The sequence below is a fragment of the Prionailurus viverrinus genome, chromosome B3 (assembly GCF_022837055.1).
Source record: "Prionailurus viverrinus isolate Anna chromosome B3, UM_Priviv_1.0, whole genome shotgun sequence".
Classification (NCBI taxonomy): Eukaryota; Metazoa; Chordata; class Mammalia; order Carnivora; family Felidae; genus Prionailurus; species Prionailurus viverrinus.
The window spans coordinates 137,244,956-137,386,080 of record NC_062566.1 but is presented as its reverse complement, the minus strand read 5'-3'; the positions used below and the strand labels follow the sequence as shown (position 1 = coordinate 137,386,080).

The 141,125-nt window shown below is 51.9% G+C and overlaps 1 protein-coding gene across 4 annotated transcripts; it reads left to right on the top strand.

Moving 5' to 3' along the window:
* The first annotated feature begins 43,587 nt into the window (after positions 1-43,587).
* Positions 43,588-140,566, top strand: BCL11B (BCL11 transcription factor B). 4 transcript variants are annotated; one of them, XM_047863982.1, is made up of 4 exons: positions 43,588-43,755; positions 57,313-57,678; positions 84,305-84,517; positions 133,409-140,566. In XM_047863982.1, exons 1-4 carry the CDS (start codon positions 43,698-43,700, stop codon positions 135,457-135,459), a joined length of 2,688 nt encoding a protein of 895 aa, XP_047719938.1. In that variant the 5' UTR covers positions 43,588-43,697; the 3' UTR covers positions 135,460-140,566. The 4 variants fall into 4 exon arrangements, with proteins under 4 accessions (XP_047719938.1, XP_047719937.1, XP_047719941.1 ...); XM_047863981.1 differs by having other exon boundaries at positions 57,310-57,678; XM_047863985.1 differs by lacking the exon at positions 84,305-84,517.
* The last annotated feature ends 559 nt before the right edge of the window (positions 140,567-141,125 follow it).

Below are 141,125 nucleotides of genomic sequence, written 5' to 3'. Positions count from 1 at the left end.
CCAGCCTCCCAGGGCAAGACTGGCTGGGGGCTCTTGGCTCAGGCCAGCTGGCTGCTTCCCAGACCTTGTTTCCAATACCCTGGAGAGTAGGAGGCAGGAAACGGGGGTGCCTGGGAGGGAAAACCACCTTGGGAAAGGGGAGCCCCCTTCACAGAGTCCCCACGATCCAAACTTTGTTGGGCAGGAAGATGCTTCCTGGAGCCTTGGAAGGAACTGAGAAACACGGAGTCCTGGGGTCGCTGCCAAACCCAAAGTTCGCTCCTCAGGCAAATGCTGCGGGGAGTGGGGGCCGAGGGGAGGGGAGGAAGGAGGAGGGGAGAGAAACATATGGAAAAAGCCGTGTCTTCCACATTGCCGGGAGAGGCAGGCACCCCTCCACAGCCTGCTGTCCCGTTTCCTTTCTGTTCCCTCCAGTGCCTTCCAGGGACAATAGGGTCTCTAGGGCCTGGCTTTGAGTGGCTTCTAACAGTGGGTGCCAGGGTCATACGAGCCCCTGCCTTCGGGGAGTCACAGTGCCTAAGGAGAGACAGACATAGGAACAGGAGGGGACAGGGGCAATGTGGCCGGAAGGCAAAGTCACTGGCTGACCGGGGAGATCAAGGAGGGCTTCCCGGAGGAAGCAGCAGTTGAAGTCAGCTGGAATTAGGCTGGAGCGGAAGACGTGCTGCAGGCATGTTTCCACCTATGCAGGTACTTGAGATACAAAACAAACACAAAGAAGTGGGGGCTCAGAAGTGGGGGGTGAGTTGTGTTCACACAGGAAGCAAAGGGTAGGTGAGGTCAGGATTTGAACCCACGTGCCAGCCTGAAGCCAGGGTCTGTGTCTGGGTGCATGGAGCCCCTTCGATTCCTGAAGAGACTTCCCAGGAACCAGGTCAGGGCCCCAGGGAGGTGCTGGGGAAGAAGAGGGGCTTGCTCATACCGGGACCTGAATGGAGGGGTAGGTCTTGGGACAGAGAAGAGACGTCCTGTGTCTCGGGGGCTGGGCCAGCGAGGCGGGAGGTGGGGGTGGGAGAAGGAGAGAGCTGGGGTTCCAGACACGTCGTACAACGTGGAAACCTGCAGCCTGTTTCTTCCTGAGGCTGTCGGTGCTCTGGGGTGTGTGTGTGTGTGTGTGTGTGTGTGTGTGTGTGTGCATTCCTGAGTGTAAGTGTGTGTGTGCAGGCCTGAGCGTGTGTGCATGCATGTGTGAGCCTGAGTGTGTGTGTGCATGCATGTGTGAGCGTGCGTGCGTGTCTGAGCGTGCACACGCATATCTGACTAGGTGAGTGCGTGCATGTGCACAGGAGTGCCCTCAATAAGCAGTGGTCAGTGCATGATGCACAAAAGGAAGGGTTTGGGTGGACCAGTCTCAGTGGCACACTCAGCGTGTCTGGGCACAGACCCCGAGTGCGTAGAGGCCCCCCAGGCACTTGGCCGTGCCTGGGTCTTGGTGGTGGGCTTGTGCCCTGGAATCTGCTGATCGCCCGTGAGTGGGTGAGGACACCATGAGGGCAGCCGGTCACCTGGGATTTGGTGGCAGTGCCCTGTGACTGTAGCATCCACCAGGGCTGAGGAGAGCCAGGTGCCCTCAGCCGGCTGACCCTCGGGTACTCTGGCCCGTCTCCCGAGAAGAGAGGCCTGCAGCCTCTACTCTCCGGCCACCTGAGGAGGTGGCCAGGGTCCCAGCATCACCCTGGCAGAGGGCCCGGGGCAGCAGAGAAGCCTCCTCGCTCTGGGCTGGCAGGGGGCCGCGTCCTGTCCTCGCAACGTGACCTCACGGTGAGCCCCGACGGACGGAACGGGGACAGTGTGCCTGGTCAGGGCCAGCATGTTCTTCCTCCTGGATGTCCTCCCGGGGCCTCCAGCAGAATGACCTGCCAGGGCCTCGCCGCCTGAGGACAGTCCAGGGAGGAAGTAGAAGCAGAGGCCACACGGGTGGGCGGAGGTGAGAACCCAGCTCAGCTCGGGGGTGTTTTCTCACCCCTCCACAAAGGCCCGGCCTGGCCGCCCATCTGTGTGGTCAGCCAGCCGGCCCAGGCTCTCACTCCGGAAGGTCACCCTCCTGTGGCCGCCCCCCACAATCCCCCAGCACTGGGGGAGGGGGTGCTCCTTTGCTGGGGCTCGTGTGACAGTTGTGCAGACCACACCTTGCAGCTGCCCTGGGCCTCTGCCCTGGGCCTCCCTTAGGGCCCCTGAGAAACCTCCTGACCTCAGCGGGCCTGACCATTTTCTGCTTGTCTGCCTCCCCACTCGGTCCAAACCAGCCCATGGAGGGGGTCCTCCGAGAGGAGGGCCTTCCACCCGCCTCAGTCCCCTTGCACCCCCACCTGCTCTCTGTCTGGGTCGCCAGTCCTTGGACCTCCCACCAGCAAGGGCAGCTGGGACCTGGTGCCGGGTCAAGGGTTTGCCAGCTAGAGGGGTGCCCCCTTGTGGCAAGAGCAGGAACACATCTACGGCGACCTCTGCTGCCTCCGCCCTGAAATTCCCTGATTCCTTGAGCTTTTAAATGGGTGATGGCGGGAGGGGAAGGCTACCTCAATTCCAGTCTTGTTCCTTCGCCCAGACTTCATTCACGCTGCCATGGGGTGCGGCCGCAGATCCTCGTATTTGGGTTTCCATAGCATGCAAATCACCTGTACGCTGTGTTAGCCTCTTATTTGAAAAGCATAAGCCCCCCAAATGATCGATCAAAAAAGTAAAAGAAGCATGTTCATGATCCCGGCAAATATTTCCCATGCTCCCCCCTCCCCCCCGCCCCACGTCGGGCTTTCTCCTCGGAGCTGGGGCACCAAAATAAAGAGGCCAGTTCTGTGCCACAGCCTGCGCACAGCCCATCAAGGGAGATGGCCATTCACTGACGCTCCATTTCCAAAGTGTTCTGGACACGGATCCCCCGAATGCTCCGTCTGAGACGAGGACACCTCAGTGCGGGGAGGCACCAGGTCACTTTGAGAGCTGAATGCGGTCGCGTGTGTGGAAGGGCTTGGAGGTGTCCGACATACGGTGGGTGTGCATTAGATGTGTCAGAATTGGAGACAGTGGCTCAGTCAGTTAAGCCTCTGACTTTGGATTTTGGCTCACGGTGCATGAATTTGAGCCCCGCATGGAGCTCTGTGCCAACGTAGGGGCGCTTGCTTGGGATCCTCCCTCTCCTTTCTCTGCCTCTCTCTCTCTCTCTCTCCCTCTCTCGCTCTCTCTTCCTCTCAAAATAAATTAATTAAAAAAAAAAAAGAATCGGAGACAGGTACACAGCTACGTCATACCCCAAGTCTTCCGACATTCAGGTTCGAACCTTTCTCGTTCCTGCGTGGCTCCCTCCTTACCACGGGCTATGTCGCAGCGACAAGACCGCGTGAATCTGTGCGGTCACGCACTGGCAGCACTGATAAGAAAGCTTGTGGCTCTAATGTCGCTGCTTGGGCACAGGATGGTGATGCAACACTGTGTCCACAGGAGGGGACAGAACACAGAGGGGAAAGAGGCGCGGGGAGGCAGGTGGAGGCACCCCGGTCACTGTTCTATTCCCGCTTCGCCGGCCGGGATAATTTTGGCTTTGGGTTTTCAAACCTGAGGGACGTGGGCCTTACGTGGATGTCCCAGATTTACCGACCAGTCCCAACTGGGCGGGGCCCAAACGCAACATGGCTTGCCTTTTCCCCGCTCTCTGGCCCCATCTGGACCATGTCACCTCTCCCCTGCCCTCTTTTAACCCCTGACCCCTTGGTCCCCTGGGCGGCCGGCCCTGTCCAGACGCTGGCTCTCATGGGGGGGGGCATGTGTGAGTGTGGGCGCTGCCCCACCGCAGGGTGGCTGGCAAGGCAGGGCCGGCTCTATTCAACCTTGTCCAGCCCACGGCCAGACTCCTATGGCCTCTGGCTGCCTGCAGGCACCCCCTCTCCTCCAAGGTGGCTGTCTCGGGTGAGTTCAGACCTCATCACCTTGCTCTGGGTCCTCTTGGTCTTAGGGAGACACGTGTGTGCCTTGTCACAGCAAACCGTACCCCTTCTGCTTCCCCCGCCCCAGAAACTGGCTGCCTCTTGTTCTCTCTTCCCTCCCCAGACAGGCTGGCTAGGGTGAAGCAGCAGCCAACATACAGCCTAAAAAGACGACTGACAAGGTCACCACCTGTTGCTGCCTGGGGTGATGGCCAAGGACAGCTGGGCGGCCACCAGCCTGTCAGCCTTCCTGAGGTTGGGCTTTGGTCCTCAGGCGGCTCAGGTCCTGCAGTAAAGCAGAATTGCACTCAGGAAGGGATAGTGGCACCGAGAGGGTCTGCGGAGGTGTGAGCCAGGTTAAAGGAACCAACGGGAACGTCACGGCACCAGGCGCCAGCAGCAGCAGCGGGAGGCTGGGAGCCCCGGCTCAGGGGTGGGGGTGGGGTGGATGTCACCTGATAGAGCTGCAGTCGTGCGAAGACAAAGCTAAGAAAGCCAAGAATACGCCGGCCTCAACCACTACCCATCTCATCCCCAGCTGGGGCTTCCTACGAGCTGCACCCAACAGGAAGTCAGGCGGGCAGAGCCACCCAGGAAGTGCGGGCTGCCGGCCACCGGGCCTCAGAGCAGGACAGAGGAGGGCGGAGACTGACTTGTGGGGTGGGCAAGTGGTGGCACGTGGAGAACGGTCAGCAGGGTCGGTCACCTGATCTCCGGTGGCCAGGGCGTCACGAAAAGGCTCAGTCCACATCCATGACCTTCCACATATTTTAGAGAGATCAGAGAGAGAGAGAAAGCCTCTGAGGTGGGTATGAGGACCCTGCATGCGCAGCCCTCAGCTGGGAGCCGTCTGTGGGAAGCCAGGCCTTGGCCTTGGTGCAAATGCTTGAGGATGCTTTCCAGAGCACCGCAGTGGGCAGAGGTGGGGTGGGGTGAGTAGGTCAAGGGAGCCCCCTGAGATTGGAGGCCTGCTCAGTGCATTTTCATGGGCTCCAGATAGTAAGGCACATCTCACAGGCCCGGAGCAAGGATTGGAATGAGTAAAAACAGTATTCCCATTTAGCGTGTGCCTGTGGTATGCTACAGGCTGTTTGGGATGCTGCTAAGTTATTTGCAAAAATGCCCAAAGCGCTGGCCACATAGCAGGCATTAGTTTCCCTTTCCACCCCTTGCAGTCCAGCCCCATTTTATGCTACAAAGGGTGACCCCTGACAATCTGCACCATCCAAAGGGAGTGAGTTCAGGGAGTCTGGATGGCTCAGCGGGTTAAGCATCCGACTTCGGCTCAGGTCATGATCTCCCGGTTCGTGAGTTCCAGCCCCACGTCGGGCTCTGTGCTGACAGCTCAGAGCCTGGAGCCTGATTTGGATTCTGTGTCTCCCTCTCTCTCTGCCCTCCCCCTGATTGTGCTCTCTCTCTCTCAAAAACAAAATCAACATAAAAAAAAAAACAGTATTCACCCCACTGTGACCACCCCGCACACAGGGGTGTCCCTGGCCTATGAGATACTACATTCCACTGGGAACATCCAGGTCCCCTTGCTGACCAGCCACAGGCTCTGAGGCCCCAGGAGGGAAGTGGAGTGGCCCAGGGCCTCCCAGACTGTCAACAGAGCCTAGGAGAGCCCTTCCATCCTGGGCTTTCCTGTGTCCAGGAGCCTGGCACCCACCGTGTAGCCACCACCGCTGTGTTTCTGAGGCCAGTAGTGGACCCTGGATGATCATTTACAGATCAGAGGGGGAGATACGGCTGTTGCCAATGCCTGTTTATGTGCCCTTTGAGGGTTATAAAGAGATGGCACCCCTGGGGGCCATGTTCCTGTGCCAGCGCCCCCCCCCCCCACTGTCTCTTTCTGCCTATCTTTTATTGCCCACTCCTATCTTTCTTCCTCCCCAAGCCCCACCCTGGTGCAGAGCCCAAGACCATAACCTTCCTCAAATTGCTGCTGGCTTTTCCTGACCTTCTGCCCCAGGCACAGAAGGTAACTTTATTAGCAGGGCTGGTGAGGGCTTGGCTGGGGCCCCAGCCCTGGATGGTGACAGGGGGGAGTTATGCCGGCACAGCAGAGACCTGGAGTTGCCCAGCTTTGAGAAATAAAGGGGTTAAGGAATCAAGTCCAGGCTAACGATGTCCTGTCTATCTCTAGTGTATTCGCCCCCCACTCCATCATCAGCTCCTGCCCCTTGGGGAGGGGACATGGGGTTAGATTCAGTCCAGTTCTACTTGTCTGTCCTTCTCCTGCACAGTGACAATGGCTCTGTTCAAAGAGTGAGGTGGTGGCCTGGGATAAGAACTCCATGTTACCAGGGCCCATCAGGGAGTCCTGGGTCTCCATCTTTGCACCTTAAAAAAGATTCAGACCCAGTTCTGTGTCTAAACCTTCTAATGATGGTGACAGTAGCTGCTCTTGGATGTAGGCAGCCTCAGTTTGATAGGAAGAAAGAGGACATGGAATCAAATGACCCAGGATTCAACTGGAACCCCTGTTCACTTGCACAGGAACTGGACTTCATGGTCCTCATCCTCCAAATGGACCCATGATCCCTACCTCACAGCCATCATGAGAGAGCTCAGTGCATGTTTACTGAGGGGGCTCGTCATGTGCAATGGGGTCGAAAGAAGGCAACTTTGAGTCTCGGGCTCTTGGGTTCAGCTCTCGGCATCGCCATTGGGCAAGTCCGCTCTCTACACTATGTTTTCCAATTTGCAAAATGGGGATAGTGAGGCCTACTTTTTGGGTGTTGTGAGAATTGAAGCAGTGTGTCCTTGGTGATAGTAACTGCTCAGCAATGGCAGCGGCCAGTGCCGAGGCTGAGAGGAGATGTTAATGTTCCCATTTGACAGGGAGGAAACTGAGGCTCCAGGAGGATGGTCAGATGAATGGTGGACCTGGGTCAGCTGGGCCTGTCTGATGTCCACCCTTCCCACTGCTCACCCAGCCCCTCTCCCCCCCTTGACTAACCCCAGCAGAAGTGTTGCTCCTGGAGCAGGCCCAGCCAGCCTTGCATCTCGGCCACAGGCTAGGGATGTGAGCATGGCTGGGGTGGCATCTGCCTTCTTTCCCTGAACCTGCAGTGACAAGCGAATAGCCACTACTCAGGATCCTGCATTCCACCACCAGCAAGGGACACATGGTGATGGCATCCAGGACGTGGGCCTCAGTACTTGTTCCCCAGTATTCAGACCAGCTCTGTGGTATGGGGGTGTTGGGAGGGCATGGCCGGGGGTGGGGGGGGTGCACCATCTTCCTCCAGTTCTGATTCTCTTGAGTCATTCTACTCTGGTGCCCAACCCATGTTTGTTTTGTCTTTCTGGGTTTCAGCCCTTTGGCCAGCGGGAGGTTAAAGATTATTGAGGCAACTGACAATAAAAGTGCCCGGCATGCTGGCCTTTGACCATCCATTAGAAGGCAGTGGGATCACATTCTACACAACCGCCACAACGGTGAAAGTGGCAAGGGTGTGGGCCAGGGGCACACCCTCCTTGTATTAATATTAAGAGGACAGTCGCCGCTGCCTGGGCAATCAGGCCAAGTTTCTCTTTCATCTGAAGCCAGGGCCACAATGTGGCATTGTTCTCTGTCTCAGAAGCCACTGCGCGGCCCCTGAGTGGACCCAGATGGACTCCACCTGGCAGAGTAAACACTCATCTAGAGGTGGCCGGTGGCAATGAGAGGAGCTTTCTTTTTTCTCCTGGAACAGAGATTTCCTTCCACGTGAGTCTGAAAATCAGAGGCCTCGAGGTGTTGTTAACGCCCCTGTCTGGGCCTCAGTTTCCTCATCTGGACCATGGTGGTCAGCTTACACTCCATACCCCAGGCAAGGTTCTTAAGCTTTGCTGTGCTGTGGAAGCCAAAGGATCCCTTCCTACAACCACGTTTTCTTAATGCATAAAATAAAACCGGAAGATTACAAAGGAAATTGATTAGGGGTGCCTGGTGGCTCAGGTGGTTAACTGTCCAACTATTGATTTCGGCTCAGGTCACGATCTCATGGTTCAAGCTCCACATCGGTCTCTGCACTGACAGTGCGGAAGCTGCTTGGGATTCTGTCTCTCCCTCTCTGTCTTCTCCTCCCCCACTCTTACATGCTCTCTCTCTCTCTCTCTCTCTCTCTCTCAAAATAAATAAATAAACTTTAAAAAATGAAAAGAAATGGATTATATTGAAATACAATTATCGAGATATTTAAAGTCAAGTTTGAGATTTAGAAATGCACGTGCTTTGTTCTGAATGCATTAAATAATAAGATCTAACCAACCACTACATCTATCAACCACTGTGATTTCAAAGTAGGGATGAGTGAAAATTACGCTGGATGGTATCTACAAAGGAAAGTTGCAGGCAGTTTCCGTATTTTTTTTTTTTTTTGCCTAGATTTCTTTGAAAAACAATTTTATTTTGAAATAAGTATAGACTCACAAGAAATTGCAAAAGTCATAGAGGGGTCCCACTGACCCATCACCCAGCTTGGTCCAGTGGTGAAATCTGACATAATTATGTGCATTATCAAAACCAGGAAATTGGTGGGCACGATACGATGAACTAGACTAGAGACTTTAACTCAGATTTCACCAGCGTGTGAGTGCGCTGGTCTTTGGGGCATGTTTCTGGTATAGTCCTATGGTATTTTATCACACAGGTAGATTAGTAATGCCATTATCAGAGACAGAATTCTCCCTCAGGACAAAGGAGCCTCCTCGTGATACCCTTCATAGTTCCACACACCCCTCTGTTGTCACCGCTCCCTCCATCGTACTAATCTGTTCTTCATCGTGTATAAATAATAATAGCTAAACCTGTGCCAGGCACTGACCAAGCACTCTCTCATGCCCCAAAGAGATCACAGTTGAGCCTCAGAGAGGTTGGGTAATTGCCTGAGGTCAACTCAGCAGAATGGGTGCCCCCCGCATCCAGGCCTTCTGCCCTCAGCCTCTTCTATGAATCTCATAGTCTCCAGAAAAAATATCCTGGACACACACTGGGAAACCCACGCTCGGTTTCCAGCTCCACCTCCTGCTGGTGGAAGGATTTGGAGCACCTGAGCCTCTCCGAGCCTCAGTGTTTTCAGCTGCAAGATGGCGGTCTCGGTGCCTGGGCAGTGAGAGAAGAAGGCATGATAAGTTCACCTTGATGGGAAGCATGCTAGATGCACCTGGAGAGGGCAGGCCTCTCACTATGGTGGAGCTCCAGGCAACTCCTCTGGGTGAGCTGCACCCCCTAGGTGGAGTGTGTGTGTGTGTGTGTGTGTGTGTGTGTGTGTGTATGTGCACAGTGAGGGTGGCGGTGATGGTGATGGGACTGGTGTGCATGTGTGTGTGGTGTTCAGAGCCAGAGTGGCCTTGAGAAAGTTCAGTGGCTACACACACACACACACACACACACACAGAATGCTTGGTGGTCAGAGCACCTGGCCTGAGGTCCTGGGTTACAGGCAGCTGAAAGAAAGTAGATGTGGTATCTGGAAAAATTCTGTGCTACTAGTTGCCAGAGGAAATTAATGAAAAACTGTGCATTTCGACTGCGATTGATTGAATAAATAAACAAAGAAGTCCACAGATATTGTCAAAGTAACATAGCACTCGGTTTTCTGAATTCCTCGAAATCCTTTTGATTGTAAATGACATACTTCCAACTCAAATTTTCTTAAGGGGGAAAGAGTTAATGTGATCAACTGGCCCCTCCAGGGCCCAGGGCCAGAATCCTTAGAGATGGGAGGTAGGGGGCTTGGACAGCACTGCTCCCTCCTACCCCCCCCCCCCCCATCTTTTTCTCTCCATTTTATAATCTCAATTCCACTCTGCATGCTGCCTCCATGTGTGTGCAAAACAGACCTGGGAGGAGGTTATGACCCCAGGCAGTTCCAGAATCACGCCCGTCCAGTTTAGTGACTCTAGAGGAAAGATGACCTTTCTCCATAAGCTCCATTCAGAAAACACACTGGAGAAGGACCCAACTAGCCATCTTTCATCCCACGGCCATGTTTGGACCAATTACAGAGGCCAATGGACTCAGCCTGGACTGTGAGCTCATCCCTGTGGCTAGGAGGTGAGACCTGTTTCCCAAACACCTAACTGGGGAGCTGTGCTAGGCTGAAAAGGCAGTAACAATGGGAGGAGTCAGAAAAGTGTCTGGATGTCCGGGGAATTGCCTGGGAATGTCTAGAGAAGCTCTTTGAGGACAACGAGGAATCTGGAACTGCCAGCGAGTAACCAATAACAGGATGGATCCCTCAGGGAGCCCCTGAATTCATGCTTAGAAATGTTTATTAAAATTATTATGTTATTAAATATATTATTAATATATAATTAATATATCATTAAATATATTATTAAAATAATAATTTAAATTATTTAAAATTACTTAATGTCCCATGGGGCACCTGGGTGGCTCAGGTCGTGATCTCCTGGTTTGTGAGTTCAAGCCCTGCATTGGGCTCCGTGTTGACAGTGCAGAGCCCGCTTCAGACCCTTTATCTCCCTCTCTCTCTACCCCTCCCTGCTTGCACTCTCTCTCAAAAATAAATAAACATTAAAAAAATTATTTAAACTCCCATCCAAAGCCAAACAAAACTAGCAAAGATGCATTGTATGGCCTCAGTTTAAAGAGGTCAGGCCAAAGACTTCACCCGTCCAGCCAGCCAGCCTGCCAGCCATTCATCAAATGTTTGTTGGGTACCTGCAAAGTGCTAGGTGCTGGACATAAATTGATGAATGAAGCAGACATAGCTGCTGCCTCAGTTTGCTTGATGGTGACACTCTCCTGCTCACAGACCTGCCAGGGCTCCCTGGTGTCTAAGAGTGGGGAGGAAATTACTCAGCCGGGCATTTGAGGCATCAACTATCCAGTGCCCCCCTTCCCTTCTAACCTCACCCTCACTCCCCTCATGGGATGACCCATAGTTCCCCACAATCACTCTACCTTTGCAGGCCTCTGTGCTTTGGTCTGTGCTGTTCCTTCTGCTTGACATGCTCTCTCCCAGTCTCTTCCTAACCCTGTCTGAAGCCCCTTCAAAGCCTGTCTCTTAGGCCACCTTGTCTCTGAAGCCTGTGTTCCCACATCTCTTTGCTTGTAGGGAACAGAGTGTTGTGGCATCAGATGCTGAGGTCAACCAAGCAATGCAAAGGGTCTTTGTGGCATGAAATGATGGACTTTTCTTGGGGTTGGATTCCCGTGAAGCCCTGGACACTGGGCCTTCCTGTGCATCCCCATTGCTTTCTGAGGTGTTCCATCCTGTTTTCTCACAGCAGGAACATTTGTTTACAGCTTAGTTACAAAACTGTTGGCCCATTTGGTCCTCCAACTAACCTGGAGAGCAGGGATAGTGGCCCATTTTGAAGACAGAAAAGCTGAGGCCCCAGAATTTCCATTTCCAGCAACACTGTGGGCCAAAAGGACGATTCTCTTACTGGAAGCAACTAAAAATCTTGGATTGAGAGAACCCTAAATGCATTTATGAGTTGGCAAGAAAATAAGGTATACTCAGCCAGGAAATAAGTGAAGACAAAGACTCAGGAAGGTGAGCAGAGGGTGAAGCCAGCTCGGACTTGAGGATGTTTGTTGAACCAGGTACAATTGCACATTGATTTAATATATTCTGAGATGAGGAAGTAAAAGTAAGAGTGAACTGGAAATCAATGTCCCCTCCTGAGACCACAAGGAGCACTGCCTGTCTTGGACCTGGGGCCGGGTGGAAGTGAAAAGGAAGTTTCTTCTGAGAATTTGTCACCAAGGACAGTTTGTAGCCTGAATTAACACAACCTGGGAACCCAAAGAACTTCAAGCCAAAACTTTAGCTTAAAGTGGCCCCATCCTGGTAGTGATCCCAGGCACCTGAGAGGCGAGAACACAAATTCTCTCAAAACGAAACCACGTCCATCCTAGGCTTTAAGCACTTTCTATAAAGCTCCATGAAAATGAGCAACTCTGATTTAAAAATCACTAGACAGTGGCGCCTGGGTGGCTCAGTCGGTTAAGCATCCAACTTGTGATTTCAGCTTAGGTCATGATCTCATAGTTCATGAGATAGAGCCCTGTGTTGGGCTCTGTGCTGACAGTGGGGGAGCCTGGTTGGGATTCTCTCTCTCCCTCTCTGTGCCCCTCTCCTGCTCTCTCCTTCTCTCTTAAAATAAATAAACATTAAAAAAAGATTTATAAAAAAGAATAAAAAAATAAAAATCACTAGACATACAAGGAAACAGGACACACACACACACACACACACACACACAGAACATAGAATGAGACAACCAAACTGAAAAGCTTCAGATATTAGGATTATACAATGAATGAAAAAATTACATTTAATATATTTAAGAAATAAGAGGAAGTTTACTTTTTTAAAGTTTATTTATTTATTTTGAGAAAGAGAGAAAGAGAGAGAGAGAGAAGATGAGGGGTAGAGAGAGAGGAAGAGAGAATCCCAAAGAGAGAGAATCCCAAGCAGGGTCCACACCGTGTGGAGCCTGACTTGGGACTCAAACCCACGAATCACGAGATCATGACCTGAGCCAAAACCAAGAGTTGGTGCTTAACTGATTGAGCCACCCAGGCATCCCAAGAAAATGCAGGAGGTTTAAAATGAGTAAGTAAAAAGTAGATTAGAAAATGAACTCCTAAAAATGAAACATAGATATAATCATTGGAGTTACAAACTCAATGGACAGATTTAATATGAGTTTAGACAAAGGTTAAGAGAGAAGTAGTGAATTTGAAGATGGAAAAGTAAAATTATTGATAATTAACCCAGATAAGGAGACAAAGATGAAAATACGAACATGAGGCTAAGAGACTTAAAAGATAGAGTGAGGAGTGAGAAGTAGTCTAATTACAACTCCAAAAACAAAGGAGAGGAGAGGAGAGAAGGGAGAGGAGGAGGAATACTGGAGGTGAGGGAGGGGAGGGAATGGAGCAAAGCCAATAATATGAAGAGGTAACGGCTGAGAACTTTCCAGGACTGAGGAAAGAACAATCCTCAGAAGCCCTAGAAATTCTAAGCAGGCCAAATTAAAAGAAAAACATAATGCAATGAAACTGTAGGGCACCTAAAACAAAGAAAAGATTTTGTAAGCAGGAGAGTGGAGAGATTTAACACAAAAGAGGGACAGGCTGACAGATGACTTCTCAACAGAAACAGTTGGAGTCAGGGCACAGTGGAATGACCTTGTAAATGTACTGGAAAACATCGGCCAATTCCATACCCAGTGGAAATATCTTTTAGCAATGGGAATAAATACAGTTAGTTTTAGAGAAATAGAACCCAGAAAATCTTCCACCAGTAGATCCTCACTATGGGAACTCTTAAAAATATACTTTAAGCAGATAGGAAATGATCTCAGATGAAAGGTATGAAGTGAGGGAAGGAATGAAGAACTAAGTAAGTGTAAAATGTGGGTAGAAATGGCTTTATATGGGGTATAGAAAACAAAGTCCAGGAGCACCCGCATGTACATATAGAATAGGTGTTCATCAGTGGTTGCAATGACAATGACGATGACGATGACGATGATGAAGAATACAGCTTGCAGGGTGGGTACACAGAATGGGTGCAGGACTGATATCAGAAAAACTAGGCTTGATCATGAAACTTCCATTAATGAGCTGAATAAGTTTGAGAAAAATTGAACCGTCTGTAGTTTTGTCACAAATTAGATAGGGATAAAAGTAGTGCTCATAGGGTTTTTTGTGAGAAATAAATTAGATAATGTGAGAAACAATCAGATCATTAAAACCCTAATCACAGGGCTTGGTGCATAGTTGGAACTTTGATCTCAATTTGAATCTCGACTTCTCAAAGTCTGGAAATAGAGGGGTAAGAGGTTGAGGAAGATGGACAGGGGACCAGTCAGTTGTGCATATTAACAACGAAGGTGACCATGTATTGGGTATCTACTATATACTAGGCACTGTGCCATGAACTTTGTACACATTTTTTTTTAACGTTTATTTATTTTTGAGAGAGAGACAGAGCGTGAGCAGGGGAGGGGCAGAGACAGAGGGAGACACAGAATCCAGAATCTGAAGCAGGCTCCAGGCTCTGAACTGTCAGCACAGAGTCTGACGCGGGGCTCGAACTCACGGACTGTGAGATCATGACCTGAGCCAAAGTCAGATGCTTAACCGAGTCACCCAGGCACCCCTGTATACATTTTCTTATTGAACTCCTATAGTACCCTTGTGAAGTGGTCAGTAGCAGCATACCTAGTGTGTTTAACTCCTGAAGCAGGTAATTTTTTAACACTTTACATCCTCCATATAATAAAATTATTTTCAATAACAATTGTACAATAATCAGTAATAATTACTGTTTTCTTGATTGTTTTTCCATTCTAAAACAATTAAAAAAGAAATGTCAATATTAAATACTTTTAAATTCAGTTAAATATTTTATTTGTGAACTAAAATTTTCATTTATCAAATGAAAATGCTAAACCTCTCAATTGGCAAGCCTGAACAATTCCCAACCATTATGCATTCACTTTCCAAATGAACACATGTAACTGAGTTCATGCGTATTGTGTACAAGTCTTTTAACTAGAAGTTCTTGGAATTAACTTCCTTGTAGGATGCAATATTCAATAAAGGGTAAGTAATAAAATGTGTTCATTTGAAACTTGTCTACATATTATTAAAACTCAAATGTAATAGCAGCAATTATTTAGAGTTTAGACCAACAAAAATTTTTGGGTTTTTGCCAGAAGAAGTATTTTATTATTGTCATTATTTAGAATGACAAATGCATGGTGTTAATAACAAGCAGATCAACTTTTTGTTTGTTTTATTATTGTTTTAAAATTATCTGTAGATAATTGCCTATACGCAGGGCAGACCATACTCATAAGCTTACGCTTGATATGCCATGATATGCCACTGACTTAGGTATTTTCTTTGAAAATTTTCATATTGGTTGGGACTCTTGAATTTCACATTTATTGTATGTGCTTCATTCAAAACTATTTTTCATCTATCCATCCATCTAAAATGAATGTGTGTGTACATACATACACACACTTAAATGTATAATAAATAGATCATTCTGAAATTTAATATCATACTATATGATTTTTGTTGTTGTTATTATTTTCCTTTGAGGTGTGTTAAGGACATTTTCTTTTTTCTTTTTTTTAATTTTAAAAATTTTAAAAAATTTTAAATTTAAAATTTTTATAATTTTAAAATTTAAAATTTTTATTTATTTTTGAGAGACAGAGAGAGACAGGGCATGAGCAGGGGAGGGGCAGAGAGAGAAGGAAACACAGAATCCAGAATCCAAAGCAGGCTCCAGGCTCCGAGCTGTCAGCACAGAGCCCAATGTAGGGCTCAAACCCATCAACCACAAGATCATGACCTGAGTCAGAGTCGGAGGCTTAACGGACTGAGACACCCAAGTGCCCCAAGGACATTTCAAATTAGTACATACATGGAAAGTTACACCCTTAAAAAATGGCTATGTGACATTTTATAGTGTAGAAGCACCATAATTTTTAAAAAATGTTTACTTATTTTTGAGAGTGGGGTGAGGGGCAGAGAGAGAGAGGGGAATGGAGGATCTGAAGTGGACTCCCCCCTGATAGTAGAGAGCCCGATGTGGAGTTTGAACCCACAAACCGTGAGATTATGACCTGAGCCAAAGTTGGATGCTTAACCATCTGAGCCACCAAGTTGCCTATATCACTGTCATTTTTAAAGTAATCTTTCACCATCTACTTTCAAACTATGTCTTTACATTTAATGTATATCTATGGCAGATAGCAGTTAGCAGGGTTTTGCATTTTTTTTCCAGTCTGACAGTCTTTGCCTTTTCATTTTAGTGTGTGATCCATTTTTATTTACCCTAATTACCAATTTGGTAAGGTTTAGGTCTATCATTTTGATATTTGTTTTCTATATGTGTCCTCTTTGTTCTTTTGTTTATCTTTTTCTGTCTTATGGGTTAATAAAGTTTTCTGATGTTTTATTTAAATTCATTTGATGGCTTCATGGCTATGTATTACCATTTTAATTTTTAATGTCCTAGAGATTACAATGGACATGTTTTATTTATCTACTTAGAGTTTATATTGAAAAATTTCAGATAAATGTAAAACCCTTGAAACAATGTTTTAATGTTATAATCATATATATCACCTCCGTACTGATTATAAACTCAACAATGCAGTGTTGTTACTTTTGCTTTAAACAATCATATGCCTTTTAAAGACATTAAGACAAGAAAAAATATATATCCGAAAATTTACCCACATATTTGACATTTCTGGTGCACTTTATTCTTTCCTATAGATTGAAATTACCATCTGGTGTCATTTCCCTTCAGTTTCATTTAGCATTTCTTGCAAAGTGGAACTAATTACATAATTTTTTTATCTCTATTTTGCAGTCATTTTTGAAGGACAGTTTTTTGGTTGAGAGCTTTATTTTTCTTTGAGTACTTTGAATATGTAATTTGAATAAAATTTGAATAAAATTTGAATTTTAGTCTTCACTGTTCTTTTTTTTAAAGTAGGCTCCATGCCCAGTGTGGAGCCCAACAAAGGGCTTGAACTCACAACCCTGAGATCAAAACCTAAGGTGAGATCAAGAGTCAGATGCTTAACTCACTGAACTACCCAGATGCCCCTAGTCCGCACTGTTTCTGATGAGAAGTCAGCATTTAATTTTATTCTTTTTCCTCTCTATGTAATATGCCATTTTTCTTGACTGCTTTCAAGAATCTCTGTATCTTGGCTTTTAGCCTTTTGATTATGGGATACTTAGGTGTCCTTTTCTTTGTATTCATCCTGTTTAGGGATTGTTTGGCTCCTTGCTCTGTAACTTAACACTTTTCACCAAGTATGGGAACTTTTAAACCATTGTTTCTTCAAATATTTTTCTCAGACCTCCTCTGTCATTGCTCTTTTTGAACTCCAGTTATACATATGTTGGATTTCTTGATATTGTTTCCATAGTTCTCTGATGTTCATTTTCCCTCAATTTTTTCTCTCTGCTTTGGATTGGATAGTATCTAGTCATTTGTTTTCAAGTTCACTGATATGTTTCCTTCTGCCATCCCTAATATGTTGCTAAGCACCTCTACTACATTTTTATTTTTAAGTTATGCACTTTTCCTTCATAGAATATTTGAGTTTTTAATAAAAAGTCAAATAAATAAAAAAAATCAAAAAGTCAAAAAAATCTTCTCTGTTAAAGTATTCTGTTTGGTTACTTACTAAGTTCACATTTTTGCTTAATCTTTTAAAATACCACGTTTCCCTTTGTACATGTTCAATAACTATAATAGCTGCTTTTAAGTCTTTGCTTGCTAACCTGATGGCTGTACCCATTTGGAGTTTCTATTGATTGACTATTTTTCCTGCATGTGTGTCCCGTTGTCCTGTTTATTTGCCTGTCTAGTACTTTTTTTGTTGTTGAAAACTAGACTTGATAGACAATACATTGTAGTGATTCTGGACTCTGCTACGTTTTTTAAGGATTGTTGGTTTTTTGTCCTAGAAGGCAGTTGATCTGGCAGGTACTCAATCTTCAAACACCATCCTTTCCATCCTCAGTTTTTCCAATTCTCGCTGTATTTTCAGCTTGGTTCCCTGGGCACACCGCTGCATCAGCATAGTTTGGTGGTTGGCCGAGGATCTGAACAGAGTTTATGCCCACATTTTGGCATTCAATCTGTCTCTGACTTCCTTGTTCCTTTGGTTTTTCTCTTAAAACTTTAGCTGTCTGCCATTCCTGAGCTCTGACCTCTAAAGCCAGTAAGGATTCAACTTTCTGCTGCCTGAGCACTCCGTGTGGGGGAATACCTTTAGTAAAAAATACAGCGAACTTACAAATCTTTTCCAGTGTAGTTCTATCTTTTAAAGGCAGACTCTTCTCTGATTTCTGCCTGCTTTTTTTGCTGGGCTCCTTGGTTTCTCCTCCATGCATATAAAATTAGCGATCAGCCAGGGATTTGGGCAGAGTTTAGAGTGGTATTTTTTGTTTGTTTGTTTGTGTTTGTTTGTTTTTAAAATAGGTTTCACACCCAGCATGGAGCCCAGCATTTTCAAAGTGTTATTTTCTTTTTTCTTTAAGAATTTTTGTTTATTTTTGAGGGCCAGAGAGAGCCAGAGTGTGAGTGGGGGAGGGGCAGAGGGAGAGGGAGACACAGAATCCGAAGCAGGCTCCAGGCTGTCAGCACAGAGTCTGATGTGGGGCTGGAACACTTGAACTGTGAGATCATGACCTGAGGCAAAGTCAGATGCTTAACCTATTGAGCCACCCAGGCGCCCCTAAAAATTTTTTTTCCGATGTTTATTTTTGAGACAGACAGAGACAGAGACAGATTATGGGCAGGGGAGGGGCAGAGAGAGGGGGAGACACAGAATCCGAAGCAGGCCCCAGGCTCCCAGCTGTCAGCACAGAGCCCAACGTGGGGCTTGAACTCATGAACCATGAGACCACGAACTAAGCCGAAGTCAGACACTTAATGACTGCAGCACCCAGGCGCCCCTCAAAATGTTATCTTATGGTTTGCTGCTCTTATAGAGAAATAAGAGTGATATCTTTACGTTGAGCTAGTAGTTGGCAATGTTGCTAACTTCCCTTATTAATTTTAATATTTGTGTCTGAGAAAATGACAGCTTTATCTTTTCTGATTCTTACATCCTTTATTTCTTTTTCATTCTTTATCTTACCATCTAGGATCTTCAGAACCATTCTGATATAAATAGTAGCAGTGATATCCTTGTCTTCTTTTCTATATTAATGGGAAAAGATAAGGATGATGATAATTACAGATTTTAAAATATATAATCTTCGCCAGTGTTTGGAAGTTTAGTTCTATTCTGTGTTTGGTAAGATTTTTCTTTTTTTTAACTAGGAAAGGATGTTGAATTTTATCAAATGATATTTTTTCCTGCATTTTCTGAGAATGCACTGGATCAAACGGGTTGATTTTCAAATATTAAACCATCCTTGCCTCTCTGAAGTAAATGATATAAGGTCATGATGCATTATTCTTTTTACAAATCATCTGATTTGTAAAATCAATTTGCTTACACTTTGTTTAGGATTTGGGCATCTATCTTCAAAAGAGGAACTGACCTGCAATTTTTCATTCTTTTTTTAAAATATTTTTTTTCAACGTTTATTTATTTTTGGGACAGAGAGAGACAGAGCATGAATGGGGGAGGGGCAGAGAGAGAGGGAGACACAGAATCGGAAACAGGCTCCAGGCTCTGAGCCATCAGCCCAGAGCCCGACGTGGGGCTCGAACTCATGGACCACGAGATCGTGCCTGGCTGAAGTCGGACGCTTAACCGACTGCGCCACCCAGGTGCCCCTGTAATTTTTCATTCTTGATCACATCTTTCGACAACAAGATTATGTTGGTCTTGTAAAATTAATTGGAAAGTATTTCTTCTTCTTTTTTTTTTTTATTCTCTGGAAAAATGTGTGTAATATTGACACTATTTCTCATTTGAATACCTGGAAGAATTCACCCGGGAAACTGTATGTGCCAGGACATTTCTTTTTGGGAAGATTTTAAATTACTAAATTATTTATTCATTTATTCATTTATTCATTTATTCATTTACTCGTTTATTTAAATGTATATTTATTAAAATTTTTTTTTTTTTTTACTTTTGAGAGAGAAAGACAAGAGTGTGAGCAGGAGAGGAGCAGAGAGAGTGGGGGACACAGAATCTGAAGCAGTTTCCAGGCTCTGAGCTGTCAGCCCAGAGCGAGACGAGGGGCTTGAACTCAGGCACCGTGAGATCATGACCTGAGCCGAAGTCAGATGCTCAACTGATTGAGCCACCCAGGTGCCCCAAATGTTTATTTACTTTTGAGAGAGAGAGAGAGAGAGACAGAGCACAAGTAGGGGAGGGACAGAGAGAGAGGGAGACATGGAATCCGAGGCAGGCTCCGGGCTCCGAGCTGTCAGCACAGACCCCAACGTGGGGCTCAAACTCATGAACCATGAGATTATGACCTGAGCCAAAGTTGGACATTTAACCCATTGAGCCACCCAGGCGCCCCTAAATTACTAAATAATTTAAACATATTTATATAGTAGTCACATTTAAAATTCCTTCTCATGTCAATTTTGAACACGTTCATTTTTCTACAACTTTGGACAATTTATCTAAATATTCAGATGCTTTGGACAATGTTCATATTGAGTCCATGGAATCTGTAGTGATGCCCATTTTTTTCATTTCTAAGTTGGGAATTCACTGTTTCTTGCCTGATTTTTCTGAATGTTTATCAATTTTAATCATATTTTTCAAAGGAATATTATTTACTTTGCTGATTTTTCTATTACATTTTCCCCCTCTTTCATTAATTTCTGCTCTCTTCTTAATTATTTCCTGTTTCTGTCTTTCAGTGTTTCTTCTTTTGTCATATCTGCCTGTGAGACCATATATTCCCTCGGACTTCAGTTCCATGTCATGTTTTGGTTTGTTCTATTTTTGGTATCATTTCGTTCAGAATATTTTCTCGTTTCTATTTTGATTTATTGTTAACCAAGTGGTTATCAGAAGTCTTTTACTTCACTTCTAAGCATTTGGAGGTTTTCTGGTTTTCTGGGTTTTTCCCTCTGATTTCTGCCTTATTTCCACCAGGGTCCCAGAACAACTGAATTATTTCAATCTTTTCAAATTTGTTGAGAACGGCTTTATGGCCCTCCGTCGTCCTGATGTCTTAAAAAATGTTTTTTAAACTTTATCTTGATGTTCTACTTGTTCTTCAAAGGCACATTGGTCTCCTGAAAGCAATTTCATCCTAGCTGAAAGCAAAACTCCATTACCTCATAATTTAATTAATCACACTTTTACTGGTAAACATTTAGTTAATTTCTAGTCTCCTGTAATATTAAAAACCCTGCAATGGACATCTTTGTAGTCCCTTTTTGTGTACTTCTGTGACTCTATCAGAGAATCAGAATTGCATAGCACAGTGGTTGAAGGCATGGGCTCTGAACCAGATTCCTGGGTTCAAATCCTGGCCCCTTATCTTGTCAAAAACACATTCCTCCGGTGCCTAGGTGGTTCATCTCTTGAGCATCTGACTCTTGATTTTGGCTCAGATCATGATCTCACAGTGGTGGGATCAAGCCTGGTGTCAGGCTCTGCACTGAGTGTGGAGCCTGCTTGAGATTCTCTCTCTCCCTCTGCCCCTCCCCAGCTCATGCTCTTTATCTCTCTAAAAAGACAAAACAAAACAAAAAAACATGCATTTCTGGGCTCTACCTCAGACCTATTGAATCAATAGTATCCCAGGAGATTCTCATGCTTCTGTAAGTCGGGAAACTATTGCTCTAAAATAAAGGCTTGGGATGATGAAGACACATTGACTAGAATTGCCAAAGCACAACAGCAGATCGCAGATGTTCTGGAAGGGAGGAGAGAGAAAGAATGAGGAAGAGAAAGAGAGAGAGAATGAGAGAGACGAGGGAACAGGTATACACATATGTAACTGCCTTGGATTCCTTTGCCTCTTCCCAAGTTGTTCCCAAACTTGTGTTATAAATCAGGCGTTCTGGGATCTTCCTTTGTCCTCCAGTCATGCTGATGAGGAAAAGCAGAGTATTCTCAGAGATAATATTTAGGGGGTTTTAACTCATAGTCCTGGGTCTTAGTGGGTTCTGGTGGCTGCTGGAGAGTTGATTTCCATTTCACCTTGGGGGCTAAGGAGAGCCATGTCTCAGGCATTTCTTTTGGGGCCACACCAACAGCTGCCTCACTCCCATTGGAGGTGGGGGTAGGTTCATCAAAACCAGGTTAATTCACGGCACAAGCTCCAGTGACAGCCTGTGGGGATTTTCTATCAGGATCTCCCCATTCATATTTGCTCTCTCTCTTTTTTTCTAGAGTTTATTTATTTAGCAAGTGGCGGGGGGACAGAGAGATAGGGAGAGAGAGAGAATGCCAAGCTAGCTCCATGCTGACAGCTCCCCAGTGGGGGGCTCGAACTCATGAACTGTGAGATCATGCCCTGAGCTGAAATCAAGTCAGACGCTTTACCGACGGAGCCACCCAGGTGCCCCTGTTTGCTTTTAAGTATTAATCTTGAGACCTTCACCTGACAGATGTCTTTGGTTAGAGAGGACCTCATTTCTCAGGTTCAGCTTAACATTCATTTTTCCCACTCATTCACTCAACAAATATATATGAAACACAACTGTGCAACACACAGATTTAACAAATACTTACCATTAAAATTCAGTGGCAATTACTGTTCTAATTGCTGGGCTCACAGTAGTAAACAAAAGAGATCCAACACTCTGCCCACATGGAGCTTATATTCTGGTAGGTGAAGACAGACAATAAACAAAATAAGTGAGACGTGCTCTATTGATTTGTTAAGAACTGCTACAGAAAAAAAAAAGCACAGGGAGGAGACAGGAAGTGATAGGAACATTTTACAATCTACTGCACTCACTGATTAATGAATTATCTGACATAATTTTATTTTTTATTTTATTTTTTAATATAAGAAATTTATTGTCAAATTGGTTTCCATATGACACCCAGTGCTCATCCCAAAAGATGCCCTCTTCAATACCCATCACCCACCCTCCCCTCCCTCCAACCCCCCATCAGCCCTCAGTTCATAATTTTAGACTTAACAGAAAATTTGCGAGAATAGTACCAAATACTTTTCAGACACTCTTCATCCAGGTTGCCCAAATGCTAATATTCTACCACATTTACTTCCTCTCTGTCTCTTCTCTTTCCACTTCTCTCTTTCTTTCTCTCCTCTCTCTCTCTTTTATGAACTATTTAAGAATGAAATGTAGATATGATACGACGCTGCTTTATCTCTAAATACTTCAGGGTCTTTACTTCCTAAAAACGAAGATTTCTCTTACCTGACTACAGTCCAGTCATCAAAACAGGAAACCGATATCGTTATAAAAGTATTATCTAAATTGTAGTCCTTATAATGCCCTTACAGTAGAAGAACACCCAAGGTCATCCATTGTACTCATTGTCATCTCTTCAGTCTCCTATTTCATGACTCTGACACTTAAAAAAATTTTTTTATGTTTATTTATTATTGACAGACAGAGCCTGAGTGGGAGAGGGGCAGAGAGAGAGGAAGACACAGAATCCGAAGCAGGTTCCAGGCTCTGAGCTGTCGGCACAGAGTCCCATGTGGGGCTCGAACCCACAGACTGTGAAATCATGACCTGAGCCGAAGTCGGACGCTCAACCGACTGACCCACCCAGGCACCCCAAACATTTTTTTAAATGTTTATTTATTTTTGAGAAAGACAGAGACAGAGCATGAGCAGGGGAGGGGCAGAGAGAGAGGGAGACATAGAATCCAAAGCAGGCTCCAGGCTCTGAGCTGTCAGCGCAGAGCCTGACGCAGGGCTCGAACCCATGGACCGTGAGATCATGACCTGAGCCAAAGTCAGACGCTCAACTGACTGAGCCCCCCAGGTGCCCCAATGCTGACATTTTGAAGAGCATAGGCCAGTTATTTTGTACAATGGGCTTGTTGATGTCTCCTCATATTCAGATTCAGGTTGGGCACTTTTGGTGGGAAAATCACAGAAGGGACATGTCCTCAGTGCATCATATCAAGAGGCATACACTGTCATTTAATGGTAGTGGTGGTGATGTTATCTTTGATAATTTGGTTAAGATGGTGTCTTCCAGGTGTCCCCAGTGTAGTTACGATTTCACCTTTTGTAATTAAGAAGTATCACATGGGGAGACACTTCGAGACTATGTAAATATCGTGTTATTCCCCACGCTTTTATCCATTAGTTTTGGCATCCATTGATAAATTCCTGGCTGATTTATTTATTCCTGTCGTCATTATTACCAAATTGTGACTTTCTAAATAGGTCATTCTTTCTACTTTTCTTAGTTGGCTTTCTACTGTAAGGAAGAGTTTTGGGTCTCATTTATTTTTTTTTTACTTATGAGTCACAATGGCCTCGTAGATTCTTACTTTATTCTGTAGGTTATCATCCCTTGCTGCCATTATTTATTTTGATGGTCAGGTTGTCTCAGCTTGGTCCAGTGAAAGCCCCCCCAATCTGGCTATGTGCTTTACACATGTTTCCATCACTTTGAGGTACCTCCTCACCTTTTGCCACAGGAAGATGTACCAAGCTCATCTCGTACTTTCCCTGCCATTTACTCCTTTTAGTGGAGAATGATGTTTATATGCCGAGATCTGGTCTATACATACGTGCCCTGCTATTCAGGTCTGTTAGCACAGAGAGCTGGGGAATTTCACGTGCACATACATACACACACTCATATACACAGTCATATACATTTATATTTACTTCTATGTTTAGCTCTCCATATGTATTAAAACTATTAGTTCATATTAATAACCAAATCCAAACAATGCCTCATGGTCCATTTTATATATCCCCTCTCTGCATTGGCAACTCCTTTCTTGACAGTGAAGAGTCTGGATCCCACTGTCAACAATATATTTGTATATTTGTTCCATTCTGGAACGTGCAGAGAGTAGTTTCAGAATTGCTAACCCATTTCTTTGCAAAAAGGAAGGCCACTAATTAGAATTCAGGATTTGTTTAAAGTCTTTTTCTGTTGTCTGGGGGCACATGATGCAAATACTGAGTTCGAGATTTACTTAGTTCTCCCCTTTGTTTTGTTCTCCCCTTTGTATTGTTCTGTGATGTCTGAAGCATTGCACTGTGTTGTTTATATTCTCATTTAGGTCCTCTTCCCCAACCTTGTTGATTTTTCTTTTTCTTTTCTTTTCTTTCTTTCTTTCTTTCTTTTTCTCTTTCTCTATTTTTTTTTTTTTTGAGTATGTGAAACATTAACATGGTCAGGGTTATACAAAATATTATAGTCAGAAAAGTACATTCCACCACCTCCCATCTTCCCTATTCTTCCCACTGCATTCTCACTCAAGCTCTGCATGCAGCTGTTATGGACTTATTATGTACCTCACAAGTCCATATGGTGAAGCCCTAACCCCTGGTACCTCAGAATATGGCTGTTATTTGGATTTAGGGTCTTTAAAGAGGTAATCAAGGTTACGTGAGGTCATACGGGTGTGACCTAATGCAACAGAACTCTTTGCTTTTAGAAGAGGAGGTTAGGACATAGATAAGCACAGAGGGAAGATGGTTATTTATAAACTAAGAAGAGAGGTCTCAGAAGAAATGAACTCCACCAACACCTTGATCTTGGACTTTCAACCTTCACATGTGAGGATATACATCCCTGCTGTTTCAGTGCCCCCCACCTCAAACCAATCTGTGATACTTTGTTAATGCAGCCCCAGCAAACATACAGTAACCAACCTCACTAGTCCTTCATTTCTTTCCTGCTTTTTTTTGTTATTGTTGTTCAAATGAGCAGGCATGTACATATTTTTTTTATTTCTCTTTTTCTCTTACATCAAATGTAGTATACTATAGTATGCTTGCATTTTTTCCTGTTATGTTATGTCCTAGAAATCGCTCCACATCAGTACATCAACTGCTGAATAATAAGCCAACCATACATTCCTAGAGTAAATCCCACTTGTTCATGATGTATCATTCTTTTAACACGTGTATTAAATTTTCTAATAATTTGTTTGGGATTTTCACATCTATGTTCATAAGGGATAAAGGTCTGTAATTTTCTTTTCTTGTGACAATCTTGTCAGGTTTTGGTATTAGTGTTATTTGTCCTCATCAAAGGAGTTGGGAAGTGTTCCCTCTTTCTCTAAAAAAATGCATAAAAATTGCATAAAATTGGTGTTATTTCTTCCTTTAATGCTTGGTAGAATTCACCGGTAGAGTCATTTGGGTCTTTTTTTTTTTTCTTGTTTGTTTTGTTGGGGAAAGGTGAGGAAAGAGGAAAGGAGAAAGGTTTTATTTATTTACTATTATCATTATCATTATTATTATTATTTGAGAGAGAGAGAGAGCATGTGAGCAGTGGAGAGGGAGAGACAGACAATCTCAAGCAGACTCCATACTCAACGTGGAGTCTGACATGGGATTCAATCCCATCAAGGCCTGAGATGAAATCAAGAGCCAGGTGGTCAACCAACTGAGCCACCCAGGTGCCCTGAGGAAGGTTTTAAATTACAGATTCAATGTTTAGCAGACATGACTGCTACAGCTTTCTGTTTCTTCTTATGTCAATTTTTATTAGTTGTGTTTTTCAAGGAAATTTGTCCATTTCATCTAAGTTGTCAGTGTTTTAATGTACAATAGGCTGGTTCAAGAGAGCCTCTCTGCGAAAGCAATATATGAGCAGAGACCTGAAAAGGGGGTGGGGGCAGCACATCATGAAGATACCTGGGGAAGAGTATACCAGAGAGGGAAAACAGAAGGTGCAAAGGCCTTGAGGCATGCATGTGCCTGGTGTGCTGAAGAACAACAATCAGGCCAGTGAAGAGCGAGAGTGAGAGAGAGAGAGTGATAGAGATGAGGTCAGCAAGGTAATGGAGCCCACACCACTTAAGACCATCTAAGCCATTGTCAGGGCCTTGGCTTTTGCCCTGAGTAACTGAGGGTTTTACACAGAAGTCTGTTGTGATTTGACTTATGTTCCAAAAGTCAGACTGGCTATTGAGCATAGATTCAAGGATGGAGAGAGAAAGACCACACAGGAGGCCTTTGGTCCAGGGAGGTGGCCGTGCAGGTTGTGAGAATTAGCACATCTGGAAGGTTTTTTAGTGCAGAACCAGTGGGATGCGCTGATGGCTTGGATGTTGGGTGTGGGACAAAGAAAAAGGGACAGGGAAGACTCTGAGGGTTTCAGCCTGAGCAATGACCATTTACTGGGTTAGGGAATATTGTGGGTGGGGCAGGTTTGGGGGAGAGTTCAGAACTCAGTCTTGGAAAGGTATTATTAGTTTATTATTAGACACCCAGTGAAGAGTTAAGAGCACGTGGTTGGGAATGTGCAAGCAGAGTTCGGGGCAGGGATAAAAATTAGGGAGACATTGGCATGTGGGAAGCATTTAAAGTCGTTTGACAGGTGGATGTCACCAAAGGAGTGAGTGAGAATTAGGAAGAGGCCTGAGGGATGACTCTGGGGCTGTCCTATGTCCAGAGGTCGAGAGATGAGGGGCCAGGAAAGAGATTGCTGACCAGTGAGCAAGAAGAAACAACCAGGGGCATGTGGCCTCCTTGAAGCCCACTGAAGAGGAGGGAGGTCAGCCTTGCTATAGGCTGCCAATGGGTCTGGTACAGTGAGGATTGAACGCTAGCCATTGGATTTAGCAATGGAGGTCACTGGTGACCTTGACAAGAGCAGCTGGGCACAGCTGGAGAGCCAAAGCTGACAGAGTGGTTGCAAGAGGGAATGGGAAGACAGTAATTCAACTGAGTATGTGTAGACAATTCCTTCCAAGAATCTGTTCTTCTTGGAGAATTGGGGTGGCACCTGGGGGAAATGTGGAGAAAGTACAGTATGTTTTAATTAAAGCCACAAATATAAGAGCCATGTTCTCCATGCCTAGGATTTGTCATTGCTGCAGCACTCTGGGGACTCAGAGGTGATAGAAGATGCCATCTCTGACCGCGTGGAGTTCAGCAGCAGAGATGGGTCTATAGAGATTGACAGCCCAATGCATGATGCACTGCGATGGGTGAAGCCCACGGGCTGGTGGGAGCCCCGCCGTGGGGCCTGAAACCAGCTGAGCAATCCGGGAAGTCTTCCTGGAGGAAGTGGTGCTGGGCTGAGACTTGAAAGGGAGGCGAAGGGGCCTCCACCCTGGGGAGGCTTTTCCATAATGTCTCTGGTTGGTAATCTTGCCTTTGTTTTTGCACGGCATTCCCCATCCTTGTCTCCTTAGAACTTGCTTCATTCTGCTTCTATTGGTCATTTATCTGGATTCCATTTCTGGGTATCAGACACCTTCCACACCCAGATGCTAAGCTTGGTACTTTCTCCTGCATTATCTCAGTGCGTCTTCAGAGAAGCACCGAATTGCCCCTTGCCTTCCTTGATCTTTGAAGATTCCCACCACGCCCATCATTCCCCTGTCACCTGGTGTTGTCCTAGGTGACTGGGATTCATGGGCCTGTTCCAAGCCTTTGTCAGGCCTAATGGAGACAAAGTCCTATGGTTTCTCAACATCTTGCTTCTTATTGGTTGATGGCACATTTAAGAGACAGTTGGGGAATGGCTGGGGCCGCAGCCCCAGGCCCTGGGATCAGGGGCATCAAGGCCCACCTAGAGGCCTCAGGCACCCGCTCTGGGCATGTGCCTCCTCCCCTGGCCTCAGACTCTCTCCTGAGGTAGGTGGACAGCATCATCTCTCGGTTCCTCCCAGCTGTAAAGTTCTCTGTTCTAAATCCATCCATCAAACACTATTTTGAGGGTTTCGAAGTGCAGCCTGGGTGTTTTACATTATCCCACACACCTACCTCACACCTTCCAGAGTTCAAAAGTCTCTTTTGAGTGGCACTGGCGGCAAACGGACACATTTCCGGACCAGGGGGGCTCCGTCCGCGAGCCTCTTCTGCCCAGGAGCTGACTGGTCGTCACCTCCAAATCCTGCAGGGTTGTGTGCTCCCGGCGGCAGGTTGCACAGCGAGGCGCAAATTCTCCTAAAGTTAGGCCTCTGAACCACCCGGAAGGGCCCTTATTTCTTCAGTGTGGCGCGGCCAAGCACAGGGAGAGTCGGATGAAGACACAGGGCCATCAGTAAACACCGGGGGATCGGGAGCTGGGGGGGTGGGAGACCCCGATTGGCTCAGCATGAGTAGCCTAAGTCCAATCATGTCACAAATCCTGCGTGTTATCACTGTCACGGAGCCATACTCCCGCTCCGCAAATCGGTGAATACATTTCCAGTTAATTCCCCTTCGCCCTTTCAGTCAGGACGCTCACGCGGTTCCTGGATACGGTGGCCGAGAGGCACAGGCCGCTGGGATCCCACCCACGTTCGCGCCCACATCTCCCAGCCTCCCTTGCGGTTAGGCGGGGTCACGTGAGGAGCTCTGGCCAATGGGCTTGAGTGCCAGCGGGCTGAGGCCCCAGAGAGCCGGCGCGACGCTACCGCGTCCTCCTTCCTCAGCGGTGGCCTCGGAGGCCCCGAGGTGTGGCTGGAGCGGCCGGAGGACCGCCCCGGAGCCCCGTGTGGACGCTTTACGGCCAGGGGTTGGTTTGTACCGCAGCCTGGCTCACCCTGACGGACATGGGGACGTGGAAGGGAATGACTCTGGAGCCCATGGCAAAGCAGCCTGCGGGCCCCGCCTCTGCTGCCGCGGGCAGGGCGGCGCTGGCCTGGCGCCGAAACTCGGGTGTCCCCTCCGCAAACTGGGATACGGAGTCTCACTGACAGGGCGGACGTGCCGGAAGAGAGGATTTGCACGTCCAGCTGGGGCCTGGGCCCCAGGAGGGGCACGGACCGGTGTCAGTTCTCCGCTCCCTCCGGAGCTTCGCGGCCTCGCAGGGAGACCAGCCCCTCCAAGAGCTCAGTGACATCAGCTTGCCATCCGGGCGTACGTTTGGTCAAAGGTGCAGACGCCTGTGCCTGGGCGTGAACCCAGCACTTCTCAGAAGTGTGAACTCTCCGCTCGCCTCCCCCGGGGCTGCGCACGCAGGACCCAAGGCGGCGGTGGAGCCATCCGGAGTCCGCCCTGCCCTTGGCGTCAGCTTTCTTAAGAGGGTAGGTGGACGAGGAAGGTAGAGAGGGCTGTCCCTGGTCTTCCACATGTGCAGGAGCAGGGCTGGGTCTCTTTGCCTGAATGATCCCACGGGTGTGTGTTGGGGGAGAGAGCAGTGCTTCTTCACTCGATTACATCCAGAGCGGTTTCAGCAAAAACTCAAGAGACCTGTCTTTTATCCAGTTCCATCTTCCTGAGCACTGTATGGTCAGTTACTACCACTACCACTTAGCAGTCGGTTCCTGTTGTGTGTGTGTGGGGGGGGGGGGGGGGGTAATTCTTTGCTTGTTAAACCCCAAAGTGAAAAATGAAACCCAACCACCCACCAACCTAACACCTCCAGCGGCGGAAGCGTTTCAGAGAGGTGCTGGCTTGTTTTGAGTGTGCTTCCTTGGGGGCTGTGATCGGAGGCTGCTGGACGGATGCTGGAAGCTCCCGGATATTTCCTCCACCAAGATGTGGCTTTTCCCCAGCTCCTGCCGCCACAGTCGGAGTTTGAAGGATGCACCAAGCTCCGAGCTGGGACAAGAGGTTGGCGAGGGAGGCGCGAGTGGGTTTCTGGGTGGAAGGATGAGTCTGCTTTCATCTTGGCCTCCAGATAGTCATGGTCCAGTCATTACTACCCTTTTTTGAGGCCAACAGTTCTCATTAACATTTTTGCAAATGCAACATTCATGAGTTGTAGGGAGGGCCTGTGGCCTCTGAGCCCCCTGAGGGCAGGGTCCTCATCTGTGTTGTTCAGCTCTGCTCCCCTGTGCCTCGTTCATGCAGGAGCATTATTACTTTCCTGTGGCTGCCGTGACCGAAGTATCACAAACTAGGGGGCTGAAAACAACAGACATTTACTGTATCCCGGTTCTGGAGGCCAGACGTCTGAAATCAAGGCATTGACAGTGTTGTGCTCCCTCTGAACACTCTAGCTTCCCTCTGAAACCCTGTGTCTCCTTGCCTCTTCCAGCTGCTGGTGGCTGCTGGGCTTCCTTGGCATTGGATATATGACCTTTCCCCTGTGTGTCTACTCCTTTTCTTAAAAGAACAGCAGTCATTGGATTAAGAGTTCACCCTAATCCAATATAACATCACCTTAACTAATTACAGCTGCAAAAGCTCTATTTCCAAATAAGGTCATATTCACTGGTACAGGGGTTGGGGCTCAGCGTATTTTGGGGGGACACAATTCACCCCACCACAGAGCGCAATCCGTACCCACCAAGTGAAAGATCAGATGTTTGGGAGCAGAGAGGGCATGGGAAAATGAGGCAGAACGGGTCACGGAGAGATGGGCTTTGCATGGCAAATGTGCTTACGTAGCAGTCCACACACCGTGGTACGCCGTGATGCAGGAGAGAGAAATGCTTTTCACCCAGTTCGCCACTTTGCGGAGGCCCAGGGTCTTTCTCTTCTAAGGGCCATTGTGCACTTTTGCCATTCGTTCATTCATTCATTCATTCATTCAGTGACTCTATTGAGGCCAAACCCCAAGCTGAGAAGTAAGATACACTTCACTCGCCCCAGGAGCTCCCAAGCGAGCAGGGGAGGCAGCTGTGACAAGGATAATTTGGATACCTTGGGCCGGTAGATGTAGATACAGAACTCTATAAGGAATCTAGCAAAAATGTGGCAGAGCAAGGTTTTTTTTTCTTTTTAAACATGCCCCTTTTTTGAGTTTTATTTTATCCAGATCAGGACCCCTGGCCTGAAAGCTGTTTGACCTCATGATTATTGGGGAAAATCTGGGTGCCTTGACAAGGGTGAGGATGTTCTCTGCAAATATCAGAGCAGTGGCACTGATGACAAGGGCACTTGCCCACGACTGCTCAGGGCTGGAAGCAAAACATCTCGAACACAGGTTGTGAAGGTTCCAGGGGCGAATGTCCTCTGCAGGAAGAATAAGAGCCATCCTGTAGACTTCCCTGTTCCAGAAGGCTCCGTGGTGAATACATAATTAGGCCCTCTGTAATTACCAGTTTGAATCTGCCTAGGACACTAGGGCTCCCACCCCCTAATTTACCTTATAAATTTATTCTGCTAAAAAAGTCGAAAATGTCAGTCTTCTGTGAAAGCTGCATAAATGAATTATCTCCCCGGATGACAGAAGGTGGGAAGGAGGGGGAAGCTTCAAGAGGACATTCTTCATTGTGAGTGTCTAAAAGTACCCCACACTTAGTGTGCACCCAGCACAGAGCCCAGCCGGGCTGCCTTCCGAGGCCGAGGCCCAAGCTGTGTGTGTGTGTGGGGGGGGGGGGGGCGGGAAGCCTGAGCTCCACCAGGGCCAAGAGCATGAGCTCCACATCCTTGGTGGGTGGGGGGAGGTGGCGTTTCAAACCAGCCTCTGCGGACCTTAGAAAATCTTAGCTCTGAGAGCCGTTTCACATGCTGGAGGCCCTTGAACGGAAGGGAATGAGGGAAAAAAGAGGCAGCTTCTTGGGAAGGGTCTCATCCAGTCCGACAGTCCCCCTGCACCTAGGATGGCCCCATGCCAGGATGGGGCCCTTCTGTGACCCTGCATGCATCTCAAGGCCAGATGCCCCCATGGAGCTCTTCACAGCCCAGTGCTGGCTTTTTTTAATTCTTTCACAAACCTATATAAAAAATGTATGGCGAGTCTTCAGTGACATTTAGGAGGTTTGGGAAATCAAGTTCTTCTAAAAGCCCTTCTAATGCCATAACCCTAGCACAGTATCGGCCGCCATTCCGGTATCTCTGTCCAGTCTTTTTTTTTTCCACAGGTGGCTTGTATGTTCCCACCCCCACCCTCCAAGCACTGCTGCCGCAACTTTTTTAACTTCTGGGGGCAGAAGTGCCGATCCTGGGGAATTTCGAGACTAAAAGGAGGGAATGACTGGTGGCACTCTGGTCCCCATCTCTCAAGTGACACCCACTCACATTCTGAGAGGCTTCCTCCCGGCCTTTGTTCTGCGGGCTTGGCTCTTCCAGCTGCCGTTCCAGGTTGTGGATGTATGAGTCTTGTACTGAGATCTAGCTGGCTCATTCATTGATGACCTACTATGTGCCCACCGAGGGCAGGGGAGAAGAGGCACGTCCCGGCTGTCTGCTTGGAAGAAATCAAGGCCCGGCTCTGTGTGGCAACCCACTTGCCGATAAAGACTGTGGGGTTTTCCTCTGGGTGTTTCCAGAGGCTAGTCGGATCCGTGGCACATAGTAGGGGCTTCATCAGGATTAGTTGAATATGTTCATGAACGAAACCTGGGGAGGATTCCTCTCTTCCTTCCTGAGATGAAGTGCTGAAATGCACGCAGGTTGGGTTGGATGTGGTTCTCCTCCAGAGCCCAGCACGAGGCCACCAAAATAATAATGTATATAAGTTGTTAAATGCTTACCGCGGGCCAGGCCCTGTGCCTGGGGCTTTTAGATAGGTGACCTGAGGTAATCTTCATGATCGTCTCAGATGTAACACAGGGGGACCTAGGACGCCGAGACCAAGAAAAGAGGCTGTTGACCTGAGTTCTACCAGCCACCAGTGGGCACAGTGAGGCCTGAACCTGCGCCTCTCGGAGGTGTACGTCCAAGCTGCTTGTGCCCTGCCCTGCATATCTCACAAGGTTGCTGGAAGGACAGACTCAAGTCAGGGAAGTGGAGGGACTTTGTCCCCCGTGACGCTCTGTACTACTCTGAGTGAGTTGTCTGTTCCAGAACTTCAGCAGCAGAACCCCTGTCTACACCACTCCCTCTCCCTGCAGAGGCTCATTGCCTCTGTGAGTCCTTTTTGGGATTCCAGATCTTACTTCTCTCTCCTTCTTCATCCCATTTTTCTCTGTCTCTGTTATTTTGGTTTCAGAGCCATCGGTCATGTTTTTTCCCTGGATGTTGCCATCCCAAATGAAAGGGAAAAAAAAGCTTCTTCTGCTAATCCCATCGTAGACCTGGTTTCTTTTAAAATTTTCTCCTTCTTCCTCTGTCCTCATCCTGTGCTGACTTGGCCTTTGCTATTGTGGTTCCACATCTAGTAGTGTCCCCAGCTGCTTGCTGCTGTGGCCCTGCAGGAGGGCTGGAAACCGAGTCTGGGTGAAGACTGGTGTGGTTGGACATGGAGACAGCCTGGGGTTCATTCTGGCCCTGCCTCTTAGTGGCTGGCCGGCCTTGGCTTTCCTGGGAATGAAGGTCCTTATCTTCCCAGGATTAGATCAGGCAAATGACCTAACAATGTCATTAGACCATCGCTCTTTGACCTAGTAGGCCTTGAAGGTCTTGGAGAATTCTGTCATCTGTGACCAAAGACCCCTGCCCCCCATTCCTGTGCTCCCATGGCACTTAGGACACATGGGCTGGAGTACTTTTGGGGGGCTCTATTAGATCTGGCATAGTCCTGTCACTGTGTCATTGACTTCTGCTTTACCTTGTGTATTCCTCAGAGCAGGGGCGGTATGTGAAATTCAGGCTTGTCTGAATGAGGAACCCGGGTACTGACCGTCACACGATGCTGCCATCTGGGGCCCCAGCCCTCCACATTGTGTCTAGCAAGCTGGCACCTTATCGGTGTGTGTTGTTGAAATGTTACGAAGTGACTGCCATGTGCCAGAGCCTGGGCCAGGCCCGCTCACCTCTGCTCCCACGGGTTCTGAAGCCCTGTCTGATGAGGGAGGTCACGCGGCAGAGAAATAAACGCCCTCTCCTCAGACCACCCAGCCGCTGGGTGCCTTTCACGTGGTGTGAGACGTCAGGTGTGCCCCCGGCTGCATGCAGCTCAGGATGGTGCAGGGTGGGGGCCTGTGGCGGGGGGACTTGGGGCAGCAGGCAGCCCTCTTGGCTGGTGGGGAGGGGGCTGACATTTGGCCTGGCTGTCACTCCTGGCAGGCAGGGCTCAGGGGGTGGATGCCTCATCCAGACCCAATGTCCATTTTTCAATCAGAAGGAACCCTCGATGGGCGCTGTGGCGGTGGCTGAGGCCAATCGAGTGGCGCTGGGAGCCAATGTCCTTGTCACCTTCTAACAACTCATGGGGAGCTTCCGCCGGATTACGTGGGATGTTCAAGGGCCAAGTACGTCAGTGGCGGCTGTCACCACCAGAGGCCGGGCAGGGCACCGGTGCAGCTAGGGAACCTGTGCCACTGTATGTGACCACTGCCCAGCCCGGCAGGTCCTCTCTAGTCACCGGGAACGTTGAAGTTAAAGACTTTGATGGGGAGCGGCAGCGGGGAGCAGCCCAGCGCATCGCGGAGGAGACGGTGTTTCCTAACACTTCTGGAGGAGAGAGTGCCAACTGGCGTGGCCATCTCCGCTTCGGGGGTCTCCTGCAGCCTCTGCCCAGGAGTCTGGGGGCTCACGTCCATTTGCCCCTTACTCGGGAACCGTAACCCTCAGAGATCAGAAGGAGCATGGGAGTAAGACGATTCAATAAACTCACAATAAAACATCCAAAGCCTTTCATACTTTCTCACTTTCTTTAACTCAATTTATTTTTCATTTTGTGGACAGAGATTTAGTCCGGGTATTAGTTTATGATTTTTTGCTGAAGGAATTACTCAACACACACACATATAAAAAGGAAATATTATTTTTATCATTTATTTTGTGCCATGTATACCATAGGAGAAAAAAATGGAGCGAAATCACTTCAGTACCGCTGTGTTTTTCATTACAAAGTTATTACATATAGAAATTACTCCAAATTATCTGAAATGAATGGAAATTATGAGGTTTAAATTCCCCAGGTTACTGCAGGCACAGCTCTGGAAATTTATTTTGTCATCTTGCTGAACATAATTGCTACAACAAAATTTCTTCCATTTTACAACTGCAGCATAACTTATTTATACCGGTGTAGCTGTAATTTTACATCAATAAGTTGAATGGGAAGGAATACACAGGTGGTAATTGAAAACAATAATTTGTGCTGAGGTCCAGGTGGAACGGTTGGCTGAGGAAAAGACTCCAGTTACCATCGGCAACAGCTTTGTGTCACTGCGGCCTCTTCCCGTCCCGTTTGCCAACACCCGTCGCACCATCCAAACATCCTCAACCGTGTCCCCCGGGGCTGCCACCGTCAGAGCCAGGGTTTGCCCGGCTTCGAACGGTGGCCCGTAGATCCTGGTCAGGAAACTGAGGCCTCGGGGCCCTGGGGGGGATCGAGGGGCCCGTGCTGCCTCTGCGTCTCTAGTCCTTTCCTTCTCATGCCTTCCAACCTGCCTGTGGGTTGGGTGCCTGTAGGTACCCGCAGCTAATTAAGGTGTTTGATAGATTTCAATTGGAGTATGAGTTCTTGCCAGAAACATTGACAGTTCGATTCCCCGAACGCAACGCAGAGTGTTAAATCCACTAATGCTTTCTGCATTACTGTGTTCCTTCCCAGCCGGAATGTGTGGTCTGGGTACAATCCCGAAACGGTCCCCAAGCAGGCGTCCTCACTCTTCAGTTCTCTAATTGTTCCTGTTAAGCAGATACAAATAATGAAACTGCAGATGCCAGAGCTAACTCCCAACAGCTGATGAGTCTACCCGCATGAATACAGAGGTCCAAATTCAGATAAAAAAAAAAAAATGACCGTAAATCTGTCCTGTTTAGATTGCAGCCCATTGGAGACAGGTAAGAGAGAGGTGGGTGTCTATGCTCCCGTCTCGTGTTCCACTCCAGGACACGTGTGGGAGGGGACGAGGGGCTTTGTCACAAGTTCAAATGGGAAATGTTACTGCCACAGCCATATTTTAGAAGCCATTGTTGTTTCAGTGTTCCCAAAGGCTTAAAGTCACAGTGAAATCATCTTTTTTAAAGGACCCAGATTAAACTAATGCCAGAATGCACAGCAACCCAGCATCTCGGTTTTCCCTGGGTGGCATTAATTATCTTTTGTTGTAGCAAATTGTCTGCCTTGTAAATTGAGCCGAGAGAGTGTCTTCAAGCAGATGCAATGGTTTAATATGCGCACAATGAAACAACTTTTATAACTTCCATGTACTCTACATATATTATTCCATCCCCAATTATGTGCCTGCAGTTCAAACTTTGTCACAGAGGCTTGCTTGTCGTCCTGCACCCTGACCCCTTCTCTATGGAACAGAGGGGAATCCACTTAAGTGTTTTCTAGCATACAAAGTACCTTTGTTGAATTCACTGGGAAGCATTTGTGACTGTTTCTGAAACTACAAAACAACAGACGAGACCTCCCAGATCCCTTTTTCTTTTCCAGGTCTGGAAGGCATATCTGAAACAAGGTGTTGGCTGGTTCTTATTTTTATTTTTTTGGTAAGCGCCCCCTTGCAGCATTTCATTAGCTGTGCCTTCTGAGGGATGCTAGCCTGACTCATGCCTCTCTCTCTCTCTCTCCTTCTCTGTTTTTCCCTAAGCGAGTACTTGCCTCTCACTTCCCTTTCCCCCACTTCCTTTGTAGAGCGCATCAAGGCGCAGACAGGAGTTTTCAGAGCCTGGGATTGGGGGGGGGGGCGGGTGGAGCTTGCAACTGAGTCACACTCACCTACAACTCCAGTTTAGCATTTCCTGAAACTTCCTCTTTCTCAAACTGCTTAAGGATACAAACTAATTAATCCTCACAGCCTCATAAAACCCTTGTTAGGAAGGTGATCATTATTGTCTCCAACCCCAGCTCCTCCCCATCTCCTATCACCAGACACCTCATTGTAGTGCCAGTCCTGACGACAGCGGTTGACAGCCAGACTCAGAACTGAAAATTCCCTTCTGGATCCCGGTTCTTTCTCCAAATGAACCATTTCAACTCTCTATCTCTTCCTTGTCTGTGCTCCAAATAGGGTAGATCGATGGTCACCAGACCACTAAATTCAGACTAGCGTGTGCATGTGTGTATGCACGCATGCATGTATGTTTTGCATTTTCAGTTACACAATTTGTAGGCTCGGTGACTAGAGGGAAAGCAGCATAGAGCCCCTTTCTGTGCAACACACACACACACACACACACACACACACCACCACCACCACCACTCAGCCACTCTGTCTCTGTGTAAGTAGGGGTGGGGGGTGGGATTTGGTGGAGTTTGATCATCTTTGTGAACAATATTTTTTCCCAAGTCGACCAACTGGGTGATGCCAGTCCCTACCAAATTTGAATTGATGACTCAGAATTAAAATTAGCAAGGCAAGAAAATTCCAAATGAGGTGAGAAAGCAGTAGAAATAGTTCCAGATCCCCTAGTACTGAGCCATTCAATATCATTTCTGATGACAGGGACAGAGCTAGGAACATTCCATGTGGGTGTGAGTCTTTTTCATATACGGAGAGTTGGGTAAGTATTTTTAAGGAAAATAATACATGAATCAGGAACAGTGAATTTGGTTTAACCCCCTGCAGGCTGCAGCTATAAAGACAGCAGGCAGTGATGTTTCTTAGTTTTCCTAGAGCTTACCTATGCTTCATGTCCTTAAAGCAATAGTTGGAAATTTACCAAGGTATCAAGCCCGTGTTTCTTGCAGAAACAAGTGAGGTGCAATGATAACCATGTTTTAACAAAAGCAACGTTGCTAAATTCATTACATGGAAAGAATCAAGCGAACAATTGCTGGAAGGCAAGTGTTGTGGTCCTGTCTCTGCAATAAAGTGACAATGCAAAAAACCCCTCCAAATCCAGCACAGCCTTAATTGAGTCCTTATGGCATTTAGAGGTTTGCTGTAATTTTCAGAAATGTCTTAAAATAATTCTAGAAGATATGCCAGGAAGCACAAAAGGCCTCTTTCGTCTTTTTATGCTTCTGGATTTGAGAGCTCCTAGAGATTCTAGAACTGTAAGGAAGGAGATAAGGGCCATTTTGAGAGCCTTATTAATATGTATATTAAGAGGCACCTGGGTGGCACAGTTGGTTAAGCCTCCAGCTTCCGCTCAGGTCATGATCTTGAGGTCTGTGAGTTCGAGCCCTGCATGGGGCTCTGTGGTGACAGCTCAGAGCCTGGAACCTGCTTCGGATTCTGTGTCTCCCTCTCTCTGCCCATCCTCACTCATGCTCTCTCTCTCAAAAATAAACATTACAAAAATTTAATATGTATATTAATATGATTTGCTTAGTACCACGATTACAGTTTCCTCAAAAATTAAAACAAGTTAATCAATCCACTGATCAGATTGATGTGTTTTATATGTCCTCATCTTTAGTCAATAGTGTTTATAGATCCTGAGGTAAAGAAATTAACAGGCAGTTTGCTTCTGAGTTTGCTTTACACCCGTGAATATGGAAAGATCTGCCTTTTCTTTGCAGATTTTTTTTTTTTTTCTTTTTAAGCACCAGAAATGAAGCCCAAAGTAATTTGGTAAGATGTGTTGCTCAGTTTTCGCATTGCTACAAAGTTATTTGACTACGTTTTAGAGGGTGGATCCCTGTTTAAAAAAAAACAACAACAAATGAAATGTGGATTTTCCTTCTACAGAAACATTGGGAGTTCCCATTTCTATTGACACGACTTATCTTGGTTCTTTCCAGATTTTTGTAAAGACGTAATATAAAATATAACTGCTCAGAAGGCAAAGATAACACTGTAGGATCTCAAACAGAACCCCACCTCAGCTAAGAGCTAAATATTGAGAATCATTCAAAGAATTTCAAACAAGAAGCCTTGGCTTAGGGGGTCACGTGTGTGTTTAATCTGCCCCCACTGCATGGAATGCTGCATGCGCACACACAGGGAATCTGAACCCCACACAAGGTTAATAAAAATGCACTCTGATTTGATGAAATGATTTATGATTTTTGAACTACTCCTCTATAAAGAAATTTAAAGTGACTAAGAATATGGGGGATTATCTGCTGGAATGCACTGTGAAGCTAGAAAAAGAAGAGCAGGGAAATATTTGTGAGTTCAGAAAGCTTTCTAACATCTGCTCTTTCTCTCTCTTTCTCCCCTCCCTCTCTTATTCCCTTCCCCTCCTTCCTTCCTTCTTCCTTTCCCTCCCTCCTTCCCTTCCTTCCTTCCTTCCTTCCTTCCTTCCTTCCTTCCTTCCTTCCTTCCCTTTCCCTTCCTTCCCTGCAGAAAATATGCCATTTCTTTCCATCTAATTCCAGTCTGCACGAAACCCCCAGTCTGGATCAGGCACACAGTAGGCCTACAGAACGTGCTGGAGAAATGAGTTTGAGGTATGGTAATATTACTTCAGGATCACATTTGTACCTGTACTTTTTATATGCTACTGTGTTAAGCACCTGTGCGCACAAGTGCGTGCACACACACGCACACACACACACTTTTTGGGGACAGGACTTTTATGTATAGAAATGTTTGGTAGATAAAGGGGTGGGGTGGGGTGTGTGTGCGCGCGCGCGCGTGCAGTGACCTTCTCAGAAGGGTACTGGGCACCCCGCCTGTCTAGGGTCCTGAGTAAGGAGTAGGGCCCAAGCTCCGCCACCCCCTCTGGCACCGTCTGTGGTCTGGGCATCAAGAGAGGGGACATGTTAGTGCGGGGCTAGCTGCCAAAGCCAGGCGGGGTCGAGGGAGAGGTTAAGGTCGGGGGAGAGGCGGCTATTGATCTTGCGTGGAACGAGAGACAGAGAGCGCAGCAAGACTAAAGGGGGAGCTGTGAGACCAGACATTAACAGCTTTCAGCGCTAATGATGCCCGTGCCAGACGGGCAGAGGGAAAAAAAGGAGACTGGAGCGGCAGCTGGGATTGCTCTCTGCCTGCACCCGGCCGCCTCTCGGGCGAGGAGGAGGGAGGTGGCGGAGGAGGACGACGAGGAAGGGGAGGAGGAGGGCGAGAAGGAGGAGGAGGGGGGGGAGGAGAGGGCGAGGGGGCCAGCCCAGGGCTGGGCAGGGGCAGGGCGGCCTCTCCCCGGCCGCCGCGAGGTGGAGCGCGCCGGCGGGTGGCGGCGTGTCCGGCCCTGCGCCGGCCCGCCCGCGCGTCCCTCTTCCCGCCGTCGGGGCAGCGCGGGGCCAATGAGGAAGTGCTCTCCGGGTCCGTCGCGGCCCGCGCCGCCCCCTGCCCGCTACTTCCTGCCAGGGGTGGGGCAGGGGTGCCCGGGTCCGCAGACCCCGCCGCCGGAGCTCCTGCCGGAGCTCCTGAGCGTCCTGCGCAGTACGCGGAGGGGGTCCCCTTTCTTGCAGAGGGCTGTCGCAGCCCCCTCCCCCCCACCCCCCCCCCCCCAGGCCACAGACCGCGTCCCCAGTCCTGGTAATTAACCCCAAGAGGGCCAGGGTCGCAGGTTGGAATTTTGGGCGCCGGGCCACCGGCGGTGCCGAGCAACAGGCTAGCCTCGGCGATTTGAGTCAGACCTGCCCCAGGCGCTGTGTGACCTTGGGCAAAGCGCTAACCCTTTCTGGACTTCACCGCGCCGGTTCTCAGACTGAGAGCTAACTCCCAAATTTAGGAGTGTGGGCCGGTTGGGATGACAGTTTATGCTTTTTCTTAAGTTTATTAAAGGTGCGTGTGAGCATTTTTTATTTAGGCCACTTTCCTGGAAAGATTTTCACGTTGGGGCTGGATGGGAGGAGGGAGAGGTAGGTACTTCTGGACTTTGGGCCACGTGGAGGTGGGGTGGAGGGCAGCTGTGTGTAGTCGAGGTGGGGGGAATGCCGATTCCTACCCACCCCCTCCCTGCCCGGTGCTCACCTCCTCGGACGCAGACCCTTCAGCCCAGTGCTTAAAATTGCATGCTAGGGCACATTTTATTGTTATTAAATTAGGGGTGGGGGTTTGGACTGGGAGTTCACTGCGCTCTAAGTTGTTGGTGCCTTCGCCCCACCCAAGACCTTGGGGGCGAGCTAAAACTCCATGTGTCCCCCAAGGAAAAGGCCCCGAGGGAGGCGGCGCGCCGGGAGGCGTCACCGCCCAGCCAGTCGCTGGAGTGCAGCCGCCAGAGCCCGGCCTGGGGGCGGGGTGGGGTGGGTGCAGCTGGGCTCGCCCGCGAAGCCCAGCCCTGAGCCAGGCCCCGACCCGCCCTGGCCGACTCCCGGCCCAGACCAGAGGAACCCTGAGATGGGAGAGGGGTCCAGCGCGTGGCGCTCCCAGCCATGGAGGCAGATCATCACATAAGACGAAGTTGGCCGCGGCCTGCGGAGGGATGGGGCGCGGGGTGAGGGAGCTGTCCACGCGGCCGAGGCCTGGCCTTGTCCCCAGGCCACCGACAGGCCCCCACAACTCCTCTTGTCCTCGCCGGCTGGAGATCAAACGGCTGACAAGGCAGCTGTGTCCTTCCCAGTCTGACGGGAGATTTCAAGTCCTGCCCTGGGCGGAGGCGCACTGGGGGTGGGGGTGGGGGTGGATGCTTACTTGCAGGTGTCAGTAATTGTCAGGGGGGTGAGAGGGGACTGGGGGACCGAAGGGGGTCACCCACCCGAGTATCTTCAGCGATCCGGCCACGCCCACTTCTGGGCCAACCCGTGCATGTCCCTCTCCCACGCGGAGCACCCTGTCCCCTGACCCCTACGCTTCCCACAGACCCAGGCCTCAGACCCGTGTTTGACCTCAATGAGTTTATGGGGGAAAGGCACAGATTCGGGTGAATGAATATTCCCTCCGGAATGGGACTCACACAAGGTCTCACGTTCCCTTTTCCCCCAGTTGTGCTCTTAATTCTTTCCTTCTCTTACTGTCTTTTATTTTGTCGGCGTGGCTCTCCCAGAGTGTGTAATATAAGGATTTCTATAGGAGACATTTTTTGGAAGTTTAACCCCGACCCCCCCCCCCCAATAAAACAAAAGTAAAAACAGCTAAGCTCTTCTCCAAGGGGGTTAAATAAACTGACCACGTCCCCTTGTCGATCCCAGTCCACTCAACACAGCCCTTCCTCCCTTCAGTCCAAAAGAGCTTTTGGCGGGGTAGGTGGGGACTAGCGTTGATTCAACTAACTTCCACGCACTCCTTACTCCTCCTTCCTTCTCAGGGGGTCCTGCTCCCCGGAGGGGAGGAGGGATGAACAGGATTTTCTTTTATTTAAAAATACCCTCCTACCCCTCCCCTTTTGCGCTGCGGGTGCACAGGGAGAAGAGGAGCGCCCAAAAACGCTGTTTGCACGTGTGGCCGGCCTGGACGAGTGTGCGCACGGGCGAGTGTGTGTGTGTGTGTGTGTGTGTGTGTGTGTGTGTGCGCGCGCGCGCGCGCGTGTGTCTCTGTGTGTGCTTTCTTGTTCTCTTACAGGGTACAATGTTAAAAAGCCACCGCTAGTCGCCCCCAGTGCTCCGACTCTCTGGGTCTTTTTGTCTCTAGTGCAGATTAAACGTCACGTCCGCACTTGAACTTGAATTTTATCCCATTGTACAGAGGCAGCCCCAGCCATAGAGAGACCGAGAGCTCCCAGAGAACCCGGACTCCGCCATCTTCACGTTGCAATCTATAGCTCCCAGTCCGCGCCCGCACCGACCCAGGCGCACTGGGCGAGCCGCCCCTCAGCCCCGCTCCCCCCGGGCCCGCGGCGCCAGGGGAGCGCTGGGGAGCGCTCGCGGGGACCCGGCAGCTTCTCCGGCCGGCGCCAGCCTGCCAGGTGAACTGGGAAGGAGCCGCTCCTGGAGTCCCCCCAGAGCCTCGGAAGGGTCAGTCTCCGAGAAAAAAACAGGCAGCCCGCAGAAAGCCCAGAAACAACCGAACCCGGGCAGTTTTACATTGCTTTGGGTTTTCTGAGGGGGCGGGGTGAGGGGGTACGAGACAAGTCCCCAAGTTTTCTTTGCTTTTTTTCCCTTCTTTTATTTTTTATTTGTTTGCATTTTTCTCCCCCCCCCACCCCACCCCCCCACCTCCTGGTAGCAGTGCGCTTTCCACCTACCAGACCCTGAAAGAAAGTGTCAGGAGCCGGTGCAAAATCCGGTTTAAGTTCAAGAAGACATTTGGAAGTCCAGGAGGCCAAGCAGTTTGAAGAAGTGTAAGCGATTTTTTTTTCCTTGAAAAGAATATATTTTTAAAGAAACCAGCCAGTCCGCGGCAAGCAACAGCAGATTTTTTTTTTTTTGCCTCTTTCTCCTATTTTAGATCGAGAGATTTTTCTTTTCTTTTTTTCCTTCTCTTTTTCTTTTTGCAAACAAAGCAAAAAACAGCATAGAAGAAAGAGCAAAATAAAGAAGAAGAGGAGGAGGAAGAGAGGGCAAGAGAGGAAGGGAGAAAAAAAAACACAAAACACCAACCCGGGCAGAGGAGGAGGCGCGGCGGCAGCGGCAGCGGCGGCGGCGGCGGCGGCGGCGGCGGCGGCAGCGGCAGCGGCAGCGGCGGCGGCTCGGACCCCCTCCCCCGGCTCCCCCCATCAGTGCAGCTCTCCGGGCGATGCCAGAATAGATGCCGGGGCAATGTCCCGCCGCAAACAGGGCAACCCGCAGCACTTGTCCCAGAGGGAGCTCATCACCCGTAAGTGTCCGCTGCGTGCGCGCCAGGGGCCGGAGGATGGGGCTCCGGGTGCCCGGGGCTGGGTACACCGAGCCGGGCGCTGCCAGGCCGAGCGCCGGGGCCGCCCGCGGGCTCGCAGAGGCAGCTGCGTCGGCCCAGAGCATGGTGGGGGGCGGGGGGGGGCATAGGAAAGTTTCTTTGCAGCCCCGAGAGTCGGAGCGCTGCTCAGGCAGACGCGCCTCGGGCTCGAGGGCCTGCGGAGCGGGCTCCGGGCCGGGGAGGGGGCTCGCAGGCTGGAGGAGGTGTGTGTGCACGCGGAGCCCGGCTGGACGCTCGCCCCTCCGAGCGGCGTGTGTGGCGGCGGCGGCGCTGGTGGCGGGGTTTGGAGAGGAGGGGGAGGGGGCTGGGGGAGCGGAGGGGGAGGGGGGAGCCGGGAAGTGGGGAAAAGTTGGCGAGCGCGTGGGTCCGCTCTGACGGCGCGGGCGGAGGAGAGCGGGGTGCGCTCCGGCCTAGGGGAGATGCGGGGCTACGGGCCGCCGGCGGCTCCGAGTCCCCGGTCGCTGCACTCGGCCGGGCAGGGCGCCGGCCACGCCGGTCCTAGCATTCCGCCGCCGCCTTTCTCTCCCCTCCTCTTGCTATTTGCAAAAGAATCCAGCTGCGCGGCTGTTTGCTGGGCTCTTGCCTCCCCCCCCCCCCACCCCATTTCCCCACCTCCGTCTGTCTCCTGGGATGATCTTGTCTTCTATCCCCCACTCCAAAAAAAGGTGGGGGGATTGGGGGCTGGTGAAAAAAACCCCGCCACGGGGAAAAAGGATTGCCAGCCAGGATTGGTAAGACAGGGATGTTCTTGTAAAATAGGAAAAAGAAAAAAAAAAAAAAGAAGAAAAAAGAAAAGGAGAGAGACCTATCAATCTCTTACCCATCTTTCTATCTCAGTATGTTTCATCTCGCTTCTCTAAATAAACAAGGCAGGTCGCCGTGGAAATCCGCCGGCTGAAATCGTGTGGATTTCCAGCAAGGGGCCGGACAGGCAAAGTCAGGCAGCGGGGCAGAGACGCAGCAGTTTCCAGCGCCCCAGTTGGGTTTATTTAGAAAGGGGAAAAAGCGAGCGCGAGCCGGCCAGGTACGGTGTTTGCAGGGGAGCTCGCCCCGAGTGCCCGCACAGTTGCAGGGGGAAGGACGGCTCGCAGCGATCCCTGCCCGGCGCAGCCCGCGGGGCCGCTGATCCGCGGCGCGCGAACATCTCCCTGCGGTCCTTTCTCTCGCGGTGCCTACCTAGATCGCCGTTGCTTGCTTGCTTTCTTTCTTTCTTTCTTTCTTTCTTTCTTTCTTTCTTTCTTTTTTTTTTTTTTAATTGCAATAGAAATAAAACATCCTCAGGGTGCCATCGCGACCACGGACAGGTTGTGTTCCTGGAATCGTCCGAGCACCTCGTCGGGCTGGGGCCGGGCAGCCCGCGCGGAGGTGGAGAGGGCTGCGCGCCCAGCCGCAGCCGAGGACTGGCTGCGGGGCGGCCGAGAGCCGAATATTTATGTTATATTTTAAAAAATTTAAATAAATAAATAAATATATAAAGGGGCTCTCCCCTCCCCTGAACACCCAGCATAGGAGCCATCTGCTCGGAGCATTTGCTGCTGCCGTCTCTCCTTTGTTACAGCAGATACATTAGTAAGAATTTGTGGATTTATTATTGTTTTTTTGGGGAGGGGAATAGATTTTAAAGCGGGGTTCGCCTTGGGAGAGGGATGCGTTTTTGGTGGGAGGGAACAGAACTTCCCTTTTATTTTGCACCATTGAAGACTCACTGGTTGCATTTAAAACAAAATGTTTTACAACCAGACTTGAGCATGGTTTGATTAAGGTCCCTTTTTGGCCGGTTGACATTCCGTCCTTTTACCAAGCCAGTAGCCATCAGCTTATGCCTCTGCGCCCCCCCACCCCCTTTAGATGGTGGACTGGTGGTTACAATGTCTATATTGGCAGAGGTTAATTTCTCTAGGAGGCAATTTGCCCCTCCATACCCTCTGTGTAATTGTGAGGGGTTTTGAGGAGGGGGAAGTTGAGGGGGGGTGTTCGGGCAGTGGGGAGCAGTCTTAGGGCTGCATCGCCAGGCTGGAAGCAGCGAAAGGAGTCGGGAGTGTTTGCAGTTGTGTTTAAGGGGGGGAAGAAGCAGGTAGGTTTGTTTTGCCTTTGCTCTCTCCTCCTCTGGCATTCCTGGGACAACAGGAGAAAGCCCTGGTCAGGAAGACTGGTGGCAGCTGGGTGTGGGGGACAAGGCGTGCCTGGTGCAACATCCTTCCATCCTTCATTTGTTCCCCCTCTGTCTCTCAGCCTTGCTCGGAGTGGTGCTGGGGACAGACAGCCGCTGGCTGCCACTGGAGCAGGGAGGGAGGGAGAAGAGAGAAGCAAAGGAAAAGAGGGGCGAAGGAAATCTTGCCTGCCTTTCAGGGGCACATGGAGCTCAGGGCATGTGCAGGGGGTCAAGCAGAGAGAGTGGTCCAACCAGTTTTCAGACAAGGCTATTTATGATCAAAAAGCAGCTGGCTTTTCTGTTTGTCCTGTGTCACCCCGGGAGGTGGGAGGGCAGAAAGGGGAATGGCAAGAATTAGATGCAGTTTAGGCTGCGTGGCCTGTGGAAGTGTCTCTGCACAGTGATGCAGGAGTCGTGGGTTTAGGGTGCTGGAGAGCCCTGGCCAGCAAATGAGTGCTGTCACAGCCCTGACCCGGGGTTCGCATTTTAGATTTTAAATGTGAAAGGAACTGCCCCAAATGTGGTGTGTCTTCAGTGGGGTGGCAGCCCGTGGTTCTTTAGAGACGATGCAACTTAGCATAACTGCTGGTCTGGGAAACGGGAAGAGCACAGAAATAGCAGATAATCTTGGGGGGGTGGGTAGAAGAGCTCTGTAGTGAGCTGGTTAGATATACAGACAGGGACGGAGAGAAGTATAAACCAGTGTGGGGGACAGCTGGGGATGGAAACCTGGGCTTCTGGTTTGTTTCAAAATATTTGACCCAGATGGGTATGGCTTTTAGAACCGGAGGACAGACACAGCTATTAATAAAAACAAACACAAAACAACACAGTGACAACAGTGAGGAGGGAAGAAGAAGGGGGCAGTGGCTGACCAGGCAGAGGGAAGGGTTGTGAGCCCACTGTGCCAGACAGGGAGAGTAGGGGGAATGAAATGCAGTCCAGTCCATGAAGGAGCTCCAAGGCTTTTCAGAGAAAATAAGATGTCCATGGCAAATTATACAACCCTAGCGAAGGTGATTTTTCAACAACCTACCAACAGGTTTCCTTGGAAGATCAGTGATTTTCTGTATGAATTCACGATTTTGCAAAACAACTAGAGACCCAAGGTTTGACACGGGAAGTTAGGCTAACTGTGTTAATTTCACGGTTGCCTTTTAAATTGGGTTTTGCTGTGGCTGTGTGTTTTGGAGGTGGCTGGCTTCACAATGACCTTAACTCTCTGGGGTATAGTGTATCTCCAGTTATCCACAGTCTTTCAAGATTGGGCCTCTGATAAATTTCACAAGCCATGAGCCCCTCTTTTTTTTGGGGGGGGTGGTGGGTAGGGGGAGTGAAGTTTGTCTCCCACTCTGCACAGAAGGGAACCCCATATCATTAGAAGTGTGATATAAGTCAGCTGCTCTGATTCCACGGGAGAATAAAAATGTGTTCATCAGAGGTGTTATGCCAGGCTGATTTTATTCATTTGTAATTCACACCTGAGAGAAAACAGCCGTGAGCGTATTTTAACAACCCTTAATATTTTTAAAGGGTATTCTTTCCCTCCCTGAATATTATGTACATACGCATATTTCTTCCTTTAAGGGTAGGAGCTTGCTATCTGCCCGGACTTTGGCCTTGGCGATTTTTGTCTGGCCTTCAAAATATTTCGTAACCGAAAACGAATCATTTCTCAAGTGCTGGAGCGAATGCGGTGGCTTTGGTGAAGCCTTAGGAACATGGAGGGAGGCTGGGGTCAGACAGCTGGGGTGGGACACTTTGCTGACCACAGTGCGGGACCAAAGGGGGCTTCCTGACCGAAGAGAAGGCCAGCTTTAGGTGCATCTGATGGTAATTGGCGTTAGGTCTCAGGTCAGATGGAAACACGCAGAGCGGTTCGTTTACAGATGCCAGCTGCTGACTGTGGAGCGCACCAGTTTCTAGCGCCTTACCACAAGCGAGCTCTCGACGCTTTGAGCTTAGAGCATGTCTTCGACCAGCCTTTCCTTTTCTCCTTTTTCATCTCCCTTCCTGATTGCTTTGCATTCTCTGTTGCTTGTTGTGATAAAATACTTTTCCAAAACAAACTTTCAGTTGAATTGGCTTCTGGTTGATGGCAAGCCTGAAACGCCGCGCCGTGCCTGGTGCCACTTGGCAGCTAGGGGGAGCTCGGTGCCCGTGTCATGCCTTGGCGCCTCGCTACAATGGGCCAGGAGCGAGCTTCCGTGGGTTTCCACCCGCTGCCGCAGCACTTTGCATTGCTGCTGCAAAATGTCTTAAGTGTGAAGTTGTAATATTGATTTTCCTGCAGAGATTCAAGCGGGACAAAAATGAGAATATAAGTTTGAGAAATCATTTTCAAGCTATTGGCATTGATTTACAAGCCCTCACTAGGCAGATGGGGGCCTTTTTCTTTTTTCTTTTCCCGATTTTTTTTTTTTTAAACAGTTAGTTAGAATGGTTAGTTCGAACGGGTGTGTTTCCCCCTATTAGTCTGTGGTCTTGACTTTCTGCAAATTCCATTAGGCTCTTAAGGCATCCGTGATCAGATTGAGGGCGGGACTCTGGGAAGAGTATACATCATTTTGTCCATTTCTGTGTTGTATGTCAGAGACCCGGGGAACGGTCGAGAATCACTGCTTTTGGGAGTCATGCTCCTAAAACAGCTTGATGAATGGAAATCCTTTCAGCTCAGGTTTTATAACACTTGGATTCTCAATTCCATTTATTAGGTAATGTTCCCACTGTACTAAGGGAAATAGCACCATTCCCCAAAGATATCAAATGCCAACTCAAATAATGTGTAAAACTTTGGAAGGAGTATAGGCTTGCTAGACCCAGCGTTGCTAATACCTTTCACCCCCAACAGTGCCCTTAATGGATGGCTCTTAATGAGACTCTTTCTCTCCTAAACGTGTAATTTAGTGCTGGGGCATATATGTGCTTTTGATCACGGGGTTTCTGGATCTATCATGTCTTCTCCAAGTTCAAGAAATCTGCAGACAGCACAGTTAACCCCGAGTCTTGTGCTTGAGTTCAGTATATGGGCAGAAGAGGTTGCCCTGAGACTGGAAAGAGTGCTTTATTCTAACCTGAAAGAGAAATAAATTAGGTCAGACAAAAGCCTAGTGCTGTCATCAGCTGAGAAAGAGGCTTCACTCTCCAGTGCGGAGGGCCAGCAATTTATCTGATGATTTCTCTACTTCATTCAATGTTTGAATTGAGCCAGTCGCGAGCATATCGCGGCTCATTTGACAACTCAAGATGAAGTGGCACAGTCACCTCACAGCCTTGGGCTGGGCAGTGGCCTTCGGCCTGCAGAATATCGTTAAAAAAATTCAGTTTAGAAATAGCCAATCCTTCACCTTGGAACTTGGGAGAGTTTCAGGAGCTGTAACTGAACACGGACTGCAGATATGACGGTGCTTGACAAAAACAGTGTATGTGGGGAGGGTAGAGATGGGGTTCTTGACCTTTGGGGACGGCCTCCTGCATCCCGTGTGGCTAGAGGAAGGCCCCTCTGGCTGTCCCGTTAGGGCCTACCTTTAGCGGAAGCTCTCTGAGGACTTGGGACTCCAGGTTTCATGCTGGGGTCACATCTGGGAGGACAAGGAAAAATAAACGCTCCTTGGGGACTGCACCCAGCACCACACGGTCAAGTTGCTGATGCCGGCTGAGCATCCTTCTCTGAAGGTGGTGGTAGCTGTAGGCACACTGACGTATTTTTTCACGGGGAGAGGGCACAGAGAGATACTGGGAATGAATGAATGTCACCCAGCTGCTCTGAGTATGGCTTTGTCGCTTCGCAGTGCTCTCCATTTACTCACACGATCGGGTCTGGGGTCCTGCGTGCCCTGTGGGCCCCCCCACCCCATTCCCTCTTCCCACAAATCTCTCTTCCTTTCCAGGGAGGCAGTGAGATCTGCTCGTGTTCTGGTCCCCATTTCTCTACCCCTCCCCAAGAAAAGCTGTTTGTTGATTGCCTCTTTTGAGCAGTACTTTCCCCAAGGCGTGTATAAAAAGTGCCAACAGCAGGCTATTTGGAGACCCGCGAAAGCACAGGGACACACTTCTTTCGTCTACTGCACGAGCCAGTGGGGGGGGGGGGGGCGCGGGGGTTGGGGAACAGCATCGGTTTTACTGGCAAAAGTGACACCAGATCGAGGTTTGATTAATGGTGCTGCGTTCACCGGGACTTTGCGTCCGGCATTTTGACACACGCAAGTCTTTTGTGTAGTTGCTGAAATTCAAGAATTTCATTCTTTCTTTCTTTCTTTTTTTTTTTTTTCCTCCAAGAGAGCTGATAATCTGCTTGGGTGTTGAATTAGCCAGCCCGAGTTATTTTACTAGAGTGAAATCCCAGACCACACAAAATTAAGTAACTTCAAAGTAAAAAAAAAAAAAAAAATCCTCTGTTGTATACAACTTTTTTTTATGACCTCCTTCCACTGAACTGCAGAAATACAAATACATTTGTGAATGTGCTGGTGAGTTCTCTACTAAAACAACGCGCATAAATGACTCGAGAAAGTTGAATGCCAGTGTTGCTGTGATTAGCTTGTGCTTCAGAAATGGATGTGCTGCTAAGAAAAAAAAAATTTTTTTTTTCATGGGGTCATGTTTAAATTTCTACCTTGGAAAGGAGATGTTGAAAATGGCTTCTGTCCTTCCTCTGTCGCTCTCAGCCTCAGAGAATGTCCTCCGGCTAAAGGCTTACAGGCTGGTGTCCTGTAAGGGTCCTTCTTTTCTTCTGCTTAGCACCTTTGAAAAAGCATAGCATTAAATAAAACAAATCTCTTCATTTGGCCTCAAAGCGTGCTTTTATATCCTGTCATTATGAGCCCTGTTGTGGCTCTGCAGATTTAAGGCATTTGCAGCTTTGTGGACTCTGCTGAACGTGCTTGGAAGGGTTTCTATGGTGGTAAATCTTTTTTCTTTCTTTCTTTTTTTTTTTTTTTTTTTTTTTTTTTTTTTTTACTTTTAAAGCAACTATTTTATTTATCAAAACATAGGTCACTCCATTCTCTGGTTTTGTGGAGTTGGCTTTTTATTAGTAGCCTTTTAGTCATGGACAGGATCTGTGAGCGCACCTGAACGCTGTTTTCTTTATTCGTTTCGCCCTTTTTTTTTCTTTGGCTGCCTTTGAATGTGTGAGACCAGGCCTCCTGAGCTCAGTTTTTGGAGTTCTGGAGAGGTGGATGCGGTGGGCGGGGGGAAGGGAAGGTCGGGTGATGGTCTTCAGTGCAAGTTGGGATGTTTTTCAAGGAGCTGTTGTTGAAACCAGGCTGGGTTGTGTAGGGCAGTGTGTGCATGTGGGGGGGGTCCTCCTCCCACCCTCAGACCTCCCCATCCAGCCTCTGTCACAGGGCTGGGTGACTGAGATTCTTCCTGTACCCCCAACAGGAATCCCCGCCTTCCTGGAATGCAGGCCAGACTCAGGCCTTCCCCTGCAGGCCCCGTCAGCCAGACCCCAGGTCATGTCCACGGGTTGCCCAACAAGGAGGTGTCTTCAGTCTTCTCCCTGTCTTCCTACCTGGCTGCCAGAAATCGCGACAGTTTCACTGGAGGCTCCAGCAGGGGTTGGTGTGGAGCAGAAGGGGCCTGGTGGGGTGGTGGCCCCCACGTGTGCCCGTCCTGACAGCAGATTCGAGGGCGGTAGACAGGAGGCCTTTGGAGCATCTGGGAGAGGCACAGGGTCTCGGCCAGCGGCTCTGAGACCTGGACCGGCTGCACTGCTCAGTCCTCCCGAGAGGGCAGGGGGTCAGGTGAAGGAGCTCACCTGTGCCAGGCGGCCTGCTTATACCTGCCAGGCTGTGTCCTCCCAGGGCCAGAAGCCGCCCTCGGCCTTGCTGGCTGCAGGAATTCGGTGGGCAGACGGGGCTGGGGCCCGGACGGTGGCTCCCACCCTCAGACGTGTTCTAACCCCTCCTGGCCCCGTGAGGCCATTCCTCCTAACGCATGCCTGGCCGGGCTGACGTTCTGCTCTTATCTCCGCTGCCTCTGCCGGGCACTTCATTATTCCCAATGTTCGGAGAACTTCATAAAACCTCTTGTCGTGCCTTTAAGCGCCATCTAGTCATAGATTATTTTCTCCACCAAGAATTGATTCCTTCTCTCTCCCATCCACCCGTCTCCTTCCTCCCCTCCCCACGGTTGTTATTTTCTCTTGGACCCAATAAATTAAAAATTGATGGCAGCTCAGAAAGTGTTGTGCTCCGTCGAGTGCGCGTGTTGGTGGCGGTGTCAGTGCCGCCTGGAGTCTCGGCCCCTCCCGGAACGTTCTCGGGGAGGAGAATGAAAAGATCCCTTCACAGATTATTGGTGAGCATGGCTTCCGTCTTCGTAGGAAGCAGGTGTAAAGTCTCCAGTCGGACGCAGAGCTCTGGCGGACAGATGCTGAACATTTCTCGTAAACACGCGTACACATCGTGATGGCGGCTGTGACGTTGGTGGCACACGATTTTAAGAGCCTGGCACCCCTCCCCCCACATCCTTCTCCTACCCACTCCCCCATCACCGAAACAATAATTCTTCATAGGTTTCTCTTGGACTGGGGCTTAGCGGTTAGGGATTTGGATTTGAATCGGTGCAGGGTAAGGGCGACATGGGCCTGTGTGCTGTATGTGAAGCAATGCACACACACTCTGGGGACAGCAGGCGGTCGGCCCCTTGGCTGGAATCCCCCAAAGGGCAGGTGCATGGGCAGTTGTTACAGATGGACCAGGGCGGGTGGGGCCCTGGGAACCCTGCCTGTGGGGGAAATCACTGGCCAGGTAAGGCCCTGCTAAGCCTTTGCAGCTGCTGGGGGGTCCTGTTGGCTGCTTGGCCGGGTCGGTGTTAACGATGTCTTTCCATTTCTGTCTTCTGCCCCAAATTCCTTCCCAGCGGAGCTAAGGCATGGGGGAGTTTGTCTTAGGCTCAAGCGCTTTCCCCATCTACTTGACAACAAATAACCATTATTATTTGCGAACCCTGATTTCATTGCTTCTAAATGCGTTTATCAGCTGGGAGGAGGCCTACCCTTGTAAATAAAATGTGGTTTTGTTGTAAAAGAAAATTAACTCTGTGTGTGTGTGTGTGTGTGTGTGTGTGTGTGTGTGTGTGTTTGAGAGGCAGGATATGTATTTGTCTGGGAGCTTTAGGGTTTCGTAGTTCAGAACTCACCCCAATGTGAAAGCTGACCCTGCGTCCACTGGTTTGTCCTCTTAATAAGTCAAACATTTTAGCAATCCCTGTACTTTATTCGGCTCATAATAGTGAGAGCAGCAAGCAGTATTTTCCAGAGCCGCCTGACAGTTGGGGAGCTTTTCACGAAAGCAGAAATCCTCCCAGAGGAAGGACCTCATCTCTGCCTTCTTTCTTTAAGGCCTGAGTTTGCCGGACAAGGCAGCCTGAGGGGCTGGTTTGTTGGGTGGGTCTGGGAATTCGAAAAGCTGTTTTCGTTGTGTGTCTTTTCTCTTTCCTGGTGGTTTGTTGTCTCTGGGTGACCGTTTGGGCCGCTCCGGCTCTTCCAGCAGAGGCATGGGGTCAATGAGCTGTGTGGGGCCCTGAGGCCCCAGGACCGGACCGGAAGGGCAGGACCCTGCCCGCAGGACAGGGAAAGGAGGGTTCCGGAGGGCCAGACGTGTCTCCCTTTGCCCTTCCTTGAGCGTGGCCAAGTGGCTTTTTCTCCTTTTATTTCTTCCAGCGTCGATACGGTTCTAAGAAGGGACGCACACGCGCGCGTGCACACGCACCCCACACACCCGGCTTGGTATCCGCCTGTCGGCGGAAATGAAACCACAGCCCGTCTTTGGGGGTGTCTCCGAGGGCTGTGAGCACAAGCCTCCGGGCTCAGCCAGCTGTCTCGGTCCACCCCCTGCGACCCAAAACTTGACAGTTGAGGGGTTCATGCTGACTCTGTTCCCTGAACTTTGGGGGTGATGTTGCCACCTTCCTGGGAAGTATCTCACCCGGCAGGGCCCCACACCCCAGGGCTGGAGAGAGGAAACCCCATTCTTGGAGCTGTCATCTTTGAGTTTGACTTTCAACACTGACAGTGGGAGGCAAGATTTGTTTGTTTCTTTTGCCCCTGGCCCTCTCTAGGAGGCCGCTAGCTGGGCCCTGGGCCCTGGGTCTGGGAAGTCCGGGTTCAGAGCTGTTCTGTGGGACACCCTGCAGGGCTGGCTGCCCAGGAGGCTTGGCTGCAGAGGGGGGCTGGGGGGAGGGGCGGTGCCCAGAGTCAGGACTGCAGCACAGTGAAGGGTTTTGGATACTTTCAAACTCAGTGCAGGGGATTCACAGGGCCTGCTGCATGAGGAAAGTGAAAAGGCGGAGAGAGCCAAATAAAGGAAAGAAAACCAGATGTTGCCAAAAAAAAAAAAAAAAAAAAAAAAGAGAGAGAGAGAGAGAGAGGTTGAGAGAGAGAGAGAAAGGAAAAAAGTGTTGGTACCCAGTCCTTAGCAAAGGATAGTAGGCAGTCAGGAGAGCTTGGGGACAGGCAGGCTTCCTTGACCTTTGCTAATTCTGAAAGAAGTCTGTGTTTCTTTTGAATTAAAGGGACGAATTGAAATTACGTAGCTTAAACCCTGGGAGCAGAGAGGAGGTGTTGGAGCTTTCTAGAGCTCCTCCCAGGGGAGCGGACAGACAGGGCTGAAAAAGTTAATGAAAAGCAAAACAAAACACAACAAGGAAAAGAAAGATTAAGCTATTGAGCAGCAGGAAACACCTCCCGGTCCTCAGCGAGGATAGTCACGCTGGAAGGGTGGCCGCCTCGGTGACGGTGACGCAGCAACGTGCCAGGCCTACTTGCGAGTGGCAGTTCAGACAGGACCGGGTCCGGCCACCCTTCCCACCGCGGAGCTTGGAGCTTGCCCCGTCTGTCGGAATGCTCTGTTTCATTTTGTACTTTTTTTTTTTTTTGCTTTTCATCTCATTTCCTTTGTGCTTCTCTCCTTTTTTTTTTTTTAACAAAACAATATTTTGACATCCTCCTCCCATTTATTAGAGCTCCCTCTCTAGAAATGGCGCACAATACATCCTTATATTTCTAAAGAACTGTTTTCACAGCCCTCTCCTTTGGCTCTGAAATTATGTATATGTAATTGGTAATTAAAGGTGCGAGCTTTTCAATATAAACAGTATTGCTCAATGTTAGATCATTAAAGGGAAAAGAAGCACCGAATAATTACCTTTTTTACATTCTGACAAACCGTTCGCAGGAATCTGGGTCCCCCCTACAAGCCCCCTACAAGCGTGAGGGTTGTGATTACATTTGAGCCATACCAAAGCATCTTTTCGTAAAATAAATTGGTAAATTAATTATGTATCCAACTCCTTTTTAAGTATATTCTTGATTTCTTTCTTTTTTCTTCTCTTTTTTTTTTTTTTTTTTTTTTTTAGAGTGTAATGAATGGTTCCCAGGGCTGGCTTGGTGAAAACTGTTTCTCTTACCTTTTAGGTTCTTTGTGTTAGAGGTATGCCGGCAACAGATTTAGGATTTCCTCATCTTCGTGGTATTTTTGTGCTGCCATGGGTCTCATGCATGTCTCCGTGTAATTCACGGAGGAATCTGTCTGTTTTTCTGTAAGCACGGGCAGGATCTCAAATCGTAACTTCCCTTCCCAGCAACACCTGCGTATCAGCCTGTCCACGCGGGTTCGACTATGTTCTGTGGATTACACAGCCCGTTCTAGATTCAGCATCACCCATGGACTCTCACAGGCCCTGAAGAAGCTGTGTTTAGAAAATACAGAACAGTGATTTATATGGAGGATAGAAGATGCCACAGAATTTTTTCCTTAAATTATCTGTTCTTTGGCTCTGGCCCGTCAGTAACTTCACTGCCACGGAATGTGTTTTCCTCCCTTCCATTCCTTCTCTCTGTTCCTCTGTGGTTTTCATCATCCCTCACTAAATACCATACAACTGAAAATTTACCTGCCTCCTCGGGTTGCAGACCTCTGGCTGTCCCTTGGCTTTTCTGAGGACCCCGACACTTGCTCTGTCTTTACGCCTAAGTCGTTGGCTCCTGAAAAATTACAACCCAAGTTTGCTCAGACCCCGAGGGAGTGTGCAACCTCGTTGCCCACTTGCCTTATTTATGACACTTTCGGCTGCCGAGCCCTCCAGCTTTCCCCCTGGGGGTTGCTGCTTTTTGAGGCATTTATTGGCTTCAAAATATTTGGGTCCTATGTCCCCTACCAAAAAAAAAAAAAAAAAAAAAAAAGGAAATATATCTGCTGCTAAAGAAACGTGAAAATGTACAGCCCATTGAAAGTGTGGCTTGTCATCTGCCAAGAAATGCGTTTGGAGCCTGAACAGTTTTTTTGTTTTGTTTTGTTTTTTGTTTTTTTTCCTTTTCTTTTTCTGGGAGTGAAAATAAAACCAACCAACAAAAAGGACAGTGGGGGAGTTGATGAGTGTTGGGAAATCTACAAAGTGGTGGAGGGCTGACCAGGAGCAGGGTGTTTGGCAGGAAAGCCGGCTCCCTCTTTCAGCCAGCCGACTCTCTCGGCGTCCTTTCCCCGGCATTGTGTTTTTCTTCAGCATTTCTTTTTGAACCAACACTCACTTGTTGCTTTCTGAGCATGCGGGCTTCTTTCTCTCCTAAGGACTGGCTGCCTGACGCCCGTCTGGGGTTCTGCTTTCTTGTCTGGGGTGCAGCCAGGTCTGAGGTAGAGGAATACAAGCAAGGCTCCCATGAATGGGGAGGACATGAATGAACGGTGGAAGGGAAGGGGGGAGGGGCGGCCGAGCCAGCCCAGGCAGGGGGAACCGGCTGGAAGCTCTCAGCCTCGGCTGCCCACTGGAATCACCTGAGGAGTCTTAAAAAAACAAAAAGACAATCTGACGTTTGGATGTCCCTGTAACTGGTCTGGGCTGCCGTCTGAGCACTGTGTGTATGTGTGTGTGTGTGTGTGTGGGGGGGTGTTCGGAGCTCCCCGGGTGATTCTCAAAGGATGTAAAGTGGGAGAGACTCGTCTCTAGCTTGAAGCACTGGGCTCGTGACACTGAGCCTCTTGTGAAAGCGGGATGGATGTTCTGTGCACGCGCACGTGTATGTGTTTACATGCTGTGTCGTGGGGGGGTGCAGGGAGGGGGTGAAATCGACAGCAAATAAACTACAAAGCAGTCAGTTCAGCAGTAAGTGAAGCAACCAACGGGAGCTGCGGAGTTGCTCCCGGGGCCTCAGTTTGCCCATCTGTGGCTTCCAGGGGTCATGCGCGGACTTGGTGACCTCTAGTACCCTGCAGCCGAGGGGCCCCCTCTTGTTGGGGAAGGGTTGGGATGGCCGAGGGGTGCCTGTGATTGCCTAAGCCCATCTCTGTCTTCTCTACCCCCCTCTCCTCTCTCTCTTCCAGCAGAGGCTGACCATGTGGAGGCCGCCATCCTCGAGGAAGACGAGGGTCTGGAAATAGAGGAGCCCAGCAGCCTGGGGCTGATGGTGGGTGGCCCCGACCCTGACCTGCTCACCTGTGGACAGTGTCAGATGAACTTCCCCCTGGGGGACATCCTGGTTTTTATAGAGCACAAGAAGAAACAGTGTGGCGGCAGCCTGGGTGCTTGCTATGACAAAGGCCTGGACAAGGGCAGCCCGCCGCCCTCTTCGCGCTCCGAGCTCAGGAAAGTGTCCGAGCCGGTGGAGATCGGGATCCAGGTCACCCCCGACGAAGATGACCACCTGGTCTCGCCCACGAAAGGCATCTGCCCCAAGCAGGAGAACATTGCAGGTATGGAGCGTTGCACCGGCCAGGGCACCGCTGCAGCCACCTCCCGGGTCCCACGCCTGCCTCCCCCCTCGCTGTGCCGGGGGTTGGTACTGGGAGGATCTGGGGCCTACGGGGATAGGACCACCAGCCAGGGCTGGCCCTTTCTGAGGGGCCACTGTCTGGGTGACCCTCAGGATGAGACAGGCCTGGGGCTTAGAGAGGCACAGCTGGCCGCTGGTGGCTTTGCTTTTGGCAGTGAGACTGTGTTGTGGGGCCTAGTCCATAGGTGGCCGGGAGTACGGAATGGAAATTCGGAAGGCTAACTGGCCCTCGGTTTGCTGGTGTTCTTGGCTCAGTCTCTGGCTGTGCAGCCAGATAGTCTTGGGTTGGCGTCTGTGTTCACGACTTGGACAAATCAGTTTTTCCATCTATGAAATGGAGCTAATGAGACCTATCTCCGTAGGGTTGTTGTGAGGTGGAATGAGATGTGGCCTGAGGGGAGGGCCTGGCAGGCACTTTGGAACAGGAGCCCTCATTTCTTCCTCTTCCTCTCTCTGGCCTCAGATTCCCATCTGTAAAAAGAGGTGATCTCAGAGGCCCCTTCTGATGTTGCCTGATCCTTCCAGGAGGTCTAAGGAAGGGCCTGTGGGGACTTGTTGGAGCACCGCGCCCCTCCCCTTTGGCATGCCCACTCAGCTGACCACCTGGACAGCCGACTCTTACCACCTGGACGAGCAGGTGTCAGGTTGCGTCCTCCAGCTGGGTCTGCTCGCCACAGTGAATTGGCACCCGTCGGGCCATGGCTGTGGCACACCAGAGCCTCGTCCGGGGAGCCCACGCTCCGTGCAAGCTTCTGGGTCGTACTTCTGAGCCTGGGAGGCCCAGCAGAGAAAGAGGGCCTTGGTTGCCCGTGTTCCCTAGAACCTACAGAAAGATGGCATCAGGGTGCCTGCAGATGAGGGTTCAAATCCTGCCGGTTGACATTGGACAAGCTGCTTCATGAGTCTAGGACTCAGTTTCCTCATCTGTTAACAGTGGGTGAAAATACCGGTGGGCCTGGGGTGAGGACTGAATGGGCAAGGGGCTCCATAAATGATTTGCTAGCGGAACTTTCCCATCGGGGTCCCCTCTGGTGCCTCAGTGTGCGAGTAGGTGCCGGCTGAGTTTTCGGCACGGCAGCTAGCAGAGGTGCTGGAGGGACCGAGGTTCTGGGTGTTCCTCCTCGGAGGGTGGGCCTGCTGGAACAGAGGGCCCCATCACCCAGGAGGCAGTCAGGGCGATGCAGGAAGCAAGCCACCTGGCAGCTTGGAGAGGTTGGGCCTCAATGTGCCCATCTGTAAAATGGGATGAATGAGCTCTCTCTTGGGAAGAGACTGTGGTTGTGTGCAGACTCCCACTGGCACATGCCGGGTGCTGGGGAGACCCCGTCAAATCCTACTGGCCTGTGGGCTTTGCCTTCTGGTGGGGGTCCTGGAGTGACCCCTCTCACCTTGTCAAGTTGCCAAGGGCTCTGAGGAGAATGTCCAAACACGCTCAGGGCCATGGTCACGTAAACCCCGGTTTCTCAGAATGCCCTGTGGAGCTTAGCGATGCTGCCTTCGTTAGGGTTGGAACCTCCGGTCGAGAAAGGTGCTGGGTCCCTTAGGTTGGTGTTGTTGGTGTTCCCGTGGCTTTCTTTTCTTTGACACTGGGGGCGTAGTTTTCTCCAGTAGAATAAACACCTGGTGTCAGTGTCCACAGACCTTTCTGGCACGGGGGGGGCTTCTGACCATGAGACTCTGGTCCCTACTACTGTTTCAATGGATGGAAAGGCATTTCGCTTTCACCAAAAACCATCCGAATCCTCGTTTTATGTTGAAGGTATTTCCCAGAGAGAGCCTGCCGATCACTGTGGGCAGGTTTGTTTAAGAAAGCCACTGAATGCGATTTCATAAAAGGCAAAAGTTAATCTGCAAGGCGGCTTTGTCCTCATCCCCCCACCCCTCCCCGCGCCCCTTTTCTCGGGTTCTAATACTGCAGCAGCCTACAGTATTTTTATTTTATGTGTGACGAAAGATATTCTTGGCCTTTTCTGTTCAGCAACAGGACGAATGGATTTCTTCATTCTCGAAGAAATATGTAAAATAATCCCTCAGAAGTCTAAAGAGATATGTTTGTTCAAAGCATTTAAAATGTTATTTTAATCAAAGGCACAAAACAGTCTCCATGCTGTGTCAGCTGAAGACAACCACGATGTCTAAAGACATCATGCTTTCTTTCCAGTCTCCCTTTTCCCTTTTTCCCCTCCCCACTTGGGCACCAACTTTTCTTTTTCTCCTTCCTCCTCTTCTTCTTCTTCTTCTTCTTCTTCTTCTTCTTCTTCTTCTTCATTTAATAAAAAGGAAAAGATTAAAGAATAAAACTTCAGTGGCTCCAATGTGTAAAGGAATTTAATATGGTGGGAGCATTAATTATTTTAGCTTAATTGAATTCTGAGGACTTGCATTACTTGCATTTCTGTAGACAAGCCCTGTTTATTATTTCTCTGTGTAGATTAACAGTAAAGGAAACACAGATAACTTTCAGTTATTTATTGTAAAATAAATGTGTCAATTCATGTGTAAAGCAAGCTGCTCAAAGATAATTGAGTCTTTATATTTTAAGAGGGGGACTAGGAATCACAGGCGCTTCTCCGCCCGGGCTTCCGGAAATCCGCACAGCTGCTGCCCAGGCCCGTGGCACCGCTGGCCTCGCCCGGGCCTCCCCTGTTCCTGCTTCCCGTCTGTGCTGGGGAGGGATGTGCTCGAGCAGCCCGTCTGTGCCCCGGTATGCTTCCCAAGGCCGGTTGCCGGCGAGCCGGTGGCTGTTAACCTCTTGGGTGTTGGTCTCTGGCTTGGCTGTCGCGAGTGAGGTGCTCATGGTGACCCCGAGTGCCTTTTCTTTCCTGGAACCAACAGTCTGTGTGTTGTCCAGACGGGTTCTAGCCGTCCATGCTTCCAGAGGCGGGGATCCCGAGATGGAGGGGCGGGGCTGGCCTGTAAATAAGTGGGCTCCCTTCCACCCTCACGGCCCGCCCCCCCCAGGGTGAGATGGGGGTTGAAATTCGGTCAGTCATTGCACCCCAGTAGGACTCTGGATCAGCCCTTTCCTTGGGACACTGCAGTTTGGAGATGGGCATAAAAGGAGTAGTTAATTATTTCTTTTCTTTTTTTTAATGACAGAGAAGTAGGAGAGTGGCAGTAGGAACTTTCTGGACTTTGGATCCTGGAGGGCGTTCATTCTTCGTTCATTCATTCATTCATTCATTCATTCGTTTGTTCATTTACTAAACAAGCAGCTGTTGCTCTTCCCCTGCCCGGAGCCTCCCCACCTGGCCAAGGGGTGACAGAACCCCCAGGGGGTGGGAGCATGGCCTTCTGGGCTGCTTCTCTGTCCCCCTTGGGGGACATGGCGGAGTATGAGTAGGTAGCAATCTCACTCTTGATGTGTGTAGTTACGGCCCTGGGCCCTGCACCTTGGCCGTGTGCTGCGGCCAGGGGAGGTCCATGGTGCCTGTGTCTGAGGCCCATCTGGGGACAGACGGGCGGGGGCGGGGTGGGGGGGGGCGCTTGGGCAGAGGTGGGGGCTTCGGCCTGGAGACCCGACTCAGGGCAGGCGTCTGCCTCTGTAGGAGTTCTTCACATTTCCTAAGTCCCCTTCCCACTACATTCTCCCACCTGTTCGGAGGGTTCTGATGGAGCTGGGAGGTGAGGGTAGCAGATCCTGGGGTGGGGGGAGGGGGAGAGGAGGTGGGTTCCGTGGTTTGCAAAGAGCGGGAGTCTCTGAACCGTTATCTGGGACGGGTGACTTGAGGAGGGGTGGGGAGAAGGGGGCTTGGGGTGCTTGGGGCTCTCAGCCTGCACCAGGGAGGCCACGTGCTGCCTGCCAGCCTTGGCCGGGTGACCTGACCTTCCAAGCTGCAGTTTCCTCACCCAACAGTAACTGTGGGGCACGGATGATGTGTGCCTGGCACCCGGCCCACGTGCTGCGGCCTTCCGCCCTCCTCCTCCTCCTCCCCCTCCTCCTCCTCCTCCTCCCCCTCCTCCTCCTCCTCCTCCTCCTCCCTTGCTGGTGCTGTTACCCCAGCTCCATCGTTCCGTGCTGTTAGTGGTGCTAAAGTAGGCCTTCCAGGAATTGGGGAGAAACTTCCATTGGGCTCGGAGAATTCCGCCGTGGGAAACCGAGTCCGCGCAGCTGTTGTGTGTCCCCCTCCCCCAGCCATCTTTGGTCACGTTACTGTCGCGTGGTGACCGCGCGGATAGTGGGTCACCCTGGGGAGGACCGTGGGCAGCATGGGCTTTGGTGGCGGTCAGGAGGGGTGCGATTCCAGACCCCACCCAGGCAGGCCGCCTCACTTTTCTGGGCCTCGGGTTCCTCCCGTGTACCTACTTTTCAGTCCCATGCCAGGGACGGACGGAGGCCTATAGGGCACCCACCTAATGCAGGGTTCCCCTGCCACCAGATGCCTGACAGGCGGAAGCTTCTAAAAAGCTTTCTGAAAGAGCGTGGACCCTGCTTGAAAGCATGAGGTGTTTGCTCTCCAGTGAGAATCTTGAAAACTCACCTGGGGTATCTCTCTCAGCCATTTACACCGATTCCTCCTTAGAAATCCCCATTTTATAGCCACTGGAGGGAAGGCTCTTGATCACAGGTAATTCATTTTTACGTGTTATCACCCCTTCCATAACCAAATGGAGCTGTAACCGGAGGAATGAGCCATCAGCTGTCAGTCATAGGTTTGCCTTTTGCCTTTTTTCCCCGTCCTTTCCCCAAACCCCAAATGTCAGATTTCTGGAGAAATGCAGGAGGCAGCGGGTGACAGGAGGTGGCAGATCCCCCTGGGCTGGAAGGAGCAGGCAGTTCCCTGCTGCGATGGCCCCACCCGCTCTGCACATCTTCATCTAGAACCTAAGAAGGGACAGGGATGCACCTGGTGGCAGGGGGTGGGGTGGGAGGGGGTCCTCGTAGCAGGCGGGACACAGGCAGGGGACTTGGTTTGGGGTCCCAGTGACCCATCACTAGTCAAAATGTGTTGCAGAAAAGGGCTTCTGATCAGCCAGAGGATTTACATGCCGCTCTGCAAATGTGCACTTCAGACTTTAAAAAAAAAAAAAAAAAGAGATAAATGTGAAAAGGAGAATATTAGCTTGGCCAGTGGAAGAAACTAAATAACTTGCTTGTGCTGGAAAATGGAGATAAACCCCACTTGCAGGGTGTCTTTAAAAACTTGCGCTTGATATATTTAGAGTTGTTATTTTGCCTCCAAATTAAGATTAGTTAAATCCGTGTGTGTTGTAGCATGGATTATATTTTTGTATTATTAAATTGTGACAGCTAATTATTAGTTCTGTCTGCACCAAGGAATAGTGGAGGGTGCTGCCTAAGAGACATGGCCCTGGGGCTAGGCATAGTAGGGCTGACCCCAGAACTTGGGCAAGGCTGGTGGCCGATGGGGAAGAAAGAGGGGGCCTACCTGGTAACCCACATCGTGCTAGGTGCTTTTCTTGGCTTATGTCGTCTTGAAGTAGATACCAACCTTAAAACAGATACCTCTAACCCCGCTTTGAAATAGGTATTTCTAACCCCACTTTGAGCTAATGCTTGGAGGGGCTAAGGGGCTTGCCCAAGGTCACACGGCAAAGTGGAGTCAGACTCGACTCTGCCTGGCTACCTCAGGTAGCCCAGGGAATGGAGGTTTCTAGGGAAGCGTAGTCCAACGCTGCCTGGCTGGCGAGACCTGTGGGGGCAGGCGCTACCTCTAGACCCTGTCCAAGGTCTTCGAAGAGCATCCCAGGGTATGACCTTGCGGATATGGCCCAGGGCCTTCAGGCCCCAGAGGTCTTGACCCACGGTCTGTGGTAACATCATACTGTTGTCTGTACTTCGTGGTGAAGGTTTTGGAGAGGTGGGCAGTGGGGAAGAAGTCAATAAGATGTGAATGCAGATGGGTGGATCTGGGCTGGGATTTGGGGTTTGCCAGTGACTTGTTGAATGACCTTCAACCAGTTTTTCACCTCTCCAAGTCCCCATTTCCTGTAGCATGGAGATATCTTTCAGGCTTGTTGCAAGGTTTGATTTAGACCACGTATGCACGCACTAGGTCCTTGTGGAGTTGTTAGCTGTTATTAATAATGGAGAACCACTGGAGGGATCCGTGTGGGGATTGTGGCCTCTTGGCCTGAGCTGGAAGGGTCTCCTTGCTGACCCTCCCATTCTTACCGGGAACTGGTTACTGGCAGGGTTGAGCCCAGACCCCAGTTATCTGGAGTCAGGTGCCCTCTCGCCACACCAAGCCGTGTGACTGGAGGCAAGCCCTTTTCCCTTGCGGAGACCCAGTTTCCTCACTTGTAAACGGGGGGCCAGAGACTGAAGGTAAATGGTACCAACGGCTGCAGAGTGTCAGCAGCTGTAAACATGACCGTCGCACTGAATTGTAGTTGAAAATTGTATTGAAATCAAAAGAAGACAAGGGACGCCTGGGTGGCTCAGTCGGTCGAGCGTCCGACTTCGGCTCAGGTCATGATCTCGCGGTTTGTGGGTTCGAGCCCCGCGTCAGGCTCTGTGCTGACAGCTCAGAGCCTGGAGCCTGCTTCGGATTCTGTCTCCCTCTCTCTCTGCGCCTCCCCCGCTCATGCTCTGTCTCTGTCTCTGTCTCTGTCTCTCTCTCTCTCTCTCTGTCTCTTGCTCTTGCAAAAGTAAAGAAACATTAATAAATAAATAAATAAATAAATAAATAAATAAATAAGTAAGTAAGTAAGTAAATAAAGACAGACAAAAAAATCCTAATTAGCTACAGGGTCATTTTGGTTTTTTTCCTCAGGTTTCCTTTAGGTTTGGGGCCCTTATTATCTGTGATTTCCAAGCTTGCAGAGCCATTCAGGAAGAGGAGAGGAAGTTAAGGAAGGGAGTGAGGGAAGGCGCTGGCTCTCAGGTGGGGAACCCTCAGCCTCAGTTATTATTATTATTATTGGGTTTTTCATTTGACAGTAAATAGTTAGCAGTTGGCGTAAGTTTTTTATTAGGCCCTTGACAGCTAGCCTTTTTTTTTTTTTTTTTTTTGCCAATTTTCATTCCTGACTGATGCATAACCATTAGCTGTAGAAACTGTCAGGAGGGGGCTCTGTCAGTAAACTATAACTAGGGCAGTCCCGCTGTCACCCCTGTGCCCTCGGGTTCGTCTTTTCCCTGAAGAAACAAAAAGACTGCATTTTCATATTTGGGTTTTGAATTTAACGCGTACTTACAAGAACTTACGGTGGACCGCTCACTGTTTGAAGGGCTTGGCAACTATTGATTTAAACCTCCTCACACCTCCAGGAGCTAGGGTGCTGGTATGAAGCCCACAATACCAAAGAGGAAACTGAAGCACAGAGACGTTGAGTAATTTGCCCAGGGTCACACAGCTGGTGAGAAGGGGCCGAGGGTGTGAACTCAGGCAGTCAAGCTCTTCCTGTGGCGCCGCTGTGCTTCCCGTGGTCGTAGTTCGTCCTCTGTTCCCATCCACTGTCTCTGCCCCATGAGAGGTGATAAATCAGTTACTACTTTCGTTTTGTAGATGAGGAGACCGAGTCCTAGAGGGGTTAAGAGGCTTTTGCATAAACACTTCTCGAGGCAGCGGCAGAGTCGAGCCCGGGCGCCGGGCTCCCGACTCCTGGCCAGTGACCTCCTCACAGGGAGCCCAGGGGACCACGAGGGTCTGTAACTGCGGCTGGCACAGGCCGCTTCTGCTGCCAGCCAGACGACGAGTGATCTCCACCCGGAGGGGCAAGCTCCGCGACGAGACCTGGAGTCTCGTGGGAGCTGAAGAAGTCGGGACGGTGGACCTGCCCCCACCCCGCTCCTGTGCACGTCGGTGGGTTTTGTGCCGACCGCTGTGCAAAGCTGCCGTTAGGGGCTGAGCCAGGCCTACTGAATGCGGGTGGGGAGTGGCAGGCGGAGTGGGCTCGGGCCAGAGACCCGGGGTACGTGTCCATGCCCTGCGGCTGACGGGCGGTGTGACCTTGAGCGTACCCTCCCCCTCTTTGGGCCTGAGCTTCCTGAGCTGAAATAGGAGACGGAGCTACCAGTGGTTTCCAACAGCTGCAGGACTCCCCCCCCCCCCCCCAACCCCCGCACGTTTGGGGGAGGGGAAGCTTCCTACCTACACCCTCCCACCCAGCGGCCCGAAAGGCTTTCCTCCTTTGGGCTTAGGAAGTAACTTTCTTTGAAGACACTAGTGGCCGAAATGAGAACTAGTTCTGCTCAAAGCTGCAGAGAGCCTTCTGGGAGGATGTGCTGCCTTCACGGAGAGGGTGACCGAGTGTGGGCTCGGGACCACTCGTGTATGTCTTCCAGGCCCTGACCCTGATGTTGTGGGTGTGGTTTGGTGTTTTTTTTCGTTGTTGTTGTTAAAAGGACCTCCCTCCCGAATGGTATAAACCTCAGGCCCCACAAAACCCGAAGCCAGCCGTGACCCAGGCGTTCCTAGGTGGTGACCGGTTGACCTAAGGGTGTAGGGGTGTCGGCCTTGCCCAAATTAAGCCCAAGAAGGAGCTCCTGGCTTCTGGTGACCAGGACTTGGAGGCTCCGAGCTGGACCCAGGGACCTGGAGGCCTTTCTGGAGAGGGCAAGGCTTCTAGATTTTATTTTATGTAATTACTTTATTTTTTAGTTTGAATGTTTATTTTTGAGAGAGAGACAGAGACAGAGCGTGAGTGGGGGAGGAACAAAGAGAAGGGAGAAACAGAATCCAAAGAGGCTCCGGACTCCGAGCCATCAGCCCTAGAGCCGGACGTGGGGCTCCAACTCACAAACCGCGAGATTGTGACCTGAGCCGAAGTCAGACACCCAACCGACAGAGCCACCCAGGCGCCCCCTTCTTTTATTTTTTTCATTTTTATTTATTTGTTTTGGGAGAGAGAACACGTGTGCGCATGAGAATGGCTAAGGGGCAGTGAGAGGAAGAGAGGGAATCCCAAGCAGGTTCCAAGCAGAGCCTGATGCGGGGCCAAACTCATGAGCCATGAAATCATGACCTGAGCTGAAATTGGCCGCTTAACCTACTCAGCCACCCGGGTACCCCTAGGTTTCATTTGTATTTTGTTTTTAAATTTTTTTAAACAATTTTTTTTAAGTTTATTCATTTTTGAGAGAGAGAGAGAGAGAGAGAGAGAGAGAGACAGAGTATGAGCAGGGGAGGGGCACAGAGAGACAGCGAGAGAGACGGAATCCAAAGCAGGCTCCAGGCTCTGAGCCGTCAGCACAGAGCCCGACATGGGGCTCGAACTCACGAACCGTGAGATCATGACCTGAGCTGAAGTCAGACGCTTAACCAACTGAGCCACCCAGGCGCCCCTGTTTGTATTTTGTTTTTAAGTGGGTTTCCTTAGGGCCCTCCTGGTGGTCTGCCGGTTTTGATCTGGAGAGGGGATGGCTTAGGAAGGATGACTCTGTGCTGGGGTGGGGGTGGGGGGATGAATGTGTGACAGAAGAACGAGTAATCACTTGATGAGAGTTAGGTTGGGAGAGTGCTTGCTGCTGGTCCCAACTGCATGAAAACTGGGACCCCAGGCTCCTTTGGGTAGAAGGATATGAACAAAATGGCCTTTTGTTGGAGGTGAGAAGTCAGAACCCCCCATTCCTGCTGTGGAGAGAAGACAGCTGTTCAGATGCAATGCCGAAGGGGGTGAACCTCTCAGCTCAGGACAGCCACCTAGTTTTCTAAGCCAAGGCAACGTTTGATCAGGGCTGTTGACCGCCCCGGGGCTGAGTACCCGCACACCTTCCATAAGCTTCTGGTTGCAAGTGTGGACACAGCCTTAGATGCAGGCAGATAAATCCAGACTCAAAGGTACAAACAGGTGTGTGGGTCAGTGCCCACCCATGATGAACCCCCATGAACAGAGCCCTGCCCCTTGTTAGCCCCCGTGCCTGGATTGTGAGGAAGCTCCAGTGAGGACATCTGTCCAACCCTGCAGTGTCCAGAAAGCACAATTCAGCTTTTCTGACTTCAGGTACCAAAGGAATCCTTGAAAGTCATAGAGAAAGCACTCACTGGCTTTGTTTTAAAGACTTTTCCGGGCAGAGCATGGCATCTGGAGAATGTAGTCCCCCAGCTGGGTTCTAGGGGTCCCCCCTTGAGGGGGGTGGTGGTGGCCAGGACTGTCTGTCCTGGGCTTCCTCTCTAGCCATCTAGGGTTCTTTGTTTCCCTTATGGAGAAACAGGACAAAGCTTTGATGACCCCTTCCCACCCCAGCAACTGGCTAAAACGTTTGATTGAGGTTGGTAGACCCCACAAAACTAAGTTCTCCAAGGGAGCCAGAGTGGATTCCTTCCCCCTCCCACCGAGAGTTCAAAGCCAGCCAATTAAGAAACCTAAACAGTGTGGTCTTCTCCTTGCATCATTGACATCATTGGCTTGTAAAACTTTCCCTGCAAAGGAGGCGCCTTTATTCGCTGGGAAAAAGAAGTATATAATTTTCCTGACCTGGCTTTTGCTTTTGAGGGGAAGGAAAAGCGAGAGGGAACTCATTTCCAGAAACAAACAGGGCCCAAGATAGCAAACAAGTTCCACACTCCGATGTCCGGGACTTGCTTTCCCACAGCACAGCCATTCGGGACACCGAAAATGGCATTTAGTGGAAGACGAGACCCTCGGGGCTGCCTAGTGCTGGGGGTCCCTGGTGGGGGGGCGCCTTCTAAGACTATGGGGAGCGGTGGGGAGTTGGACATCAGAATCCAACCAACCCTGAGACTGAACTTCTGCTCCCATGAAACCAGGCGCCACCTGCCTCACCACCAATGCAATGTCCCGTGTGCCCCGACGGTTGCAACTTTCAAGACTCATCTTGCCCCCTCTCGGGATCTCCAGCGACCCTCCCCACTCCCGGCCTCCTCGCCTCCGTCCCTGACGGTGCCGCCCCTAGCAAATCATTCCCTTCCACGTGGGAGGGGGCAGGGGCAGAATTCCTGACAGGCCCGTCGGGGACTTCAGGCCCCGCCCCTGGGGGGGCTCCAGGGTTGGGGTCCGTAAGTCTCCCCTCCTCTCACTTCCAAGCCCGGGCACACCCGAGGCGGGTGGTGCACAGCTCAGGCGGACCCCGCGCGGAAACGGTCGGACACTGGCAACACCGTGATTGTACCGGGGGCCTTCTCCGCGGTCGGTGCCCACCCCCCATCCGGCCGGCTGCGATCCCGCGGGGGGCTCTGAGGCGCCGCTCCCGGGCCTTTGGGCGCGCCTGGTCCCCTCCGGGCAGCCGGCTTCGCAGATTCGCCCGCGGCCTCTCCAGCCTGCGCCCCGGGGCGCGCGGTTAGGCGACCATCAGCCACGTCTCTTCTGCTCTCCCGGCCCTGGCCCGCCGCGCACGTTGATTGTGTCTTCTTGGGGCGGGAGGGCCGAGGGGGCTCCAGGGCCATGCATAATTCGGGGGCTTAATGGGCCAGCTGCCCGAGCGGGGCGGCGAGGGGCGGGCGGAGGCGCAGCTGACCCTGCCCGCGTCTGGCCTCGCCGGGAAGGCGCGCTTCTTTCTTCCTCCCATGACAGCTCCCCTCCCCCTCCCGGCCCGGGTCCGAGGGGGGCGGGGAGTGGGCGAGTCGTAGGGTTAGCCCAGGGGAGGGGGCTTCCTCGGTGCATTCCAGCAACTTTTGCTTTGGGGGGGGGGGGTGGGAGGCGTGCAGTGAATCGGAGCCTCCCCGGGACCTGGCTCCAGAGGGAGCCGGGGGAGTTGGAATGCAGGTTTCCTCGGAGCACTCTGCAGTCCTTTTTTCCGAGCCCCTTCCCCCCGCCCCCGGCGGCCCCTTGTCGGCCCCCGCCCGGCAGCAGCCCTGCGAGCTCGCCCTTGGCCCCGGGCCAGCCCCCTTCCCTGGCAGCGGGCGGAGATGGATGGAGGCGGAGACCCAAGGTCAAGGGCGGGGAGCCCGCCGGCCCGGGGCCCCTTTGTGCGCTCGGGCCCGCCCCTCCTCCACCCTCCTTCCCCTCCCGGACCCCCAGGCGCGCGCCCTGACTAGTGACCTTCCCGGGCGTGGGGAATTGCATTTCAGGACCCCTGAAAACTCCCGCCAGTGGCCCCAGCCTCAAAACCAGCGCGCGAGGGGCGGGGCTCCTCTCTGGGGTGGCGTTCCTTCCCGGGCATTTGTCTTGGGTCCTGGGGGCGCCCCGCGATCCCTTCTCCGCCCGCCGCCAGCGCTCTGAAAGGGTCGCGCCCGACCGAGCCCGGCATCAGCCCACCTTGGCCCGACAGAGCCCGGCAGTTCCCCGGATCCAGGTGAGGCCCGTTTGCAGGGAGCCTCAAAGAGTTCCTTTGTGCGTTTGTGTCCATCCAGGGCAAACAGTCCCGTCCCAAAGTGGTTTTCTTTGTAGCTTTCCACACCCCCCACCCCCCGGTGGGGGGAGGAGGGAGAGCCTGCTTTTCTAGAGGGAATTCCTGGGGGCTGGGATTTTAAAACACTCAAGAACAAAAGTGTTTTCCCAATTGTGTGGGAATGGAACCCTCTAGTAGAGTAGGGCACAAAGCCTCGTGGAATTACAGGGAATTAATGTCAGTCCTTCCTCCAGCCCGACTTCTCTTACAATAAGCACCCCCCGAAAGAGAATTTGTATGCAAATGGTCACCTTGCTAGGAGCCTCTCTTTATTTTTGCTTCTTAAAAATTGGCCTCCAATTGTTTAAAGCACTCCAACAGACCCTTAAAGACCCAGAAAAGCAGTGGTTGGACGCCCAATGTATTTACCACAAAGCTCTTAAGAAAATGTTCAAACATTTTCCCAAAGCTGTTACTCCAGAAATAAAAATGTATGCTGTTTGCCTATAGAAGATTAAAAGTTTACCTTCACTGTGACAGCTTTTCTAGGCTACAGTTGGAACCACGTCTCTATTTTCCATTATTCAGAAATAGGTCTGAACCAAACGGAATACATTTGCTGTAACAGGAGTCGAGGTAATTTTTAAAAATATGTATATACATATTTATTTATGATTTGGGCTGACCCAAATCATAACAGAATATCGCACTTTCTGTGCTATCAAAGGCTAAACTATTTTGTAAACAATGCCTTCATGGCATTTAGAGTAAGAGTCAGTCTTAAATCTCAGATTTAGCTATCCCGAACTTTGAGCAGCTTGCTTTTCTTCTGGAGGAATCTGAAGGCATTTGTCAATTTATTTTTTTGAAAGGCCTACAGAAAAGGTAACAAATTCAACACTTGGGAACTCAAAGCTGCTGGCAGTCCTGGACAGGAAGGTTTTCATATCTGCCTGAACTTGCTCGGTGATTTCTCAGACGTCCATTTATAACAGTTCCAACAAGATAGAATCTGCCTTTGAATATCTGTAAATATCTGTAAAGATCACAATCCAGCACTCGTAATGGTCCCAGACTGGAAAGTCAGATTCTCGTGTTTGATTAATATTTATGTTACCGGATTCCTTTACAGAAAGAAAGATGAAACACTAATTATGTGTGTGTGTTTGAGGGGCCCTATCCTAGGTCTCTGCAGTCCCTTTAGAGGGATGTGATACATTTTAGGATTTTTGGAAACAAGGTGCCTATGGGGGGAATTGTTCCTGTTGGGCTTGAAAGGCAGGTAACCGTGTGGTTGGCTGACTTAATGGCTATTACACGGAGGAGGAGGAGGAAGCCAGCTTATCTCTGCCTTCTTTATTTTGACGACTCCACAGTGATAAAAATTATGGGTGATTTCTCCCTCTAGTTTTAGGTTAAGCCTTGGGGCAGGGCAGCGGAAGTTCTCTGGTCTAGAATCCTCCTGGAAGAGAGGATTCTGTAGCCCTGCCTGGGTGCCCTCGTGCCTTCTGAGGGCACACACCAGTTTGTGTCTGAATGACGGGGTGGGCTGCTTTGTGTTGTGGTCTCTAAGCCACTAGCCCGGTCTGCGAGGTGCAGGTGATTTGCCCTGCTTTATTCAGGAGCCACGTGTGGGACATTTGCTTGGGAATGGGGGGTTTTGTCAGCCCTGATGCTGTTGAAATACCAATGGAATTGTTATCTAGAGGGATCCCGCAGAGGCCTCCTTTGGAGATGCAGTTAAACATCTTCAGTTTTATTTGAGAAATTGAGATTTCTGTGTAGGATTTTCTAGAAGCGTGGCCTCCCGGAGCAGCGCACCTGAGCCCCGGTTAGCCTTTCGATCCCTTTTTGTTGCCACTGGAGTGTTAGGGGCCACTGAACTCGTGGAAGCACCGGAATCAGGATGTTCACACAGTCTCAGATGTGTTTGTTCCTAAACAGCCCCGGGCAGATCAGTTCGTGTCTTAGTTTCTTCACCTATAAAATGGGGATCTCCAATTGATTATGTTTCTGCCACCGTATCCAGATACGAAAACAAACCATTCCGCGAGAGTGAAGTAATTGCTGATTTCAGAGACATCGCAAAAGTATAGACTCTAATGGTGTTCAGTCCACGGGGGCAGGGTGACTAATTTGCAAAAGGGAAAGGAATCAAATAGCTACTTGTGTAGCATGTCATTTTCAATGCAAGGAGGAAGAATTAGGGGATTTAGGGGGGAGTCTAAGGGGGAGGGCTTGAATTTTCAATTTAGTAACCTAATACCAGTAGGAAATACTTCTCCCCGATTCCCATTCATTTTGGGGGACTGACACGCCACCCCAGCTCTTTGTTCCTGTTGGGGACTGTCACGTGATTCAGAATCTTAACACGGAGTGGGGTTAGCTGTTACTCTTGACCTGACTATACCAGAAGAAGTAGCTTTACTGACGTTTGGAGTGTGGCCCCAGAAGGACAGGGGTTGGGCAGAGGGGGTGTAGACTTGGGGGTGCAGAGGAATGCATACAGCAGGCAGCATTTAAGTGCACAGTCTTGTTAGGTGCAGAGGAGGAAGGAAGTCGGTGCAGACTGGTGAGGAAATTCTCCTTTTTTTTTTTTTTTTTTTTTTTGGCCACCACCTCTCAAAGCTAACAAAAATAGGCATTTATGCTCCCAGAGCACACAGCTGGCTGTTCTGAAATGGCACCTTCACTGGGGAAACGGGGAGCCCTGACGGTCCTTTTGGGTCTCCATCTTACTTTTGGGTTGTTGTTTATCTTTTGATGAGGCTTGGTTCCTTTTTTCCAGCCAATGCTGAGTGGAACCTGAATTAGATTTTTAAAAGGAAGGACCTCTGGCAGGGCCCAAAACCTCTGGTTTAGTATCACCAGCTAGAAAATACAGATGCTTGCTTTATGTATTTTGTTGGTTCACCCCGGCAGGACTCAAACCCCAGGCTTGAGTTTGGGGGTTGGCGGGGGGGGGGGGGCAGCGTGGCACTCTGCCTTCTCCACTGGGGACTTGATAGAGCCCTTGTTCCCTAGCATTAGAGCCAGGGTAGGGTGGGGGGCACAGCAGATACCCGTAGCCTGCTTTGGTGCAGGCAAGGAGCCAGAAGCTGTCTGGTGCTCCTTAATTGAATACAGATCTCGCTCAGTTCCACGTGGCCCTGTGAGGATGGGCAGGGAGGGCAGCGATACTTACCCCCTCTCCCCCGTGTCTGGACTTCGAAGCTCAGAACCCCCTCCCACCAGCTTGAGGGGCCTCAGCGCCTGTCCCAGCCCCCAGACCAAGGCTTTGCAGAAAGACCAGGGAAGTGGGCAAGAAGATTGCGCGACGCCCATGTAAATATTGTTTGCAGGAGCTGGGTCTTGTATCTTTGTTAGTGGCGGCTCGTTAATTAACTGGCATATTAGTGTTGCCTTCTTTTGACACATGCGCGTATTTCGGGGCAGAAGAATCTTGTTCTCCTAAAACTGAGCCGAACCGTTTAGGAGGTCCTCGTACAGAACCGCCTGCCTCCTCTCTCTGTCCCCGTTGTCCCCTGCTCCCTCTTCCTGTCCCCTCCTCCCCACCCTTCCTTCAACCCAAGTGGGCTCCTAGTTGCATAGAGGACAGGCACGTTAAACACAGCTAAATAAATCGTGTTTACGCTTGGCATTCTTGGTAGTGAAAAATCTGTTGCCTGTTTTTACTTCCTTATTTCTCAGCATTTGCTTCCTACCTGTTTTTGAGCACATGCCCAGAAATAGTAGTTTTGTCAAATGAGGGGATAATGCCAGCCAGCCTTTCTTGCTGCCAAGGAAGCTGCTGGATTTTGCAAAACAGAGTGACGTTTTTTTAGTGACACTGATGTTTTTTTTCTCCCCCAAGAAATTAGGATATAGCATAAGAGCATTAAAATGCACTTGGGGAAGAAAAAAAAAAATCCCATGCAGTCACCCCCGTGGCACAGGGACACGCGCGGAGCAGGTGCAGGTTTAGAGACAGGTCTCACGTTCGTCTGCACTTGGCGGCTCCAAGGGCAGGAGGCAGCCTTCAGAAAGGAGAGGATGCTTAGGGCCTGGAGAGCTGAGTCAGGCTCCCTTCCCTTCAGCCCCAAGACTTCATTTTCTCTGCCATTTTGGATGATGTGGTGTGAAGATTCTGTTTTTCTTTTTTTCTGGTTGGTTGTGTGTGTTTCGTTTCTGAGGCCTTCTTGAGCAGTGCCTGCTCTGTGCTCTTCCTCTGAGGTTACCGTTAGATTCTAGTCCTGATCCGGGTCTGGAGCTATCATTGTTTATATAGAAGAGTGGCCAGGGAGACCCCTCCCTTTTTCTGCATCTTTATCCACCCTGTCCTTTGCAGGGGGGGCGGGGTGGGGGGTAATCTGAAAAGTCATTGTCATGATATGCTGTTTGCTGGGCAGAGAATTGCAGCCGAGACAACAGATTAAAAAAAAAAAAAACATTTTTTTTTTTGAGCAGTTTCAAAAACCATTAAAAAAAAAAAAAAAAAAAAAAAGACAACGCTGAAGGCTCCTACCCCAGGCTTGTCTTATCCGGGAATCTTTGCTGGGTTTCTGCAGTGGGTTCTGTCTGAGGCCCCAGCACATCGGCTCCGTTTCAAAGACAGCCAAGGGAAAAAAAAAAAAATTACAACAAAATCAAAGTCCGCGTGCTATGATTTCCCCCAATTTCTAATGGGAATACCCTGCAATAGAAATGATATTTCCATGGAGGACTGTGCTACCGGTTTCTTTAATTACATTAAATAGCGGCATAAACCTCAGCTGCTTGTAAACCTCTGTTACACTGGCAGTGGCTCGGGGAGCGTGGCTAGATTGAAGCCTAAGGAGCAGCGTTCCCCGTGTTAATGTGCTAACAATCTTTATTCAATTAATCCCGCGAAGTGTTAATTTTTACAAATTTTGTTGTGCACACACTGCATATCACCGTCAGTGTGTCAGGAGAAGAAAATGGATTTCACGTCAAAAAACAAGGAAGAAGGTGGCTGTCAGCCTGCTCCCTTAGAAGAAAATTTGTGATTGTAGCCGTCAAATGCTACCCATGCTGAAAGGAAGGCTCACAATATGTATATTACATGCCGTCTACATGCAGAAAACTCCGTTTAAAGGAGCTACTTTGTTGAAAGTAATTACAGGCCTGCTCAATGTTTTAGGCAGTGACATTTCAGACTTGGCTTGGAAACATAAAGAGGCCACAGAAAGATTTTGTTCTTACGGGATGCAAAGCAGCGCGCCTCAGTATTCTCTATGTCCATTAGTAGGAGGTAAGAAGAATGAAAAAGGAGAGAAAAACAAAAGACTCCGTCAACAGCAAAAGGCAGGGGAGAGCTGGATTTTTTTATTGATGGTAGAGATGGTTGCACGTAATTCTCACACATGTAAGTGAAACCAACAAATGCATTTAAACTATAGCAGTGACTCCTTTTCTACAATTTGTTCTTTCTTTCCTCCTATTTTCCTTTCTTTTTTCATCCTTCCCTTCTTCCTCCTCCTCCTCCTCCTTCTTCCCCTCCTTCCTTCCATCCTTCCTTCTTTCCCTGCCTCCCTCCCTTCCTTTCTTCTCCTTCCTTCCTTTTTCCCTTCCTTCCTTCCTTCCTTCTTTCCTTCTTTCCTTCCTTCCTTCCTTCCTTCCTTCCTTCCCCACCTATTCACCAAGTTCAATTTCTTTCCCTCTAAAACAAGAAACCCTGCTGGCCCTCATGGTTGCACATTCCCTTACTGTGCAGGTAGGGATTTTAGAGTCCAGTCTTAATAAAGGTTGATGATGCTCTCAACATTCCTCAAATCCACGACTCCGTCTGTACCTGGGACTGCTGTCCCTTTTCCTGGCTGCCTCTGGCTTGGAGTCCTTGCAGTAACCTCCTTTCTGGGCCCTCTGTTTTCTTGATGTGCTTTTTTATTGGCTGTGCTGAGTTGTTTTCATTCTCGATTCTGTGGGATGCTCAGAGTTCAGACCTCCCCCTTCTATTTACTACATCGTGTTCTCTGCGCGTGGGGGCTGAGCCAAAGCCAGTGTTGGGAGTTTGTGGGGCCTGCAAACCGCAACAACTTTTTGAACTCACCAGTTTTTAAACATGTTCTGTAGAGGACCAGCTTTTTAACAAGTGTCAGGATTCAGTGTTTCCAGGTCATTCCTCAGATGTCAGGCACAGTGGATGCTGATGGGGGGGGGGGGGGGCGGGGAGAGTGTCCTTAGTTTAAAACTCACTGTAGGCACCAAATCTTGAAGAGTCATCTCGTGGTGTATTTCCCTCCTGTGACATGTGGCTTCTGTCTTGACTGAGGTCCCTCCCTGTCCCCCCACCAACTCTAAACTAATGCACTCCACGGGGAGTGTTCATGGGGAGGGACATGCCTAAGAGATGCCTGGCCAAGGCTATCATTGGAGTCTGGCCACAAAGTGCCCATCTGGGAAAGGGGCATGGGATCCTGACCCCAAGTCCAAATTCTAGATGTTTGGAATCCAGATGACTTATCCAGCTTTTTACTTCAGTTCATAGGATGCGCTTTGTCTCCAGGAGTGCTTTGGGAAGGTGTGCGTGATGTACTGTTAATGGCTCCTAGTGTAACGTAATAGGACATTACTGAAGGATCTTGGGTAAATCGCAGTCCAGGGCAGAAACTGGAAGACTGAAGCAGCTACCCAGCCTCTGATCAGAAAGTCTGAATCTGGGGAAAAGGGGCAAATTTCTCTGCTGGGTATTGACCAGCTGTTTTTAATGGTGAGATTCAGAGAATCTGTCAACTCCTCTTTGTCCTTGGCCTCTGTGGATTCCCCGGTATGCATGGAGACATTTGAACGTGGCCTACGTTGCTGATATATGCATGTATGTGTGTATATGCATATATGTATCATCTCTGTCTACTAGATGTGCATATGCACATTTTTCTAACGGGTGAAACATCTGGTTTCACCTTCTGTTGTGCCCAGGCCTGCCCATTCCAGGAGCGTGGGCCCCGATCTGGTGGACCCTGACTGCCGAGGTCACCCGAGAGGACTCCTATCTGTTTTTCTGTGTGCGTCTCAAAGCCGTGGTTCAGAGGCCTCAGCATCCCGGCCAGAGGACAAATGATGGCGGTTTATTTGCATTCCAGCAGCTGAGAGGGCTCTAGGGATTTCCCTGAATGATGAGCAGAAGAGTTGAAGCTGTACGTTTTCCCTGGCAGCTGTCCACTTGGGGGTGGAGTGGTCAGCCCCGAGCACTTGGTCAGTTTACCCTGAAGAGTTGGCAGAATATGATTCAGACACATCCTTCCTCCCGAGTAGCACCTGACATTTCCTGTGCTACTTTACCGGGCCTTTTGGAAGGGCCATAGAAGGTTTTGAAATTTGTGATGTAACCCTTACAGATCCTTGGCCCAGGGCGTTGCCCCAGAGTGTTTTGGCTTCTTGCATCTTGAGGAAATTGGGTCGGTGGCCATTGAAACAGGTGCTTTTGGACCCGGCGCTGGGGTGGGCGTGTGTGCCTGCTTCTGACTGCAGGATGCAGTGGCCGGGGACGACCTTCCCTTTCCAAACCTTGGTGGAAGTGTTTTCGAAGGGCACGGTCATTGCTTTGCCTTGCCTCTCCCTTTTCGGGGATGCATTAAATGTTCAGCATGCTGGGGAGCGAAAATAGTGGAAGCGGTGATTCACTGTGACAGATCTCAGGAGTGCGCGAAGGGGGAGGCGTGAGGCGGAAGGTGGCCTGTCTCGGGGTGCTGGAAGGGATTTGCTTCTTGCTTCCGCTCGGTGGCCCAGCCTTCTCGGCGCCCTGATGTCCACGAGGGCCATGAGGGCATGTAGGGGTCTCTGGATGGTCACTGGGGAAATGGCACTTGGACTGGCCTCAAGCCCAGAGATGTTCTTGGAGGCCCTTGGCAAGCCCACCGCTCCCCGCTGCCTGGCACCCGCAGCAGCCCTCTCTAGGCCTTTGGGAAACCAGGCAGGCCCTCTCACCTGCATGGGAAGGAATCCCCACCCTCCCAGCCATGTGAAAGGGCTGCCGTTTTTAGCAGGAAGCCAGAGTAAAGGCCCAGCTCCCATTGGAGCTTTGTTTTTATGGCCCCCATGTGATGGCCCTGAAGGATGTCTTTAAACACAGCTGTGCGAACCCTGTGAGACCTCATTTCCCCTTTCTGTTGCTTGTCTTATAAAGGACGCTAACACGTGCACCCCCGACCTCAACGCCGTTGCAGCAAGGACCAGAGACCCGTGATGGGCACTCAGACTGGGCCTGACTTAGAAGGAGGATCCAAAAGTGGGAGGTGGGGACTTGGTGGCCTCAGCTCCACGCAGAGAATTTCTCGATCCTCCAAATGCTCTGGTGCACTGAGCTGAGCCGGGCTGCACACACAGCCTGCTCTCTTGGCCTGACTTGGGGACCTGTCCTGACATTTGTGGGTTTTCATGGTGACTTACATGGCGTTCACGTAAATGCTTGGATTCCCTTTCTGCTTTGTTGTTCATGATGATGATGATGATGATGATGATGATGTATTTTATAATGAAATGAAAAAGCAAGTTCTAGCGTTTGCTGGTTACCAGCCCTTGGTGGTTAAAAATGAAGAAAAAGACATTAAATGATACCTGTGGAGTGAGGGAATTTATTTTCTGAGTGCCCCCCCCCCCCCAACTGGTGTAGCTCTGAAATTGAGTAACAAAGAAGGCTGCTTAGAATCCTTCTCTCTTCGTGCTGTCTTAGTCCCCCCCCCCCAAAAAAAAAAGAGAGCTGAGAGAGACAAATGGTGGGAAGGCTGGGTCTTGTGGGGTGAGTAGCCATTGCCTGTCTCATTTAAGGTGGTGCTCCACTTCTTTCAAATAGGAAATTGCCAAAATGGATGTCATCGGCTGCTAATTAGATGTATTTTAACTGCAGGATCATTTTACCAGCTAATACTGTTATTATGTGCTTCAATGTGAACCCATGGTGGAGCTGTTAAAATATGAGCCAGCGGCCCTAGCGCACAGCTAATGAAGCCTGCACACCATCGGTGGGGCTCTTCCCTCCGTGCCTCTGAGGATGCCCAGGCCAGGCCCCGTGGGAAGGCTGAGTCCTTGCAACTTCCCAAGACATGCCCCCGTTTATTCCCTGTGACCACCTTGTTTATGTGTTTTGACCAGGGTCCGATTTCAGGGGAGCCCCTCAGCTCTCTAGATCTCACCATCCACCCTCTCGGGCCTTTGGGCCAGCCTAGAAGCAACTCATGACCACCCGTCCTGATGTGCCAACCCAGGCCCCATCACTGTCGGCGGTGGGTGCCCCAAAACAGTCAGGCCTGAACCTCAAGCATTGGGTTTTCAAGCCTGAGCTGGCTTCCCTCCATCCTCTCTGTCTAGCAAACCGGAAAAAGAGTCCTGATTTCCCGTCGGTGTTGGGGGGAGGGGGGCTAGAATTGGGATGTTTCTTACATGCGAGCTGTGCTTTTGACTTTACTCGGTTCCTTGGTTCCTCGGTCTCTCTCCCCGCGCCCCCCCACCCCATACATAGCATTTTGATCATCCTTAAGACAAAGTAGCTGGCAAAATATTTAAGCGATCCGAAAGAAATGTTTTTATTTGCCCGCGTGCGAGTTGGGTTATCTGCCGATCTTGTTTATGAAATTTGGGGCTGCCTTTCCAGCAGTCTCTTCGCCTCTCAAATCTTTCCCGGCTCACATTTCCATATTTCTGCGTGCATGTTCTTTGTTAATCACTTGGCAAGCGCTTATTTGAATATTAAAAATTTCTTTAATCATCAAAGGCAGGAGCACAGTCTCATGAATATTCATATTTTCCCCCCTCCTCAGACTGGATTCTAGTTCATTACCCTGCAGTAAAAGCCAAACAGCCATCAATCGCCCTCATTACAGGCTCTGGCGTTTTGATTGGCTGCCTGCTGCCCAGAGCTTTTTTTTTTTTTTTTAATTTTTTTAATTTTTTTTTTTTTTTATTTTTTCCTCTTCTCCTATGAGCTGTCTTGTACAAAAAAAAAAATCAACAATGCAAGAATAAATTTCTCTGGTTGAAAAACAACTTTGCAAACTTGTCAAACAGCCCTCATGGCTTGCTGCTGCTGAAGCGGTCACCAGCACTACCCCCGCACCCCCTCTTAAAAAAAAAAAAAGAACCCAGGAAAAAAAAGGGGGGGGGAATTAAATAAATAAATAAAAAGGGAGAAACTTGAGCCTCAGAGATGAATATTTGTCAAGAGAGTTGACGTAAGTTTCATTTGCATAATGACTTTGTACTTCTGCATTAATAAAATTTGCATATGAAGCCATGTTAATTACTCCTGATCATGCTTTTTGCATTCATGCATAGTAATTTTCTCCGACTTGTGAGAATTAATGTCTTGGCATGGGGGGGAGGGGGCGCGGGGATTGTCAGGTTTCCTTGCTAGTGGCCCTCACTCACCAGCGCTCGCTCCCTGTCTGTCTCCCTCCTTGATCTATGACTCATTTTTGCGCTATCAGTAGGAGTTCTTGGCTTAAAAAATGTATCAATTGAAAAGCACCAGTAGGGAGAAAAATACACGTCTCCTGCACCGCGTCTTCCCGAGCGCCTGGCGCTGGCTGGGAATCTGGAACCCTCCGCGTGGGAGGGGCGCCCGAGGATTCAGCACTGGGAAAGGTGCTCGCTCCCCTCACGACCAGGCTCGGGCTTTTCCGGGCGCGTTTTTTTGTGTCTACATGCCGGTGGGTGTGGGCGTGCTCGCGGGGTAGTGCGCATGTGTGAGTACCAAGCAGGAACATCTATCTGCAGGGCCCCTCTAGGAGAGCGCGGCAGGTTCCAGACCCCCACGGAAAGGATGCCTTGCAAACTGCCTTACATCCTGATTTGGAGCCTAAGAAACGTTTTTAGGGATCTTATTTTTGGACCTTTTGGGGCCTCTAGAGCAACATTCTAACCTCTGTGAGCCTCCGTTTCTTCATTTGTGAGGGTGGGGGTCGCTGGCCCTAAATACTATGATACATGTATTCGTTGTTGTTTTTTTTTTTTTTCTTTCCCTAATGAAAGTGAACTTCCATGACAAGGAATGGAGCCAGCCAGGGCTTTATTTTTAAGCCACCTGGATCCTGAATAAAGCTGACATGGCGTCTTGGTGTCCCTGTGCCACATACCTCGGTGCTTTTCCAATCCCAGAGGGGGAACCCACCTAGAATCCTTTGTAAAAGAGTGTCTTGCAGGGCTCTGCGGGTGCTTTCCAGAGCCAGGAGAGCACCCGGCAGGCATTCCCCGCCAGGCTGTGGGAAGACCCACAGGGAGCAGGAAAAGTTCCAGAGTGGAAAATAAATGGACCATAGTAGCCGTTTATCCAGTGAGTGTTCGCTAGAAGCCAGGCTCTGGCCAGGCTTGCCCTGACCTTCCTTTAGAGGCAGGGCTCCGAGAAGGTGACTCGCCCCAGGTCATGTGGCCAGGAAATGGCAGAGGGGATTGGACCCAGGCCTCTGCTCCCTCTGCTCCAAGGCTGCTTCTGAGCTCCGGGCTTCCTCTGTGTTGCCAGCGTGTTGCCTCAAGTGCTCTGTCAGGTGCATTCTCAATTTCCTGTCTGCTCTTCTGAATGCACACACTTCTTCCTCGAGGACCGGTGAGGGCTGGGAGGTGGCCTGGGAGGCCTGCTGAGGCCAGAGACAGTCCTCGCCCTGGACTTTGCCAGTTGAACGATTCTAAGGTGTGCAGTTGGTGATTTTGAGTATATTCGCGGCGTTGTGCGACCATCACCACCACTAATTCCGGAACCGTTCATCACCCCCAGTGGAAATCCCGTTCCCACCAGCCTTCATGCCCCTGCCCCCAGCCACTGGCAACCTCTTGTCTGCATTCTGTCTCTATGGATTTGCCTACTGTGGACATTGACTATCACACAATGGGTGGCTTTCGGGGTCACCTTCCGCTTTTGCTCTAGCTTCAGAAGAGGTTTTCTGGAGTATCCACCTTTGGACTGAGCTCCAGGTTTAAGTTGCTCCGGGTGAGGGGGATCCCCCCAGGTCGGAGGTCCTCGGAGAGCACCTGGAGTGTCCTCTGTGGGCAGCTTAGGGTTAGAAGCCACTCGCTCTTGCTGTCCTCTCCCTGCCTCCGCTGAGCCAGCCCCTAGAGCAGGTGGTCCTCAGGTTGGAATTCTTAAGGAGGCTTTTGGAAGCCCCTCCAGGGGGCAGCACGGCCCCCACTGCTACCTGAGTTGGGGGACGACTTTGCCTTTACAGGCCCTGGCCTAAGCCTGGCCCTTCCAGAAGGAGAGGTTTGTGGCTGGACCTGCCCTTTGACCCTTCCTCGCAACCTTGGAGACCCAGGTCCTGCTCCGTCACCGCTTGGGAAGACAGTCATCAGGCCCCGGACACTCCTGTCACTCTTTCTTAGCCATGGTAAATGGTGGTGGCTGTTGTCACCGCTTCACCCAGAGCCTGGAGGCCTGGGTTTGCTCTTTTTCAGCCTCCCGTGGCCTTACTGAGCCCAGGGACCCTCCAGCTTCCCTCTGCTCCACGCGGCCCTTCTTCTCAGCATCCCAGGGCACCCCGGTCACTCCACCCCAGCTGCAGCCCGAGGGCTGGCGGGACATATCCGGCCTTTGGAGATGCAACTGGGTTCAAGTCCCAGATTTCCCGGAGCTCCAGCACCCCCTCTGGGACGGGGACAGTTTTCCCTGCTGAGTGACGTATTGGTGGTGAACTGCCTGCTGTGGTAGGTGCTCTGCACAAAGCCGTGTCGGGAGCCTTCCGTGGGGCGAAGCCAGACTGACGAGGACAGGGCCGAATGTGCAGTGTCCAGTGCTGGGGTGGGGGTTTAGGCAAGGACTGGCCAGGGCAGGCTTCTGGGAGGAGGCAGGTGACGCTGGCCTTAGGTGCCTACTTTACTTGGGGGCTTGCACCGAATGTGTGGCTGGAACTGTGTGGGGTCATTGGCCGTGCCCTCCTGGGACCGTCCCGGGCTCAGCAACATCCCGGGTCCCGAGCTTAGCCTCATCCGAGGTCCTCATTGGCCCAGGGGAGCCCACGTGGCTTTGGCTTCTTGGCAGGACATTTGCAGGGCTTCTCAGGGGTCCTGAGGCCCCCAGCCCTGGATAGCACACGTTTTGTAGAGGCAGGTGCTGTAGCTAACGAGTTCTGGTTCCCGGAGCCGGGCGGCCAGGGTTTGGCGGGGCTGGCTGCTGGCGTCTACAGTTTTCTGTGGTCACGTCACCGGCTTCCTGGTCTGCGCAGTGGGTCTCCCAAGCCCTGCCCCGTGGACGTGTTGGGAAGCTCACTCAGGATGAGGACTGACAGGATCCTGGCTCGAAGTGGGCTTGCAGGGTCCCGTGGTTCTCCTGGATGGGGGAATCCCTTGTGGGGGCCACAAAGTGGGCAGACCTCCACCCTGCAGATCCGTGCGGGGTGGTGAGCGGCCTCGGGTGGCCTCCTTGGCAGAGCTGGCCTGGGGCCCAGCTGCCCCTCATCTCGTTGATGTTTTCTTTTTGTCTCCCTGATGCTTCCCTGCTCAATTATTTACCCGGGGAATTCGGGCTTCTTCACTTGTGGTTTTGGCAAGGGCTTCACACAGACTTTTGCCCTGGTGGTCTCTTAGCCATTTAAGATAAACGGCCAAATCAAACGCAGGCCTTGCTGGGGAGCCTGCGAGCTGTGGGGCTGGGCGGAGGCAAGCCAAGCTCCTGGCCCTGTGTCGTGGCTGTTAGACTGGGGGGGCGGGGGGGTGGTGGTGGAGACGTCCCAGCCGGGGCTGAGGTGTTAAGAGGGGTGGTGGGCAGTGCCCGGGGTTTCCTGGGGTGGGGGGAGCGTTCAAAGCCTCTCGAAAGGCCTGGGGGCTTGTGTGCCGTGTGCTTCCTGCTCAAGTTGCTAAAGGGGACGCTGGGCTGGAGAGAGACACCAGCTGGCCGTCCGCCAGGCCGCAGGCTGACTGGTGCCCAGGTGCTCAGAGGTAGACTGAGGTGTTCGAGGCCTGAACACACAGCCCGTCCTGATAGGGCCAACGGTGGTGGCTTGGCGCTTCCCAGCTCTTCCAGAGGGGGGGTGGCCCAGATTTCTGGGAACGAATCCCCAAAGGAAGCCAGATCCAGAACACTCTAGAAGCCCCCACATGGTGGGTGGGGGGTCTTCCTGGGTACAGGGGCCCTGACAGCTTCTTTTGCCCCCGCCCACCCAGGGATGGGAGTCTGGTCCCAAGACGGCCCAACCTGGCAGCTGTGGAAGTAGGACCCCCTCACCCCTCACCCCCCACTTCCCATGGCCTCTTCCCCGCTCCCCCAGCCTGTGCCCAGGTGCCTTCCCTGCAGGGAAGCCTGGCACCCCGGGGCCTCCCACTCTGGAAGGGTGGCCTGCAGCCCTCTGCCCCGGGCCCCTGTCCCGCACCCCGGGTCCCTTGTACGGTCCAGGGCCCGACTGACCAGTCTTTTTTATTGTTTTTTCTCCAGGGCCGTGCAGGCCTGCCCAGCTGCCAGCGACGGCCCCCATAGCTGCCTCCTCCCACCCTCACTCATCCGTGATCACTCCACCTCTGCGCACCCTGGGCGCCCCGCCGCCCTGCTTCCCCCTGCCGTGCTGCAGCGCACGCCCGGTCTCGGGTGACGGGACTCAGGGTGAGGGTCAGACGGAGGCTCCCTTTGGATGCCAGTGTCAGTTGTCAGGTAACAGACGGCCGCGGTGGCGGGGGGGGCGGGCTCCCAGGGGTGGCGGGGTGTGCCCTGGGCAGGGCCGGCCGCTGCCTCTCCCAGGTGGGCCGGGCAAGGTGGGGACCCAGGGAGGATGTGTGGTCCCACCCCAGTGGGGCACCGGGGAAGTGGTGAAGGACGTCAGTGGAACTGCACACTGGTGCCCCTGTCCCCATCACTTAGGAGGTCCCCGGACGCCTCCGCCCTTTGCGAGGGTCTCACTCCCAGAATGCATTCCTTCAGCTTCCAGATTTCATCTCTTTGGGCTGTTTAGCTAAACCTTAATTGGATAACGCTTAACATCTGAGGTTTTCTTCTGCCCCCGCCACGGCCATCCCCTCTCCCCCACCCCAGTCGCTGCCCCCCTCCCCGAAGGCAGCGCTGGGAGAAGATTCCCTCCCTGGCTGCCTGTGTCCATCGCTGGAGCCGTCCAAAATGCTGAGTTTCTCTTTGCCAGAATGTGTTGCCCATTAACTCTGAGACAGAAGAGTCACTCCGAAGGAGCCCTTCAGCTGTGGCGGTGGGAGGGGGTGAAGCCTTGTGGGGTTCCTGTGGGGTGGGGCTGTGCACACGCCTACTGTGCGCCTCTCTGCAGGTCTTTGCGGCTGCCCAGTATTCAGATGGGCAGACGGGGGGTCAGCACAGTGGAAAGACCTGTTTTCCATCACCCTCCCCATCTCTCTTCCCGAACACGACCCGCACTCGTGCTGTGGCCCAGGGTCCCTGGAAATGGCAGGCCGAGGCCTCCTGCCCCCTCCTCTCCTGGTCAGGGCCTGGTGCCAGGATGCTGACATAGACACAGGTGGTGGTGAGGGCCCTGAGGCCTGGTTTCCAGGCAGGGGCCAGGAAAGGAGAAGGGTGGGTGCAGAGCTGGGGCAGATTCAGTTTGTCTCAGCTTTGTCCCCAGGCGTCTTACAGGCTTTCCCTTGATTTGGGTAGAGAAAGGAAAACGATTGTTACCGGACAGATTGTGCTTTAATTGAAACTGTCTGGAGGGACTGTCCGTGGTGGAGCCAGGTGGGCCTGGCTGCAGGGGCCAGAAGTCCCTAGGCCTTCCTGCTGGTCAGGTGGCCTGCAGCCTTCAGCAGCTCCCGCTCCGATGTCTGGTGGGCTTATACCTGGAAGTCACAAAGCGAAGACTAAACATGTCCGGGAAGGGGTCGGCACCACTGGCAAAGAAGCCAGCTCCCTGCTCGCGGCCACCCTAGTGCCCCTGGGGGATTGGGGCTCCCGTCCCAGCTCTGTAGGTCCGTGCTGTGATCCCTGCTTGCTGAGCGAGGGATGCCTGCTTCGTCTGGGCGGTTGCCCTGCTCTCGTGGCTTCCTGTAATTAGTGCTGCAGCCCCTGCAACCACGCGGGGGGTCGCACTATCAAAGATCAGCCTGAGTGTTTATGACTAGACTCGGTCAAGGTCTGCGGTACAGAAACATGATTTCCCCGGCAGAGGTGCACCCGGGGCTTTGCTTAACCCTCTGTTGGCTCTGGCTCTGCTTAGAAGCTGCCGCCGTGCTGAGCGGGAGCTGTTATATCCCCATTTTGCAGATGGGGAAGCAGAGGTTCGGGGAGGCTGAGTGGCTGTCTTCGGGATGCCTCCCACCCAGGTCACCCTCTTCCCACGGAGCCTCGTGCCCCTGCCTGCATCCAGGGGTGTTCGCGCTGGATGGGCTCACATGCTCGCCCGCAGCCGCCCTACCGCCCACTTCCTTCTAGGGACCGTGTGTGGAGGGCCTGCTGTGTAGCCAGGGCGCTGGGCCTTTCGTGTGCCTTCTTGGATTCAGTTCTCATAGGAACCTTAGGACGTCACTCTCCCCACTTTACAGATGAAGACATGAGGCTCAGAGATGTGGAGGTCTGATAGCTCACATCCATTCATTCATTCTTACACGAAAAGCCCTTTCTTGGGCACCTAGTTTGTGGCACTGGGCAGGCCAAGGAGTCAGGCACGGTGGACCCCTGGCCTCTGGCAGCTTGCGTGAGTGGAGATGGGGAGAGCGGGATCAGGGTCCCGCAGAGAGTTTGCTTTGAAGGGGATGGGAGGGCAGAGGTGGGATTTGACCCTGGCTGATCGTCCAGAACCTGCTTCATCTTTCGTATTGGCTCTGCTGGCTTAGAGGCCTTCTTGGGTTTTAGAGCTTGATACTCTGAAGGCTTAGAGTCCGTGAGCAGCCCCCAAATTGATGTCGGTGCTCAGGGAGGAGAGTGAGGCAGGGTGAGCTCTGTTCCTGGGGTCTCTGGGACCCCCCCCCCCCTTCCTGACCCTCTTCAGCGGCCTGTCCTCGGCCTCTGGTGCTAGCTAGGCTGTGATTTCCAGGACCGTCTTCGTTCCCTGTCGGGTCCCCGTTCATTAGTCTGCTCCGGGTTGTTCCCCCCATCCTTTCTGATCAGTTTCAATACCTGAAAATATCCTGCTCTGAGGGTTTTTGTCCCTTTGTGGCTTCTGTCCCTGGCACTGGGCTGTTTGCTGAAGTGTTTTTAGTGCCTATTTAATTAGTAGTTGGAATGCAGTCATTAAATCCACAGTAACCCGTTAGGAAGAAGCAGTCCTCTGAAAAGACGGAGAGGGGCCACCGTCCTCACTTTGTTTTGTCTCTTTTCAGATCAGGATGCACTGAACCTATCTCTTCAAATTAATACGGAAAACCCCGGAGTAACCGTGTTTCACACAGGTTAATTGCATGCCCGTGAATGCGTTCAGAGTTATTTATAGAAGGATGTGATTTTATGGGGGAGAAAGCCACACAGGTTTGTGTGTTTGTGTATCTCTCTGGCTGCTAGTGTCCCAGACAGCCCCGCCTCCCAGGACCCCAACCCCAGACCTCCTGATGGTCACGGTGGGGAGAAGGGATTTGGGCTCTTTGTTGCTTTTTGACTCTGCTGAAATAATGGGGGGGCTTTGAGTCTGGGCATTCCTGGAAACTGAACTTTCTCCCCCGAGAAATTTCATGTAGGAACCACTCCAGGGCGCGCCCATGGCGTCCGGAACCTCGGCCTGTGGTCCTGGCCTTTGCACCACCTGGCCGGTAACCTTGAATAAGCCAGTCTCCCTCTCTGGGCCTGTTTCCTCTTCTGTAATAAAAAAATATATATGCCTATATACACTTACCTAGGTATCATATCATCTATTTACATGACTTTTAAAAATGAGACTCCACGTTTGACTTCTAAAACAGATGATACTGATCATTGTAGTTTCAGTTACAGGCTGCTGTGGATGACTGGGCACGTGACTTGGTTAAGGTTCCCAGGGCAGGGGTGGGGTGTTCAGAGAACGGTTTGAAAACCTCTGGGCTTTGGCTCCCCTGAACCTTTCCCCTTTCTGAGGTTTCTAAGAGTGGCAGGCAGTCATTAGAATGTATCCACTGCCTGCGTGAAGGCTGCTGCCCTTTATGGCTTTGTGACCCTGGGCGAGTCATTTCCCTCCTCGCTCCTCAGTTTCCTCACCTATAAAATGGGGGTAATGATAGTATATGCCTTGCAAGATTGTTTTCAGGATCGAATGAGGTCATATATGCCAGGTGCCGAGCCCAGTGCCTCACGCTGAGTAAGCCCTGTGGAAGTTCTGATTCACGCTCGAGCAGAACGGGTTTTACAACACCACGTCATTACGTGTCCCTCGTGTGGAATTTTACTTCAAGCTGGACCTCCAGGTTCCACTCTTAGAGGCCTTCAGCCTCTTGGCTGGCTCAGATCATGTACCAGCATCGTGAGGTGGACAGGGAACCGAGAAACGTCATTGCATATTTAAAAGCCACAAATGGTCATCAGCCGCAGTGATTGATACACGCGCTTGGTGAAGTTCAAGGTCTCACGGGAGTGGAAGTGTTTGGATTTAATAGAAGGAGTCAGTTGCAGCCATTAGTAGATGCTGAAATCACAGGGCAATCTTGTAAAGTTAAATTCAATTTACTTTTCTACTGAAATTGTGCTTGCTGTGTTATTTAACTAATCTGGGGTTTCTTGGCACGGGTTAAAGGGACAATAAAGATAAAAGAATACCTGTAAGTAAATAGTAGGGTTTAACAGTAGACGGTATCGTGTCCTCCTTCAATTATATCCCAGTGTTCATTTGTGTTGGTTTTTATAACCGGAGCCATCCAATGGGACACTGCGGACTAGACCACCCTAGCTGTGGAAGCTTGATGCAATTAATACAGTCTGTCTGGAAAGTGGCCTTATTTCTGGAAGTTTTATGTTAATGATATGGTCTGTGCTTTGCACATTTTATACCAGAACAAGAAGCACGCTGTAGTTTCATTCTGGACTGGGTTTGATTAACACCGGAGGATCAGTGGGAAGCCAGAGGGTGATGCCGACTGAGGTGGCGGCACCAGCCAGGCCCCCACCGGCTCACCGCCTCTCTCCTGGTGCAGAGGGTGCAGGGGCGCCCCAGTAGGGCATGAGGGCCTCCCTGGAGACTCTGGAGGGAGGGGTGAGTATGGGGGTGAAGAAGAGAAGTGAGTGTTGGGGGAACGCGTGTGGACAGAAGCACTCCGTCTGGGGAAGGTTCGCGATGTGATCTTGCGATTTCTTTTGCAAAGTTGCATCTGCTGTGAGTCTGCCTGGGCTAACCGGGTCCCAGTGTCAGTGGGGGCTGGCTCGCTGCAGAAAAAGGGCTCGCAGGGGAGTCATTAAAAATTTAAAGAGTCATCTGTACGCCTTGCGATGTCTACCTTGCCGAGGGGGCCGGTGGTCCAGCATTTACAACCCATGAGTGATTCTTGCATGCCTGTTCCGCGTTCTGTTGTGGTGTCCTCCTGCCTCTTGGGATCACACCGCTGCAGAGGCTGCCCTGGACCCTGTCTTTAGAGCCCAGATGCCTCCTTTCGTGACTGGGGGAGGTACCAGGAGAAGCCACGGAGAGCTGGGGATGGAGGGAGGGGGGCAGAGGGCAGCAGGGCCTGGGAGCACCCCAGAAAAGCCCTCTATCCGGGAAGTCACGTCTGCCCCGACACCTATGGGATCCAAAGGCGCTGGGTCTCCAGGGACCAGACAGAGTGCAGTGCTGCCTAGTGGGGGAGGGGGGCGGGACTGAGGCAGGGGCACCTACCGGCATGACTGTCCTCGGATAAAAGGGGCCCCAGCAGCGTCCCGGAGAGGAGACCGCTGCAGCCACGCCAGATTCCATTTCACTCTGAGCCGGCCCTTCGGACGTTCTGAAGGCAGAGCTAAATCAAAGAATTCTGTTCAAATCCGTACAAGATGTTGCTGTTTTCCTGCTCTGACAGGAGAGGCATTTATTTGGAAGTGCAGTTTCTTTCTTTCTCTTTCTTTCTTTCTTCCTTTCTTTTTCTTTTCTTTCTTTCTTCTTTTTTTTTTTATAGCTGTCTTAAAAAGGAGTTTGGCTGTTTAGCACAGCTGGTGCTCATTACATTATGCACTGGCAATAAAATAGCATGTGTAATTAATTTTTAATGCGGCACTGGATGCAGCGCCTTAAAGCAGTCAGTGGATGTGAGGAACCAGCACTGGCCACCGACATCAGACATCTCAGAGCACGTGGCCACATTCTGCGGCCTTAAAGGGCATCCGAAAGTGGCCGAGGAGGCTGGGGCCCTCCACGTGGAGTGGAGTAGTCCAGACGTGGGTTCGCCTCGGCAGACCTGAGGCTTGAGTTCCTGGCTGCTGACCTAGGACCAGGGGTCGCAAGAGATCACCCCGTCGAACGCCTTCATCATCTGGGTGGGTCACCGGGGCACAGGTTGTGTGTGACACGAGCTCTGGGTCCTTGATGCTCTGCCCGCTAGGCCCTGTTACCTCCTTGAGTTCAGACTGCAAACCGGGGAGGGGGTCACCGTCCAGCTGAAGCCGCGTGAAACGGACGATGTGAGTCGGCGGCAGAGTTTTTGCTCCGAGGAGCCCTGAACGTTCAGCTTCTTGGGCCCTCAGTGTTGCCATCTGCGGTTGGAACACGCCTCCGTGTGCCCTAGGCTTGAGACGTTCTGTGGTTGTGCTCTGATCCCTGGCTTCTGCACCCCTTCTCAGGGCTCTGTGATGCCGATTCGTGCTTGAAATGAAATGTCACTGCGGACGCGTACTGTGCGGAGAGCCGTGGGCCCTGTGGGACCGTGCTCCGTCCTTGTTCTCAAGGTGCCTGGGTGGGGATATGTGACCCTGGGCTGGGTCTCAGTTTCCTTCCCTGTGAAACGGAGCCACTGGAAGTACCTGCTCATCATCTGGAGGCTCCACCGCGTGGCCACTGTGTTGGGGTGGCCACGGCTGAGCACCAGCGTGTGCAGAAGCAGAGGCAAGGGGAGAGGGGAGGGACAAGAAGGAGGCCGCCGGGCTGTCGAGAACCCTCGGGTGCCCCGTGCCCGATGCCCACGTGGCTGCCATATCTTTGCAAGTGTGCTTGCTGCCTGGGAGATTACCGTTGGCCCTGCTCCTATGACTTGCCAGTGTTTCCCACCGGGCCTACTGTGTGCCAGCACCATCCTGGTCACTTGGCAAACTTTGCTCAGGCCACCCCATCCTCCTAATGCCCCTAAGAAGAGGCGGCCCCCCTCTCCTTTTGCTCCTGAGGACCGTGGGGCCCCCAGCTTGTAGCTCTCCCCTCCCGTTTCCTGTTGGGGTGCACAGTGGCTCAAAAAGGGGCAGTGGGAATGCAGCTCGAGGTGGGAGAGCAGACCACATTTGAACATGGGCCTGGGAGCGTCCCCAAGGTCTCCCTCCATTCACCGGCCGTGCTGCTGCCTGATCGGGGGCAGGGCGTGGGGGTCCGGGAATGAGCGCAGTTGGGGGTCTTGCCACGGTGGTCGGGGTGCACAATGAACGTGAACCACGTGCTCTGGGATACCCTTTCTCTGCTGAAGAAAACTGAAAGGACCAGGCTTACAGGAGCAGGGAGGTCCCTGCAGACCTTCTGGGATTTTCCTGATGGGGAAGGTGAGGCTGGAGGCCAGGCAGCTTCTTCCAGCGGGTGCCCAGTGACAAATGTGGATGTGGGTGTCAGCCGGGAGGGGTCCTGCTGACCCAGAGAGCCCCCTCCAGCTCTGGCTGCCCCCGAGAGGTCTGAGCTGTGAGTGACTGCTAGGCACACAGAGTAACCAACCCTCAGGCCACCAGAGGGAAGGTTGAGGCCTGGGGCATGGGTGAAATTTTTTCTTATGTCCTCGCCCTCAAATTGGGTTTCTGGGGTCTGGCTGGGGGTCTGGGAGCCGGCAGGTGGCCTCATTGAAGCCTCTGTCAGGTCTGTGTGACTCCGCATCTCTGGGTTTCCAGTGCCTGGGTGGCTGTGGTCCTGTGGGTGCCCCGGAGATGCTGGTAGACGGCCAGGCCCCAGGAGGGGTCGTGTTCGTGTCTGTGAGAGAAAAGAGGAGACACAATGCTGTTAGTTACCGCCTCATTTTTGGTACACAGTCCCCTAGAAGCAGTTTTTCTTCACCGGAGAGAAACAGACTTGTGTCGTCCTTAAAGCTCGAGGTGTTGTCTTTTTTTTTTTTTTCTTGGTGGAGGGGAACAAACTGTGCTTGACTTTTTAAACCCGAGGGCCAGGCAAGGTGGAGGGGCTGTGTGCTGTACATATTTCACAATCAAACCCAAATAGTCTAAGCTGGGAAATATAGTTTATCCAAACATAATCAAGGCTGGCCGGTTTAATCCAAAAATCTGTGGGGAGAAACCAACCCTTGGTGGGCAGGGGTCCCTCGGGGTGGGATTTTGCACACAGCCTGCCATCACACCTGAGGAGAAGTGCCACCTGCTGACCTCTTCAGGCCCCTCCTTGGGGGTGGGCGTGTGACCGTGGTGTGTGGTCAGTGGGCGTGGGAACGTCAGCCCTGGCAGGGTCTTTCTTACATTTGGCAGTGGGGCCACCCGGTTATGGTCGGGTTACCATTTCTGGGCCCTCACTGCGTGTCAGGCCCTCCGCAGGGCCTTGCTAGACATTTCAAGCTTCCCAGCACCTTCTTTCCCAGGAGGCAGCCTATTCTGTAGTTTGCAGGTGAGGAGACAGGCCGGGGAGGTGGTAGAATGTGCCCGAAATTGCACAGCGGGTCGGCAGTGGACGTGGGATTTGAACTCAGGTCTCCTTGGGTCTAGGGGACACAGCCTGCTCCTGTCCTTGCTCTCTGGCTCCCAGACCACCCTCCTGCTGGCCTGCTACCTGGCAGGTGTGAGTGGGAGCCCCTGAGGGAGAGGCGTGAACTAATGAAATTATCCTGGAGTGCTGGAGGACTGGCCGGAGCCCTGGGTAATAAGAATGCCTGTACTTCAGGCCGAAGACTTCAGCCGAAGGGGTCAGAGGACTTGGGACTTCTTGGAAGAGGTTAACGCAGAAATGGAGTCACTACCTGCAGAGACAGGGGCATTTGGAATCTTTTCGTAAATCCAGACATTTTTTTTTAAATTTTTTTTTCAACGTTTTATTTATTTTTGGGACAGAGAGAGACAGAGCATGAACGGGGGAGGGGCAGAGAGAGAGGGAGACACAGAATCAGAAACAGGCTCCAGGCTCTGAGCCATCAGCCCAGAGCCTGACGCGGGGCTCGAACTCACGGACCGCGAGATCGTGACCTGGCTGAAATCGGACGCTTAACCGACTGCGCCACCCAGGCGCCCCAATCCAGACATTTTTAATCCATGCCTTTGTTAATAGGAGGTGGGGAATGGCTGATGGGAGGGGCCCCTGGATGCACACGTCGGCCCCGAGAGCTGTATTTAGCCCGTGCCTCCTGATGCACCCTTTCTGGACTTGGCGTGTGCTTTAACAAGTGCCTCATTTTAGTCTTCTTTTAGAAAGTTTATTTCTTTTGAGAGAGAGGGAGGGAGAGAGAGAGAGAGAGAGAGAGAGCACGATCTTGAGCTGGGAAGGGGCAGAGAGAGGTCCCCAAGCAGGTTCCGCACCATCAGTGCAGAGCCCGACGTGGGGCTCGAACTCATGAACCCTGAGATCATGACCTGAGCCGAAATCAAGCGTCGGACACTCAACCGACTGAGCCACCCAGGTGCCCCTCATTTTAGTCTCGCTATCTGATAGCAAAAGGAGCCACTGCTTGTGGGCCCACCGTGTGCCACGGGCTCTGTAAGTGTCCTCTCCGCCGATCCTTTCTCACAAGGGTGTGAAGATATGTCTGCTGGATCTTTTTTTTTTTTTTTTTTTTTTTTTTTGTAATCTGTGGTAAAGCGTACACAAGTTATCCTTTGAGTCGTTTTTTAAGCGTATGGCTCTGCGACATGAAGTATATTCACATTGTTGTGTGTTCCAGTGCTGCACCCCCGCCCCCGCCCAGCTCCAGAACTTCTGTTCTCCCAAACTAAACTCCGTCCCCATTGAAAGCTAACTCCCCCACTTCTCCCGTCCCACATTCTACCTTCTGTCTCTACGAGTTTGACGTTTGTGAGTATCCCATGGAAGAGGAATCAATGTTTCTCCTTCTATGACGTGTATTTCACTCAGCACGATGTTCTCAGGGTTCGTGCATGTTGTAGCACAGGTCAGAATTGCCTTCCTTTAAAAAAAAAAAAAGATATTTACTTTGAGAGAGAGCAAGCACGTGTGAGTGAGTAGGGGAGGGGCAGAGAGAGAGAGAGAGAGAGAGAGATTGAGTCCCAAGCAGGCTCTGTACCATCAGTGCAGAGCCCGACACGGGGCTCGAGCTCACGAATCGTGAGATCATGACCTGAACCCAAATCAAGAGTTGGACGCTTAACCGACTGAGCCACCCAGGCGCCCCAGAATTGCCGGACGAACGATACTGCCTCGTGTGGCTACACTGCGTTGTGTTTGTTCATTCGTCCTGCGAGGGATGCTTGTTTTTGGCTGTGGCGAAGGGTGCTTCTGTGCACGTGGAAGTGGAGTCGCTGGACCGCGTGGTCATTCTGTGCTCAGTTCTACTTACTGAGGAGCTGCCCACCTGTTTTCTGAAGGTGGCAGTATTTCACGTTCCGCCTCAGCAGTGCTCCAGAGTCCTGGTTTCTACACTTTTCACCTGATACCCACCCCAACCCCCCCGCCCCTCCCCCGCCCCCGAGACTCGGGTGTGGACAACAACTGGCCCGAGTTACGTGGCAAAACGGGAGGGTCTGGAATGCGGCTGGCTCTTGCTGAGCTCAGACGTGGCGCTTGTGGCTGTCGTGCCGGGCCACGTCCCCCAGGATGTTTCCTTTGAGGGTCTCTCACCCTGGGGTAAGGGTCTCTTATTTTTCTTCTAAGTGCTTCTTCCCAGGGACGGCCTATCTCCCAGGCTGCTGATTTTTAGCAGTCAGCTAAACATTTTGCTAGCTTGAGAGTTTGGGGAAGAAAATTCTGCAAGTGGACAGTTTTCACTTTCCCTTCTGCTGTGTCCTCAGGGTGTTGGTTTGGGTTCGGTGTAGCAGGAAGAGCCGCACACTTTAGAGTGGGGACACCTGGGAGCAAGGGAGAGCCCGCTGGTGTCCTGGGTCCCGCCCTGCCCCTCTGCGAGCCTCTCTGGGTCCCCATCTCTTGGGTATCATCATGCCAGCCTTGCTTCCCCAGCTGGGCTGGGAGGAATGGGAAGGGCGGCCCCCTGAGTTGCACTGTAGGATGTCTTCCTGGGTCTGCCTCTGTGATGGGGTGGCCTCGGGTCCTTTGTGCAAGGGGGCTGGGGGAAGTGATTCTGGGGCTCAGTGAGGATTATTATGTAAGGCTGTGGTTTCTGTTGCCCTGTATTAGTTCCTAGGGCTACCGTAGCTAATGACCACAGGCGAGGTGGCTTCCAACAACAGAAATTTGTCACCTCGCAGTTTTGCTGGCCACAAGTCCAAACTCAAGGTGTTGGAAGGTCTTTGCTCCCTCTGGAGGCTCCAGGAGAGGATCAGTTCCTGGTCTCCTCCAGCTTCTGTGGCTCCCGGCGTTCCTTGGCTGTGACCACATCCTGTAGCTCTGCTGCTGTGGTCATGGCCTCATCCTTGGGGCCTGTCTTCTCCTCTCCTGGACAATTAAAACTAAAAGAACAGTTGTCATTACACTTAGAGCTCACCCGGATAATCCAGGGCGATCTTATCTCAAATCTGGAACTTAATTACACCTGCAATGATCCTTCTTCCCAGTGAGATCACGGTCACAGATTCCAGGGATTTGGTTATGGACATCTTGTTGGGGGGGCACTCTTCAACCCACAACATACCCCTTGCTGGATTGTAAGCCCCTTCAGGGCAGGAACCCCATTTTGGTGTCCCTTGTGAACAACCAAGTTTTGGGACCGATTCAGGGATATGCGACAGAGATGTACTGGGTTGAGCCTGGAGCCGGTCTTCAGTGAGATAGCCACCTTGCCCCCAGGAATGTGGTGATTTTCAGATGCCGCCACCTTTGGGCAAAACTCAGACTTCCATGTTTTACAGAAGGTTGTGTACCCCTCCCCCCACCCCGAGTCCTGTCCCTGTGCCAGATCAGAACACAATTATTAACAAGGGGGGGGGGGTGGCTTTAAAAAAAAGTCTGCAGTGATTATTATGAGAAAAAATTAGCAGAGCTGAATAGGAACTAAAAATAGCTGGACACATACTTGCCTATAATCTATTTTTTTTTTAAGAAAATATAATTATTTTTGTAAACTGGCTCTGAGAAGCCAGGAGTATTTTTAGTCTGCATCTTCTAAGACGTGCATCTTTTCAGGAAGAGCAGCTTGGAGCCCACTGGAGTGTGATGTCACCCAGCCAGGCTGCAGAGGCTGGCAGAGCAGGGGCGGGGGTGGGGTGTGTGTGTGGCGGGGGGAGTCAGAGGGTCAGGACCCAGTCCCGGCCCTGGTTTGCTGAGCATGTATTTGATGGGGAGATGGTCCACGAGCAGATGGACTGTGGCCTCCGTGGGTGCCGGTTGCCTGGGATGTCCCTTCCCAGCCCCACCGGGCCAGGGGCTGTTAGCATCAGGGGGATTGCAGCTGGCTCGCCACGGGGGTCGGGGTGGTCACGGGTTCCTTGTGGGCAAGGCTGACCTGATCTGCCGCCCTTGCTTGATCCGGGTCTGAGTGGGCCTGCAAGAAAATGCCCAAGACTTGAGGGAAAACATTCCATGGCTTTTTTATTTGGAGCCAAACATTGCCTCATGTAATTTTCTCCCTGGTTTTTCCCATTGCCTCTGCCAGTGTCCTTGGGCCTGGCACAGACCCCGTAATAAAAGGCCCTGTGTGCTTGTGTGTTTATGTGTGAGTGTCTCTATGTGTGTGCCTGTGCGTATACGTGTGTAGTGTGTGTGTATATGCGAGCGTGTGGGTGTGTGCACGTACATTGGCGGGTATGTGAACGTGTGTGTCTGCATGCATGTGTTCATACATGTGCACGTGTGAGCGCGCGTGTGGGTACGCGCACATACACACTCACGCGTATGTGTTTTCATGCGTACACGTGAGTGTAGACGAGCAGGTATGGTGTGTGTGCGCATGCATGTGTGTGGTGGTGCGGGGCACTTAGCGGCACAGCAAGGGTCACCTCCCCTCCTCGCCCAATGCAGGGTGTTTATGATGGAAGCACTTGGTTTATTTTCCTTCCTGAACTTTGTAATTCTCCCTGGATCGCGGAGTGCGATCGTGTTTCAGTACCGAGGCCTGCTGTGAGAGGCTTTGAGGGCGAATCTCTCTGGGGGTGAATTTGTCTTCTCACTCCCTTCCAGGGGAGGCCGCATCCCCGAGCCTGCCCCAGCCTCAGACAGGACCCACTGTTCACAGTGCTAGAAGACGTGGCCAGTGCTGGTGTGACCCACCCAGGAGGGCGTGCGTGAGGACCACGGGCTTTGGATCCAGATGGCCAGTTTGAAATCCCGGCTCTGACATGTACCAGCCCTTTGACCTTGGCGAGTGACCTAGCCTTTAGGACATCGGTTTCCTGGTCTGTGAAATGAGGTGGTGGCAGCTTGGTGGGACGGGTAGCAGCCGGCTAGCCGTCTAGCGTGGGCTTCACCCTCAGCACCCCTCACCCGGCCTCTGCAAGGAAGGCACTGCCGCTCCCGTTTTACAGATGTGGAAACTGAGGCAGCCTGACTTCAGAACCCTTAACTGCACTATTAGACTTGAAAACCTCTCCCGGTTACCTTCTGTACCACCTTCAGCAGCGGCTGGTGTATGAAGGTGGCGAATGGCGGCAGGTATTACTCTAACGTTTTTACTGTCATTATAACTATAATTATTACTATCACAGTCATCATCATTACCATTTCCCTGGGTGGAAATATGCCAGCATCCACGTGGCTTTTCCCGTTGTGGCCGAGTCCCGCCTCCCGACATCTCTGGTTTCCGGGGACGCCGTTTTCATCCCGTCCTACCCACGGCATGGGCATTCTTACCTTGCGTCCCTTGGCCCGTCCCCCTGTCATCCCCCCCCCCCCACTTTAGGGTCTGTGTGCATTTGAGTTTTCAGAAAGTCTTTCTCCTCTAATCGAGATAATGAGCACAGTATTTCCAGAACCGCTGCACTAAAAGTCAAGTGCAAAGTGATGGTTTTCATTTGTTGTTCTCTCTCCTTCTCTCTCTCTTAATATGCATCTCTTTAAGGAGGGATTGGCTGAAAGCAAACGGCTAATAACCTATGGATTTATGGAGCCAGCGCGAGCCGGCTTAATAAGCTTTTATACCTGGAACCGGCGTTCTGTCCCTTTAAGTTGAAACTCCGACTTGCTTGGTATTTTACAGTGCCTGGTTTCATTTATGCTGGAGCCAGACTTACTATGTGAGAGCCGTCCGCATGCTGGAATTAGTCTTAAGCTTGCTTCTGTGGCGTTGCCAAATTCCATGTTTGTGTTTTATTTAGAATTCTTTTCACGGCCAGCCGATTCTGTTCCGGCACACACAGGCGCTGTTGCGCCCCATGGAGAAAATAAGCAAGCTTGCGTTTTCTTTGGCAGAGGCCGCGGCCACAATAGACTGCGGTCTCCGAAACATTTTTTAAAAGCTATTTTAACCCATAACAGATGCATAAAGTCGGCACAGGCATGCCAGTTTTCTTAGTTTTAATTAAAAAATAATTACAGTCTAATGGGATGTTAGTGACACATTTGGATGAATGGTGGGTGACATTATCTGCAACTTAGAAACGAGTGCCTCTCCCTTGGCCGGAGCGGAGGTGGGGAGGAGTTGGGGAGGGGACCTGGATATCTGTTCTTCATTGCAGGATGGGGGTTGGGGCAGTGGGTGCCGTCCCGGGCACCGTGGGGCCAGTGGAAACCTCCGTGAGCGGTATGCCGCACTCAGAAGGGACATCCTGCTGTGGCCGGCCGGGTGACAGAGCTCCCGGGACGCGGCGACGAGCGTCCCAGGAACAGTGGTATTTTGGTGCAGCCTCCGTCCTGGCATGCTCGATGGGGAAATTCTCACCTGCGGGGCTCCTCAGCAGGCGACAGTGGTACCTGGGCGCTGTGGCCTCAGACCAGCTTCTCGGCTCCCGTGATCCCCCTTCCCCCTCAGGAATGACCCATCAGCTCTGGGACCTGCTGGGGGCCGTGTAAAGGAAGAAGATGCGTCTGAAAGGTACAGAGGCAGAAAGACTGTCTTGCCCGGTACTGCTGTTTCAAGAAGTCTGCCCCCCAGATGCTCATCCTGGGTTCCGTTTTTATGCAAAGCTTGACTCTCCTCGGAATCCAGAGTAGAGTGTGGTGGGCTGGGACATCCCTGGGAGGCAGGGTCTCTGTGGAGACTCAGGGCGGGGATGTGGACGGAAGCATGCGGACTTGGCCAGGAGGAAGGGATCGATGAAGGGATGGGCGTTTCTGGGGCTTCTGTGATGTCTCATTACCCCCACTAACTAGGCAGCCCCCACTAGGGGGTGGCGACAGGTTGTACTGACCTCCGAGCCTTGGTTTTGTTGGCCCGTACCCAGCGTGAGGAGCACGCCCTGGGCAGAGGGAGGAGTCCATGTCCTCGGGCTTAGTCTCCCCGGAGCCAGCTCTGCTGGGAGGAGGACCCCGTAGGGTCGGAATGATGGCGGCGTACCTCTCTAATAGGCGCTGGGAGCTGTGTTATCCAGAGCCTTCCAGATCACGAGGAAGATGCCTAGCCTAGCTGCGCCCTTGCACCCTTCTTGCTGTTGGACAGCCTCATGTCCGACTCACGCAGCACGCCCTGTCCGGGCCCCTGCGCAGCATTACCGGATGCCCTTCGAGTGGGCACCCCCGCGGAGTGCCCCAGAGACAGGCAGGTACTGGCTCCAGGCCACCACATTGAGTTAGGGCCTGCCTGGCTGGCCTCAGACCTCTGAGCAGGCCCACGGGGGACCACCCCACGGCTCACAGTGGGTTCTGGGAGACAAGGGGCAGGCTGGAGACCTTTATTTTTACTTCGGGGCTGTTGCAACTTACTGTCGGTGGAGTAAAACTAGCGCTTCTTAGACAATGTTTCCCTGAGTCCAAATTCCTCAGAAGTGAGAATTAAGTTCCTCTATTAAAAACATGAGTCATACCAGCCCAGATGAGAGCCATCGTGGCGTTCCTCGAATTTTTGGAAGGGAAACATCGCATTCATGTTAATCCTTTTCAATTATACCTCATTGCTGACAATCCACTGGGCGTTTCACATCGCGGACCTCTGCACTCTGATCGCTGTGGAGGCTTGCACGCAGCACCCGAGAGAGAGAGAGAGAGAGAGAGAGAGAGAGAGAGAGAGAACGAGCACATGGGGCCTCTGTTTCCCTTCATGTGGGCACACCCAGGTCCGGGAGCCTTGCTGCCTAGCGCCCCAGGGCTTCCTTCGTTCCCTCTGCAAGGAGGGAATCTTGGGTCTTGGGTATCTAATTGCTGCAAATGATTAATGTCCACTTGCAAAGATTCCATGTCTGTCTGCCCACGTGAACTGGAAGCAGATGGGAGTGGGGTGGAGTGGGTTCCCTGCTCCATGCCTGGCTCTGGCACAAAAACCCGGGGTCCCCTCTTCCTGGTGGGTTTCCTGCCCGGGTGAGGGTGCAGACAGGCTAGGTTTTTTTGTTCCCTCAAGGAAACTGGTCTGTAGATTTGGTGTTTATCGTATCCTTCCCAGAATGCCTCCAATAACCAAGTCGGGGACCAAGATAGGGAGGTGTCACTGGTGGGGCAGGGACAGACCCAGAGACTTCTTGTTTTGGGGGAAAGCAGCCAGAGATGCCGGGGAAGTGGGAGAGGGTGGTGAGGCTGGGGTTAGCTTCCCTTGGCTGTCGCCTCTCACCTTGACCATCATGACCCACCAGGCCTGGGCCACAGGTGGGCTGACCTTCGGCCCCAGATGCAGCTTGCAGGGGGCAGGGGGGGAGGGAGTGTCCTCTGGGAAACTGCAGCTTTGCGTATGTGAGAAATCTGAGACTTGCAGTTCAGCAAGACACAGCTGTCAGACCAACCCGGACGGAGTTCTGTCTCTCCTGCTTGGGGTGTGCCGCTTGAGTTTTGGAAATGGAACCTTTTTGGGGAGAGGGTCCATTTTGCTTCTGCTTCTCTTTATTCAGCAAGATGCTGCACCCTGCCCGCTGCTCAGGTGAGTCCTCTGGCAGGAGGAGCAGTGTTGAGGGATGCATCTGTGGAGGACGGAAGATGAGTGGGGCACGTCAGGACAGTGGAAGTCATTGACCCGAAGGGGACAGGCTCTTGGATTTGGAATCGGATACAAAGTGTGGTTTCTGAGTTGGGAACCATCACGGTTTTTTTTTTTTTAATGTTTATTTATTTTTGAGAGAGAGAGATAGAGAGAGACAGAGCACGAGCGGGGGAGGAGCAGAGAGAGAGGGAGACACAGAATCTGAAACAGGCTCCAGGCTCTGAGCCGTCAGCCCAGAGCCCGACGCGGGGCTCGAACTCACGGACCTCGAGATCGTGACCTGAGCCGAAGCCGGACGCTCAGCCAGCTGAGCCACTCAGGTGCCCCTGGAGCCATCACGTTTTGCAGGGGTGATGTGTGTGGGAGATTGGAGGGGGCTGGACGTCAAGTTCATTTACTCCCGTTCAGCCGAAGTTTCCTCTTTTTTGTAAGAACAAGCCCCTGTAGCCGATGAGAAGGTCAGGCGGAAAGCAGACTGTGTTACTCATTACGTCCCTCAGAAAGTAGACAAGGACTTAGAATGGTGGCACCAGCAGTGGGGGCTCCAGAGAGCAGGGAAGAGCATGATGAGAGCCCCTGGACGGGAGGTGGGCCAGCGTGTCAGCTGTGGGACCTCTCCGTCGGCACATTCATTAACCTTAAGGAGGTCAGGGGAGTAAGGGTGATGGCCCCATGTGTCCGGAAGTGTGGGTGTGTGTGTACATGTGCACATATGGGTGTACGTGCATATGTGTGTGAACGTCTGGGACCAGGCTCCTGGCCAGCTGCTCTGTGGTGCTTTGTAAAGGGCCAGGGAGCAGACCAGGAGGCAGTGAGGTGCCCAAGTGCCACCACGGGCTCTCCTGAGGATCCCGGGATCCTTACCCCTTTGGGTGCCCACAGACTGCCCTGAGGCTGCTTTCAGAGGCAGAGCCTGGTGGGCAGAGAGCCCTGCCGGGACCCACCAGGCCTGAGATTGCTCTGGCTCTGCCCTTTCCTCACTGGGTGACCCTGGCCCTTCACCTCCATCTTGGAGCCTGGGTTCCTCGCTCACTGAAGGGAGACGGTGAAGGGTGTATGCCCAGTGCTAAATACAGGACCTGGCATGGAGAAGGCCCCAGCGAGGGGAGCGATTATTGATCTCATGATGACAGTTGTCACCGTAGGTAGAGGACAAGGAGTCTTCTCCACGGTGACCCAGAAGTCTGCAGTGCTGCTTGCAGCCGAGCTGAGCAGGTGGTGGCGAGGGCTGGGTTCCCTCCCACATCAGGGACCTCCCACAGGTTTGGGAGTGTCCAAGTCCCCTCTCCTGGACCAGTGTGAGCTGTTCTGTGGGGCCAGCAGTAAGTGCCTGGATTCAGTTTTGGGGGCATTCTTGTCCCTAGAGGGGAGCCCTGCCCTCAGTCTCTCTGCTTGGGCCACCTGGAGTCCCCTGCCAGGTACCGGCTTTCCAGTTTGCTGGCCTGTGTCTGTTTCTTTCCTTGAAGGGCCACCCACACCTTACCGTGGACTCAGACCTCAAGCTGTAGCTTCTTGGTGTTCGGGTATGAGCCGCTGGGGCTCCTTAGGGGCCTGTTCCAGGCCTCGAACAAAGGGGCTGGAGCCAGGGAGCTGGCTAGCTGAGTAGAGAGCTCTATTCTCAGTAACTTCTCCCTGGAGAGAGCCTTCTTAGTAAACACCTCTGCAGTCAAGGTGGACTGGAAAACTGTGCCCTTGCATTTACTGTGGCTGATAAAGCCCAGAGATGTGTGGAAATTCTAGGCAACTCTTCCTCCCCTTCCCTGGTTTCAGCCATTCTTTTGGACTAAGTCTCCCAGCTTTCCTCTTTTCTGCAATCTTTGTTGTGTCTGTTTTTGTTTGTTTCCCAGAAGAAAGGGGATGCTGTGGTCCGGAGATGTGTTAGGGTCCTGTGTGGATATAGCAGGCACACCTCCAGTGCTGCCTCCTATCCCTGTGGCAGACATCACTAGTTGATCTCAGCACCTCTTCCCTCTGGTGGCGGGGTGGGGGTGGGGGGGCTGGACGCCTCAAGCGGATAGGTGAGGCAGCCACTACTCATCGATCACACTGGCCCAGAAGTTGAAAGCTCGTTTCCATCCTGGCATGCCTTTGAGGAAAAGTCGACGTGCAGACTTAGGCAGAGGGCATGGTCGACCTGGCCAGTTCAACCCTGGGCTGCAGTCTCTGGGGTCCTGCCTGGGCCTTCCTCTGATCTAGCTTCCGGAAGCAGCGGGTCCTGCCGGCCTGAGGCCCAGGTTGCCCCCCACCAGGCCCGGCCAGGCTCCCCAGGGGTGTGTGTTCCAGCGGCACCTTGTTGACATCACTGTGAGCCCTGACGGGTGAGCTTCTCATTCCCTCTTGTCCCAGTGCCACGGGGGCTCTGTGGCTGTTCTCCGCTCCCAGCCGGGAGCCCTTGCACTGACCTTGTCCTGGCCTGGGACTTGGCTTGTTCTGTCACATGGCCTCTGTGGTCTCCGTGGATTTCCACCCCAGGGCCGTGGCCTGCTCTCCGGTCGCTTGAGAATTCCCTGCTGATGTCAGTGAGGCTGTGTGTTTTGAACAACAAGCAGCAGAGTTTTGGGGTCTAGTGTGCACGGGGGCTGAGAGAGGTGGGATGGCAGCTGCGTCTTACAGATGAGGAAACTGAGGCTCAGAGAGTCAAGGCTCCCCTTGGAACTGCATGGCTGGGAAATGGCAGCAGAGGACTCCGTGCTGGTCGCGAGGTCCCAGCCCTTCTGTCCTTCTCGTGAGGCACGCTTTGAGGGCAGAGCCTATCCCGTGCAGCTGTCTGAGTCTCGTCCGCTGTCACTGTGCTGTGCCTGGGACACGTTCTGGCTCCCCTGTGGAGCTGCCCCCACCCTCTCTCCGCCTGGGCGTCCTTGTTCCTGTCCACGCTGGACTTGCCAGCTGCAGTGTTTGTGCCTGTGTGTGTGTGTGTGTGTGTGTGTGTGTGCATACGCGTGCACACCTCCCCTCTAGACCAGACCTTGGCTGAGGCAGGGACGGTGTCTTTCGACCTGTGTATCTCTGACACGAGCGTCGTGGATGGGTATCAGACTGATTCTTCCAGCAAACACGCCTCCGTGCTACCCCATTGTGCCTTGGGCCAGGAACGTGTCAAAATGGGGCCCGGCCAAATTCTGGAAAGGGGCTTTGCCTCCAGCCTCCCTGGACGGGGTGGAGGCAGCTGCACATATCGCCTTCCAGGCGAGCGTTATAACCAGAATCGTGAAGTCTGGAGCCACAGGGAACCTGAAAACCTTTTTTCCTCTTGTTAAAGGCCACCCCGTACTTGGTCTTGCTTTGGTTGGTTCCCCGTCTGGGCCGTGAAGGAATGGCTCTTAAGCGCTTTTGGAGACCTCAAGAAAGCTAGGTGTGAATATTAGAGCCTGCCAACAGCCAGTGGCAGCAAGTTCCTAATAAACAGACTCCCAAGTAAATAACGTGGTGATTATCAGGCCAGCAGCCCCAGAGACGCTGGGCTCTGTGGGGGCTGGTCCCCGCCCGCACCTGGGATCCAGGGCTCAGGGCCTATGGCTGACACCCCAGCTGTCAGCCTGGCTTTGCCGGAGCGGGAAGGGATGGGGCACCTGGGCGAGCTCAAGTTCAGACTGTGTGGCCCAGAAGGACGAGGGCTGAGGTCCTTCAGCTCTGGCTTTGAAGGGCTCAGAGTCCCCCACGGGAGAGTGAACTCCCTCTGGCTGCGTTCACGGCCTCCAGGGCCCGCTGGACTCCTCTCCCAGTGCTGCCTGCTGTGCTCAACCATGCTAGCCAGGCCTCTGTCGTAGCTTCCATTTGTTATAAGATGCCCACTCTGTGCCAGGCCTGGTACACCTGTTACCTCGTGTCCTCCTGAGGCTGCTACTGTGATATTGGTATGAGGAGGCGGGGACGTGGGGCCTCTGTGACTCGCCCGGAATCACCCATTAACACATGGCGCATTTCCAGCTGGAGCTGTGGGACCCTGCTCGGCCAGAACCCCAGTGCTTAGGGCAGGTTACTGTCATGTGTCTGAGCCTGGCCTCATGGGCTTCTCGCTCTCTCAGTGGGCCCTGGGTACCTCTGCCCTCCAGCCTGGCCAGACTCTGTCCAGGGAGTCCCTGGATCTCCAGGCAGCCGGGACCCTGCTCGGCGAAAAGCTCCCCCAGGCAGCGCTCAGTACACGCCTGTGGGCCCAGCTGGTCAGGTTGTATCCTCCTTGTGCGGGACAGCAGGGCTCCCAGGGCACAGGGTGTGCTTCGCGTGTCCGCCTCTGGGTCTCAGCACTCAGTGCATGGCTTGGCACCCAGGAGGGTCTACGTGAATGAAGGGTGTGTTTGGAGCCTTCTTGCTACCAGGAGTGGGTGGGGGACTGGAAGTGGCCGGAGTGAGTGCCTGAAGCTTGCTCACCTGCATCATATGCAAGAATTCCAGTCCAGAGGACTTGGCTGGAGGGGGCTTAGGTAGGAAGGGAAGGAGTGGGGGGCCTTACCCAGGTGAGGTCTGAGAGTGGCGTCTGCAAAGGCTTATGGTGATGCAGAGGGACCCCTGAGCTGGAGTGCCATCCTGTTCTCATGCCCTCTTTTGTTATTCATGCCGTAGCTGCTTCCATAATAAAGGGATGTGAAATCTCTTACTTTAAGTAAACCAGTGGCCGGAGCCTTCAAAGCCATAAAAGGATGGGAGTCATACAAGCAAGGAAGGGACTGGAGAGCTCCTCCGGGAACCTGTATTTCAGTGGAGCACAGAATTTGGCTCTGAGCCTCCTGGCAGCCTGGCCACAAGGGAACCCGGGTGAATTCTGCTTTGCTTAGGAAAGAAAAATGGTTCAGGATAGAGAGATTTTTGCATCAACCTCAATCCTGGGAGACTTCCTCCCATGGTTTGTTAGCTCAGGTAAGGCCTTTATCTAACATGAAAGTCCAGATAGTAAATATGTTAGGCTCTCCGGGCCAGTGACCTCTCTTGTAGCTAACCAGCTCGGCCATCGCAGAACGAGAGTATTCATGGACAGTGTGTATGTACCCACTTGGGTACGACTGTCGTTTCAATAAAACTTTATTTACAAAAGCATGTGGCCAGTCCATGGCCTGTAGTTTGTGGATCTCCAAGATAAGGAGTAATAAACGTGATGCTGAGGGATCGTTCTAACATTAGCACACACAAAAAGCAGGCATCTTCTCATTGACCTTGGTGGTAGTTGAGACAAAACCTAAGTAGAGAGTCTGATCCGTCTTCCATCAGATCTCCTCTGTCCAGACCATCTGCCAGACCTCATTCTGCCCCTGGAGAGAGAGAGAGTTACATGTATATCCGGTCGGGGGCCACTGGCCCAGGCGTTGCCCTCCCAAAGCCTCAGCCTGCAGGTGGAAGGCAGCCCTGTGGGCTCCCCTCCTGTGGGACCAGGCTGTCCCTGTGGGGTTGATCTTCCTTCAACAACTTGTTTCTGGAAAACAGATACGTGAAGGAAGACCAGCAGTTGTTGGAGGCAAAATAGGAAATTTCTGTGAATTCCACATATTACCACATACTTATTTTTTTTAATGTTTTTATTTATCTTAGAGAGAGAGCGAGAGAGAGGGAGAGAGAGAGAGAGAGAGCCAGAGTGAGAGCATGGGAGAGCAGAGAGAGGGGGAGACACAGAATCCGAAGCAGGCCCCAGGCTCCGAGCTGTCAGCACAGAGCCCAACGTGGGGCTCAGACTCGTGAACCTCGAGATCATGACCTGAGCAAAAGTTGGACGTTAACTGACTGAGCCACCCAGGCAGCCCCTTTACCACGTCGTTTCAGTTTGGTTGTTTACTCACTCCTGACCCCCGTTCCACAGAGGCTGTGAGGACTGCATAGACGTGCGTTTTGCTTCTTTTTCTTCCTCTGCAAAATGGAGGTTCACAAAGCACCAGGACAGGACAGGCACACAGGAGGTGCAAGGAATTAATTTTCTTCTTTCCTTCAGTGCTAGAGTGGCCAATGCCTTGTAGTATGGTTGCATTTAACTAACAACTGTCAGAAGTGGGTGGTGCAGCCTTTGGGACGATCCTTGAATTTTTCCAAAACTGTGGAAAACCTGAATGAGGGCACCAGAGTAGACATGAACTCTCTGGGGGCCCAGCTGGCTCTGGCATCCTGGGTGGGGAGAACCTCTGGCCACTGGGTAGAGGCACTGTCTGTCACTGGCAACTCCGGAATTCTCTCTCAGCTGCCCAGATGGTCTTACTTTCACGGACCTGCATTATTTTAATTCTCCCTTCCCGCTGCTTCGAAAGATCGCGTTTCCATTAAGTAATGATCATTGCATCCAACTGGGACCAGGTGGGCAGAGTCTCGGATCACCTGCGGGCAGGTGTTCAGAACATGTGCCTCCAGACTCTGCCCACCTGGTCCCAGGTACCTGTCAGTGAGGCAGTGGCAGTAACGGTCTTGTCGCACCAAGTGGGCTTAATTTAAGTTCTAAGCCAAGCGACTGTGTTTTACTTTGCCCTTGCGGCCCTGTTTTGGATACATTCATAAATGTCTTTAACATTTTGAACAGTTTTAAAAATGTTTATTTACTTACTTGAGAGAGATAGAGAGTGCGTGTGTGTGAGCAGGGGAGGGGCAGAGAGAGAGGGAGAGAGAGCATCCAGAGCGGGCTCTGTGCTACCAGCACAGAGCCTGACTCGGGACTCCATCCCACGAACCATGAAATCACAACTTGAGATGAAATCAAGGGTCGGATGAGCCACCCGGGTGCCCCCTTGAACATTTTTGAACAGTGTCCTTCATGATGACCTTCAGGGACCCAAGGATGGAATCAGGACACTGGTGCTCAGTTTCGTCCGCTTGGGCTCAGGCTCGTGCTCTGCCTGGGAATGAGGCGCGTTGCCCATGAAGAAGAAGGATTTAGAAGTCTTGTCGGCTCATGTCTGTGCCCAGCTCCCAGCTGCCCAGCACTGGCCTGGGCACGGAGGGTGTGCTCGGTGCCCTCATGTGTTGGGAAGGCAGCTGAGGGGCCACTGAGTGCCCCACCCGCCTTCCCGGGCACTGTTGGGGGGAAATTCTGGGGCAGGGGGGCAAGCTTCTGAATCCGCCACCTGCCTTGCTGTGCCGGCTGCCCCGCCCCCCACCCCGTGCCGCACCTGTGGTCACTGCAGACAGGAGAGACTCGCGGCCGCTCAGGTACAGGCCAGCAGCTCACAGCTGCCTCAGCCGCTGTGCCGATGATGCCAGGGAGGGAGATGCCTTCGCTCCAGATGCCTGACAAGTGGCTGGCCCCCAGAGTCCACCGGGGGCCTCCCACACAGCTCAAGCATGGGTGCCATCTGCAACAACTTCCTGGGACAGTGGCTGTCCCCCTTCAGCTGCACACCCACCGTCATCATACCCGGGATGACCTTTTCCATTCCAAGGCTAGGATGTGACTTGAGCAGGGTCCCAGAGGGTCCGTGCTCTGTGGGCTGGGGCTGGGGCAGTGGGAGAGGTTGGGGTTGTCCTCGAGAGGTAGAGAGGGCCACTTCCTCCCGTGCTGGGCTGCAGTGATGCTTTTAGGGGTGTGTGGGGGGGGAGGTCCCTTCATGACTGCACCCCTATCCCCCACCTGAGACAGGCTGCTGCAGAAGGTGCATATAATGGACCCATTTGTGAAATGAAAGAGCAGAGAATGAATGAAAGAGTGAGCTCTTTGAAGGCGGTCATCTTGTCAGGATCCCCACGGTGCCTGGCGCGTAGTAGGTGCTCAGGAAATGCTTGTTGAACAGACAAACAGAGGAGGAACCCGTTTTGAACTCGCTTTTGAGACATTAAGGCCACGGACACAGCACCGTGTGTTCTGTCCGTCCCACATCCTGAGGATGTGTGCGCTGTTTCTGCTTAAGAGTAGACAGGATTTACAGGTACGGACCCTCCATTTGGTGCCTGCCGTGGAGACCTGCTCTGCCCTGCCGAGGCCGCAGGGGACGAGAAGGGGGCCGGTGGGCAGTGGTGATGCTCTTGGGTCCTCTCCAGTCTCTGAACCTCTCTGGGAATGGGCGATCTTTGAGATAGCCATGGAGGGGCCCCGCCTCATGCCTGGGCCCGCTGGGGCTTTCTTCTGTCAGGGCGGGGTGTGGCTAGTGAACGGCCGACGACGGGGGGGGGGGGGGGGGGGGGGGGGGGGGGCGGTGAAGAGGCCCCGTGGGATTCTCTGCGGACGCAGTTTCCAGTGGCTGCCCCTCCCCCAGAGCACGTGGGCCACGAGGCCAAGTTGTCTGGTCCAACTCCCTGCCCCACCGGAGACCCAGGTCCAGGGAGGGGAAGGGTCTTGTTTGGGTCACTTAGCAGGGGTGGAACTGCATTAGACCCCAGGCTTGTTCCGCCTTGCTGCCCCACTGCCCCCGTGGTGAGCTGGCCTGAGCGAGGCTGGGGTCAGGGGTCGCACTGCCCTGCACTCATGAGGGCTGTTGGACGTGGCCTCCAGTGGCCAAGAGGTGGCTTCTTCTGTCTGCCCAGGGCTTTGGAAGGATGCAGGCCCTGCCCTGGCCTTGGGGGGAGCCTTTGGGGCAGGTGCTCTTGCTTTCCCCTCGGCCCCGGCCCCGTGAGTCCTCCCCTCCATCCCTTGAGCTGTCACGTGGTGCCGTGGTCTGAATATTTGTGTCCCCCTGCCTCCAGTTCATGTGTTTAATCCTAGCCCCCAAAGTGATGGTATTAGGGGGCAGAGGCTCGAGGACGCGATTAGGTCATGAGGATTAGTGCCCCCTTTTGTAAGAGACCCCAGAGCGTCCCCGCACCCCCAGTCTCTTCAGCTACGGCAGGAAGGCTGCCGTCTGGGAACGAGGCAGGGGGCCCTCACCCGACACCACATCTGCTGGTACCTTGATCTTGGACTCTTGGCCTGTGAAACCGTGACAAATAAAAGTTTGCTGTTTGCAAGCCGCCCGGTCTGTGGTGCTGTCAGAGCGGCCCCAGTGGACTGAGACGGCTTCAGGACGGGGAGCCCCTGGGCTTTCCTTTTCATTCCAAGGCACAGTCGGCTGACCAGCCAAGTGCTCCCCGGCACCCTCTCTGACCAACGCCAGCAGACTTGGTGAGCTCCTCCTGGGCTCTACCCCATAGAAAGCTTTCACAAGAACAAACAAACGACCCCGGGTGTTCGCACGGAGGCCAGCGTGTCTGACTGGTGCTTGGGTGCGTCCCACTGGGTGGTACCTGAAACCCCCGCCCCTGGAGGCACCAGGGTCCCAAGACAGGTGCGGTGCCCAGAGGTGCCACAGAAAGAGCCAGGGGACCTTCAAGGAAGGCGGGGAGCTCTGGAAGGGGGTCTGAGCCGGACGTGAAGGAGGCAGAAACATTCCCCAGTGGTACAGAGCGCGAGAGACCGTGTGAGGCAGAGGGACTGGACCGCCTGGGGTGTGAGGGAGCAGGAGACTCTTCGGGACTCAGGAGTAGCTGCAGTGGCTCGATGTGGGGTGCCCGTCAATGAGGGCAGAGAGGGTAGAGAAGGCTGCTGGCAGCAGATGAGGATGTTTGGGGCCCCGGTGTGGGGGTCTGCTGTTTCCCCAGGAGGCAGTCCTTGGTAGGCCCCTGGGGGCTCCTGGCTGTGTGACCTTGGATAAGTCACCTCACCTCCCTGAGCCTTAGGTTCTCATTCATAGACTGGAGGGACCCCGCCCCCACCCCACCCCCGCAGTGAGATGATGATCGTGCTGATGAGGACGGAGATGGTACCTGCTTCATCAGGCGGTTGAAGGTTTGAAGAAGGGTCTAGTATGAGTGTGTCTAGTATTTGGGAAGGTTGCCCTGATACCGTGTGGCCCCTCAACTCCCCAAAACCCCTAGTATTTGAAGCGTAAATTTTGATAGTTTTTCTTTAAACAATTTTTTTTTAATATTTATTTACTATTGAGAGACGGAGACAGAGTGTGAGTGGGGGAGGAGCAGAGAGAGAGGGAGACCCAGAATCTGAAGGTGGCTCAGGCTCCGAGCTGTCAGCACAGAGCCCGACGCGGGGCTCGAACTCACAAACCGCGATATTGTGACCTGAGCCGAAGTCGGACGCTTAACTGACTGAGCCACCCAGGCGCCCCAATTTTGTGATAGCTTTGCAACTACCGATTGGCTTTAAGCACTTGATGGTCAATTTGTTTCTCAGACATTCTTTAAAGTGAGTCTTGTTTGGCTTCCAGGACTAGGAATCTCTGGCTCAAGTTGCTTTTTCCTTTGTAGAAATATTTGCATGGGCCACTGGCCACTTCCCTTGGGCAACTGGGTGCTCTGCGGTGTGGATCCTGCCCTTAGGAAACCACTGGGCGTCTGAAAGTTGGGGTGATGTGTGTCCACTCTCTGACTTGCCAGGACGCCGGGCCTCCTCCCCACCATGCTGGGCCTGGCTGTGCCAACTTCTCTGTGTCAGCGGAGTCTGGTCTGGGAGGAAAAAGGCTCCAAGGGCTGCCTGAGGCAGCTGGCCGAAGATCGGGAGGGAGGGGGTGCTTTGCATTTGGTTTGGGTCAGCAAATACTGACCAAAGCTTGCTCTCTGCCAGGCCTCGGGGAGGCCCTGTCCTTGAGTGCAACCATTGTGGTCTCCCAGTTTCCATTGTGGGTCGGTCCGGAAGTGTCCGTGCCAGCCTCCTGCCCTATACTTGGGCAAGTACATTTGCAGGGGAGCCCAGGGCCCTCCCTGGCCATGACGCTGTCTGGAGGAGCGGGCCACGTGGGGTGAAAACAGATGGCCTTCCACCCTAGTCAGGGTCCCATGCAAGGTGGCTTCCCTGGGCTGGGGCAGAGTGTCATCTCCCTTTCTGGGGAGCAGATGAAACGCCTGGACCCCAGAAAAGGGCTTCCAGATGGGGGATCCTGAGCAGAGCGTGCTGAGTAGACCCCTTGCCCGATAGCTGCTGTGCCTGGGCCTCAGTTGCCACCCGCGTCCCCCGCCTCCGGCTGTGGGCGCTGGCCTTTCACACTTGGCACCGGCTCAGCTCTGGGCTTTCTGAGCAGGGATGTCAGAGTTCCAAATGGGACTTCCGCGGGGCCCTCCCCTGCCCACCAGGGTGGAGCTGGCTCACCCCTCAAGACTGACCGGGCCTGGCTTTGGGGGCCAGGGAAGTGGGCGGGCTCTCTCTCCCCTGTGACGTGGATCCCTGCCACAGCCCAGATTTCTAAACACTCACGGGTGGGCCTAGTGGGGTTTCACTGCTCACCCGTGCTGTGTTAATAAGATGGTTTAAAAAAAAAAGAAAAGAAAAAAGACAAGAGCCCTGCCTGCGGTGGGATTTGGTGCCTTTAGAAGCAGAGGGACAGAGAAGTAAGGGGGAGCTCTTCCACAAGAAATAGACTCTCACATCTTGGGATTTGGGGAAACAGAACAGGCGAGGCTTTTTTTTTTTTCTTCCTTCCTTCCCAGGCACTCCGTATTATTAAGACACTCTGTCTTATAAGGGATGCCGGATAATTAATCCTGTGGCGAGGCAATAGCAACAAACGTTAGAATATATTTAAATAATGAGGAAGCTCTTTAATGTGGACCTGTAGAATAATTGTGGGCCAGTGGCATGAAGGAGCGGGGATCCAGATTTATTGAAATGTACTCACCCCTTCAGAAGACGGGGGGTGTGTTCTTTTGTGTACATGCACACGCACACGCACGCATGCACACACACAGCGTTTAGCCAGAACCCTGCTAAGTCTTTTCCCTTTTCAGTCGAAAGGAATCAATTATGCCTTGTGGTCGCTTTCCAAAAACCACTTTTGATTGTGTGATTTTGTTTCAGTCGAGAGCTCCAATCAGCCCCTCAGAAACAAGCCGGGGAATAAACCCTCTCACCAAATATCTGGGCGTCCGTGCACATTCTCAGCAATTGAGAATATTGACAGCGATCAGAATTCCGTGGCTGTTGAAACCTCGCCTCTAATTGAACTGGGAAAGGTAAACCCAGATTCAGGGCTCTGCACGCTGTAATTGCAATAATTTAATTTAGCTATTTAACCTGTAATTCAGTGGTATTTATTAAGGAGCACGGGAGAAAATGAGGCCATTAGGAGCCAGAGATGAATACATTGAAATGAAAACGAACACTTCTAACTGCCAGTTGACCTTCGGTTTGTAGCAGTTTTTATTAGGCTGGTCACGGTAATTACCAGGACGTGAATCAGGGAGGAAAGTGAATAATTCCGTAATGAACATTTTTATTCATTATCTCGCATTTTCAGGAAGCGGAGAAGCACTGTGCAAAAGTATCGGCAACTCGCCTTTTCTGTTTGTTTTTTGAAAAATGATTGTTTGTGGACAATGGCCCCGTGCACAGCGTCATCCTGAGGAGGGAGTTGGCAGCCCGGGAGTCGGGAGAGAGGCGCACGGGTGTGTCGTCCGCGCTGGGCAAGCTCCTGGGCTGTGCCGGGGAGACTGCTGTCCAGACGCGGTGGGCATCCACCTGGCAGGGACCAGGAGAACCACATGCCTGCCGGGCCGGCCGGGGACGCTTTTCCAAAATTAGTGATCAAATGGGAAGTTTTCTTGACGTGTGCTGACCCAGGCGGGGGGTCAGCCAGCTGTTCTTGCACCCTGTCAGGGTGAATGGTCTAGAGGTGCAGGGTTTCGGGGGCCCGGGGGATAGCTGGGAACACGTAGTGAGATGCTTCATACCCCTGGACCTGCATATGGGGCGCCATCCTGAAGGTTCGCCAGGGATGTGCGGGAGAACGTGTACACGCGCCTGCAGGCTCCTTGTAATGGTGGAAAGTTCTGGAAGCAAGTAGATCCCAGGAGGGAGGAGGATAGCTAGAAGGTGCAGTCTCCCGGTCGTATGGTGGGACACACAGAGCAACCAAAAATAATGACTTCACAGTGTCTCTAGTGATGTGGGAAAATGCTCCCAGTGTAACTCCAGGAGAGAAAAGCCCACACCAAAACTGTACGTGGTATTTCTTTAAAACTCAGAAGACCCTGTCACGTTGATTTCAAAAGTTATGGTGACTTTTGCTGATTGGAAAGAGAAGTTTCTAGCCGGGCACCTGTGATTTCATTAGCTCCTCCTGGCACTTCCCAGAAAACCATCCAGCCCTTCAATGTAGCAGGGGCATGTACGTGAGCTGAAGACTGTGTCAGCCCCGCCGTGGGGACAGCTTCCCAGAGTGGCTCAGTACCCTTGCGCCATTGGGAGGCGCCTTCGGGAGGCGCCTTCTTTCATTGACATTATTTCCATTCTCTGCTTGTGGCTCCAAATCGGAAGTCAGGGCCTCCGTGGTGCCCAGGCCTTCCTCCTCTGGGGCTGGGGTGCATGCATCCGAAGTGGGACATCTGTTGAGTTGGTGGCCCTGGTCCCTGCATCTCCTCTTCTGCTGCTGCACACCACATCTCTGGCTGTGGTCCTTTCCATTCAGATAGAGATGTTAGACTCGCAGTCTCTAAATGCAGCTAGAGGAGCAAGTGTAGTGTGTACGTGTGTGCACATGTGTGCGTGTGTGCATGTGTGTATGTATGCATGCATCTGTGTGTATGCACATGTGTATGTGTGTGCACATGTGTATGTGTGCACACGCGTGTGCATGTGTGTACATGCGTGTGCATATGTGCACGTGTGCATGCATGCACCTGTGTGTGTGCATGTGTGTATGTGTGCATGTGTATGTGCATGTGTGCATGTGTGTGTATGTGCCCGTGTGCATGTGTGTGCATGCATGCATCTGTGTGTATGTGTGCATGTGTGTGCGTGTGTGCATGTGTATGTGCATGTGCACATGTGCATGTGTGTGCATGCATGCATCTCTGTGTATGTGCGCATCTGTGTATGTGTGTGCATGTGTGCATGTGTGTATGTGTGTGCATGTGCACGTGTGCATGTGTGTGTGCATGCATGCATCTGTATGTGTGTGCATCTGTGTATGTGTGTATGTGTGCACGTGTGTGCATGTGTGTATGTGTGTGCCTGTGTGCGTGTGCATCTTGGTGTTGTCAGAGGAACCTCATTAGATACATGGATGATACCCGCTCCTCCTCAACAGGGTCTTCAAGTCCTCCCTGGAGGCTTGCTTCTTGGGGGGGGTTGGAATTCTCTTTCCAATTTCTAATTTCCCAGCTCCACTCATTTTGTTTCTTAAGTGCACTATTGGTTATTGGGGGAAGAAATACAATGACAGGTCAGCCCTGAATTCAGAGTGTCTGGACCCCCCTTTGTGTAACAACCTCGGCTGACTGGCAAGAAGGGGTGAGGGGGGTTCCTGCAGGCCCCAGGGTGGTGCCTGGCACGTGCTGGGCCCTCTGCCCATGTGCCTGTCTGCCTCTGGTCTCCTTCTTGCTCATCTGCCTACTGTGTCCGACCTGATACTTCCATCTGTAATCCTGTACAGGCGCCAAAGAGATGACTATTGGCAAAGGCAGTGTCGGGTACCTTCTTAGAGCACGGGCTAGGGAGGCTGGAAGGCCCACCATTGGCTTCTGGCTCTGCATCGGGTCTGGGTGTACTCCCAGGTGTGAGAAGGAAGTTCCCGAGATGATGTCCATGTCTTCAGGCCAAGTTCTAGCACAGAGTAGGCTCCTGGTGAAGGTTCCTTGTTCCCCCTCGAGCTCCGAGCTTGCTATTACCATGCTCAGCATGATAATCACAACACCTCCCTAACTGCAGAGGGCCCAGTGGCACCTTGGATGTGAAAACACCCGGCTTATGCCAGATGCCCATCGAAAGAGCTAGCTGGGCTTTTGAGGCATCTCATATGGCTTCAGAAGCATTTGCATTTTTCAGAGTAGATGCGTGCACACGCTCTCTGCACACAGGGCTTCTGTGTCATCGTTAGGGGCCCCAAGATCCCCTTGCCATCTCTCCCTGTCCTGTGGATGTGTCTTCTCGGCCATGGGCACATATTTCCCCAAAGTGCAGCCGAGCCCTCTGAACCTCTGAGGCTTTGGGTCTCCTGGAATCTCGGGAGCATTTGCCAGAACAGCTGCAAACGGTGTGTGGCCAGAGGGAAGGGGCCACTGCTAAGTAGGAGCCTGGAAAGGCTGTGTGCGTCCTGGGACCTTTGGCTGAGGACGCATTGATGGCCATGGTCGTTGTTGGAGGGGGCATGGGGCTGTCTCCTCGCAGAGCTGGCTGGCCCACCTGCCTTGTAGGGGAAGAGGGAAGGCCAGAGCATCTAAGCCTCCGTGTTGGGGGGATAGCTAGGGCACCCCCTCCTCATTTTCTTAAGGTTCAGAAGAGAGGGTCACGGCGCTGTGTCCCAGCAGCCACCATAGCAGAACGCGGCCTCCTCGTTCCTGTGGAGGAACTTTGGAACCTTTCCTCGTGGTTGCCTGGTTACAAGATCATCTGCCCAGAGTTCCCCAGAAGGGGCTTGGCTGGGGAGCCACAGGCAGGGGAGTCGGGGGAGAGTGGCTGCTGTTGGGAATGCAGTGAGTACATTCGATCATATCTAATTCCCATTTATGTTACGTCGGACAGCCCCACTGCCCAGCTGCCCTCTTGAAGCCTCGGACCGCTGGGGTTTTTTGATGCATGAATGAAGCCTGGGAAGTGGGCCAGGACTTGGCTCATGGGCTTCTTCATCATTTATTAGCTTCTCGTTTTAATTGTTTCCCGACTTCTTTCCAGATATTTATCTAGCAAGAATTGTCAGTCCTTGCTGCGCTGTGCAGACGCAAGGGGCGTGCGTCAACTGCAGAATGTTAACGGCTCTTCTGGGCGGCGGGCAGGCATTTCAATGGAGTCAAGCAGGTGTCGGGAAAGCAAGCTCCTACTGTGCGTCGTCAGCCGGCGCCGCGTGATGAAGGGGCCCGGATGGACCGGACGAGGCTCCTGTTACAGAGAGGCCTGCTGTCCCTGGGGAGGAGGGGGAGGCAGGTGCTGTCACATAGAGACATACATTTTGTTTGGAGCGCCACCTGGGTTACAGGCCCCGGGATGTGTGGCCTCAGGCAGAGACCTCTCTGAGCCTTGGGTTCTCTGTCTGGGATCTGAGGTGACAAGCCTAGCAAAGGTTACTGAAAACGCTGAGATACTCGGGAAGTGTCTGATTGAGGGGACAGGCAATTGTTTTGGGGGTGCTGTGTCCCAGGGAAGTGTGGTGGGGCAGGGTGAGGTCAGGACGCTGGGCTGCGGATGTAGACATGATGTATCACCTGCCGTTTTGTACTGGTCCCCCCTGGGAAACGGGTTCTGGGGGAGCTCGGCAGACGACCTGTAGGGTGTGACGGGGGCGCCACTGGCAGCTTCTCTTCCTTCCCTTCCAGAAGGAGCCCTGGGTCCGCCATGTTGGTGCCTGAGGCGGTTTGGGAAGGTTCCTGAATCAGAAACCAGGGCTTGGCTGGTGTGTGACCTTGGGAAGTCCTTTCTCCACACCGGGCAGCCTTGGTTTCCCCATCTGGTACTGGTTGGGGTTGGGGACTGGGCGACCTTGCTTGTCACCTACCCTTAGTTTCACGATTTGGGTGGCCTCAGGCAGGCGTGAGTCAATCCTCAGCCTCGGCTTCCTCGTCTTTGAACCTCAGTGAAAATCTGTACTTCAGGGACTGCCGTGTTGGTGGAGAGGGGCCCTGCTGACCAGATGCCTGAGATGCAAGTCTGTCGGCTCTCGAAGGGTCACCGTCATCAAGGGCAGTCGGCTCTGTGGCGGAGATGATGGGCTCTTGTGCCAGACTGTCCAGGCCTGGGTCTCGGCTCCTGCACTTCCCTTCGGACCCCGGTCCTCGTAAATAAACCCGTTGAGTCTTATTTTTCTCCCCCAATGAGAGAGAGATGAGCTTACTGTTGAGGCCATTTTACCGATGAGGACTGAATGAGAGGCACAGAGAAGTTGAGTGCCTCATCCATGGTTGTCAGCTAATAACTACTGAGCCTGGACCAGAAACCCATAGTACACATGGGGCAGCACTCCTGGGGGGCCAGCCTTACACCCAGGCCCCTGGCTCTGCCCCCCACTGTAGAACAGGGATCCAGAAGTCCCAGCTCCTTGGCAGGCCTGGCCCACCAGACCTGGGTGTGTTTTCTGAACCAGTGCAGGCCATGCACTGACAGCTTCCTCTGCCACTGGGGACACTCTGGGACTGGAAATGTTTGTCTTCCAGAGGGGGAGGAAGTGGGGACAGGTACCCCGTGTGGCAGCCCTACCCCCAGCCCTCAGTTTCCTGATTTTGCTTCTTTCCCTGTCATGTTTAGGAGATTTATGGTGGAGACCAGATGCTTCGTGTGCAGGGACATACACGTTTGTCACAGAGTTCCCATTCCTTTGGGAACCTGTTGAATTTGCAATTTGCTCTGGGGCCGTATTGATTGGCAGAAACCATCAAAACCCGCGGTGCCCTCGTTCATGTTGACAAGCGCGGGGTCCGAGAAAATGGCTGGATCTCGTGGCCCTAAGGCCCTGGTTTGAGGCGGCTGTAGGAAAGGGGGGGAAATAAAATCCCTCGGTTTTCAGCTTGCTTCTTGAGCGGGAGGTTAAAAAGCCCATTTTCGGCGTGGGGTTTTTAAAGACCGATCCCTTCTGAGATTTGGCCCAAATGATTTGAAACAAAATGATCATAGGGTTGATTAAAAAGTGTGCCATCAATCTGTCTTTGTGGTCTGGACTGAAGCCCCTTGTTCACAGTGGAGTTTGTAAATGTTGTGTGTTTGACCATTGTTTCTTCACTCAGTTATGTTTCTTATCCTAGATTTGGGTGTACACACTTATTTCTTAGAAGGGAAGCTTTTTTTTTTGCAGAAGGGAGTGGTGAAGTGGATGGGGGAGTTCACCCCTCTGCAGGCAGAAGCTGAGTTCTCTAGCATGTTCTGCCCAGCCGATGGTTATTATTCCCCCAGAAAATAATGTCCTTTTTTTTTTTCTTTTCCAACTTGCTTTTAACATTCTGCCCTTGGCATCTGTTCTAGGCATTGTGGACGAACCGTAGACTGTGTTCTGACAATGGGTTAAAGCAAGCACTTATTGAAAAGCATTCTCTACTTAATTACATTTCCTTCTTCTGGAAGCTATTTTAATTTTTTTTTTTTTATAATCACATGTTAATTGTGTATTAGCGGGGCCTTTCTGATTAGTTGAAAACATAATGAAACCTTTGTAAACAACACAGAGAGAAAGAAAGAAGGAACGTGTGAAGCACAGGCAGTGCTGAGAGGCCAGAATGAGTACATTTCTTGATTCCGGGGAGGGGTGGAAATTGTACCTGGATGTCCCTTTTTTGAGTGATGACCCCCGCTGCCCCAACCCCCCCGGTTGGGGGAGGGGTGCGGGATCATGGCTACTGATCAGTGAAGGGAGGAGGGGTAGCTTCCTGAGGGGTCCTGCTCTTCCTGCCTCTGAGCTCTGTCCTGCTGCCATTCATTCATTCCCTTACTCATTCATTTCCTTTGCTCATTCATTCATTCACTCATTCACATTCTTAGCAGTAGCTTCCTCTGCTGAGCACCGATCAGGTGCAAGGTTCTTTACACGCACGCTGTAGACCCACGTACAGGGGTTCATGCCACTTGGGGAGAGGGGAACTTAGCTCACACTTGAGTTCACTCATTCACGTTCAGCCGAGCCTAGAAGCTGGCGAACCAGATCTGTCAGGCCCAGGGACCCACATCCCCCAGTGCGGTTCTGAAGTCCTCATGCCCCTTCCTGCACAAACTTCAGCAGGCTCGGAGACAACCTGGTACCTGTCTAGAGGGCAGATGGGTAGGAGGAGCCAGCCGGGCTGGGCCTTTGCCCGCGCGCGCGCGTGTGTGTGTGTGTGTGTGTGTGTGTGTGTGTGGTGGGGAGCAGGGGGCGCACGGAAAGGAAGCGTGCACCCGTCCCCAGAATGTGGCAGCATTGTTTCGTTTTCCACCTTTTGACATCTTTATTGAAAGCCCCAGCCCCCGTTTACAGCCCCTATTGTGGCGGGAGGGGCCCTGAAAGCTCTGCTCTGTTCCCCATTTGGAGGGCTGGGCTTACAGGGGTTTTGCAGTTCCCAGGCTGTTATTAGGGAAGCGTGGCCGGGGCGTTTGAAATGCAAGCGCTACTGTGAGCGAGCGCCAGGTTCACCGTGCGCGCTCCAAGGAAACGCGGCCAAGGCAGTGTTGTGAACAGCCGCCAAGCAAAACACACGCATGCCGTCCAGCGGAGCCAGCTCACTTCTGCAAACAGAGGAAAAATTGACTTTCTGATTTGGAGTGTTTCTGCAACTAAGAAGAACCACTCCAGTGATTGTTCTAAAAATATTCTGGAGGCAGCACGTTCTCGAAGGCCTCGGGATTCTGAGCGGTCCTTAATTGTACTTTTTATGTAATCTCTCTGGATCGTGGTTTTTAAAAAAAGGAATTTGCTTAAGCCCGTGCGGTCATCTTCCTGCCCCCCCAACCCAGCCGCTCATGTCCCCCCCCGCCCCTCCCCCCAAGTATTGCTGCAGTGTGAAAGAGTGCCATACACAGCAGAAATTGTATTTTTATCTCTTTGACTTCAGGAAGTATATTTGGGTTTTCATCTCCTGCAGCCGCTGTCGCAGGGCTCACATCTGAGCAGCCGAATCTAGGGCAGCCCCTCACGTCCCTGCTCTGGTGGCCGAACCCAGTTCTGGAGGGAGGCGTCCCCCAGGCGAAAGGGCTTCTCGAGGAGGGCTGGGGCGAGGGGGTGCCGGCACCTTTGATGCCCCTGCTCCCTCTGCCCATTCAGCCTGGCGTCCCCCTTCACGAGGCGCAGAGCTCCCTGGGAGCCCCGGACCCGCCGTTCCCGGCGACTGTGGGATTCAGATGATTTCTGCAATAATGAAGCTGACTGGGTTGCCACCAGCTCCTTTACTGCCAAAAAAGTAAACGATGTCGGCCCCTCCTCCTTCTCTCTGATTCTCTGTTTTCTCTCCACCCTCTCTCCCCACCCCTCCTCGCTCTCTGCCTTTACCCCGACTCCCCACTTCTCCCTGGCTGTCTGTTTTGCAAGTTCAGCCCACAGCGCCTACAAGGCTGGAGGATTTCTTGTCGTTGGGTGTTGAACAGCATCCCTGCCTTGACCCAGTGCCAGTGACACCCTCACCTCCCCCAGTCGTGGCAATCAGAAATGTCTCAAGACATCGCCAGTCCTCACTGGAGGGGTTTTTGTTTTTTGTTTTTTTTTTTGTCCCAAACTCTCAAGCAGAAAAAGGCCTGGAGATTATTAGGACCTATTTTTAGGTTTACAAATAAGCAATAATAGGGTGGGAGCAAAGGCCTTGGAAATGGACAATGAGTCCCCACTTGAATTTCACCCCCCAGAGTGAGTTTTTAAAAAGAGAAGTCGCAGGATGCTCCCGGTTTGAGGGATGGCCCCGGTGTGGCCGATGAGGGGCGGTGAGCTGTCCCTTCACAGCTGTGTTTGCAGGAGTTAGAATGACCAGTCTGTGCCTTCACGTAATCAAGCTGTTTTCTCTAAAACGTCTCCTGTGCTGAGCTTATCAGACAGCTTTGCTAGTGTTAGGTAACTGATCACCTTATTAGTGAAGCGACAATCGAGAGGAACTTGCCAGTGGTTTTGGCATCATGTGCCAGGACTTGCTCTGTATGATTGCCCTCCCTCCCTTCTTCTTTCCTTCTCTGCCTCCTTTCCTCCCTCTCTCTCTTCACTTCCCCCCTTCCCTTAGAGATTTTTACCCCCGTGGTAGGAATCAGACGTCGCCTGCTCACTGGCAAGCACCTCATTTTGACGACACAGGCCGTTCCCCGTTTGCAGGAATCCCGTTCTGTGGCCTTAAACGCTGACTCATCACTGGGGCAGCCAGGAGGGGTCAGGTGCCGGGTCATTTCGCCCATCGGCAGACTCATCTTCGAGGGATCTGGAAGTGGGTGGTCAGCGGGTCTCGTGCCGGCCTTCCTTGGGGCGGTGCATGGCCAAGGATGCGTGTGACCGCGAGAGAGCGATTTCCTGGGCTCAGCCAAAACCCATGCTTCCGCCGGCTTCTCTCCGCCAGCTGGCCACCAGAGCCAGCCTGGAGGTGCGAGAGCTATTTGGAATCACAGGACTCCACCTCCCCTGAGGCCTGGGCTTCTCGGCTTCGGGTTCTCCAGTGCAGACCGGACGGCACCACCCTGGGGGCCTCCTGGCCCCAGATTGTACAGTCGGTTTGGGCTGCTGGTCCCCTGCGCGCCCCCCTCACTTGCTCCGCCCACCCCCCCGTGTCACTAGCACGGCCCCCTGCCCCTTGGCATTGCTGCTGCTTTCATGTGCCCTTTTGGGGGGGGCAGTGCTACGGGAACCAGCTGGCACCTGCTGGGTGGGCCACCGGCAGGAGCCACATCTCGCCCAGCCCCCGAGCCGTGGTTGGCTCCGGCCATTGGGCCTGCCCAGCCACCACGCTGAGGCAGCCGGTGTTTCCAGAGGGGCCATGTTGTAAGCGTGCCCGTCATTCTCTCCCCTTCGCAGGTGTGCGTACGCGCGTGTGTGAGAAACTGTGTGTCTGGGAGGTGGAAGGGTTAGGTCTGTCTTTTCCATAACCTCCGAGGCACTTGCTACATCTCTGAACCCTCTGATTTTCTTGGCGGCACCGGGCAGCTTGGCTGCGCGCGGAGCGCCCCGCACTGTGGACGCGGTGCGGCGCCTGGCGAGGATGACCATCTCCCCGGCTGCCGGCGGGGCTGGAGGAAGCTGGCACCGTGGCGGAGGCGAAGCTCTGCAGAAGTGCCGCGGGTTTTTCATATGGAAATGTGAAATAATGGGGTGATTAAATAGAGCTGTATATTAAAGTACATCTGACATTAGAATTACCATAATGTGCTGTAGCCTTAGGCTGAGTACTTTATTTGCCATCTGCGTCGGCCCAAAATCCCCCGGGGAAGCGCTAAAATATTCTGAATAAACTCAGCCCGAGTTCTTATTGAGAGTAAAATACCATTTGTGGCACGTCGTATTGATTCGTCTTAATTGTGGTGCAGAAAAGAACATTCACTCGCTGATGACTTTTGTGCTCGGTGACAAGCTGGCTGGAGTAACTCAAACACTGCAGTTGGTTAACCTGGACAGGGCCAGGCGGGCACCTCGGCCCCAGCCAGGGTGCGGCGGTGCCCACCCCCCCCCCCCAGGGGACGCGCCACAGCTGGGGCTCCCCGCCAGCCCCACCGCGCTGTTCTCCAGGGAGGGTGCCCGGGAGATGGGTGCCCCGTTCGGGGGGCAGGGGAGGTTCCCGCGCTGCCTGCGGGCCCCTCGCTGTGCCTGGCCTTGCCCCTGCACCCGGGGGAAGCGCTGACCGGCTGCGGAAGGACGATGTGTGGCCCGTGGTCCTCAAGGGGCCATGGCTTCCGTCTCAGCCTGTGGTCGGAGAGGTGTACTGTGCATATTGAAGAAAGCAAAACTAAAGAGAAGGAGAAGGGGAGGAACCCACCCACCCAGGCAAACCCAAGCGTGGCCGGTTGCCGGTTAGTGGCGGTGGGACCGGGTAACCGTCCCTGCAGCCCTTTGGAAGGGGTGGGGGGAGGGAGGGCGGCACAGTAGAGACAGATGACTGGTTGGTGGGAAAACACTTGGTGACCCAGACAGCGCTCCCCCATTCGCGCGGTCCACTTTTTATCCTATAATTGCCTATCATTATACACAATTTAAATATTCAAACATTCTCCACAAACCTTGGGCTAGCGTGTTTTTATTACAAATTCAGAACAAGGGAATAACCTTTAACTTCAGAGACAAATGAGACAAATTTACAAGTGCATGTCTGCTGTTTTCTTGTGTTTTATCAATCCCCGTGGACCGGAACACTTTTGCTATAACGCCACTCTGAACAATATACATATATTACTACTTGTTTGTAGTGTGTCGGTAATGAGTCCCCTCTGCATTCGCTAACCTATATAACTCGGCGTCGAGGCTCTCCATAACGTCAATTATCTCCTCGGAGCTAAACGTACACTCCATTAAAACGAGATTTACTGCCCCTGCAATACTTCTTGGGGTGGAATGCGGAGATTTTTGTGGATTTAAGGAAAGGAAGGAAGCCTTATTCCTGCCTGGTGAAGGAAGTCATGAATAATGGAGAAGAGAGACTTCCTGTGTCAGCCAGAACGCGTGCGTGAGGCACCACGAGGTGCGCCCACGTCTGCTCACAACGGCTCTCAACACACACCCGCGGCGCGTGCCTTGATTTTTTTTTTTTCTTACCTGTTCGTTTCTTAATTCACTCTTTATTTTTCCATTAAATGATAAGGAGGATTTGCACCATGCTTCCTCTTCACATCCTCTGCTAAGTTCCTGTCCCCAGAGTGCCGGAATCCTTTCAGAAAACCTCATATTTGGGGGAGGGGGGGTTGGGAGGGGGGGTGCCAAACCACCAAAATACGTTTATCTGTCGGCCCACCACATCCCACTGTTGTAGGTCCTTTTCAGAGAAGTCTGCAGAAAGATTTCAAGGGAATCTGACGACGCGTTCGTCTATTTTGGGGAAGACATACTATTTCCAGCTGATTTGAGCGCCTTATGCAAAGGGGGGGGGAGTTCTATAAAGATGATCTTGAGGAATGTGCCGTAGTTTTTTGAGGGTGCTGTAAGTGAGTTGCCACATCTCAGATCACTCTGTGTGTCCTGCCTCTGGCATCTCCATCTGACTAGCACACAGTGCTGTTCTCACCCTTCCCCGAGATGCCCCCGCGGTCAGCAGTATTGCTTTGTTTCAGGGCTTGGGTGGCTGTTTCCTGAGCCTGAAATGCACACCTGGTCTGACCACAGAATTGAGCAGTTGAAATCGAGACTGGGCGGGAGGGGGGGAACCTGGGGTGCATGGTGTCAGCAGCTGTAGTTGAGTTCTGATACTTTGTTCCACCGAGAACCTGGCCCGCCCTGTTCCTGAGGCTGGCTTACGGGTCTAGGGGGTTCAGATGGGAGTCTTGCTGGAATGATAGAACTCGTGCTGGAGAGAGTGATTTAGAAGCCACCTTGTCGGGCCAGCGGTCCTCACAGATTGGATTTTAAATTTCCTCCTTGCATTTCCCAGGCCCCCCTGGCTTCCTTTCTTTATATCTTACGGTTTCATAGTTGGGGAAGGGTGGATCTGGTCTCAGAAAGAGCCATCTAAGGGGTTCTCCTGTGTCCTTTGGCTGTACTGTCATTTTGTTGTATGGAACAGTTTCTGACTCGAGTAGGCCTTGAGTGTGGGTTTAGAAATCTTCATATTAAAAAAAAAAAATATATATATATATATATATATATCAAAGCTTTCACCGTGATGGAATTTCTAGCAATGGAATTTGTTCTGTAGCCAGCTCAGTTTCTTTGTGGGTTTTCAGAGCCTCCTCAGATTGATCCAAAACCACATTTTCAGTCCCGTCTCCTTTTCCTCGCTTCTGTGAGTCTGGGGTCCCATGACCCTTTGTGCATGCCGTTTCCTCTGCCTGGCACCCCCTTTCTCTCCTTTCTCTGCAAGATAGACTCATTTTTCCATCAGAATTCAGCTCTAGGACCTCCCCTTCTGAGAGGTCTTCCCTGATCCTCCCACACTGCCAGTCTCTCCCTCCTCTGGGTCCCGTGCCACATGTCACACTGTAGACCTCGTGGCCTGAAGCCTTACTAGAGACGTGTGGAATTATTAGCCCTTGAACTCAACTGTGGGCTCCATGTGGGCAGATGTGCATTTCTGTGTCCCTTCACTCAGCACGGGGCCTGGCACGCGGCAGATGGGTCCTGCATTTGTAGAGCAAAGGGAGGAGGGGGGAGGGGCATATGGCTAAATGATATTGAAGACATCCTTTCATCCCCAGCCCCCTACCTGTGGCTTCCTGGAAGGGAGGGGTCACGGCCGGTCCCCCAGAATAGTGCCTGCCAGGTTGGCATCTGGTGCATGATGGCCGAATGGAGAATGAATGAATGAATGAATAAGAAGGGCATGTCTCTAGAGCATTTGGGGCACAGTTAGATTTCCTTGGGTTCACTAACTTCCCAGGTGTGCCTCTTTTGCTGGAAGCAAGATTCAGTGGTGTTTTTGTGCACGACCAGCTGTCTAGGGGAACGATAGAGGCTGTGGGGGAGGCTGGAGGCCCAGTCGCCCACCCCCGAGTTAACTCCAGGCATATGAAGCGCACAGCTTACCTGGGCCGCAAGGACGCTGGCAGGGTCGGCGGACTGTCCCCCAACGCTGCGAGGCTGCGTGAAGTTTTCCCACCCGTGTAAGGTCTCCGTTCTCAGCCAGGGTACGCGTGCTGTCTTCTGCGTGAAGCCCGCAGCTTGCTGGTGTTCACCAGCAGGTAGAGTGGTTTGTGTGCCTGCTCCGCGTCCCTCCCCGGGGCCGGTGATAGTGGCCTTTGTGGTTCCATGGACGGGGCAGCCAGGTGCGTGTCTGGACACGGCACAGGCCCTGGGCTCAGACCCTGTGTGAATCTGGGGTCTGTGAACCATAAGCCGTGCGAACTCACCTGTGATGAGACTGAGTTTCTTTTTTACACCAAGTCTGGATTAAAACCCACCTTCCAAAGTTGCCGTGAGCATCTGCCTAAGAGCACAAGTCCAACGCTGGCACGTGCAGATCGCAGGCAAGTTGAAGACTCCAAGGTCAAGAACACATTATGATAGTATGAGTGATCAGTATCAGGTAGTATTCCCTGGATGCTGTGGGAACATACTGGCGGCAGGGGGGTGGGGTGGGGGTGTGCTGGCTCTCACAAGACGTTTTGCAGGTAGAGAAGCAAAGGAAGTATTCTGGGCACGGGGAAGGGCGGGTGCAAGCTGGCGTGCATACATGAGGACTAAATGGGGCCGTGCAGACGAGAGCCCCGCGGCGCAGGCTCTGAACCCAAATGCAGCCGAGCCCAAATATTCTCCCCTCTTCCGGCACCACGGCTGCCTACGGAGCAGTGCTCGTACTTTTCATCAAATGACTGAGAAGGGGGCATCAGGTGTTCCGTGAGCTCTGGCCGCCTGGGGAGAGCCCCTGGTGGACAAAGGGTGCCCGGCTCCTGTCTGCGCAGTGAACGAATGAAGAGCCCGCGTGGCCTTTGCCCTCAGCAGGACACCCACTGTCGCCTGCTGAATTCAGCCCCGTCTCACCGGGCTCCCCACTTACCGGGCTTCTGTGGCCCGGGGTCCACAGATCCCAGACAGTGGCACGCTTTACGTGGTGATGAGGGTCGAGAGGATTCCGAGGCCTGGAGGGAGAGCGCAGGGATGGAGCGGCCGTGTCTCTGCCACAGGCACTGGCGGAGGGCGTGGGCTCCGCTAACCGAGCCAGCCGAGGCTGGCTGAGCACCCGGGAGATCGTACAGGATAGTGTATGGCTTTTATCACCGCCACCAGGACCAAGAAAGTGCATCTGTTCCCCAATCAGCGTGACTTCACAGAGTTACCGCGGTGCCAGCCCAAAGCAGCACATCTCCACTTTTGAGTTAGCACACGGGCTGGAATGAAAGGTCAGGTAACCAGGGCATAGCCTCCCCATTACCATGTCCAAGTGCCTGGGCCGGGGCCGAGGTCTGTACCTTCTCTCCCTTGACCAGGCTTTTATCAGTCAGCACGTAGCTCAAGAGCACGCCGCGGGGCTGACCGCCTTCTCTCTTCCAGCCCTCCGTGTCCTCATCTGTGACACGGTGCCTGGGACACCATGTCCTTAGTTGGGGGTTGTCTGGAGCCTCGGCTGAGGTCCCGTTCTAGTCAGCTGCGGCAGGCTCGTGTAAGGATTTAATGGCGGTTAAGTTACTGCTGTCATTATGCCCGTAGCCGTACCTTCCTGGTCCAAGAGGCTGAGGTTTGACAGAGCACATTCAGAACGAGCAGGGGTGGTTGCAGATTTTATAGATGGCCATGCTCAGAAATAAGACAGACGGCAAAACCCACGAAAACCGCTGGGGTGGCCAGCTGACATTTTCTCTCTGGGATCACGAAAGGGGAGACCGACTGTATTTAAACTAAGAAGGGGTCTGCACATTGGAGGGATAATAGTGATGATAATTATTATCATTTTGGAACTGTGGGGACGGTATTGTTAGCAGTCACAGACACTGGAGGAGGACTGGGTGATTGGCTGGTGACCCAAGTGCTCTCTTTGGGCACTGGGCACCCTGATGTCCAGAGACGGGAAGGGCCTGCTGTAGGGGGACCCTGAGATCCAGCATCCTGCCCCTGCATCCAGGTCCTGGGTCCTGTTGCCCTCCCCCCCGCCCCCCAGCCCCCCGCCATGGGCTTATTTGCTTTGTGAAACGTCTCCCTCCAGGGGCAAGGCCTGCGGTGGCCCCGAGTGGGTTCCATAAGATGATCGGTACCCTTCCCTGAAGGGACACGCAGCGTGGCAGGTGAACCTCTTTTTTGGGCATTTTCATTGTAAAACAGGCCCTGACAAGCGTACAAAGAACCATCCATCCCTCGGTGGCACTGCGTGCTGGAGAGACAGCCGGGACCGAGTCTGGGGTCTGAAACCCTGAGGACGGGCACGGCCCTCTCCCTGCTGGCTGTGGGACTCTCCCTGTTTCTCGGAGCTTCCGTTTCCTCACGTTCCGGCAGGATGCAGCCCTCGCCTGGCCTTCCTCGGAGGCCATGTGAATAACGACGAAATGCGCTAATGCACGCAAAAATGCCAAACCAGCTGTAAAGCACTTTGCAAACTGTGGAGGGCTGTGTGAAGCCAAGACCCAGGTCTGACCTCTGCAGCCGGGTGCCCGGATTCTAATTTTGCTGCCGGCTTTGGAGAACATGGCCCTGCTCGAGCTGGGAGTTCAGGTACCCTTGCTGTCCCCCTCTGAGCAGCAGTGACCCACTGCGTCTTCCACAGGTCCGAGTGCCCTTCCAGGTGGTATCAGCTGGCCTTTAGAGGGACCTGTTAAACTAGCACGCTCAGTGATGGCCTTTTCGTCGACTAATCAATTAAAGGTGTGGTTTTTAAAAAACATTTTTTTTTTATGTTTATTTTTTTTTTGAGAGACGGAGTGAGACAAAGTGAGAGTGGGGGAGGGACAGAGACAGAGGGAGACAACAGAATCTGAAGCAGGCTCCAGGCTCCGACCTGTCAGCACAGAGCCCGACCTGGGGCTCGAACCCACAGGCCGTGAGATCATGACCTGAGCAGAAGTTGGACGCTCAACCGACTGAGCCACCCCGGCGCCCCAAGGTGTGTTTTTTTATTGAACATCCCCGATACCTTTATTGGTGTTATTAGAATAACCGGCATACCAAGGAGGAACAATTATTTAAATGCTCATTAAAAACGAAACAAAACAAAACAAAACAAAACCCCTCTTGGCAGAGGGAGACTCTCATTTCATCTGCAAGAGTCCAGTTGCCTGTTGGTTCCCAAGAGGCACAATGAAAAATGATGTTTCCTCGATGTTTGCAAGTTCTCACTTCCCCGGAACCTCTAATGCGTTAGGCAGGCCGCGTTACAATTCCTCCCAGGTTTCATTACTGCCAGACTTACACAGAAAGGCATCGTTGAAACGTGGATGCATCTGCCAGGTACGAGGATGAACACTAAACACCAAAACCTACAAACTTCTGCGCAGTGGTGCACGATTTACGGCGTGTGTCCACATACAGGGTCTCATTGGATACCTCCAGCCCTCTTTGGAGGCAGGCATTATTATTCCCATTCTACTGATGAGGAAACCGAGGCTCAAGGAGGTTGTGATTTGATCGACTTCACTGAGCTGGGAATGTCAAGGCAGAGGTGTGAACCCATGCCGCCGTCCAGGCTCGTGGGAAGGGAGGGTTTCGAACTTGAGAAAAACATAAGGACTGCCTTTAGAGCCGTTAAAGCGAAGCAGCTCCAGTCTGGGTTTCTGCCAACTGAGGAGTAAAAATGTCTGAGGAAGGAAGCAAGCAAGCAAGCAAGCAAGCAAGGACAGACACGGGCCCTGGCTTCTGAGTTGCCAAGCCTGATTTAGTGATGCAAGTACAGATGACATTTCTAGGTCTCTAGGCCGGGTCTGACGTCAGTTCAGAATGATCTAGGCATCCACCTGTCACTCGGAACCTCAGCAGCCCCAGCAGCAGCGTGGTGGGAAGTGGATCCTGTCTGGGCTGCTGGCAAAGTCATCACCTCATGGAGCCTCCGGCTCACCTCTGGGCAGGTGGCCCTGAGCTTGAGGAGGGAGGGGATCATCACCTCTGGTCCCGGGGAGGGGAGGGGGCCGACCCTCTGGACAAGAGTCTTCCCTTGCGTCTAAAAAAATGAGGTGTCCGTGACTGGTAGGCCGTGAGTGTAAAATATTTAGCGAGTTTTCGAATAGAAAAATGTTCCGAGTGGCTCTTCAAAGACTTCTGACACTGTTCACTTGTGAAAAGTGAGCAGCCCCTAGTGCTCAAGGCTACTTCGAGGCAAGAGAGAACCGTGAACTGGTAATGTGGAAATGAACGTTTTATTAAAAAAAAAAAAAAAAGGTTGGGGAGAGTGGAAAGGGACTTGTCTAGGGAGGGCCTCTGAGGGCTGTGAGATTTTTAGAAAAGTCAGAAGCTGTCAGATCCCGGGAAGGCCGTCCCTGGCAGTCTTGCCTCCGCGAGAAGGAAAGTCTGGGAACCGAACCACAGCGGTTCATTCAGGGGTGCGGGAAAAGAAAGGGCTTCCTCCAGCGTGAGGAGTGGCCCTGGGATCCGATGTGACAGACGCCTAGCTGTTCCCCACCTGACGGTGGTTTACGGACAGGTGACCCCCTCTTTCAGCCGCTCCAGAATTTTAGCGGGCATCTTTTTTTTTTTTTCCCTTTTCTTTCCTTTTCAGAAGTGGAAACATCTGAGCTCTTTAGAACATGTAGCTACATGCTTCCCAGCAGCTGCCATTTTGAGTTACAAAAATGTTTTCATCGGCCATTTCGGCTGAAGAGCAGTCTTTATTCCTGGCCTGCCAGGGAGTTCTGCGTTTTCTTCTGACATCCCCATCCCGCACCGGCGGTGGAACTTTTAGAAAACGTGTGGCCATCAGAACAAGAAACAGGAAGTGCTCTGGAGTTGAAGCCCAAGGAACGAAGATGATGAACAAAGAAATGGGGGGGGGGGGGAGAGGCGGAAGGAGGTGGCCCCACTTAAAAACATGAAGAACAGCTGTGTGCCATAAATCGATTAATTAGAGTTTCCGAAGCCAAGGTGAAGGGTACAGAAACGCTCTTTAATTTGAAGATCTATGACCTTGTGGGATGTGGCACTTCATTTGCGTTATTAGCTCCCGTGTCAGAAAGGGACATTTTATTTATCTTCTTGTTATTTATTACGTATTTATTCTGCCTTGCTCTAGAAAAGGATTTGAGCGGGACTCTAAATATTATGGCTTCTGGCCAGCTCTCTTGTGAGGCAGTGTGAGGCGAAGGGTTCTGTTCTCCCAAGTACATTAACTAATAAGCTAGGACGGGAGATGGTGTCTTCTTTGCCAGCTGAGGGACGTGTGCCGGAAGGGAAGGCCCAGGGCCGGTCCTGCTGAACGGCATCCCGGGAGAAACATGGCGGCCCAGGGCCTTGGGAGGCCCCCCTGCCATTTTCCAGGTGGGCAAAAGTCTCCTCAGGGACTCCCAACACGGGGAACTGAATTACCCAGACATACTGGGCACACCGGAGGAAGAGAATTGCCTCAGCAGATCTACTTGAGCTGGTTTTAAAAGCGAAGTGAAGTTGAAGCTCAGAATTCTTTTTTTTCTTCTCCGTTCTTCCCCCTGCCCGCTGGTGTCCTTGCCACCACACGTGTATATACAGACTAGGAGACGAGAGTGGACTGATGATTCTTGGAGGACACCAAACCTGGAACGCACGTCTTGGTTTCCGGTGGGGGGTGATCTGGCCCAGTTGGTTGTGTGGTCTGGGAGGATCTCCACCCGGCGCCATGGGATGTGCGCACGCTGCCCCCCGAAGCTGTCCGGCCTACCTTGCGTAGGACTCAGGCCGTTGGGTCTTTGAGTCGCTTGGTTTTTACAGCTAAGCATGAAGTCCTCCGGAAACATAATTCAAACAAGTAAAAACAAAAACAAATGTCTGCATGGGATTTCAGAAGTCCTCAAGTCTTTGGGGGAAAGGTCGAGACGGAGGGGTCTTCTCCACTCTGCACTGCACTGTGTTCTCATGTCATCTTCCTGACTTGGGGCTTGGAAATTCATCTGCACCTTTGGCTTCTCCGGGGAGTCTGCGGCTACCATGCCTTCTCAGCATTAAGACCTTCCAGCTACAGGAAAGCTCTTAAAAGGGGTTTTTCAAGATTGCGGCTGTGATGTCTTGTTCTCTTTTCCCTCCCAGCCAGCGAGGGAATCTCGGGGTAGAAAGCAGGGCCCGCCCGCACCTGCGCCTTTATAGGAAGCCCGAGCAGAGGTTCAGACGGAAAAGGCAGCGAGTTTGGCCCGCAGGGTGAGGAGGGAGGCCACGAGACAGGTTCTGGCTGAAACATTCAGCCTCCATTTTGTGACGGCCCCGATGATGGACAAAGACAGTAACGTTTTTGGCTCAGTGCCCACAAGTGTCCACTACGATTTGCTTCCGACGCCACGGGAGCCAGTATGTAACAAATCCACACTTGCCACCATTCATCCTGACCACCCCGTCAGATTTGACATTCCCCCGTGCGGTTAGCATTCTGGCAAAGGACTTCATGGAGGCCAGTGGCCCCCTATCCAGCCCCCTCCCAGCGGCTGGTGGAGGCCGGCTTCCGTGGTTAGGGCCATGGGAGGAATGGGGGGGCCTCCGTGTGTGAGGCCATGGGAGGAATGGGGGGGCAGCTGCCACACAGCAGCGATCTTCTTACGCTGAATTCCTTCTGTTCCTTCGTATCCACGTTTAAATTTGATGGTGCTTTTTCTGCATGTAGTGTGGTGTCTGAAACCCTAGAAGGTCCTATAGCAAAAATCCCAAACGATGCAGAGGGATCAGCCATGTCACTTCAAAACAACGCCTGCCAGGCAGTTGAGTGTGACTTGTGTGTTTTAGAACCTCCTTGGATCAAGTGTTGACTAACCAGTGGTTCTAAAGGGGGGGGGGGCATTGAGCTGCGGTTTTGCCCCCACCAGGGGACACTTGGTAACGCCTGGAGAGTTCTGTGATCCTCATAACTGGGGGAGGGAGTGTGACTGGCTTGTAGGGGGCGGGGGCCAGGGATGCTGCTGAACATTCTACAAGGCACAGGACCCCCTCCCCCCAACACAGTCATCGAGATCCAAATGTCACCAGTGGCCTTGGTGGATAAAACCCTGGTCCCTCACGGTTGTGGTGTCCCTGCTGTTTTCTCGTTGACATCGGTCATTCTCACCAACGCGGCCTCATTTGGCTTCTGAGGCAACGGGGATAAGAGCGCCTCTTCTTTAGGGAAAGCAAGCAGAAGCCTAGGAATTTGGGGTTGCTTGCTGAGGTCGTGTGGCCGATCTGGGCTCCGCGGGGGCAACCTGCCCACAGAGCCAGCTTGCCTCAGCCTTGCAGCCCCGTGGAGCCTTGGCCGGAGCGTCCAACACGTCGCCGGCCTCGGCCTGCTCCGAAGGGGCCCCGAGGCCGCCCTCCAGAGCCGCGCGGATCCGGGACTCGCTTCGCGCTCCTCCCCCCACCGCCCCCACCCCCCCACCGCCCCCCCTACATCCCCACCGCGCGCCTTCAGGTCCGTGGCCCCGCGGCGCGCGCGCCCCGTCCGCTTCTCACGCTCTCTCTGCCTTTCTGTCCGTGTGTCTCCCCAGGTAAAGATGAGCCTTCCAGCTACATTTGCACAACATGCAAGCAGCCCTTCAACAGCGCGTGGTTCCTGCTGCAGCACGCGCAGAACACGCACGGCTTCCGCATCTACCTGGAGCCCGGGCCGGCCAGCAGCTCGCTCACGCCGCGGCTCACCATCCCGCCGCCGCTCGGGCCCGAGGCCGTGGCCCAGTCCCCGCTCATGAATTTCCTGGGCGACAGCAACCCCTTCAACCTGCTGCGCATGACGGGCCCCATCCTGCGGGAGCACCCGGGCTTCGGCGAGGGCCGCCTGCCCGGCACGCCGCCGCTCTTCAGCCCGCCGCCGCGCCACCACCTGGACCCGCACCGCCTCAGTGCCGAGGAGATGGGGCTCGTCGCCCAGCACCCCAGTGCCTTTGACCGAGTCATGCGCCTCAACCCCATGGCCATCGACTCGCCCGCCATGGACTTCTCGCGGCGGCTCCGCGAGCTGGCGGGCAACAGCTCCACGCCGCCGCCCGTGTCGCCGGGCCGCGGCAACCCTATGCACCGGCTCCTGAACCCCTTCCAGCCCAGCCCCAAGTCCCCGTTCCTGAGCACGCCGCCGCTGCCGCCCATGCCGCCCGGGGGCACGCCGCCGCCGCAACCGCCGGCCAAGAGCAAGTCGTGCGAGTTCTGCGGCAAGACGTTCAAGTTCCAGAGCAATCTCATCGTGCACCGGCGCAGCCACACGGGCGAGAAGCCCTACAAGTGCCAGCTGTGCGACCACGCGTGCTCGCAGGCGAGCAAGCTCAAGCGCCACATGAAGACGCACATGCACAAGGCCGGCTCGCTGGCCGGCCGCTCCGACGACGGCCTCTCGGCCGCCAGCTCCCCGGAGCCCGGCACCAGCGAGCTGGCCGGCGAGGGCCTCAAGGCGGCCGACGGCGACTTCCGCCACCACGAGAGCGACCCGTCGCTGGGCCACGAGCCCGAGGAGGAGGACGAGGAGGAGGAGGAGGAGGAGGAGGAGCTGCTGCTGGAGAACGAGAGCCGGCCGGAGTCGAGCTTCAGCATGGACTCGGAGCTGAGCCGCAACCGCGAGAACGGCGGCGGCGGGGTGGCCGGGGTGGCGGGCGCGGGCGGCGTGGGCGGCGCGGCCAAGGCGCTGGCCGACGAGAAGGCGCTGGTGCTGGGCAAGGTCATGGAGAACGTGGGGCTGGGCGCGCTGCCGCAGTACGGCGAGCTGCTGGCCGACAAGCCCAAGCGCGGCGCCTTCCTGAAGCGCGCGCCGGGCGGCGGCGACGCGGGCGACGACGACGACGCGGGCGGCTGCGGCGACGCGGGCCCGGGCGGCGCGGTCAACGGGCGCGGCGGCGGCTTCGCGCCGGGCGCCGAGCCCTTCCCGGGCCTCTTCCCGCGCAAGCCGGCGCCGCTGCCCAGCCCCGGGCTCAACAGCGCCGCCAAGCGCATCAAGGTGGAGAAGGACCTGGAGCTGCCGCCCGCCACGCTCATCCCGTCCGAGAACGTGTACTCGCAGTGGCTCGTGGGCTACGCGGCGTCGCGGCACTTCATGAAGGACCCCTTCCTGGGCTTCACGGACGCGCGCCAGTCGCCCTTCGCCACGTCGTCCGAGCACTCGTCCGAGAACGGCAGCCTGCGCTTCTCCACGCCGCCCGGGGACCTGCTGGACGGCGGGCTGTCGGGCCGCAGCGGCACGGCCAGCGGCGGCAGCACGCCGCACCTGGGCGGCCCGGGCCCCGGGCGGCCGAGCTCCAAGGAGGGCCGCCGCAGCGACACGTGCGAGTACTGCGGCAAGGTGTTCAAGAACTGCAGCAACCTGACGGTGCACCGGCGGAGCCACACCGGCGAGCGGCCTTACAAGTGCGAGCTGTGCAACTACGCGTGCGCGCAGAGCAGCAAGCTCACGCGCCACATGAAGACGCACGGGCAGATCGGCAAGGAGGTGTACCGCTGCGACATCTGCCAGATGCCCTTCAGCGTCTACAGCACCCTGGAGAAACACATGAAAAAGTGGCACGGGGAGCACTTGCTGACTAACGACGTCAAAATCGAGCAGGCCGAGAGGAGCTAAGCGCGCGGGGCCCGGGCGCCCCGCACCTGTACAGTGGAACCGTTGCCAACCGCGAGAATGCTGACCTTGACACTTGCCTCCGCGTCTGCGCCACTTCGGCACCCCCCCCCCGCCCCGCCCCGCCCCGGGCCCCCACCCCCCACCCCCGCGCGTCCCCGGGGGCCCCGGGGGAGGCGGCGCTCCAACCTAACCTGTGTCTACGAAGTCCTACGGAAACCCGAGGGTTGATGGAGGCAGTAAAAATTGTGGAGCCTTTTAACTGTGCAATAATTTCTGTATTTATTGGGTTTTGTAATTTTTTTGGCATGTGCAGGTACTTTTTATTATTATTCTTTGTGTTTAAATTCTTTTAAGAGATTTTGTTGGGTATCCATCCCTTCGTTGTTCTTTTTTTTTGTTTTTTTTTTTTGTTTGTTCGTTTGTTTTTTTAAACCCAGTAGTAGCCTGAGCAATGACTCCCGAGCAGTGTGGAAGGGAAGCTTATCTTTTAAATTATAATTTGGGGGGGAGGGCGCTGCTTTTTTGAAATTTAAGCTAAGCATGTGTAATTTCTTGTGAAGAAGCCAACACTTAAATGACTTTTAAAGTTTACTTTTTTTAATTCCTTCTTTGGTCCTGAAATAAAACGTGGCATGCATTTTTGTTTTTTGTTTTTTGTTTTTGTTTTTTGTTGGTTTTTTGGGTTTTTTTGGGGGGGGGTGGATGTACAGCGGATAACAATCTTTAAAGTCGTAGCACTTTGCTTCAGAGTTGGAATGGAGATGTAGCACTGATGATGTCCTGAGTAACAGAGGCCTTTTCTGCAACTTTACATTATACAAGGAAACGTTTTAGTGGTGGGGGCCCCCACCCCGAAAATTCCACACTGCCAGAGAAATGCCAGTTTTTGAGAGCTGCGGGGGGGTGGGGGGGTGGGGATGGCCTGAGAGCATTCTACAGTGGTGTGGTATCAGCAGATACTGTCCTTTTCTTGGGGTGTGGGTGTGCCCTGGGGTGCCGCCTTGGCTCTTTGCTGTAGATTAGGCTACATAAAATGGGCGGAGGGTACCTTTTTTTGGGTAGACGGTGATCTGCAGTGACACAGGAAGAAAGCCACCGTATTCTTTCAGGCTTCTTCTGGCTTGATGGCTTCTCTCAATCTCTCTCTCTCTCTCTCTGTCTCTGTCTATCACCCCCACTACAAAAAGTCCCAAGTCGTATGTTGCTACAAGTGATAATTGACCGTGTCTCAAGCAGACAAGTGCCCCGGACGAGGTGAATTGAGAGACGTTAGTATTCTCTCATTTAATGCACACTGATGACATTGTACGGACAGGGGGGAAAATCTTGCAAATTTCTGTTCCCTTTTACTGGAAAAGCAGGGAAAGACTTCCATCCGAAGGTGCCCAGCGCTACTTTCCAATTTTTTTTTTTTTTCCTATCCCATTAGGTTGGAAGGTACTAAACATTGGACTGTTAAGATTAGACATTGGAATTCTGTTGACCCGCACTTTAAAGCTTTTGTTTGCATTTAAATTAAATGGCTTCTAAACAAGAAATTGCAGCATATTCTTCTCTCTGGCCCAGAGGTGGGTTAAACTGTAAGGGACGGCTGAGATCGAGTGTCAGTGTTGCTAAGCATGGCATTCACAATACTGGCACTATAAAGAACAAAATAAAATAATTTATTGGACAGTTTTTCTACTGCCATTCAATTTGACGTGAGTGCCTTGAAAACTGATCTTCCTATTTGAGTCTCTTGAGACAAATGCAAACCTTTTTTTTTTTTTTTTGGAAACGAAAAGACTTTTTAAGAGTAAAACAAGAAAAGTACATTCTTTAGATACAAACAAAGCCACCTTTACCTTTAATTAGATTAAATTTTAAAAATCCTGGCTGAAGATAGAGGACGTGAAAATGCCATAAGGACCCAATCAAATGAAGAAATAAACCCAGCACAACCGTGGACATCCTTAGCTGAATTATCCTCAACCCCTTTTGTTTTTGGGACAACGCTGCTTAGATTTGGCGTGGAGGTGATTTACTGCTGAATTAAAACTCAAGTGACAGAAGTTACACGCTGATATCGTTGAATGAAAAACAAAACAAACAAAAACAATTCAGGAACAATGGCTAATTTTTTTTCTAAAGTTAAATTTAGTGCACTCTGTCTTAAAAATACGTTTACAGTATTGGATACATACAAGGGTAAAAAAAAAATCGTGTGTATGTGTGTTGGAGCGATCATTTTTTTTTTTTTTCAAAGTTTGCTTAATAGGTTATAAAAAAAATGCCACAGTGGCTGCGTGTATATTGTTTTCTTTTGGTGACGGGGTTTTAGTATATATTATATATATTAAAATTTCTTGATTACTGTAAAAGTGGACCAGTATTTGTAATAATTGAGAATGCCTGGGCATTTTACAAAACAAGAAAAAAAAAAAACCCTTTTCTTTTCCTTGAAAATGTTGCAGTAAAACTTAAATGGTGGGTCTATAAATTTGTTCTTGTCACAGTAACTGTAAAGTCGGAGTTTTAGTAAATTCTTTTCTGCCTTGGGTGTTGAATTTTTATTTCAAAAAAAAAATGTATAGAAACTTGTATTTGGGGATTAAAAGGGGATTGCTACACCATGTAGAAAAAGTATGTAGAAAAAAAGTGCTTAATATTGTTATTGCTTTGCAGAGAAAAAAAAAAATCACATTTCTGACCTTGACCTTATTTTTCTCTTCCCGCCCCCTCTGGAATGGATATATTGGTTGGTTCATATGATGTAGGCACTTGCTGTATTTTTACTGGAGCTTGTAATTTTTTAACTGTAAGCTTGTCCTTTTAAAGGGATTTAATGTACCTTTTTGTTAGTGAATTTGGAAATAAAAAGAAAAAAAAAACAAAAACAAACAGGCTGCCATAATATATTTTTTTAATTTGGCAGGATAAAATGTTGCAAAAAAAAATTTGTATGTTAAGTCCTATTGTACAGGAGAAAGAGGGTTGTTTGACAACCTTTGAGGAAAAGAAACAAAAGGAAGTCGTTAAATGCTTTGGTTCACAGATCCTTTTAGTTGTATATATTTTTGTCGGAATTGGCCTATACAAAGGACTGTTGGAGCAGGGCTTCTCCCCGAACGCCCCGAACCTTGCATCAAGGCTCCCTGGTGTGGCCACAGCAGACCGGATGGGAAATCCTTTATTCGCGTTGAGTGGGAAAATCGGTTTTCGTAAAGATGTTGGTGACATCTCGCAGGGTCCTCTTGTTCTCTGAGAGGCCATCTGTAAGATGTCAGGGGTCCGAGGAGAGAGCGAGAGCATCTTCCTTCTCTACCGTCCATCGTGGCGGTCACCACCACATCTCCCGCCCGTAAGAGCAGAAAGAAATGCAAACCGAGCTTTCTTTAGTCCTTGGGAAAACCTGAAACAGACAAACGGAAGATGTAACAACAAGAGCTGGTGAATCAGCTAGGCACAGGTGACGTGAGCTGCTGTTGAGAGCAGCGCACGCTGGATTTCAGGAAGGAGTCCCCGTCACAACCAGGGCCTTTCATGCCTCGGAGAGTGTTGGCCTGTTGTCTTTCTTACCTGCTCTGCTGCTTTTCTCGCTGAAACCTACATTCCGTCAGTTTCCGAGTGCCGAGGGCCTGGGATGAATTCGGTGCCTTTCCATATCTCTCTCTCCTTCCTCTGCGTTTCCTCTCCATCCCTCTCTATCAGCCCGTTGTTTGTCTTCTTCGTTTTTATTTAATTTCTTCTCTTTCTCCCTCCCTGTACCCCCCTTTTTCTTCGTCCTCTTCTTTTTTTTCTTCTTCCTTCCTTTTCTCTTTCTTTCTCTCTCTCTTTCTTTCTCTCCCTTTCTTTCTTTCTTCTTTCTTTCCTTTTTTTTTTTTTTTTGTAAAGCCAAGTAGCTTTAAGATGAAATAAAGTGGTGGTTTTTTGGATGAGGGAATAATACATTTAAAAAAAATACCTATATCAGGAAGCCATTTTTTAATTTCAGGAACTGTAAAAACCATTATTTCAGGTTGTGAAAGTATAACCAAGCATCTTTTTGGGCAATTTCTTTACCAAATGCAGAAATCTTTCTTCTGGGAGCTTTTCCGTTCAGTACGCCCCTCCCTCCTTGCCACCTACCTTTGCAAAGTGAACAGAAATGGGGAGGAGGGGAGAGAAAGCTGAGATGTCAGTTTCCTACCTGCCCGACCCGACCTGAAGACCCAGGGGCTGCCCTTTCCTTCGGATGCCCTGTTAAGGTACTTGAGAGCCTCCAAGGTGGTCCTCCTGTCATTGCGAAAGCTAGCCAGCCCTCACCAGCTTACACAAAGTCACCAGAATGCCAGGACTAAGCCATCCTAAAGCACAAAGATTGTGTCTCTGTCGACCGCAGAGAAAAGCGCATTATGCTTCTCTCTCATGTTTAAGAAGCCAACACTGGAGCAGATGACGCAGTGAGAGGGGCCCCGAGCCTGGGTGACCCAGCCGACCTCAGGCCGGGTTCCATACTGCCACAACTTTGTTCAAAGTTGCCCCAAATTGGAACCTGCCACTTGCCATTAGAGGGTCTTTTACGGGGAGAGGGGGAGGCTGAACTACTCTAAAGCAAAATGTCAGAAAGTAAGGAAGCCAGCCTTTCATCCCGGTCCGAAGCGACGTAGCGAAGGTTCGGTTGCACACAGGCAAACCCGTGATTTTGGTGCTCTTTGTATTTCAAACCCTGCAAAGCAAAGTTCCATTGATTTAAGTTGTTTGCATTTGTACTGGCAAGGCAAAATATTTTTATTACCTTTTCTATTACTTATTGTATGAGCTTCTGTTGTTTACTTGGAGGTTCTGTCTTTTACTACAAGTTTGGAACTATTTATTATTGCTTGGTATTTGTGCTCAGTTTAAGAAACGGGCACTTTTTTTTTTTTTATTATGGATAAAATGTTGAGATGACAGGAGGTCATTTCAATATCGCTTAGTAAAATATTTATTGTTCCTTTAATTCTCTGTACAAGATTTTGGGCCTCTTTTTCCCCTTAATGTCACGATGTTGAGTTCAGCATGTGTCTGCCATTTCATTTGTACGCTTGTTCAAGACCAAGTTTGTTCTGGTTCCAAGTTATAAAAATAAATTGGACATTTAACTTGATCTCCTAGCCTGGTCCTCTTCTGTGTCTTCGAGGGGTGGGTGGGGGGTGGACAGCTCATTTCCAAGGGGGGACTGAAGGTCTTTCTCCATTTTCCTCTTGACCCAAACCCTTGTGCCCACATCTGGGAAGACAGGAAATAATGGCCTGAGACACCAACAGTTCTCTTTGTTTATCTTGCGGAGCCGCGTGATTTAGATCAGGGGTCCTCAGTCCTCACTGCACATTGGAAGCACCTGGGAGGGTTTGACAGTCCCAGTGCTCGGGCCCCACCCACACCAGCTTCTATCAGAATCTCTGGAGGAGGGATCCAGACGTCAGGGTTTTTGAAAGTGATCTGGGTGATTTTCCTATCCGGCCACAGTTGAGAACGAGGGGTTTAGAAGAAAAGGTACTTGTCTGGGAATGGCAAGACTTGGGTCTAGTTTAATTCATTTTTTTTTTGAAATTTATTGTCACATTGGTTTCCATACAACACCCAGTGCTCATCCCAAAAGGTGCCCTCCTCAATACCCATTCCCCCCCCCCCCCAACCCCCATCAACCCTCAGTTTGTTCTCAG

Excerpts from the sequence above, each read along its gene's own strand:
- BCL11B (XM_047863981.1), top strand. The coding sequence starts at position 43,698 with ATGTCCCGCCGCAAACAGGGCAACCCGCAGCACTTGTCCCAGAGGGAG. Across the intron at positions 43,756-57,309 it reads CCAGAGGGAGCTCATCACCC|CAGAGGCTGACCATGTGGAG; the intron begins GTAAGTGTCCGC and ends TCTCTCTTCCAG. Across the intron at positions 57,679-84,304 it reads CAAGCAGGAGAACATTGCAG|GGCCGTGCAGGCCTGCCCAG; the intron begins GTATGGAGCGTT and ends TTTTTTCTCCAG.